This window comes from Fringilla coelebs, assembly GCF_963513975.1.
Source record: "Fringilla coelebs genome assembly, chromosome: 19".
Lineage (NCBI taxonomy): Eukaryota > Metazoa > Chordata > Aves > Passeriformes > Fringillidae > Fringilla > Fringilla coelebs.
This window is the reverse complement of record NC_140045.1, coordinates 12,648,251-12,790,270: the sequence shown is the minus strand read 5'-3', so window position 1 is coordinate 12,790,270 and position 142,020 is coordinate 12,648,251. Positions and strand designations below refer to the sequence as shown.

The window sequence follows — 142,020 nt, the reverse complement described above, 5'->3', positions numbered from 1 at the left end:
GCTATTTTAAGGCTCCATTGAGGCAGGCGGAATGCGAACCCTCCTGCTGCCGGCCGCTCCGCGCTCGGCGCTTATCGGCGCTGCTATTTTGTCTAATTCAGCGCGGAGATCGGCTCCCCTCGCCCTTTCGCTCCCACCATTTACATTTCGCCTGCTGGAGCAGCCACAACAGTCGGCAGGAGATCGTGTCCATACGCTCCCGGGGCACAGAGCAGCTCTGTGCTGCCCCGGTCCTGCCCGGTGCTTGTGCAAGCCGGACCGGGAGCGGCGGAGAGAGTTCAGTTTGCTGAGCATTCATCAAGCAGCCAGGGACGCTGTTTAGCTCTTTAGCTTGAGATTGCACTCCTTGCGCTTCCTGCATATTCAGAAAGTATTTCTGGCTTTTGAAGTGCCTCTCAGTGAAAGTCTCTCTCTCCCCTGTTGGCTGAATGGCTGGGGGAGAGGCCCTGGTGTTCACACTCCTGGACTGGACAGGATCCAGGGTGCAGCCACCAGCCCAGCACAGCTGGGCTCAGCCTCACCCACACAAAAAAAGTGCTTTACTTTACTTTTTCAACCTCTTTTCTTTCCTTTTCAAACCTCTTTTCTTTCTTTTTACACCCCTTTTCTTTACCTGTTAAACCTCTGCTGTTTTAGTGTGACTGTGGACTGAAGTTCCCTTCAGGAAAACAGGGAAGGTAGTCCCTCTGGATGATAAAAAGTGTAAAAGCCATTGCTGACAAAGGAATATTTTTATTAAGGCTGCAACAGAAGCTGAGAATAAAAAGTCTGTCTGAAAATCTTCCAGGGTGTGGGTTTTATAGGTGAAGCCTTCAGGAGATGAAACAAGGGGAGGAGAGGTGGACTCTCAGAGCAAGTGCTGTTGGAACTGTGAAATTGTTTGCATAATATGAACATAAAGAAGAACCTGGGTGTTACTGATGAGAAGGAAGGGAAAAATACAGGAGTGCTGCACAAAAAAACTCATAAATTCATGCCTATAGAAATAACACAAATGTTTTAATTCCTTGCTCTGGCTCTGCAGGGAGTGTAGCAATAGTGCAGCATGACCATGGCCAAAACTAATGAGGACATGGGAAGTTTCAGCACTCATGAACCTTGCAAGAAAGCTTTTTTCTCAGTCCAGTTCTCCAGAACAGCTTCCTGCCCCCTTTTCCCTTCTCCTGGGATAGAGCTGAGTCAGAGATTAGATCTGGGGAGTTAATCACATGGGAGCAGGGAGGTTCCTCTTCTTTTCTGTTTGTCTGTCTTTGCCTTGGCCACCTGCCACCCTTGTAGGGGACAATGGAGAGGAATTGTCCCCAGCTCCTCCTCCTCCAGTCAGTACCTGGGACAATCCCTTTTCTCTCCTTGAAACACCAGGCCTGCTGAGAGAATACACTGATGGAATTCAGTGAATGGTTTCTGCAGTGTTCCTCAGCCCTGAAGACGATGAGGGAAACTCTGGGGAGATGAAGAACCTCTTTGGAGCAGATTTGGTCTGCTCTGGTCCTTGAGATGGTGGGACCTAGGCTTGGGGTGACCCAGTTGGAAGGTTCAGTCCTTGAGATGGTGGGATCTAGGTTTGGGGTGACCCAGTTAGCAGGTTCTGTCCTTGAGATGGTGGGATCTAGGTTTGGGGTGACCCACTTGGAAGGTTCCCAGGAGCAATCCCAAATACTTGAGACCCAGAGAAGAGAGTCCTGCAGAGTCCTAGTGGTGTGGCAGAGGAACCAGAGCAGGTGGCAGGGCAGGGGCTGGGCTGAAGCAGATGTGCAGCACTGGCTCCTTGCTTTCCTTCTTTCATGGTGGTGGCCTCAGGGCACTGACTCTTCACTTTGGCTTCAGCAGGCTGGGACACCATGGCTGGGGGATTCTTTTTTTGGATGGGGCCGTGCCAGGTGATTGTTCCACCAGCTCCAGCCCTCCAGAAAGTTTCAAAAAGAGTCATCAGTCCAGGCAAGGCTTCCCTGGACCGCTCTCAAAAACCCTGACACATTTTTTAACTTACATAAGCTATATCCATCTGATTGGGGGGGGTGTTTCCATGATGCTCTCTCTCACAGCAAGTTTGCTTGAAGAGAAGCAGAAAATGTGCCCACAACAAAAACAAGGGCTCCCACCTACAATCCGTGCCTCCAGGCCTGAGGGCAGCACTTGGAAGACATCCCTGTCCTTTCTCCAGGGTCCTCAGGGTGCTCAGGGGTCGGTCCCCCTGGCAGCAGTGCAGGGATCCCATGGAGCTGCTCCAGCAGCACAGCAGTGCCTGTGTGACTGTGCAGAGCAGGGACAGCCTGGCAGGAGCTCCCCCCTGCAGGGAAAACAGCCCTTTTTGGAGAGCAGACACTTGCTGAGCACTGTGTGTTACCCCTGGATATCAACAAAACACGGTCCTGCTTTAGCCTGCGCAACCTCGCTTGGAAATGCCGTGATCTCTGCTTCAGCCACAGCTCCAAAGAACAAAGTTGATTTATTTTTGTTCCTTCAACTGTGGCTTATAATAAAGTGTGAACCCTGCACAAAGCTGAGCTCTGTGCTGGGGCTCTGTTGTTATGAGACCAGTGACTCCAAATACAGGGAGATGGGAACACACCAAAGGTGTTGTCGAGGCATTTTTTACACTGAAGGGTCAGCATGGGGTAGGGAACAGCTTTGTTTAAAGACCCTGAGCTCCTTTGGCAGGTGGCTGATTTACAGGTCAGAAACAACAGCGTGCCTGTGACACTTCTGAGGACCTTATTTTTCCTTCTAAATGAATTTCAAGTATTTTTCTGTAGAAGCTGGAGCCCTGCTGAGGTGCACTGGCTCAGCCCTGCATTTCTCCCGTTTATGGAACCCCACACACAGGCAGTAAATGCCTCCACTCATTGGCCTTATGTTTCCCTTGCCATCACAGGCTGCTTTGGAGAGGTCCAATCCTTGCTTCTGGCCTGGCAGCCTTTGCTAAATCACAGGGTTTCACATCCTGCCCCTCAGGCATCACATACTCCCTGCAAACAAGCACTTCCAGCTCTTGCCTGGAAGCTCCTTAACTCTGACTCTGCTGGAAAACTCAGCAAGATGGGGAGGAGGACTGCATTAAAATGAAGTAAAAAACAAGCAAATCCTCCTAGGCATGACATGGAAGGAAAATTAATATTTAAAATACATGCATGATGTAATGGGACTTAAAATAGTCTCTATCCTGGAAAAAGGAGATTAACTGCTTAAGGCAAAGTAATGAAAAGGTCACTTGGACAATTCCTGCAAAGCACTCCCTGTACTGCATCATGGACTTATCGGTCCTGTTTGACAGGGAGTCACACATGATCCCAAGCACTTATCTCTGTTTTATACTTTATGAAAAATTGATTGACTCCTTTTGCCCAAGAATTTGCGTTAAATAAGAAATAAAACATTGTTTATGGGCAACTTTCTCTTCCCATAGTCAGCAGGGGCCAGTTTTATAAGAACAGGACATCAAATCTTAATACTGCAAAGTACCTGCGTATTTGACATGGCAAAGTGAACTCTGCTGTTATTATCTCAGCTGGATCAGTTCCTAAAGCTAAACAGAAACAGCAGCGAACATTTTCCATTCTTTCTGCCTCTAACCAGCTTCCCTCACCCTCTGGCACAGACCACATCCTGTCTGGGTAGTGCCAGTCCTCCCAGAATGACACTGAGAGGGGTGGAGATGTCCATCCCTGCCACACTGCTGTGGTGCTGGCAGCACTGGGGTGTCCATCCCTGCCACCCTGACATGGCACTGGCAGCACTGGGATGTCCATCCCTGCCACACTGCTGTGGTGCTGGCAGCACTGGGGTGTCCATCCCTGCCACCCCAGCATGGCACTGGCAGCACTGGGGTGTCCATCCCTGCCACCCTGACGTGGCACTGGCAGCACTGGGGTGTCCATCCCTGCCACACTGCTGTGGCGCTGGCAGCACTGGGGTGTCCATCCCTGCCACCCCAGCATGGCATTGGCAGCACTGGGGTGTCCATCCCTGCCACCCTGGTTTGGCACTGGCAGCACTGGGATGTCCATCCCTGCCACCCTGGCATGGCACTGGCAGCACTGGGGTGTCCATCCCTGCCACCCCAGCATGGCACTGGCAGCACTGGGGTGTCCATCCCTGCCACCCCAGCATGGCACTGGCAGCACTGGGGTGTCCATCCCTGCCACCCCAGTATGGCACTGGCAGCACTGGGGTGTCCATCCCTGCCACCCTGGTTTGGCACTGGCAGCACTGGGATGTCCATCCCTGCCACCCCAGCATGGCACTGGCAGCACTGGGGTGTCCATCCCTGCCACCCCAGCATGGCACTGGCAGCACTGGGGTGTCCATCCCTGCCACCCTGGTATGGCACAGGCAGCACTGGGGTGTCCATCCCTGCCACCCTGGTATGGCACTGGCAGCACTGGGGTGTCCATCCCTGCCACCCCGGCATGGCACTGGCAGCACTGGCGTGTCCATCCCTGTCACCCTGACATGGCACTGGCAGTATTGGGGTGTCCATCCCTGCCACCCTGACACGGCACTGGCAGCACTGGGATGTCCATCCCTGCCACCCTGACATGGCACTGGCAGCACTGGGATGTCCATCCCTGCCACCCTGACACGGCACTGGCAGCACTGGGATGTCCATCCCTGCCACCCTGACATGGCACTGGCAGCACTGGGGTGTCCATCCCTGCCACCCTGACATGGCACTGGCAGCACTGGGATGTCCATCCCTGCCACTCTGACATGGCACTGGCAGCACTGGGGTGTCCATCCCTGCCACCTCAGCATGGCACAGGCAGCACTGGGGTGTCCATCCCTGCCACCCCAGCATGGCACTGGCAGCACTGGGGTGTCCATCCCTGCCACCCTGGTATGGCACTGGCAGCACTGGGGTGTCCATCCCTGCCACCCTGGCATGGCACTGGCAGCACTGGGGTGTCCATCCCTGCCACCCTGGCGTGGCACTGGCAGCACTGGCAGCACTGGGGTGTCCATCCCTGCCACCCTGGCATGTCTGAGCTCCTGCCTGCCCAGCTGTGTGTGCAGCACGCTGCCCAGGTGTGCTCTGCTGCCCACTGATCCCTTGTGGGCTCAGATCCTGTGCCCACCTGCTGTCAGGTGTGCTCTGGGTGAGGAACTGCAGCATGCCCAGGGTGATGAGAGAACACCGTGGTGGGTGTACAGCGTTGCCACTGGATTTGGAAGCTGGGCAGGGATCACAGATGGGATCACAGGGATCACAGACCCAAAGTGGGTCTGTTCATCTGGCTAAAATTTCAGGCAGCAGCAGTTCCTCACCAGCAGTTGCCAGGGCAGAGGATGGTTCTCTGTGCAGCTGTGCAGCCTGAACAGGGCAGGACTCAGTCAGGAATGGTCCCTTGGACTGAAAACACCCTCCAGCCTGTGCTGAATTCACTTTCTGTTTGCTGGACTGCTGGATGAGAACAGCTCTGGAGCAGGAGAAGCTGTTCTGGCTGCCCCAGCTCCTGCCTCCTGTGGCCTGGGACAGCCCAGCTGGGCTTGGGTGGCCTCTCTGCCCAGGACCTGCTCAGAGCTGCTCCTTCCTGCGACTGCCTCGTGGCCTCCTGGGGCATCTCGTGCTGTGATGTCACTTCTGCAGCACCTTTCACCAATGATAAATTCCTCCAGAAACAGAGAGAAAATGACCCAGAAACATGGCTACACATAAACCCCTCAATTAGACAAAGTCCTGCAAGCATCAGATAAGACCATTACGGAGAAAAGGTCACAGCAACACCAGCTATGTCATGAAGAGCAGCAACAAGTAGCAGCCAGTGCCTGATTCAGTCTAAGGCTAGAAAGATGAAAAGATAGAAATGTTGTTGGCTTTAATTCTTTTGTAGTGCGTTCCAGGCAGCTGTCAACTGCTGAACATTTGAACAACCAGGGCCTCCCAAAGGGAAATAACATCTTTGGAATGGCCAGGCTCAAGAAAACACCACATCTTAGATGATGTATTGATGGGGAAAAATAAATTCAGAAGAGAATTTGGTGCTTTGCCGAGCAATGTCCCAAAGATAAGCTTGTACCAGTTCTTCAGTCACGCACTAATGATCTTCAGTTCATTATATGTTATAAATCACCCTGATGGATCCAGAAAAGGGTAATAAATGAATAAATAAATAGCAAACACTCTGTGGATAGTGCTGATCATAGAAAGATGAATTAATCATAAACACTGCTCCCAAAGGCTGTGACACGAATGAGCATTCCTTTGATATCAGCCATGCTCTTCTTCCCACCAACTTGTTCTCAAATAAACATCCCAGTAAATATTTGTCTCCTTGCTCTAGCATCGCAAATAAAATGAGAAAGGCCCTCCTAGCCCATGGATAGCAATTCCCTTGGGGTGATGCTGGGTTTCAGGTTGGGATTCACCTCAGCTGGCTTCAGTCAGCTCCTGGCCTGTGTTCTCAGTCTGGAGTGGGATCTCTGGGCTCCCTCCAGAGCTGCCCTTCCAATTTGCCATCCTCAGTGATTGCAATCTCTCCTATCTCTTTTAATCTCTTTCACTGTCTGAAGTCCCACCCTGGTGCTCTCTTCCCTAGAAGGTGCCCCAGGAATTTTGATGCCTGGCTGCAGCCCAGGCTGCCCTGGGGGCCTTTCAGGTGAAATTTCCACCCTCCCTGCAGCCTGAGCACTGCCTGGTGCCACGGAGCCCAGCAAAGCCAGCACCCTGCAGGGCAGCACAAAGCCCCAGCTCCTCTGGGAGGATGCTCCAAGGCTCTGGTGGGCCATGGGCAGGGGATTGCTGGGCTGTGAGGGCCCCAACGGAGGAGGGATGATGAGGATGACTCCATTGATATCAGAAGGCTAATTAATTAATTACTTTATTATACTGTATTATTATACATCAAAAAAATTAATTAATTACTTTATTATGCTGTATTATTATACATCTAAAAATTAATTAATTACTTTATTATACTGTATTATTCTATACATCTAAAACTGAACCTGCCAAGCACTCAACCCTGCACACCCTGCACAGAATCTCCTGACTGTCACCCAGCAGTCCTGACACAAACACCTGGCCCTGACAGGCCAAGGAAACAGAACCCCATCACTCTGGGTAAACTATCTCCACACTGCATCCTACTTTTGCACAAACACAGGCACAGCAAATGATAAGAATTGTGTTTTCTTTCTCTGATGTTCAGAGAATGCAAAGCCCAGAAATATTCTTGGGAAGATTTGTGCCTTGCTTTTCTCTGTGAGGAGAAATGTGGGGCTGCAGCAGGGGAGAGGGGCTGCTCTGCTGGACTATGCTCTGCCCTGCACCAGTGAGACACACAGGACTGGGAGAGGCAGGGATGAGCCTTTGGGATGCTGGGATGACTCTCCTGGACTCAGGACAAGCCTTCCTAACAGTCTCAGGGCTCCCTTCCTTTATCTGCTGTCATATGATTGCAAACTCTGATTTCATTCTCTGCCTGCTTTCCTTCCTAGGTGAAGTCCATTCATTATTTTTAACTGTATCCATAACTCCTCCTTATCTCTGAGCCCTGCTGTTCCTCCTGCACAGCCTGATGTGCTCTGCTCTCCAGGCAGCTTGTCTGAGCACAAACCCTCTTGCTGCTCCCTTTCCCTGCTCCCATCTGCAGCAGCCAGGTGCTCTGAGGAGGCATTTCTGCCCTGGTATCTTGTTCCTCAAGCTGCAGAGGGGTCAGCAGCCTGTCCTCCCAACACCCAGACCAAAACATCCTGCTTCCTGCAGCAGCGTGTGAGACTTGGCCATCTCTCACCTGAATTTCTCCTGCTCAGCCTTGGGAATCCCTTGGCAACTCCAGCCCACTGGCAATGGACACCACACCCCAGCCTCCTCTTCAAGCTGTTGCAACCAGAATCAGCTTCATCTTTACTACATTTGAAGCCTAAATTCTCAAATGTCAAAGCCAAATTCTGTCTCCAAGTTGCCCAAGCTCCTTGTCAGCTATTTTCTTGAAAGCAGTAGGGTTTAGGCAATGGGAGTGCTGCTGCAAATAAGTCGTGCTCAAGGGGTTTGGAATGCTCTGCTTGACCCAGAGTGTAAAAACCTGCTTGAGCAATGCCTACAAGCAGAAAACTTGTCAGAAAAATTGATCTGGCTGCCTCCCTATGTGCAGTATTCCCTTGGGAGAGCAGGGATGGAGGGTGGATAATTGGAGACTTCACTGAGCAGTCTGAGGCAATCAGCAAGTTCTCAGCTTTCCCTGCTGCTCAATTTTCCTAGATTGGAAATGAAACACGGGTGGCAGAAGAACTGGAAGATGCTTTAAAGTGCGGTTCTGGCCAGCACAAAAGGCTCTCTAATGTGGATGTTGCTGTGTATTGTTTCTCAATAGTCCCCTCAATTAGTTCTGCTGAGCACAGCACAGTGGGAGAACTGGTTTTATCTCCCTGCCTCCAGCCCTAGTTTTAGCTCAGCCACAGAGGGCTGTCCACTGCTGCTCCAGCATGGGGTTTGAGGAAACTGCTGCAGAGAGAGCTCCCAGGTGAGCAGGGCTGCAGGAGGAGAGGATGGAGGAGCAGATGAGAATGGTCTCAGCTGGCAAACACAGCCCTGTCTCCTCTCACTGGCTGTAAGGAGCATGCTGGGCTCCTTCCAGATGAGATGCCACCACCAGGATCAACAGACTTTGTGCAGGACTTTGTGATTCTTGGTCTGAATCCCAGGCTCAGAGACGCCAGCACAATCCCTTTGTGTGGCTGTGACTTGGGGGGTGCCAGGGCAGGAGCTTGGGGTGTCACAGGGCAGCACAGCCCAGGCTGGCTGCTGGAAGGTGCTGAGGTTCAGTTTGGTGAGTGCAGAAAATGCAGAGAAGCCTCTGCAGGCTGGGCTCTGACACCTGGGGCATAGCTGGGTGCTGTCCTGCATTCTCTTGTGAGGAGGACAAGGGAGGGCTCTGAGGAGCAGCTGGGATTATCCTGGTCTGCCTCCCACAATCAGCACCCTCCAGAACATCCTTCCCCCTGCCCATCCAGAAAGTGTCTCTACAAACATCTCTTTTATGGTCTGGACTCCAGGCTGGACTTGCATTTTCAGGTTCTGGAGGCCTGATTGTCTCTTTCAGACCATCTCACCAACCCTCAGCGGTTTTGGAGAGCAAGCACCCTGTTCATGCATCTTAGCACGAGCCTCTTTGCTTTGTTGTTCTCTGAGTTACACACACAAACTAATAATAAAGCCATCTCTTCATCCACTATTGTCTTTCTTTATGAAAAAAAAAAGACAAATTCAGAAAATAAATGGACATATATGAGCAAGAAACAGCTTTAATGAGATTAATATTCAATAATACACTAATGGCTTCACACTGAGAAGCAGAAAGTATTGTAGGTGTTGGAAAGTTATATGGCATCAGTGAAGAATGGAAGGAACCCAGCTAAACTTAGATCAGTCTGACAAGTGAATTTTTGAGCTGGTTTTGGCTAAGTTTTGCAATCAAGGAATTATATTTGCTGATCCCAGTGGGAGATCCGTGCAAAAGTGAAGTCAAAAGCAACCAAAAAAAATGCTCCCTGGGGGTAGATTCTTACCCCTGCTGGGGTAGACTTGTGTAAAAGGCTGATGTGCATTCACCTGGTGCCCATCACCCAGCTGGCCTCAGAGGGTCACAGGGTGCCCAGAGCAGCTGGGGCTGCCCCTGGATCCCTGGCAGTGCCCAAGGCCAGGCTGGATGGGGTTTGGAGCAGCCTGGGACAATGGGAGGTGTCCCCCCAAGGCAGGGGGGGAGCTGGGTGGTCTTTAAGGTCCCTTCCAAACCATCCAGTGATTCTGTGAAGACAAAACAGAGGGAAGCAAGAGCAGATAAGATGGAGAGACAGAGAGTGTCTGATCTGAGACCAGGTACGAGGTTGCCATGGCATTGTATAGAGACACAAACCCTGAGGGACTGCAAAGAAACATCAGAGCCTGCTGAGGTTCCCTCTTCCCTCTTTGCTGCCACCATTCAAGGGCTGGGACATGTCCAGTGGGTTGGGACCTGTGGAAGTGGAGGAGAACCTGGATGCTGTAAGTGCAGAAATCCCACGGACTCTGAGCATGCTATACCTTCATGTGCAAATGAAATCTCCAGTGGCCAAGCTTCAGAGGATGAATTTAAGACTTGAAGGCATTACCCAACACTAATTTTCAAGTGCAAAGTAGGCACTTGGGGAGTTTGTTTGATTTTCCCCTGGAAGTTTTCTATCATGTGCAGAGCAAGCAGTACAGCACTTTCTGCTGTGGGCAGGGTCCAGAGCTGAGCCCCCAGGGAGCCCTGGGTGGATCATAAAGCTGAGAAGCACTTGGAAAAGCTGATGTAACAATCTCTCTGTAATTTAAGGGTGAGGGACAGTGAAATTGGGAGACCTGGGATACAGCTGAAACTCAGAGGAACATGGGCTGTGCACGAGGCCACTCTGGCTGGAATTTGTTTGTCATCACTGGGGGCACTCTGGGGCTTTGTTGCCCATCCCCTGGAGAGGCAGGACACCCATCTTCTGGTCCTGCTCCTAGAAGCTGGATTATCCCTGGAATATTTTGCAGCTGTGGCTGTTTTCATGGCTTGGCAGGTCAGGAGGAACATCTCTTGTCTTGACAACTCTGACTTCGTCCTTTATCAGTTCTTCTTCTACGAAGTTTTCCTTAGGAAACGTATACTTGCAAGGAGCCCTGGGGTCCCTGATTAAACCCAGAACCCCAGTGTTGGAGCCCACAATTCAGATTAGTCAGAGTCAGCAGTGGGTGTGTGAGTTCCCTCACCCAGAACCAGGATGTGGGCTGTGTTTGCTCTCCTGGCATTGCACTCACCCCAGGGGAAGGCTTGTCCAGTCTCCACTGCCCCACCCAGGTGCCCTTAGGTTTGTTCTCCCAGGAAGATGTGGAACCCCTGAAGGGTTGGAGCCTGTCCAAAGCCCAGGAGAATGTCTGTGCTGGGTTCAGCTCCAGCTCTGTCTCTTCAGGGGACTCCTGACAGTTTCAGTCCATGGCCAGAGCAGAGCATGAAAGTAAACACAATACCCTAGCAGCAAGGCAGAATCTGCTTCCAAATCAGCAGTGAAGGAGGGCATCCATCCTGCCGCACGAGAGGTGGCTCCACAGAGTACAGGAGGTCCTGCCAAGAGCTTTTCTTGGCTCTTTAGTCAAAACTTCCCTTTGCCTAAATTTCCATTGCTCCTGGGCACAGTATGTGCCTTCTTGGAGCACCCCAAATAACCCTCGCTCGCTACCATCAAGTTATTGTTTCATTTCAATGATATTGGAAGCTCCTCCAGCCCCAGCCAGGGAGAAAGGCTTTCCCTCCTTGCCAGGGGACTATGTAATACCAGAGTTTTGTGCCAGAACTGCTCCATGGGGGCCAGGAGAGAAGCAGGAGGGACATAATGTGCTTTCCATGAGGGAAGCCCATTCTACCAAGGTCTGCTGGGGCTTGTTCTGCTGCTGGCATGGTTGCCTCTCACAACTCGTACAGGACTTGATAAAGTCAGACAGCTGGATGAAAGAGCATAAATACCCTAAACTTAAACATGCTATTGAGGAGCTGAAGGCAGGACATAAATAACTGCACTCTCACTTTCATGTTTATCATACAATTGCAACAGGACCATATTTGGAATAAGTATCCCAATATTTGAATGCAACATGTGATTGGAGTTTATCTGTTGTCATGTTTTGAATAAATATTCAGAAAACTCATTATTTCGGGTATCCCCCTCTTCTCACTTTTTCCCAAATGAGCTGGAGCTAGGCAGTTTGGACACTGCTGGAGCTGTCTTTCATGTTTCCAAATGCCCAAAGCCCTGGAGCTGAGCACAGCTCGCTCCTGAGCCATCCAGGAGTCCAGATCCCTGCAGGACCAGCAGCCAGCCCTGCTGCACACTCCAGCCCAGAGTGTCCCTGTCCCTGAGGTGTGGTCACCCTGCTGGGCTGGAGGCCCTCACCAGGTGGGTGACAACAGAGAGGCTTTCCTGTGGCAGTGACAAGGGACCCTGCTGCATCCCAAAGGAGGGGGAGGCAGAGCATCCTGCCTCTGCCTGCCTGTGTCTGCTGCACAGACAAACCTCCTCTGCACAGGGTCCTTGCCAGCCCTGAGAGCTCTCAGGGGCAAGGGGAAGCACTGGCATCATTTTACCCTTTGAGTTTTAATAATGTCAAGGGCAAGAGGCCCCCAGCACCACCAGCCATGAGGAGGTGAAGCATAAAAACTTGTCAGAAAACCTTTGAGAAGGGCATCACAAAACCAGAGGATCAAGTCAACTGCAAAGATCTCTTTATACCCCAAGCAGGGTTGTCAACTGATTATATTGATTTGTAAGAAACTCCATCCTGTTACTGTGTGGAGGATGCACAGGCTGCTTGAAGACAGTCTCTGGGTGACAGAGCTTGCACACCCTGTGGTGGGCATCCCCAGGAGCCAGGTGATGTGTTAATGTAAATCTTTACTGGTGCTGCAGCCAGGGAAGTGGTCCAGGGCTCTGCAGAGCACCTGAGTCAGTGACAGGGTCCTGAGTGACAGTGCTGCTCCAGGGGTGCTGTACCCAGCTCTGCTGCTGAGGGTTGCTCCAGCCCTTACAAACAGCTGATTAGTGCAGTGGCACCTCGTTAGGACAATGTGGGTTTGATCAGAGCTTGTACCCAAGGTTATCTTTGCTGGGACATGCAGTGTTGCAAAGTAGCGTTTCCAGTAACATTCCCTTTATTTTCCCTTTCACTCTCACTCTCCCTAGATCAGATTTTGGCAGAGAACATTTTGCTTAATTCCATTTACTTCTAAAACCATGAGCTCTGCAATTAATTTCATCTTTCTATTGTCTCAGAAACGTTGGTCAGCTGGGGAGAACAATCCTGGGCTGGATTTCTGGTGTGCATTGGGGTACCAAGCCCCAAACCGTGCTGCCAGCCATGGGATGCATTAGGGAGGAGATGAAATCTCAGGGCTCAGCGTGTCTGCCTTGCACGTTTGCACAAGCAGCAGCACACTCAGTGCCAAGACTCTCACACAAACATTCCCACCCTTCCACCAGGGCTGTGGGGGAACACGGGCTGTGCTCAGGGAGCCCTGGGGCTGCCCACACCACGAGCCCCTGGCTCACACCATGCCACATTCATATTTTCTGAAAAATCCCTCACCCAGGATTTTGCTCCTGGGAAGCTGAGAAGCCTCAGAGAAAAAGGAAAACAATAATTGTCTTATTTGCTTCTCCTGTGTTTTGCTCCTTTGGAATGCGTTTGGAGATTTTGGCCAGTCAGGGCCAAGCTGTGTCAGGACTCTGGAGAGAGTCACGAGTTTTCATTATTATCTTTTTAGCCTTCTCTAAGTAGCCTTTCTGTAATCTTTAGTATAGTTTAATATAGTATTCTTTAATGTAATATAGTATCATAAAATGATAAATTAGCCTTCAGAGAACATGGAGTCAGATCCATCATTCCTTCCTTTGTCTGGGAGCCCTGCAAATACAATAACACCCAGCCCCACTGCCACGTGCCACTGCCAAGTTTCTTCCTTAATGTTTTGGGCCCCAGGGTGCTCTGATGGCAGAGCCTGAGCTGTAAATCCTCGTGGACCCCACTGTGTGCTGAGCTGTAGGAAGCACAAGCTGTGGATGAACGAAGAGTTCACCTCCTTCTGTCATGCAGAGAGCCTACAGGGAGGATGGAGGGGCACAGGACAAGGGGGAATGGCTTCACACTGTCTGAAAGTAGGTTTAGATGAGGTATTAGGAGGGAAGTTCTGACTGTGAGGCTGGTGAGGCCCTGGCACAGGTTGCCCAGGTGGCTGCCCCATCCCTGGAAGTGTTCAAGGCCAGGTTGGACAGGCTTGGAACAGGCTCATCTGCAGGGAGATGGAAGTGGGTGATCTTTAAAGTCCCTTTCAAACCAGGCCTTTCTGTGATGCTGTCATTCCATGATTTGCCATCCTCCTTTCTCCTGGCTGCATGGCTACACCTCCGTTTGCTTTGTGACTGAGAACCCCAGGCTGCAGAAACCTGTCACTCCCTTCTCCAAATGCCACTGTCCTTTTGCCAGATTCCCTCTTCCTCCCATGCAAGGACACAGCAGACAGGACACAGGTCCCACTTGCCAGAGCACAGGCTGGGCTTGGTCTCTTGGTTGCTCTGTGTGCAGGCTAAGGGGGCATGTGGGGCATTCATTCTCCACAGGTTATATATATATATAAAATGCTCCACTCACACAAGTTCTTAACATTTAGCTTCCCTTTTCTGAAACTGACCCTCTCAGAAAGAGCACTGTGAAGAGGGACACAGGAAGGATTGTGTCCCTGCTCTGTTTCTTTGCAATCTCCACTGAAAAGGTGCTCTGGTACATCTCCTTCATTTGTGAGGTCCTGCACGGTGACTCAGCCCTGCAGGTTCCTGAACGTGGTGCTCATTTACTCGGAGCAGCTAACGCAGAACAGAGGGTTGAATTTGTTGACACATCTCAGAGAGATCTCACTGATTAATGTGCTGAATCTCAAACACAGGCTAAGACCATGAAATCCCTAACAGGGGTTTAGATCAGAGATAACATAATAATACACAGAACTCTTGGAAACATTTTCAAACCATGTAATGTCTATATTCTTAGTGTTCCTGACAGTGCTAATGGAACCAGAAAGTTGACAAGATCTCCTCTGTATTCAATTCCCTGATTGCTTTTAAACCCCTTTTCGTGTAGACACAGTTCTTCCAGCATCACCTAAATCTTTCAGGCCTACAGGATCTGGGATCTCGAGCCAGAGTCATTTCTCCACTCTCTGTGTCCAGGGATGAGAGGCTGCAAAGGCTGCCCAGAAGGAGATGCCCTTGCAAAGGGCAGGGAGGGATCAGCTTTGCTGGTGGAAAGGCAGATGAAGCAGGCCAAGAGGAGGATGTCAGCTTCATTTCTCATCTTTGGTGTCTCCGTCCTGCTTGTCTGCAGCGTGGGGAGGGGAATGATGGAACGCTGTTTGAGTGCCCAAGGCAGGTCAGGGAATGCTTATCGCTGTGCCTCATCCCACAGGGAAAGGCAGATGAGAGCAGACCATGCAGTGATTCATGAAAAAGCTCTGCTTCCCCCTGTCAGAGCCTTACATGGTGTATAGCTTGCTCCTGCTGCCTTAATCCTTTGAAGATGCTGGGTCAGTTTTTCCTGTTCATCTGGCTTTAGCTGCACGTGCTCTCGGCACACGGAACTGCCAAATTTCCCTGGGCTCTCCAAAGGAGCAAAAGCAAGGCTTTAATTTATCTGACCAGTGTTTCATTCTTTATTTGTAAAGGGAGCAACAAAAGTTGCTCCAAAAGGAGTCCCTGCCTTTTCCCATCCAGCCCCACACGTGCCCACGCGCTCGCGTTACTCTCCTGAGGGTTCCCAGCAGGCAGCTCTGGGATTTCGTGCAGCAGCACTCAGGAATATTTTCCCTGGGTTTTGAGGCAGTGAGGGGGAAGGTTCCCGAGCCCCCCTCCGAGTTCTGGCACTGGTGCAGCTGAACAAGGGCCCTCCCCAGCAAGGGCTGTGTGTGCTCACAATGGCATGTGCTCGCAGGAAGGGAGAAATCCCTGTCCAAACCCCACACGCAGCTGCCTCCAGACCTGGCGCTTCACCTCCACCTGAAGCACTGCTAGGTGTCCACTCTCACTGATTTTATCTTCTGCTTTGCTCTGCTCGCTTCCTGCCCTGCGGCGATGATCGCCTTTGCCGATGGGGGAGCGGGATGGCTCCGGGAGCGCAGACACTCGGCAGCAGCCTCCGGAGGGAGATGCCAGCCTGGCTCCGGCAGGGAAAGCCTCCGGAGGGAGATGCCAGCCTGGTTCTGGTAGGGAATGCCTCCGGAGGGAGATGCCAGCCTGGCTCCGGCAGGAAAAGCCTCCGGAGGGAGATGCCAGCCTGGTTCTGGTAGGGAATGCCTCCGGAGGGAGATGCCAGCCTGGCTCTGGAGGGAGCAGCCTCCGGAGGGAGATGCCAGCCTGGCTCCGGAGGGAGATGCCAGCCTGGCTCTGGAGGGAGCAGCCTCCGGAGGGAGATGCCAGCCTGGCTCTGGCAGGAAAAGCCTCCGGAGGGAGATGCCAGCCTGGCTCTGGAGGGAGCAGCCTCCGGAGGGAGATGCCAGCCTGGCTCTGGTAGGGAATGCCTCCGGAGGGAGATGCCAGCCTGGCTCTGTCAGGAAAAACCTCCGGAGGGAGATGCCAGCCTGGCTCTGGTAGGGAAAGCCTCTGGAACACTCCTGGCCCCACCACAGGGGCTGCACACAGAAATGTGCTTGAAATACAAAATACATTGGCACCTGTGCACTGACAGTGACATAACCAGTGAAACAGGAAAAGGGATCCCAAATTCCACCTGGACACGCTCGAGAAAGGCCAGTGGGAACCTCCTGTGGTTGCACAAGACCGAGTGCAGGGTGCTGCGAGGAGATTGAGGCAAGCCAGGTTTGGGATGAGCTCTGCAAAGTGAGGCAGAGCTCTCTCAGTGCTGCTGGGTCAGGGAGCTCTGGCACGGGTTTAACTTACCTGTGCTTGCCTTGCTCACCTTCCCAGCCTCCCTCCAGCCCCACAGGGCCGTGCAGGCTCTCAGGGAGGTTTGGAACCTGCTCCCCATCCCAGGGAGCACCTGACCCTGCCAGCAGCACCCTCTGTGTCCTGTCCCATCATGGTCCAGCCCCACAGCCTGCCCCAGGACAAGCTCAGCCCCATCCCTCTGGGAGCCTCAGCTCTCATCTCTACCCCAGGAGCACTCAGGGGAAAGGGGAAGGGTCTAAACAGAGCAGGAGGTGTGTTCAGGATTTTCAGGGACACCTTAGGAGCAGTTTGCATCTACCTGAAGCAGATAAAGAACAGAGTTCTTCTGGGGCCAAAGGAAGAAAACCAGTTCCCAAGCTCTGAGGCTGCACTACCTACAGCCCTCCAGGAGCAGCAATTGGCCTTTCCTGGCTCCCTTTCCCTGCCTGGTTTTCCCACAAGTTCTCTGCCACTTTCTGTGCTAAAGCCTCTGGTTTGTGCCAAACCTCATGTCTGCTGCAGTGCATTTAACAGCCAGTGATTGGGGGTTTGACTCCTCAGGTGGTGAGTGCTCTGCATTATTGTCAGAGAACATTGTGGTTTCCATTTTTTCCAGTCTTAGGAAATTTTGGGGCCTGCAGAGAATGGAAACTAAATTTGCTAGACTAAAAAATTTGGGTTTTTTTCTGAGCAGAATAAGCACCATGTAAAATACACCAGCGAGAGTCTCCCAGCTAGGCACTGCATGGGCTCAGCAGCACATCACATTGGGAAACAGCCTCAGGGCAGGGTTTGGATCTCAGCTTCTTCCTGGAGCTCTGAATGCCCTGTAAGACATCGCCCCATGCAGTCAACACAGAAACAATTAACACAATTTACAAAAAGTTGTGTCCTGGGAGCGTTACTGGTGCTGCTGTGGTGATGGTGCTGGCCAGGACAGGAGAGAGCTTGGCAGAAATAGCACTGCTGGTTGGATGAATGGGATTGCATCTTGGTTTGAGCTGATCTTGGAGTGCTGGGAATTGGCTGTGACAGCCCAGCATGAATCATGCCCATGGGAAGTGGGCTTCTGCTCCAGGCTGGGAGTGCAGCAGCTGGGAGCCACGGGCAGGAGTGGAGAGCATGAGTTTATCTTAAGTCCAGCCCATTTAAGTGACAGTGAAAGGGACAAGAGCAATGCCAGGGTGCCCCAGGATGGCTCCTGCATGAATGAGAGGGACAAACTGATGGCAGGAGAGACCATGGCTGGAAAAGTGCACGCAGATCCTGCTGCCTGCTTCAGGAGAGACACATTATTCGTTGCTCTCTGGACACAAATCTGGGGAAAATTCCAGGGATGAAGAAGATCTGTTCTCACCTCTTTAAGCTAAAGATCTTTGCTGGCAGAAGAACAAATGGGTATAAACTGATTGGTATGGATTCAACCTGAAAATGAGGAAATACAGTCAGGAGTGAGATACAGGAACAGCCTTCCCTACAAACAGAGGAGGCTGCTCCAATCCCCTCACAATGCCTGGAGAATGAGAGCACATTGCTGTGTGCAGGGGCAGCTCCAGCTCAGGGATCCCTTCTCTGCAGAAGCAGCCCCGTGTCTGGCTCATCTGGGCACAGGGGATTACCAGGAGCTGAGGACAGCTGATGCAAAGGCTCTGCTTATCAGCCCTTCCTCTGAAAATGCTGTGTTTGTTTTGCTCAGTCTTTGGTCTCCCAGCACACACTGAAGTCCAGTTTTTTCCAGACCAGGACTGCTGGGTGCTGAGGAGAGGCAGTACTGACATTCTAACTCTCTGTGCCTCAAAAGCAGCTAGTGCTCTCTCAGAGTTCATTTCTGTACCCCACAGGCACACAATGGTCCTTCCCAGGGCACACAGGGTGTGCCTGCCACATGCAGCTCCTGCAGCTGGGCATCCTGGGCATCCCCTGGGCATACTGGGCATCCCTTGGGCATCCTGGGCATCCTCTGGGCATCCCTTGGGCATCCCCTGGGCATCCTGGGCATCCCTTGGGCATCCTGAGCATCCCCTGAGCATCCCCTGGGGATCCTGGGCATCCCTTGGGCATCCTGAGCGTCTCCTGGGGATCCTGGGCATCCTTTGGGCATCCCGGGCATCCTGGGCATCCCTTGGGCATACCTGGGTATTCTGGGCATCCCCTGGGGATCCTGGGCATCCCTTGGGCATCCCTGGGCATCCTGGGCATCCCCTGGGCATCCTGGGCATCCCCTGGGCATCCCTTGGGCATCCCCAGGGCATTCTGAGCATCCCCTGGGCATCCCTTGGGCATCCCTGGGCAGCCTAGCTATGCACAGCCCAGGGAATCTGAGCTTCACCTCCAGGGTGTGCAAAGGGCTCAGCCACAGGCTCAGTAATGGAGAGGAGGAGTGACAAGCACAAGGGAGCTCAGTAAATCCTCCTTATCACCCATCTGGAGCAGAGAAGAGGCAGGAGCAGAGGGAAAGAAGGATGTGCTTGTGACACATCAGTGCAGGGTAGTGACAGCTTCTCTCACGCTGAGGAGCTTTTAACCCCCCTCTCCTGGTGGGACCCAGCAAGTCTCCTCACACAAGCACTTGGCAAGGGGGAGCTCAGAGACCCCACAGCCAGGAATCAAGCTGCTCCCCCAGAGCTCTGCCAACGTGCCCTTACTCACCAGCAGAGAGCTGAAACCACTCTCCCTGCACTTGGCTGTTCGCTCGTGTTCCCATCGTGGGACTGACAGCTTAAATCATCTGCCATTGTTTCTGCTCCCTGACTGCATGGCTTTTCAACAGGACACCCAAAAATACACTCTGCTGAGGCTTTCAGAGGAGTATTCACTGGGGGTTGAGTGTGCACGTTCCTGCCTTGCAGACACTTGTCGTGTGCTCGCCAGGCAGCCCAGCCCTGCCAGCAATCCCAGCTAGCTGGACACCACGCCATGCTGAGCACACAGCCTGGCAAAGCTCCTCTCTTCCCTCTCTCACTGGCTCTGGGGGGTGCTGAGCAACTGCTCTGAGCACCAGGGGGTGAAGCACTCTCCAGAGCCTGACCTGGTTTATTTATGAGCTTTGTGATCTCTGCTGCACATCTCTCCCCACGGCTGGAGTGGGGCTGTGAGCTTTGTGCTGGAGCTGCTGCCGTGGCAGCTCGTGTCACTGCAGTGAGAAATGGCTACTCACCTGTCATAGTTTAGGAAGGTTTATTAAACCTTATCAAAAATACAACACAGACTGAATAAAGAAAAAAGGTTACGGGTGCAGGGAGCAAAAGATTTTCCCTGCCATGTGCTCAGCCCCCTCACAATGGAGGTTTTTCCCTTTTTAACCCTTTAACTCTTCCCAAAGTTCTGTCCATCAGCCCCTTCTTGGCTGTCCAGTGGTGGAGATCATTAAACCCTGGTTGGAGGTCAGTGTCACCATAGTGACAATCTGACCCTCCCAGATGCCCCAACCCAGCTGTCCCTTGATAACCACATGAAGGGGTACTACAGAACCATAAATCTGTAACACTTTCCTTAACCTACATACATGATATTTGTGCATTAATTGTGAGAGTCAGCCATGGCATTACTCAATTATCACACACTCACTGCCCAGTCCCCTGACACTGCCTCTACACCTCTTTCCTCTGGGCTGCCAGGCAGAGGTGGAAATCACGAATTTAGCAAAGCATTCACAGTCATGACTGTCAGATTTCTGCCCAGCACACAGGAGGACACAACACCTGGCTGCTGCAGCACCTGCAGAGAGCAGAGTGCCCCACCTCATCCCACTCACAGCTGGAGGGAGCAAAAAGGGCCTGGTTGGAAGTGAAGCCATGAGGCAGTGACACAGCAAAGTGAGTGCCAGGAGCCCTGCTCCTCTCACCACCCATCATTCGCCCATCACCACCCAAACATTCCAGTCTGTCTCTCCTGAGGCCTCCAGGGAGCAGGGGCAGGTCCCTGCTGCAGCTCTGGGTCCTGGCAGGGAGAACAGGGAGCCAACTTTGCATAAGCTCAAAGTGTGATCAGTCCTGCTCGCCTGCAGGTGGTCAGTAGTGTGCTGATGGAGCAGGTGTGGCACACAGCTCCTCTGCAGGCATGGCAAGGAAGCAGAGCAGTGCTGACTTTCCAAGGAAGTGCTGTGTGAGTTCCTGGGAATTGCTGTGGAACATCCCCAGGACAGGCTCTGCTCAGAGGGAGTGCAGAGACAGGACAGACATGGGCTGGCAAGGCAACCACAAACACCTCCTGGGGCAAGAAACCCATCTCAGCATCTTCCTAGAGCAGGATGGAGGGCCTGGCCACCAGTTTTCACTAGTGGATGCCTCCTAATTCAGAATTTAGCCTTGAGATGGGTTTGAGCCAGCAAGGTTTGGGTGAGCAGTGGCGAGTGAGGAGGGCGGGTGGGCACAGAGCCCTGGGCTGCCTGGGCACCGCTGTGGGTGCAGCTCTCTGAGGGTCACTGCCCTTGAGAGCTGCTTGTGCAGCCACTCCTGCTGGCCTGGCAGCAGCAGGCACTCACATCTGGGATCAGGAATGAGGGCTGAGTCAGGGGTTTATCCCTGGCCACCCTGCTGCGTGTCCGTGGAGCGGCTGCGCTCAGGGGACAGTATGTGCAAGCCAGGGCCAGCTGGAGCTCCCAGGGCTGCAGGGAGAGGGGAAAGCTGCCCTTTAGCAGGAGCTACAGGAGCAGGTGGGTCTGGGCTGCCTCTGCCAGCGTGGGATGTCCCAGGCAGCTGCTGCCCAGAGAGCTGAGAGGGGCTGTGAGTCCCCCCTTGAGTCACTGTGCCATTCCCCGCGGCAGCCCGGGCTGACAGGGCTCCCACTGCCCATTCCCAGGTGCTCAGGGGATCACAGCCTGCAAACCCCCCCGTGTCTGAAATGTGCTGAGGCAGGATTCCCTTGGCAGGAGGTTCAGGGCAGGCTTTGTACCCTGGGGCATTCAGGCAGGGGATTCTGTACCCCTGGTGAGGTGGGTGAGCAGCAGATCTTGGGAACTCGAGGGCAGAGCAGTGCCAGGTCACAGTGGTTGGGTTTTTACTGGAGACAAGGAAAGATCCAGTTCTGGTGTCAAATCACCTCTGAATGGAATTCAACTATCTCTGTCCTGAGAGTGTCTCACTACCCCTGGTGAGAGGGAAGGTCCTGAGGACTTTTGGTTCTCCACAAGAGGGGCTGACCCATCTCAGAGCAGGAGAGGGCTCAGGGCCAAGAGCCTGGAGCAGGGCTAACTTTGAGGGACGGGGTCAAGGCCCCATCCCTTGCCACAGCCTTTCCTGCTGCTGCTGTGTGCAGTGAGGAGGATGAGACCCAGATGGATGGGCTGAAGATGAGTCCTACATCACAGAACTCCCAATCTGGTGTAAATCCTCCGAGAGCTTCTGGTTCTCCACCTAGTGAACTCCCTGAGGTGGCATCATGAGCAGATGGCAGCTGAGAATGGCACATGGGTCTCAGAAAATCAGGGCAATGCAAATATTTGTGATATTAGAAATAGCTGCAGAAATACAGAGCCATAGAAGACACGATTAGAATTATAACAAGAAATGCATTCCAGAGCTGCCAGGGTGCCTTAGCTTGCTTGGGAAGTTGGCATCTTGGCCTCTTCCAGAGATGAAGGAGGGACAATGTGAAAGGGAGATGTCTGAGGACCCATCCCCATCTGAACAACCCTTCCTGACTTCTTCTCCCTTGCAAAGGGTTCTCTTTGGAGAGAAAATCTGAGGGAAACACCTCCCAGCAGGTCACAGTGGCCAAGGGCATCGTGTTTGCAATGTCTGCTGCTTTCCACTCAGTCTCACACTGAACTTCCTGGCTTTATTGGAAATCACTTTGGGTTTAAAGGTCCTTTTTCTTCATGGGCTGCTTGGTAGTTGTGTTTCAAAGCCCTGGAACAATCCTGGCCCCATCACAGGGGCTGCACACTGAAACGCGCTTGAAATATAAAATACAGTGGCACCTGTGCCCTGACAGTGACATAACCAGTGGTGAAACAGGAAAAGAGATCCCAAATTCCACCTGGACAGGCTCGAGAAAGGCCAGTGGGAACCTCCTGTGGTTGCACAAGACCGAGTGCAGGGTGCTGCAAGGAGATTGAGGCAAGCCAGGTTTGGGATGAGCAGATGGGGCAGCCCTGGGAGAAGGGCTCGGGGGTGCTGGGGGTGACAGCTGGCACCCAGAACCTGCCCCTGCCCTGGGCTGAGCCCCGGGGTGGGCAGCAGGGAGGGGAGGGGGATTCTGCCCCTGTGCTCAGCTCAGACCCCACCTGCAGAGCTGTCCCAGCACAGGGAGGAGCTGGAGCTGCTGGAGAGAGCCCAGAGGATGCTCTGGGATGAGCAGAGGGATGGAGCAGCTCTGCTGGGAGGAAAGGCTGGGAGAACAGGGATCTGAACTCTTTGCATTGCATTATTCTGTATTTAATTGCTCTATGTACAATCTGCCATCAAGATGCTTTGAATCAGGTGGTTTGGGAGGGGAGAGTTCCTTGAATTCCTCTGCACTCCAGCTCCTGGCAAGATGCAGGCACTGTCACAGTCCTACAAAATCAAATCTCTCTCTTTTCTCCCAGGCTTTAGCCCTGATTTTTTCTTGGTCATTTGGTGTGCAGCCAAGAAGGGAAGGGAACTGTCCACCACTGCAAGCCAGAGTGGTAATGCAGTTCTGTGCTTGCTGAAGGCACTGATGGCATTCACCAGCAGGCTGAGAATCAAACACAGATTTGGGCATTGTTCAGGTGGTTTGAAGAGCTTTTCATCAGACCTCACTGCTGCCTTCCCAGTGCCAGGGAACTGCCTGCTGCTGGACAGCACCTGCCTGCACAGGCTCTGCAGTGTGCTGCAGCCCTGGCACGCAGGATGGGTGGTGAAATGGTGTGGATGGACCAGGATTGGAGACAGGAAAGCCAAAGGGATGGGCTGTGCAGGACATGGAGGTGGGCCTGAGGCAGCAGGCAGCAGGGGAGGGGTGGTGGGGCATGCCTGACATCTTGTGTTCCTGGAGATTGCTGCTGCCAGGAGCTGCTCCCGGCACCTCTGATGGCTGCTGGCTGTGCCCTCTGTGCCCTTGGTCAGCATGGCCAGGGAGAAACACCCAGGAAACCTGCTGAGTGACCCCAGTGCTGAGTGACCCCAGTGCTGAGTGACCCCAGTGCTGAGTGACCCCATTGCTGAGTGACCCCTCTGCTGAGTGACCCCATTTCTGACTGACCCCATTGCTGAGTGACCCCAGTGCTGAGTGACCCCAGTGCTGAGTGACCCCAGTGCTGAGTGACCCCACTGCTGAGTGACCCCAGTGCTGAGTGACCCCTCTGCTGAGTGACCCCACTGCTCACTGACCCCATTGCTGAGTGACCCCAGTGCTGAGTGACCCCACTGCTCACTGACCCCATTGCTGAGTGACCCCATTGCTGAGTGACCCCAGTGCTGAATGACCCCACTGCTGAGTGACCCCAGTGCTGAATGACCCCACCTCTGGCCCCATTGCTGAGTGACCCTACTGCTGGCTGACCCCATTGCTGACTGCTCCCATTTCTGACTGACCCCATTGCTGAGTGACCCCTCTGCTGACTGTCCCCACCTCTGACCCCATTACTGACTGACCCCACTGCTGACTGTCCCCACTGCTCCCTGACCCCATTGCTGACTGTCCCCACTGCTGACTGTCCCCAGTGCCGAGTGCCAGCACTCTTTCCAAGCTGGCCTGCCCTGTCCCCCAGGCTGCCCATGCTCCCAGCTCAGCTCAGATGTCACTTCAGGGACCTTGGTGGCTCTAACTGAGGGCAGCTCCCCACAGTCCCTCTCAGCCTTGGCTTCCCTGCACGAAGCAGTTCCTGTCTGGGAGCTGATCCTGCTGTGCTGCAGTGTGCCAGCCAAGGTTCCCTGTGAGCACAGCTCTGTCTGCTCACAGCACACACAGCCCTGGGACCCCGCCAGCCCCACTGCCCCTGCTCCTTGGCACCATCCAGGAGGAGCATATTTGCTTCTGTCGAGTTTTTCAGCATCCAGTTTTCATCCTGGCTCGTTTTCCCTCCTCATCATTCTCCTTAGGGATTCACTTAGCACGTTCTTTAGGTGGCATTTTTGTCGCTTGCTCGCACCTTTGAGGGAGCACACGCACAAACACGCACTCAGATCAGGGTTAGTAATAAATAAAACTATTCCTTTCAAAACAGAAACTCGTTCTTGTCGAGATTCCCATCTATAAATACCTCTGAAAAGGACAAGAAAGTTTAGCTTGGCATGAAAATGTGGGTACCATGAGGAATGCCATTTTTCAGTGCTACCAGAAGGGGCCCTGCAAGAGGTGCATGCCACGGACACCGACCTCCTGCCCGGAATACGTGCCTCCCTTGTGCCTGGCTGTGCTCTCTGATCTATACATTGGGCATGCCTGGGAAGCTAAAGTCTGCAGGAAGCTGCAGGGAGCTCCAGGCGGTCTGACTGGACAGGCAGCAGCTCCCAAATTCCAGGAAAATGCCTTCTGCAATGAGGTAACAAGAGCAGGAGTCAGACCGTGAGGAGGGACACCCCAAGCAGAGGAATTTCCCATCTCAGGAGATGGAGGGGAAGCAGCCAAGAAGGGACTTGCTGGGGAGGGACTTCCCTGAGCTGGCAGGGGACAAAGGCAGGTTCCCTGAGCCTCTGTGCCAGGCACTGCTCTTTCTCCTGAGGCATTCTCCAGCTGGAGGTGCCCCCAGAACCCCCTGGCCCTTCACATCTGCAGGGACTCGTGCTGCTCTTGGCTGCTTTCTGATCTGCCCCCCAGCAGCCCTTGCCTCCTCCAGGGCAAGGCCAATTCCTCTTGCACCATTGCTGGAATTTCCTGCTCTCCATGCACACATCCATCCCTCTCAGAGCCCTCCCCAGCCCTGCTCTCACACCCTGCAGGACCAGGCTGGAGGGCTCAGGACACGGCTGGCTGCTGGGGCTGTGTTTGTGAAGGGCCAGTACCTGTCTGACTGGCTGATAAAACTGCCACAGGCACCCCAAAACCATCTGTGAACAGCAAGAGTTCACCCAGCTTTGCTTCTCCAAAGGACTCCCCCTTCCCCAGGTGGGAGAAGTGTGTCTCTGGCACACCTCAGGGGCACAAAGCACCATGCCAAGGGCTCTCTGCACTCCAGACACCAAACTGGGGTCTGTGGCAGCAGAACAGCCCCTCCTCCCTCCTAACCCCATCTCTGGGGGCTCCTGGGGCTGCTGATAGTGAGGCCCTTAGGTCAGGCCATTTCTGAGCAAAGCCCCCTATCTCAGCTCAAAATCCTTTCCCATTCTGGGCTCTGCAGCCATGTCTGGAGAGTGAGCACTCTGGGCAGGAGACACATTTGGCTAATCTCTGGCTGTGGCTGGCTGCTCAGAGCACAGCTGACACCTGTCAAAGTGATAGCAGAGGTGGCTTCCCAAAGGGGCCTGTCCCCCAAATCCCCCCAGGCTCACGGCAAGCAGGAGCCAGCAGCCCTTAGCCCTTATCTCCCGGCTCTGCTGAGAGGAACCTGAGGTGTGTGAAGGCAGCTTTATCTCCCAAAGTGACAAAAAGACTCCAATAAATAAGCTACCGGGCTGGGGAAGGTCCCAGATGTGTTTCTGGGGTGTGTTTTGAACCAGCACAGCTCAGTGCTGAGCTGGGAGGAGCTGATGGAGGAGCAGAGTGCACTGCCAGTTCAACCCTTCCTCACAGCCCACAGAGCAGGGCACAGAGCCACAGTGACCCCTTGGAGGGCAGGGGGACACAGGCTCATCCAGGAGCTGGCACCAAGATGTTGGTCAGGAAGATGAGCCTGGACAATTCTCACCTTTCCTTTTTGGTCAAACCCTGCCACCCAGACAACTCTCACCTTTCCTTTTTGGTCAAACCCTGTCACTCAGACAATTCTCACCTTTCCTTTTTGGTCAAACCCTGCCACCCAGACAATTCTCACCTTTCCTTTTTGATCAAACCCTGCCACCCAGACAACTCTCACCATTCCTTTTTGGTCAAACCCTGCCACCCAGACAACTCTCACCTTTCCTTTTTGGTCAAACCCCATCTGCTCCTCCTGTCCTGAGCACGAGAACCAGCCAGGTGTCCCACCAGAGGGAAAGGCTCCATGACACACCTCTGGACAGGGATGTGGGCATTGCTCTCCAGGCCCTGCTCTGGGAGGGTCAGGAATATGAGCTTGGAGGGGTCACCCAGACAACTCTCACCTTTCCTTTTTGGTAAAACCCTGCCACCCAGACAACTCTCACCTGTCCTTTTTGATAAAACCCTGTCACCCAGACAAATCTCACCTTTCCTTTTTGCTCAAACCCCATCTGCTCCTCTTGTCCTCAGCATTAGAACCAGCCACGTGTCCCATCAGAGGGAAAGGCTCCACCCCACACCTTTGGGTAGGGATGTGGGGTTGCTGAACTGCTCTCCAAGCCCTGCTCTGGGAGGGTCAGGAAGACCCTCCCAGAAAGGTGAGAAAGGTGAGAAAGGTGAGAAAGGTGAGAAAGGCGAGGAAAGGTGAGAGTTGTCTGGGTGACACCTCCATGGAGCCTGGAGGGGTCACCTGGACAACTCTCACCTTTCCTTTTTGGTCAAACCCTGTCTGCTCCTCCTGTCCTCAGCATTAGAACCAGCCAGGTGTCCCATGAGAGGGAAAGGCTCCACCCCACACCTCTGGACGGGGTTGTGGGGTTGCTGAGCTGCCCTCCAGGCCCTGCCCTGGGAGGGTGATGAACGTCAGCCCGCAGAGGAATCCAACCACAGAGGACGGGCAGTACCGTACCCGAGCCGTCATCTCCCTCTTTTAGCTCTTCCCAGCTGCTTCCCTCCTTCTCCTGGACGAGGGAAACTGGTGACCAGAGCCCCAGGGTCAGGGCCATGCTCAGAGGAGCAGGCAGTCCTGCCATGTCCTGATTATGTCATTGGAAGCCAGGAAGAAAACCAGGTTTTTAGCATTTTTTCCCCAAATGTCATTTCCATTAGGTCGTCTGTTTCAGCCAATTTAAGCTCTCAGCAGAATTCCCACCAAATTTTATATCGACTATTTTAGGGTAGGGTTTAAAAATGTGAAAGAGTTTGACTAATTTTAAACCCAGCGTTCCCGAGGGACACTTAACAAAACACACAATGTCTAAAAACCTTTGGAGTTTCAAGGAGTTCAAAATAACATTCCAGAAGGGATCTTTAGAAAAATGTTCCTGCACCGGTCCCGTTCCCGCCGCTGGGCTGGGCCCACTCCCTTTAATATCCCACATTTGTTTTCCATTTAGCTATCAAACCTACATTAAAACAAAATCTCAGAGTAAATGAAATCAAGCTAACCTGCCTCCTTTCATTTCCAGAATATTTAAGGCATATTAAAGGAGCAGAGCCTGTCTGTTTTCGTTGCCGGGGGGGGCAGGTGGCTCATGAGCTCTGAGCCTGTGGGATGGGGCCAGGGCTGAGCACACCTTGGCTTTTCCTCATCCCCAACCCTCATCCCCTGCACCAACAGCCCTGAAACCACTCCAGGAGAGAAGTTCTGACTGCCTCAGGAGGATTAAATATTGACATGCAGATGGTAGAAGCTGCCCAATGGACTGTGCCTGGTGGAAATCAAATACCAGTCCAGTATTTTGAATCCAAATAATTCCTCCCAATGAGTCCTGACAGGATTGTTTGGCTTTGAATCTGAGCAAGTGGACAGTAGTGGATGGTCCACAGGTTGAAAACAGTGTAGATACGTCTCCTTTTTTTCATTAATGGCTCAGAGACTGAAAAGGCAGCTACAAAGTGGTAAATTCATCCCTACAGATTCAAAAATTGTTGTTCTTAATTGCATCTCCACCATAAGAACAGATCGTTAGAACTGAAATACAGATGGGAATTTTAGAGCTTCTCAGAAATGAAGCAGGAATTGGCCAATGGGCCGTAGCAGTAGCTACAAGATTTTCAGCACGAGGCATCTCAAAAGTATTTTAACCTTACAATACTTTTCTGCATTATTCTTTAATCTCAAGGAAGCATAAAAAAAAAAATAAAAACAAAAAAAAAAACCCAAACAGCAAATATCTATATATTACATGACTAAGATAAGAAGATAATAAGCAAAATCAGTGATATATATAGAAACAGAAGCCATGGTTTTTAACTTTCAACCACTCTCTAAAATGGAAATGTTTCCCTACCTCACCTTTGAGATGGAGGCAGCCCAGCTGCCATTCACAGGGAATCCATAAATCTCGTTTTCCACTAATCCAGGGACTCTGTGAAGCTCCCTCTGTACCTTTTGTCTGGAGAAACTGGATGTGTTTAGAGACAGTTTTATTAAATGAGGCTTGGAAGGAGTTAATTAAATCACCTTGTTTGGCATCCTGACAAAATTACCTGTGCTGAGCCCAAAATAAAAGCACCCTGTCACTTGCAGAATCCCATACCTTATATAAATATCAAAAAACTTCCCTCACTCGATAAAAAATGTGTTTCTTTATTAGTGCTGCCCTCACTCACTTTTGCCCCTTTCTCACCCCTTTGCCAGGTTACCCAGGGCAGGGCTGCTCCCCAGCTCAGGGGCAGGTGGATTGTTTGGGGGTTAACCCCTGAAATTCCATGTGGGAATGAGCCTCATCCTTGTACAACATCACCAGCACCCTTCTGGTGATGGCAGCCCTTTGAAAGCCATTTTACATTGTCTTGATCTGTGTGGTGGGGAGTGATAGTGACAATGTGAGAAAGAAGTTTAATTTTAGTTTAATCCTAGTTTTATTTTATTCGAATCAAAAATTTAATTTTTAGCTTTTTTTTTCATAAAATCAATAAAAATCAAGAATTTGTATGAGTCAACTTCTGCCCAAAGAGCATTTGCTAAAATATTAACTGTACAAGTAGCTCAATACAAAGATTTCCCTCTTTCCATGAACAGCAGACAACATTTCTTTTTGTCAGCAAAGATATTTCAGATTTATTGAAGCATAGTAGGATAGTCTGTGTCCCAAACATACAAACAAAACTATAAATAGTTCAGGAAGATAAGAAAAGTATCTTACGTAAATACTCAGCCTAAAATGAATCCAGAATCCAGGAATCCTTCCTTGCTCCCCACTATATTTAACATTTCCAGATGTGTCTGGATGGCCAGTTTGGGATTAGGGGCCCACTCCTCAGAGACAATGAATTGGAATAAATGTCCTATATATATATATAAAAATAAATAAATAAATCTACTTTTCTACAGTTGTCCCTGTCCTGAACAAGTATTTGTTGTTTCACAACAGAGATGGTTTTTCACTGGATTTTGCCTGTCCTGTAGATCACTTCCAGGCAGTTTCCTTTTCTTGTTGTGGCTTCCAACTCTTTTATCCCTTTGGACCACCTGGTGCTGTGGTCTTCACCCAGCAGACTCAGATGTTGCAGTGGACCAAGAGCTCAGTGATCTTCACGTTGTCACCTTGTCAGTGATCTTGGTCAGGAAAAAATGTCCCACCTTGCAGTCTGTGACACGAGATGGAAGCTGAACTCCACATCTGATTTTTAGTCTAATTTTTAGTCCAGTCAGGAAGGATGAATGCAGCTCTCACAGAGTTTGCAGCAGAGCAGGGGCTAAAGGCGTCCCCTGCTTGTCCCACGATTGCCACTGCCCAGGGAGGATCCGCATCCCACAGCCAGCAGGGATTCTGTGCTCTCCTCAGACAGTCTCTTCCTTCTCACACCTCAACCCAGAGGTGTGTGGCTCTGAAAAATCCCTTAGTACTTTCAAGGAAAATAAAAAGGAGAAAAAATAGCTAATTTCTAAAAAGAAGTTTGTAAGAAACAAGAGATCGTAAACCAGGCACATTTGGATCGTTTTCCCTCAGAACTGGGAGGCTTTTTAGAGCAATGTGCAGAATGATTTTATTTCCAGGAGTTTCCCCTTCGTGGCAGGTCTGTGTTCACACAGCATCTCAGGGACCTGCCCTGTGTGCTCCCAGCCAGCAGCTCCTGTCCCCAGTGCTGCGATATTTTCTGGTTGCAGAGCTGAACACACAGCCTGTGTTTGCACTGCTCGGGCTCTAGCAGCACCTCCATTTCTCATCAGTCAGAAAAAAACCCAAACATAAACATCACAAGGTTATATACAGCACTGATTTCTATTTCTGTCATCTTTAAAATAGTAGGTAAGTCCTGTAGTTCTATCCAAGTTGGCACAATTCCTCTTTTTGTTTGTTTGGGGTTTAATTATCTTGGAAGAAACGCGCTGGTGATTTTGGGTCTCTGCTGCAGTGCCATGACCAAGTCTGCGCTCGTGTTATTCATCTCCAAGTCTGTGTTTTGCAAAGTTTGGCATCTCCATGCCCCTCCCCACCAGGGAGAATTTCAAAATCTCTGCTTTCTCTCCTCCTGGAGTAGCACAGCTCGAGGGGAGGCTGCTGGAAGTGGGGTAAAGCACCCGCTCTTCACAGCAGCACCGCTCCTGCTTCTGAGCAGACACTGACTGGAGGAGGGAGACAGCAGAAAAAAGGCTTGTGAGGGGGATTTTGGCAGCAAAAGGCCAGTGCCCTGTGGAGAACTGCAGGGGAATGGGTGCTGGGGAGGCTGGCAGCTCCTGGGCTGGAAAGGCAGATGCTGAACAGAGCCGTGCGTGAGCGGAGCGCCGAGCAGCGAGCCAAGGTGCAGGACAGTAGCAGCCTGGGACTTTATAAATAAACAGCACATGCAGATGGCAACAAGCAGATTCCTGCTCCTGCCCCAGGTCTGCGTGGCTGTGCAGGAGGAGATGATCCCCACGGCTGCTGTGTGCTGCAAGCTCTGCTGGGTGCCCCCACCAGCTCGCTGTGCTGCCGAGCAGGCAGAGCCCTGCAGAGGTGCAGATTCTCTGGTTTTCAGCATTGTCTAAAGACAGGAGCAGAGGTGTGGGCTGGAGCAGTCTAAGAGGGAGAGGGAGCTGGCTTCTGTTCTGCCCCAAAGCACCATGGCCATGCTCATGTGTTCCTGCCAGAGCTGGGCTGAGGGGACACTGAGGAACAGCAGTGGAAGTTCTGGGCTCAGGTATAAGGGGGAAACAGGGGGAGGGCAGGGCACGCAAAGCATCAGTGGTGGGACCAGCATCTCCATGAGAACAGGGCTCAGGGTGGCCAGAGAAAGCCCTGTCCCTGTCCCACCAGGTGGGATCAGTGTCTGTGCATCCCTGTGCCTCAGGCACTCAGCTGAGTCCAGAGGTCACCTGGGTGGGGAGGGCTGGCAGTGCTGCAGGCACAGTCCTCCAGGAATCTGACAGTTTGAGTGAAATTTGGGATCCATCTGCACCCTCTTCCATGGCCAAGGCAGGCAAGCAATGGCATAAGATTCAGGGAAATAATGCATCTAATCCGCCTGAGTAATGCTAATGCAAGCCTCTTGATTAGTGTTTAGAAACCAGGCAAACAATTGATTTAAAATAATTGGTAAATTATGATTAAATAAAAACATTTATACAAAAGAGTTTGTCATTGATATGGTTAAATAAATATTTGTAGAAGTAACTTATACTTGGCCCGGTGCCTGGGCGATGAGCTCTCTTGGGCTGGCTGTGGTTTCATTTTAATAAAGACCAGAAGGCATTCCAGGAATACATAATGCTCCCAGCCCATCCCATGGATATCTGGGGCTTTAGCTCTGCTCGCCACTAACCCAGGCCCAGCTTTGCTTTGTGTCCCTCACTTGTGCTTGTCCCTCCCCAGAACACCTCCTGCCTCGGGGCTGTGCCCAGGTGGCTCCGTGGGGATGCAGGTGGGAGCATCCGCACGGTGGGAGCTGAGATGGGGCTGCTCTGTGGGGCAGCCTGGAGCTCTGGAGCTGCTGCAGGGCTGAGAGCAGCACAGCTCTTATCTGGCCCTGCTCGGTGGGAGATTTCCAAGAGCTTTACACAGGGGTTAGCCTCATTATGGCCAGTTGGAGATAAGGAAACCGAAGGGAGACGTGACTTGCCCAGAGTCCTGCCGCGGAGGGAACAGAAGCCAGGTCACCCCTGGCCAGGCCCTGTGGAGCCTCCTCGGCTCCTGGGGTGCTGCAGACTCTTCCCACTCAGCTCCACAGCCTGGCAGTGTCTGCACTGCCTGGGCATCCCGCTGCTCCATGACCAGAGGGATCCGTGCAGCCCCTCTGCACCTGCGCTGCCTGGGAGCACCAGGTGGGATCTGGGAACAGGAGCTCTGGGAACACCAACAGAGTGAAGGATGAGGGGGACACAGGTGAGCAAAACGGGTTATCTGGGGCCTGGGGGTGACACTGGCACTGCCATGGCTTCTCTCCCTCGTTTCCAGGCAGCCACGGAGTCACCAGTGCTTGCAGCAGCCAGGCCAGGCACAAAACCCTCCCTGCCTGCACTGGCCACCCAGACAGCAGCCAAGGGCTCCTCACTGCTACAAAACACACCAAGCTTGGCCTCACACGTTCCCCATTGCCCTCAGCACTGGTCATGCAGCTGCTGGAGAGTCATAGGGACATCACCCTGGCCCCAGCCTCACCCTCCTCATCCTCTGGCAGAGGCTCCTGAGCCTGGGGGGTGAGGGCTGCCAGGAGGGGGGCAGTAAAGGCAGGAGAGCCAGGGGACAGCTCTCAGAGGCATCCAGCAGCACAGCCTGGGGGTGGGAAGGTGTGCTGGGACCCGTGCTGGGGCGAGCAGCAGGGCTGGCTACAAGAGGAAGGGCACAGGCAGCCAGCTCCAGGCTTGGTTTGCACCATGCACGAGGCACTGGCGAGGTGGAGGGAGGATGCTCCTGCTTTGCTGGGCTGCAGCATTTGAGGTTTGCCCCAGGTACCCCTTGAAGGGCAGCTCAGCCCCTGGGAGCATCAGAACAGCCGTGGGTGGAAGTCCCTCGAAGGGAGCAAGTCCCCAGCTCCACTGGGAAACCATGCCCAGAATGTCATCTCCAGTGCATTAAAACAGAAATGTGCCTGCCCCAGGTGTGGGACACAGAAATTCACAGTCCCACTCACTGTACACCCCCTCAGATGTGCCCACAGGGAATTCACAGGGCCTGTGCCAGTTCTCCCCCCCACAGGGACAGGGACCAGGCTCTGCAGTGAGTCCACGCCAGGGCCACGCTCAGGGCATGCAGTGCTGCTGTGCTGGACCTCCCAGCGAGGCCAGAGCCCTGACCCTGGTGTCCCACCAGAGCCCTGAGTCAGGAGGCAGCTACTGGTGTGTCCCACCCCACGTCCCCTGTCTCTGGCCAGCGTGGGCTGTGTCTGGCCTGACCCTTCCCCCTGCTCTGCATGGGACAGAGGAGGTCCCTGAGTGCCTTGAGCTCCTGCCAGCACAGCCCACTTGACCTGAGCACTGTGCTGCAGCCCCAGGGAGAGCATCACCCCTCCCTCCCTCCTGCTGACCTCCCTCAAACCAGCTCAGACCCTTTAACTCTTCCTTCACCTGCTCTGATCCCCTCTGCCCCCCATCCTGAGGCTCTGGAGTGGTTGCTGAAGGAGGGACAGGAGTGACAATCTGCCCAGAGCCAGGCTGTCAGGGACGAGTGCCAGTGTCCCCAGGGTCCCTGCAGCCTGGAGCACACGGGGAGGGACAGCAGAGCCATGGGACATGGGACATGGGACACGGGCCATGGACAGCTTCCAGCACAGTGCCCGGCTGTGGCAGCTCTCCACACTCACTGCGCATCCCTGCTCAGTAAACACAACAGCCCGAGTTTCACAATCAAATATTTATGCAAGTAAAAAACATTTTACATAATTTTTAAACAGCTATGTCATCTCCCTATATTCATTCTCTGATCTTTCTGTTTTCGGTCGGGATTGGAGAATTTAGTGTATTTACAAAGAAATAAATATTATGGTGAAAACATCAGGCAGCTTAATAGTAGCTTTAGCGAAGTGCAGAAGTATTTTTGTGTCTATGTTGTCAATTGCATAATATCTGCTGGACCTTCATAAATTGAGGAACCTTGCTTGGATGCTTGCAGCACTGTGATAAATAGTTCACAGCTCCAATTCAAGCAAGGCTGGCTGCTGTCGGAACGGGAAGAGCTCATGACATCTCTGCCATAAATTCCAGCCCTCAAGCTCTGTGGGGAGATAGGGAGGGGACAGACCACTTAAAAGCCTGGCAGACAGTGGCAAATTCAGGATATTTCAGGATATTTCAGGATACTTCAGGATATTTCAGGATATTCCAGGATATTCAGCATTCAGTGGAATGCTGCTGTGATGGTGCTCACCAGGTGCTCTCAGAAGTGAAGGATTGGACCATCCCTGTTCCCAGCTCCCTGACCATGCTCTGGGCATGTCCTGGGCTAGGACACAGCCAGGATCTTTCTGAGCTGGTCCCTAGAGGCCACCTCTGCTTCACAGTGCAGAGACACTGCTGCCTCACCAGCTCCAGCTCAGAAAGCCTCTGTTTGTCCCAGGCGGTGGAGAGGAATATCCTGACTGTTTGCCACGTGAAAGCCCAAGCTCTTTTCTGTGCAATTCACCCCCAGGTCTCAGGACTGCAAGGAGAAGATAATTTCTCTTCAGGTTCCTAAAGGCCATGATGAGCTGGAGCTTTGCTGGTGCAGTCTCAGAGCAGGAGGTTCTTATCTGCCCTGAATTCACATCCACTAATGGCCGGTTCAGTGAAAATTCTTTCCCAGGGAAAGATTTCTTCTTCCATTCTCCATCACAATGATGACATCCTGGCTGTGGGCCTCTTCAAAGGATGTCCAGAGTTCCTTTTGAGCCTTGGCTGCTGGTATCCCTGTGCTCCTGGTTACTGCTCCATACTCTGTATTGGGTATGAATGGAGGAATCTCTCCTCCTGAGCAACATATCTGTAAAATCAACTCTTTTTCCAGCCTTGCCACCCTTTCAGGGTTCAGAGTTGTGCCAGTCTGGGGACATTCAGCACAGAGCTGTGTGCCAGTACATCTGTCCCTCCCCAGGGGACCCTGGACACCAACAGCTGCAGAGCACACAGCAAATTATCACTGCACACAGCAAATTATCACTGCTCTGCACACGGGATGGGGAGTCAGGGCTGGGGTTCAGACCATCAGATCTGCCTTTCCAAAACATGCTGGGAAGATCCAAGACATAAGGCCATGGCAGGAGGGGTCACTTCCAAATGGAGCTGCCAGGTGCTAGAGAAAAGAAATCAAGGACAAAGCAGTCTCATTCCCACAGGAGGGGACAATGTGAGCAGACATGGCTGGCAGAGCACCAGGTTTGGGGAAACTCCCCTTCTTTGGCACAGATATGTCACACACTGACCCCTCCAAGTCCCCACAGGGGTTTCACTGGAACTTCAGCTCAATTTGTTCTTTTTCCCAGAGTGGCAAATCTACATACAAACAAACAATCTGCTTTAAAATAAATCAGTCCCATAAACAATAGGGTGTGTGGGAAGATTAGAAGGGATGGCTTCCTGGGATCTGGTGAGCAGCTCAGAGCAGATATCCCTATGACTCTGGGGTGTGACTTCTCAGTTCAAAGGAATTCCCTGCCATGACTAATTTATTCTGGCATTTAAGGCTCACTTTCACTCAGTGCAGTCAGGATGACCTCGTTTACAACAGAGGTGCTTATAGCAGAGCTGGGAACGAGAGATGGGGAGAAGCTGAGGTCTCTGAAGGGACCTGTGTCACCTTCCAGGGAAAAGTTGGTGATGGAGCTGGTGCTGAGGCTCTTTTCAGAACTGGACATAGTGCAGACAGCCAAGACACCAGGGTTGGGCAATGTCAGCTCTGGAAACTCATGAGGACCTTGTGGGAGGATAAATATTTCTGGGAAGCAGCCAGGCAAATGGCTCAGAATCTGTGGTGGCATCTCAGTCCTGTCCCTGCCTCTGAGGTTTATGAGAGACACCTTTCCTGTTCCTGAGGACACCAAGAGTACGTGGCCAGGGCTGACTCTCACACAAGGACCAGCACAGGGGAACACCAGCTCAGCACTGTGAGTTCAGCAGTTGAGCAATTTGCTGAGATGAGTCAACAAATTAGAGCTTGTTATAGGTTGTGTGTCACCTCCTAAGAAAGATGTGTCTCCATCCCCCACTGGTATCCCAAGAAAAGAAAAAGGGAAAAAAGGGAAAGGGAAAAGGGAAAGGGAAAAGGGAAAGGGAAAGGGAAAGGGAAAGGGAAAGGGAAAGGGAAAAGGAAAAGGAAAAGGAAAAGGAAAAGGAAAAGGAAAAGGAAAAGGAAAAGGAAAAGGAAAAGGAAAAGGAAAAGGAAAAGGAAAAGGAAAAGGAAAAGGAAAAGGAAAAGGAAAAGGAAAAGGAAAAGGAAAAGGAAAAGGAAAAGGAAAAGGAGGGGAGAAGGGATACCTAAGTGATGCTTTGGCCAGCAGGAGCAGTAAATCAAACAGGAGTTTGCAAAGCAAAAAGTACAAACCCCTGCAGTTTGAGACACTGGGTGTCCATGAGTCCTGCCTTGTCCTTGAGCTGTTCATGGCACGGTTCTGCTCAGGGTGGAGTTTGTTTGTTGCTGTCATTGTGATGTCAACTGCATTAGAGAGGATGTTTCAAGTACAGTGAACTAATCATTAGGAAAAATTAGTAAGGAACAGGCCACCATGCTGGACAACACAGTAGAACTCTGTTTACCAGCTCAGCTCAATGCTTGGAGATCAATTTATTTAAATCATCTCTCCCTTGCCAGTGATTAGGAAAATCCACTCCATCAGCTGTAGCATGAGCAGGAAATCACATCCAGCCCATGGCAAGCAGGGAGCTCAGGTCAGGACAGCCCTGTTAACCTCAGCTGTCAGGTAACAAACAATAGCCAAGAGGAAATGGCCTGGAATTGTGCCAGCATTTAGGAAAAATTTCCTCAGTGGAAGGGTGTTCAGAAATTGGAACAGGCCCTCCAGGGGAGTGGTGGAATGGCCATCCCTGGAAATGTTCAATAAATGTGTGGATTGGCTGCTGAGAGACATGGGCAGTGCTGGGTTGGCAGCTGGACTCGGTGATCTTAGAGGGCTTTTCCAACCTAAATGATTCTGTGCTCCTGTGGTTCTATCCCATGGACTACACGAGGGTGAGAGACCCCAGGAGTTCTCTGCTGCACTGGGACTCTGATGAATCAGAGCCTCTGGGGAGATGAGTGTAGAAGCCCTGAAATTCCTATCCCCAACCCAAACTGTTTAGGAGAACTTCCCAGAAACCATGGGATTGAAATAAAGTAAAACCAAAAAAAAAAAAAAAAAACCAACAACCAAAAAACAATCCCAAGAAAACTTCAAACCAGTCCTGAAGTATTTTTATAACCCAGAGGGAATTTAGGCAGCTTCCTAGGTGAGACCCACACATCAGGGAAGCTGAGATCTGTCCTTGCCTTAGCTTGTCTTGTGCTACTTACATTACACAGTAAAAGGTGCCAGCAGATCACCCACCCCAGTGATGTGGGCTCGGGGAAGGGGAGCCTCAAAGGGTCTGTTTCTCTTTATTTTGCATGTTTGCAATCAGCTCCTCTCCTCTGGGAGCGTGTTTGCTACGTGGGGAGGGATGCTCCACTACAACAGCCTCCTTGGGATCGCTGTGGCATGGGGAACCTGGAGCCAAGGCTCAGCCCTGCCTCAATGCCCCATGTCCGTGTGCCCAGACTCATTCCTGCCTAACATACCCCGTGTCTGTGTGCTAAAGCTCATCCTTGCCTGCAGATCTCGTGTTTGTGTGCCACAGCTCAGCTCTGCCTCACATCCCCGTGTCCCTGTGCCCAGGCTCAGCCCTGCCTCGCATCCCCCGTGTCCCTGTGCCCAGGCTCATCTCTGCCTCACATCCCCCGTGTCCCTGTGCCCAGGCTCAGCCCTGCCTCGCATCCCCCGTGTCCCTGTGCCCAGGCTCAGCCCTGCCTCGCATCCCCCGTGTCCCTGTGCCCAGGCTCATCCCTGCCTCACATCCCCCGTGTCCCTGTGCCCAGGCTCATCCCTGCCTCACATCCCCCGTGTCCCTGTGCCCAGGCTCTGCCCTGTCTCACATCCCTCGTGTCCCTGTGCCCAGGCTCAGCCCTGCCTCGCATCCCCCGTGTCCGTGCGCCGCAGCACGGCAGGGCACGATCCGGGCGCCTGCAGCACACGGGAGCATCCCAGGTGGATAATCCCTCGGGAAAGGAGTGCGCCGAGCGGCACGGCTCTGGGCACACCCGTGCGGCAGCAGGGACACCCCGGTGACACCTGAGCGGCGCCGTGCTCAGCCCCTGCTCCGTGCGGGCATCCCGTGCGCCCTGGCCGGGAGCGCACCCAAGGCAGCGCCCACGTGGAGCGACCTCCCAGAGCCATCCTCTGGCCGGGACACTCATCCCGACCGCAGCCCTTCGGGAACTGAGCCCCCCAGCCCCAGAGAGGTGCGGGACCCGTGTCCCACCACGCTGCAAAGAGTTAAGCCCTGGCTCTGTTGATATTTCCAGCGGCTCCCAAAGTCGGCGGAGACGGGGAGCGCCCGGATTGGCTGCGTACGGCCGGTAGTAATTAGGATCAGATATCAAACTTCTGTCTTTGCTAAGACCCTTTCCGATAGTCGCTGCTCCCCGCTAGACGATGACATCAGCCAGGACACCCAGCTGCTGGTAGTAAACTCCGAGCGGGAGGAGGCTCCCGCTGGCTCCACGTTAATTAGTTCAACACGGCACAGGGGGAGCAGTCGGTGTCTGTGCAGGGTCACTGCTGGATGGGACCAAATCTTACAAAGCCACTTGCTGCTCCTTGCCAGCCGGCTGTAAAAGCACCCCGAGAGTCCAGGAGAGCTGGATGAATGCTGAGCACCAGCCACGGTTTGGTCGGCTTTTCCCTGTGGAGGAAGTTAATGGTTTAAGTGAGGGGCGTCTGGATCTGGTCCCCGAGTCACCATGACTCTCCTGGGGTCTGAGCACTCCTTGCTGATTCGGAGCAAGTTCAGATCAGGTAGGGAAAACCTTGAGATTTCTCTTAAAACTTCTCTCTCTGTCAAGCCGCAGGCACAGAGTGTTTTGCATTAAACGTTGGGAAGCAGCGTGTGAGCAAAAGACTCGAGGGGTAGTAGAGCTGTCACGGCTTTGCTCTTCCAGAGGCTGTTCCACAAGTGGAGAGACTCATCTTCCTTCCTCTCGCTTGCCTTTTTCCTCTTGGTTTTTCACTCTCTTTGATTTATGTCCGTGGTTGATTTCGGTAAAACTGCAGCTCCCGGTTCTCCTGCTCCGGCCCTGCTGTGAAGGGTTTGGGCAGGAAGCCAAAAGGGCATCTGGGATAAACAAGGTGCCTAATGCTGTGTGCATATTCCAGGTGCTCCTGTGGGTCTGGGTGGGATAACCACGGGGAGGACGGGCCTGACACCCTCTCTGACAGGCAGGCAGCCGAGCTTGTTCCATTAAGTCGTGACTAATTGGAGAAAAATGAATTTGAAGAAATGCGTCATTTTTAGAAGTAAAAATAACAAATGGAACATGAAAAGTATTTAAAGTGACATCATCAGAGAAATAAAACCAGAGGCACACAATTGATTGCCGCTGGCGGAGGGCTTGCAGTAAAACATGCCTCCAGCTCGTGAGGCAGGGGAAGCACCAGGCAGGGGCTTCTCTGAGGACAGGCACTGAGTGAAGGTGAGTGAAGGTGAACTATGGGACAGTCTCTCCTAGAGCAGCCCCTCTGCTGGATGTTCATGCCTCTAGTCACTGCCTGCATCTATAGTAAGTATGCTCTCCTTGGGGTGGGTATCCCGACTTGTTGTTTTGTAAATTTTAACAGCAATGCCAACAAAATTGTTCTCAAGGTGCTTTCTCTGACCTTCCCAGAGGTGAAGCTCTCCCTGGGAATATTACCTGTGAGGATGTGCAGATAAATCAGCTGCATGTGCTGTACGGGATGCTTTAAATGCAGGCAGGGCAGTCACGTTGGAGCGCGCACCCGCTCTGGCATGTCACCCACGCCGTGTGTGTTTCTGCCTCCTTACTCACTGCAGATAATGAAATGGGAGATTTATGGGACTGATGGGAGACATGAGTGGTGTTATCAGGATCTCTTAGATAGCTGGGTGGTCAACTTAAACTTTGTTTTCTCAGCAAATACAAAGTTGGCAATTGGTTGAAAACCCCAGAGTGTGTGTGCAAACACAAGTGTCCTAGTCTGGCTGAATTATACAAAGCCTTGGTCCAGGTCTTTGGTGTGGTTTCCATATCGCTCTGATCTTGCATTTCATTAGAATAAGTCATTCCTTAAATTTTGTTGGTATATTATGGTACACTGCTGTTCATTTGAAAAAAAATCTCAGTCTGTAACAATTCCCCCAGCATGTACAAAGCAACACTGCCACCTCCCTGAGGAGCGGAGGACGGGCTGTGCATTGTCCCTGCATTCTTTTCAAATGAACCAGGATTGTTTTTAAGGCTCATTTCTGGTTTATTTGTAAGCTGGCTTTATTATGGAACCAACAGCGGGCTCTCTAAACATATTTTTCAAATGATTCTCCAGGAAAAGTAAACTTTGTGGGTCTTTGCATCCATAAATTCTCGTGCCTTTCAGCATTTCTAGGACAGTTAATTTGTGGGGCATTCTTTGGTTCATGATTTATTCCCACAACTGCTATCCCTTGCTATGGCCTGGTGAAAGGCAGGCTTCCCATTTGACAAGATTTCTCTGCCTGTTGATTTTGTTGGAGCTGGGCACACCAACATCTCAAACGCTGTCTGCACCTCGCTGTCCCCGAGGCTGTGACCGCTGCTAACGTGGGACACGGCCACAGCACAGCCCTGGTTGTCCCAGTGTGCTGAGGGAGGAGACCAGGATGCTGAGAAACCCAAATAAGTCAATAAAGCAGCTTTCAGTCTGCGCTGGATTTTTAATAACATGGGGAACAGAGAAGAAAAAGCTAACATTTAATGGAATATCTTTTATTTGCAAAGTCTCTGTGGCAGAGTTTCCCCTGGTGTCCCTGCTCTGTGTGCAGGCTTTGTCAGCTGCAAAGCCCCACAGGGATGGCAGGAGGTGCAGAGCTCTGATTCACCATCCTCCATCTGCTTGGGAGAGGGCTGAACGCCTCAAACAGCCCTGACTGTGCCCCACACCCTCTTGCACGGCTCAGGGGCTGTGAGAGGGGACAGCAGCAGTTCCAGAGCTGTGCAGCTTGCACAGAGGCAGGAGGGATCAGCCCCAAAATGCCAAGCCCAAGGAGCCGCTGAGCCGTGCTCCATCGCTTTGGGAACGCTCCTCAGCCAGCAGGTGTGAGGCTCTGTTTGCTCCCAGGTTTGGGAAGGATTAGCTGTGCTCCGTGACTCATGATGAGTCTGAATCCCTCTTGAAGGATTCCAGGCCATTATTAAAGAGGGCTGAAGTAAATCTTCATAACTGAACTTTTGCTGTCTCTCCCTGGCCTGCACAGGCTGGGCAGCTGAAGGAGCTATGTGAGTGTGTTTAGGGGAGCTGGAGATACATCACTCCTTGTTTCCTCCCCCCAGAATCCCTTTGATCTCTGTGTTATGCACCAGGCAGAAAGTGGAGCAAGGAGGTGGCAGCCAGAAGTGGGTGGCACTGGTGTGGCTCCAGGGTCAGCTCTCCTGTCCCTCTCTTCCATCCAGCAGCATCAGCAGCCAGCAGAAGTGTGTTTATCCAGGAAAGGCTGCTGTGCTGGTGGCTGTGGCTTTTCTCAGTGTGCCCAGCCATCATCCCTGGAGTGCCACAGCTGTTTCTGCTGTTCTTGTCTCTCCAGTGGTCCCAGTGAAGGACCAGCACAGCTGTGCCATGAGGAGGGACAGTGGCTCCCCCAGTGCCAGGCATTGAGGAGAGAGGGAATATCCCCACCCCACTGCAGTCCTGCAGGGTCCTGCTTCCCTCCCTCAAGGAGCCGTGTGCCTCTTTATTTTGTCTGTTTGGCCAAAGATAAATATTCTGATCTGAGGTCATGCTGACAAGTTTTGCAGGAATGATGATTCTTCAAGTCTGCCATGCTGTCCCATACGATCCAGCTATCAATGGGGTTGCACTAAATCAGCAGGACAGGGAAGTGCTGTTCCAGAAACACATTTAACTCTTCCCAGAGATGATCATTTATGTGATCTCTTGCTCTGAGTACAAACCAGTTGTCCTCCAGCAGTGGAGCAGCTTTGGCATCAGACAAAGCAAACAAAGCTGACAAATGCAGATCCAACCTTAGCCCTGACCTTTTTTTTGCAGCTACATGGAAAGAGCTTACAAGGCCAACATCTGCCTAACTTCAGTGGTAATTCAGATAATTGGTGAGAAGTGAAAGTTTTACATTATAAATAAGGCTCTGCATGGTTTGGCATGGGGTACCAAGACCTAATTGTGGACACATGGGTGTGGGTTTGCAGAGAAGACTTGCCTGGCTCCATGGAGGAAAGAATTCCTGCTTACACATAGGGCTTGAATGAAACTGAGATGGGAGAGGAATTTATTCTGTCTGCCTCCAGTGGCCAGAGCAATTTGGACCAAAATCAGCAGGTCAATAAAGGCAGAAGAGAATAGGTCTTGGTAGGGTGTTTGGCCAGGCGTTTTGGCAGAACCTTTATTTTGATTTTCCTGGTGTCCAAAGATAAAGCATGTGCCTGTGTTTCCTCTCAGATCATGAACTCATACAGGTCACAGTCAGTGTGTGTGTGTTCAAACATGGCCTTGCTGTAGTTGATGAGGCTGTTTTGTGAAGTTTTTGTAAAACACTGACTTGATGTAGATCAGTTTGTGCTTGGTTTTGTTTTTCTGGCATCTTGTCCCTCGGTGTTTTGATGGGCAGTCGTGTTTCTTTGTCAGTCAAGCATGTCTTGTAGCACAGATCTGTCTGGGCTGCTCATGGGGGTGCTGAGGGGTGACTCCAAGGGGAGAGCCTGTTCTCAGGACCGTGGTGAGGTGGGTTGCACATCATGATAGATTCAGAGGGGTTTCACAGCTGGTTGTGCCCGTTTGGTGCTCTGGAATCCTTGCTAGCCAGCTGTGCTAGCCCAGTGTCTCTTCCAAGGTACCTGAAGAGCTGGATTTGGGGTTAGAAATGTAGTTCTCACCCATTTCAGAGATTTTTCAGTGCAGTCTCACAGCTAACACACACATTTGTAGCACATCTGTCTGTCAGAAGTAAAACGCTCCCAGCCCTGAAGTGACATCACAGGCAGAGATAAAGCAGTGCCCACCTGGGAAAGGACTGACCAGGGCTGAGCAGTGCCATTTCCAGCTTCATCTCTGCTCACACAGGTCCCACAGAGGTCATGTGAAGGATAACACAGGCCTGGAGACACGATGTTAAAAGAAATCACTTTGTGGATCATGGCTCAGATGGGCTGAGATCCACAGAGGGGCTCAAGACAAAGTCTGGCCAAGGTGGTTTTGCAAAACAGCGGCTCCAGAAAAGTCCTATGAGACCCTGCTGTGGCAGCACCAAGAGGGCTGGCTGGCTTGTCACCCACTCAGAATCACTCCAGCCTGATGCCAGCCTGCTGCTGGGCAGGGAAGGAGCCCCATGGCCCTGCCCACCTCTGCTTTGAGAGCTGACTCCTGCTCCTGGTGCAGCTGTGAGGAGCAGAGACATCCTGAGAGGGCCATGAACAACATGATTGAACCTGCCAGCCCTGGTCTCGCCCTGCTGGGACCTTGGGACACTGAAAGGACCTCACAGGGCAGCTCCTCTTCCCCAGCAGGCTCACACAATAGCTCAGTTTTTAAATGGAAATAGCTGACAATTTTTAGATGGAAATAGCTGACAATTTTTAAATGGAAAGCCAGTCTCACAGCCAGCAGCAGTCCTGCCTTTCAGAGGGGGCTGGGTCCAAAACAAGGCCAGGAATTAGACTTGATGATCCCTTCCAGCTCTGGATATTCTCTGATTTCAGGGCCACTTTCTGCCAGTGGCAGGCAGTGTGTGAGCAGGGGCAGGCCAGCAGGTTCCTCTGGTCCACACCACGGCCAGGCCTGTGTTTCACCTTTGCTCAGCCAATATCAGTGAGTGGGACTTGCTGCTAGCATGGAAGTGAGGAGTACTTCTAACAGAAAAAGTTCATGAGCAAATTCACTGGGACAGGTCTGTCCTGTCTCTCCTCATCCTCAGGGAGGGTTTCCCATCATGGGGCGCCCCAGGAGGGAGCAGGATGGCTGAAAGGAAGGTGTCTCAGCTGGTGCTGGCACAGGATGGGCAGTGTGCCTGGCACTATCCAAACTGCTGCAGGCAGGCAACAAGGATGAGGGGTGGGACCAAAATTGTCTCTTCAGTGCTCCAGCCACCACTTTTCGTATGCTAAATGTTCCTCTGAAGCGTCAGCAGAGCAGTTCCCTTGAAAAATAGGAATTTTTGTGAACATTGAACTCCCGTACAGTGCTCAGGCCTCCAGACATCAGCAAAGGAAGAGGAAAGGAATGCAGCTGGGGTCAGACACAGCTCCAAGGAAGAAGCAGTGGTTTAGTGCCAGGGGCTCCTCCAGCCCTGGTTTTAAGCACTCTAAGGGAAAGGTGCAAGCCCTAAGCTGGCATCTGCCAAGCTGCAGCACTGCCTCAGAGGCTGCTTCATTCTTGTGCAGGGATGTTCAGCATTTTTCTCTGACACTGCCCACTATGTTTCTTCAGATGGTTTGCAACAGGTTTTGGAAGTCCATAGAAATGTTTGAGAGTCAAGTCATGCATCCTGCTGCCTGAGGAGGTCCAGACTGGGATGAATAATTGGTGGCTGAAGTAACTCTTTCAGCTGTGGAGTGTGTGCTGCTCCTGGAAGTGGCTGGTACTTGCATTGACCTGCCCTCACCTTATTTGACAGCATAAAATTTTCCTCCTTGTCCTGTAGCTTAAGGATGGGCCAGACTTGAGGAGATTTGTAAGCTCAGCATGGCCCATGATGAGCTCCCTGTCCAGGGGACGTCACCTGCCCATGGAATTGCTCAGCTCTCACCCCAGAGCAGTGACAGGTCACAGCCTTTCTACCCCTCAGCACAAAAACCAAACTGGAGACCTTTCCTCCTCCCACAAAATCATCATTCCAGAGTCCCAGAGCCCTCAGGGCAGGAGGCAGAGGAGAGGCTGTGAGGAGGAGAATGGACCAGCTGCAGGGGGGGATCCCCAGCCTGTGCCCTGCTCACTGGCAGGGAGGGGGATCTGGGGGATCTGGGTGCCCAGGTGCTGCTCCTGCAGGGGGATCTGGGTGCCCAGGTGCTGCTCCTGCAGTGGGATCTGAGGATCTAGGGGATGTGAGTGCCCAGGTGCTGCTCCTGCAGGGGGATCTGTGGGATCTGGGTGCCCAGGTGCTGCTCCTGCAGGGGGATCTAGGGGATGTGAGTGCCCAGGTGCTGCTCCTGCAGGGGGATCTGTGGGATCTGGGTGCCCAGGTGCTGCTCCTGCAGTGGGATCTAGGGGATGTGAGTGCCCAGGTGCTGCTCCTGCAGGGGGATCTGTGGGATCTGGGTGCCCAGGTGCTGCTCCTGCAGTGGGAGAGCTGTGGCAGTGAGACCCCCAGGTTTTCATCACTTCTTGCAGCAGGGCAGATGGTGAATCCTACACCCACCACACAGGAAATCATCATCACTTTCCCAGCTATGCTCCAGGGGGATTTGTACCCTCTCCTTTTTCTCCTCACCAGCCTGGCTGGCAGCTGGCTGCTCCAGGGGGCTGGTGAATGGTTTGTTTGCTAGGAAGGGCTGTGAAATAAGCAGGGCCAACAGGGAATGTGGGCCCTGGATGCACAGACTGTTGGAATCCTCTTGCCCATGTGGATGAGGTACAGCACTTGGTCTGGCTGTGTGGGAAGCTGGAGTGAAATGGTGCAAATAATTTGGCACCTGTGGGAGCTGTGAGAGGAAGTGATGGAGGATCCTCACTCAGATATTTTACAGCCTGCTGGGGCACTGCTGTGGCCTTGGCAGGGTGCTGTGTGTGACTGGAGAAGGCTTTGCTGCCTCTGGTTCCTGTTCATAACGGGGTGATGTGTGTAAATTGCCTCAGTTGAAGGCAGGATGCTCTAATGCCTGGGACACTGGGCCAGGACAAGGAGAGTAGAGAACCATTCTTGGGTGAGCAACAGATTGGTTTTATTCTTGGACAGTTTCTGACCCCCCTTAGCTCACCTGTTCCATAAAGATCCATCTCTTCCTCAGGGAAAGTGCCAAGCTCTGTACAGTACTGTGAGCAGTCACAGAGAAGGTTCTGTGCAGAGAAACTGGGGCACAGCTCACCCTGTGTGAGAGCCCAGCCAGCAGCTGGCCACCTTTAACCTGCCTGCACAGCCCAGGAGGAAAGCCAGGCACCCCCAGAGCAGGGACTGCCCCATTTGGTGCTGAGGATCCCTCGGGGGATGAGTTCTGCAGATAACTGGGTGCAGTGTGGGTACCCAGAGAGTGAGGGACGAAATCCATGTCCACAGGCAGAACCAGCACTTGCTGAGGGCAGTGCCACGGGGCAGAGGAGGGTTACAAACCCCCTGGCAGCAAGGTTTGCCAGCCACCAGCTTCCCCCTGGGTTCAGAGGAGCAGCACACACACGGACTTCACCACATACTGAAGGCTACATGTTTCCCTCACAGCAAGAATCTATCTTTGGTGTCCAAAGAAGTGCTGGAATTTGGCAGGAGATCATTGTCCCATAGGAAGCCTTCACTAAACATTTGCTCTGAATGTGAAACATGGTTTGTGCAGAGGACATGGAAAAGTCACAAGCAATGGCATCTCAGGGAGCCCCATGCCCTGGGGACTGCTCTGGGAGGGATTCTTTTTCAGCTCCATCCCACATCCCAGGAAAAGCTGTGTTGTAGACACGAGCTGTTGGCAAAGCAGGTTGTTCCCAAGGACAAAAATGCTGTTCTTGCCTTTCTTTTCCTTCCAGCCCCAGCTCAGTCCAGGCAGCTGAGGAGGAGCAGCCTGGGGCTGTGCTGCTGGGCAGGGAAGTGTGTGCTTGCTGTGACTGAGGTGTCTGTAGTCGTGGCAGGCTGCACTGAGCTTCCAGCAGGAAAGCAGGGAGCTGAGCTTTGTGTTTTACTTTGTGTCCTCTCCAAGACAAATTTGCAGAACCAAAGGTGTAGAATATGAGGAACTCAAAGTACAGGCGTGGTTCCCAGGGTGATGGGATGAGCTGAATTGTTCACAGTCTGGTCCAGCAGCATCAGGGATTGATGCCAGACCTGTGTGCCACACACAAACCCTGCACACGTTGTCCCTGTGCAATCCTGCCCCTGTCCCTGACTCTCTCTCTCCCTCTCACAGTTTTACAGCTCCGGCTCCAGCAGAGAAGGACCCGTGAGCAGCTGGCAGACCAAGGCATCATGCCACGTGAGTACCTCCCCTGCCTTCTCCATCCTGGCTGCCAGGGCTGTGCTCATCCTGGGCACTGCTGGGGCACTGTGTGGCACCAGCTGCCTGCTCAGAGCCCACAGCTCAGAGCTTCAGGGGTCTGCAGGAATGTGGTGATCCCTGGTGCTGCACATTTATCACACACACTGTAATGGCTCTGCTCAAGCTGAAGTCAGGAGAGAGGCAAAATTTCAGCTGCAGAGCTCCCTGTCCCAGAGATCAGTGTAGGACAAGCAAATCCAGCTCCAGCAGGGGACTCACAAAGCTGTTCACAAGGCAAGGACAGAGAATCTGCTGTCCTCCTGTAAAGGCCAGGAGCCTCTGCCAGAGGACAAGGGAGAGGATGAGGGGGCTCATTCCATCAACCCCTGGAGGACTGGGACACCCCCAGATGTGTGCCCAGGTGGGACCCCACAGGGCAGAGCTGTCAGGGCACACCTGAGGCCGTGGGGGCTGCTGGCTGCAGAGTGACAGATGTGTTCCCCCTCTGAGCCCACCCAGCCCTGCTCACCTGGCATTCCAGCTGAAGGCCAAACTCCAGGACAGCATTATCACCAAATCATTCTGCACCAGAAAGTCAGAGCCCAAAAAGTCAGTCAGTGAATGAAAACCATCCCCTTCTGCACCTGCAGGTGCATCATGAAAGCTGTAGCACCACTGGAGAAAGGATGTTGGGAGCTCAGCCCTGCTCAGTGGAATACTCCATCCTGACCTAGCTCAGGCTCCATGTGCAAATCTGTGCTTACCTGGGACCCAGGTAGAGGATTATCCTTTCTGTCTCATCAAGGACCCCTTGGGTTCACTGCTGAGATCACCATTTCCCAGAGGCTGTGTCACTTCTGTCTCTTCTGGTTGCCCCTGCAGACTGTGATGGAGCTCCTGCCTAAGCAGCAGAACACCACCTCTCTAAGAGCATGGCTCTGGCACTGCTTGCTGCACCCTGTCCCTCCCCTGTCCCTCCTGGAGGATTGTGCTGAACAACAGATGCCATCTCAGGACATTCTTGTCAGCACCAAGAATCAGGAAAAACTTGAGCAGGATGACAAAAGCCATGTCAGTAATTTTAAGACTGATAAATGCATACTCTCCATTTTTCACCTGCTTCTTTCTTTAAGCATTCAGATTTTATGCTTTGATCACAAGACTCCAGGAGCTGAAGCTTTAGACAAAATGCTGTGATATTTGTTAGAGCAATGCAAGAACATGGGGCAGCAGTGCCCCCTGAGAGGTTTGTACACCTGGGGCTGCTCTGCAGGGCTGTGCTGTCACACGTGGCACCCCACACCTCCAACCTGACACATTACAAAGTGTTCAGCCAAATCTATTTGAAGGCAACTGAAGGGTATTTTCCTCTTACTTACAGCTTCTTTGCACTCCCAACTTCTAGGCTGACATTTTGCAGTCTGGTTTCTGTCCAAGAAGACCATTTTGGGAAACTTGAGCACGGTTCACTCACTGAAAGTAATAGAAGAAAAGGCACTTATGCCATTATAAAAACAAACACGCAGAATTTAACTGCTGAATTTGACATCAAGAGGAAGTGTCAGATGTTAGCATTTCATACATGGGAGCCCCAGCCAGTTTCCCCACGGCTTGGGCATGTGCAGACATTCCTTAGGAAAAACAAGCCTTTGTTAACTGTATCTTCCCATGCCATGTTGGTTCTGAGGACCAGCAGGTGAGTCCCCCCTGGCTGTGATGGACTGCAAAAATACCTGTGCTTGAAGGCCCTCCTGCTGCACACAGGCACCACCTCATCCTCACTGAAGCCTTGAAACAGCTGTGCCCAGGAGATCAGCACCACACACAGCACCTCTGCCACGGTGCCCCCAGCCCCTCACCCATTTCATGCTAAAATGTCATCCCCTGACAAGTTCTCTGAACTGGTATTGCTGGCAATGTCTTTATTTGTTCTGCAGACTGACACAAGCTGCAGCACCGCCATAATTCCTCCAAAAACCTTGGGAAATGACTAAACTCTGCAGCACTTTCCTCTGGAATAGCCCAGCCCTTGGTCAGTGCCTGTAGCACGCTGCCAACATCAGTGCCTCACATCAGCAGGGCTGGGAAACTCCTCTCTCACTAACTCCATTTTCTCATGTGCACTGTTTAATTTTGCTTCTGATTAAACCAGCTGTCACCAGTGCTGGTGGCTGCTCACTGGAGCGTGGCACAGCAACACCAGCTTGTCTGTCTGTCTGTCTGTCTGCTTTCCAAAGGGCAGGAGGAGGAATGTGCCTTCTGTGCTTTTCTGCCATTCACTGGATGTTCCAGGGGTTGCCCGGGTGTCGTCTACCAAAAGTCAATTCAGAGAGCCCCCAAAGCTTTGCTGTTCCTCCCCAGTCTTCTTTTCATCCTCCCCTAGACTGATGGAGGATAACAAAGCCTGCATGAAAATAATTTCTGTCTTCATTGGATCCCATTCAGAAGATGGAAAGAGAATTTCTGTTGCCAGAGAAAGAGTTGCAGCAGACTGTTTCTGTGGGTCAGGACACCTTCCCCTTCCTGGTCCCAATGGGAACAGTTAGTTTTGTCTGCTTACACAGACAGAAAAGAATTTTTGTAGGATGTGAGAAGGATTAACCCCTTCACCATGCAAATTCTGCCTCAGCTTCTACTTCACCACAGTAGAAAGGGAAATAAATGTGCAAGATTCTCCACGACTGCAGTACAGGCTGCTCCATGGGACTGGAGTTCACTGGTCCCACAGCCACCAAGGATTATTTGCCTGTTTTTGGGAGCACCACTGGGTTAATCCTCCTTGAAATCAGGAGATGCTGAGGATGGTCTGCTCCTTGCCATGGGAGGTCCCAGGTGACGCAGCTGCTTCTGAGCAGGGGACAGGACAAATGTCAGTGATTGCCAGTGACAGAAAGTGGCTAAAGGAGCACCTGGCAGTGCCTCACTGGAGGCTGCACCAGGAGCTGAGGCAGGTATTAGTTCTCCTGCTGACCTCAAGCCTCAGTCACCTGCAGGTTTTACTTTCAGCTGAGATTCCTCACAAGCGTTTGCTCTTCCCAGATCGGTCTTCTGGAGCTGTGGTGCCTTCCACCACCTGCAGGGAACATGACAGGGAAAAGATTTCTCCTCTCTCTGACGTGTCCCACGGAGCACTGTGTTTCAAAGCCTGCACCCCTCCCTGCCCACGTGCCTCCTGCTCTCCCCATGCTCTCCATCCCCCCTGCTCTCTTGCCACGGACTGGCTGAGAGAGCATGGGATTTCCCAGAGCTTTCCTGAGTTATTTTTAGTCAGCACAATAAAGAGAACAGCTAGTTTGTGTTGCTATTTTTATGGCACTCATTAAAATGCTGTTGCTAAATATCCTGGTAGCTGCTTGCTTCCACTCCTGTGCTGACTGCTCCTCTTTCTTTCCTGTTGCAGCACTGAAAAGCCCATCTGCATTCCATGAACAGCGAAAAAGTCTGGAGAGAGCCAAGGTAACTCCTGCAGAGGGAAGCTCCCCAAGAGGGAGCACACACAGGGGCTTGCTTTGCATGTGTCACGGGGTTTGAAAGCACCTTCCACCACTGTCCCCTCCTCTGGCACCCTCCACGCTGGCCCAGCAGCCAAGGATGAGGGGCAGGGCACTGCTCTGCTTCCAGGAATGCTGCCAGGCTCACAAACGCTCTGCAGCACCCTTCTCTGAGCAGGGATGGTTTAGAAAAAGGGCAAAGGGGGCTGAGCTGTGGGGTTTTACCAAAGGGTCCAGCGTGGCTTTGTCAGTCCTTGCAGTGAATGTCCCTGCAGTGGAGCTGCTGCTTCCCCCCAGGTCACATCCACAGCCTGCCCCTCCTGTGCTGGCTGCTCTGCAGCCCTGGCAGCGAGCTCAGAGCAGGGAGCACAGTCAGACAGTGTGCAGGGCAGGGGGAATGCAGGGCCCACCTCAGCCAGTCCCCAGGGAACTCACACTTGTCACCAGGCAGGAGCTCTGGCTTGCAGCTCTGCAGTGCAGCCTGGCCATGAGGACACAACATCCAAGGGGGAAATGGGCCAGGCTCCCACTCACCCTATCACCAGGCTTCCCTACACACTGCCAAAGGCAGGAGACATTTCCAGAACACTTTGAAACTCTGTGATCTGATCACTTTTTGGGAAATCACATTGGTTTTCCAATCACCAACAATGCAGCCTTGCTCAAGCTGGAGGGATGATCCCAGAAAGGGAAGCAATTCATCATGCAGGTTTTGCTTGAACACAAGAATTTGTTCCATTAATCTGCAAAATGTGCTTGCAGTCACATAGGAAAGGACCTTTGCAAGGAAGAATGATTGTGAAACACAGGGAAGTGCTCTTCTGACCTTAAACACACTCCAAATCACTTGCCCCAAGTCTCCCGTGGTAATAAATGGCGAGCATAAGAAATACAGCGTGACTCTGAAAGATTAGTATGCTTAAAAAGTTTCAAGCAATCCAAAGTATCCTTGAAGTGTCATATATTTTACAGTTAAAGTATACATTTGTGTCTCTTCGTCTTTCTCTTCAAAAGCTTTCACTGGCTAGTTGCCTGGGGAAAGGGGAAGGATGGTCTAGCCTATCCCAAACCACGGGCATGTTTAGCAAGTGCTAATGAAGACACTGAGCACAGCCCATAACAAACATTAAATCCTTGCAAAGCTGCCCTGCTCAGACCTGGGAAAGGGAAGATCAGCAGCTGCTACTCCAAGACATTTGTTTTTTAGCTGATATTCCCCCAAGCTGATGTTGTGCAAGCAGAAAGCAGATAACTGCTCATGTGCTGTGAAAGCTCCTCTGCTCCAGCTGATGTTAAAAAAGCTCACATCTGAAGGGTGAATCTGAAAGGTTCATCATTTGCACCCCAGAGACACAAATGCAGCTTATTAACAGCCAGGGTCCAAGGGAACTGAAGTCACAGCAGGAGCACAGCTGTGGGACAGCAGCTGGAGCTGAGCCCAAGTCAGGACCTGATCTAAGGATGAGCTGGAAATGCATGATGTGAGTTTAAATGCACTCAGGTGCAGACACCAGCTTGCTCTGACCTGGCACAGGAACCAGGCAAACCTACATGGTCCAAGCATGGGATTGTGTTGGTGGAAATAAGCTGTGAAAAATATGGGGGAAGGGTAAGGCACTGTAAAGACTTTAGTAAATAAAATGTCTATTATTTGTTTAAACATGTCACTGGCTATGTTAGAGGCTGGCAGCAGACCAACACAGCAGACTTTGATGTCCTGTAAGAGATTCCTGGGGTGGAGGACAGAGAGCAGGCTGGCTTTCCTGGGGCTGTCTGGCTCAGCACACAGAGGCTGCAGAGTGGCTGTCATGGCTCTGCCCCAGAGCAGAACAGCCCCACTGGGCAGGTCACAGAATTCACAGAATTCACAGAATTCACAGAATCACTGGGTTGGAAGAGACCTTCAAGATCATCCAGTCCAACCCAGCCCCAACCCCTCAACTCACCCCTGGCCCCCAGTGCCACATCCAGGCTTTGTTAAACACACCCAGGGATGGGGACTCCACCACCTCCCTGGGCAGAACATTCCAGAACTTCATCAACCTTTCTGTAAAACACTTTTTCCTAATATCTAAGCTTTATTTCCCTTGGTGCAGCTTGAGACTGTGTGCTCTGGTTCTGTCAGTGCTGCTTGGAGAAAGAGCCCAGCCCCAGCTGAGCACAGGCAGCTTTCAGGAGCTGTGCAGAGTGACAAGGTCCTGACTAATGAGCACTGACAGACACCCACTGCCAGTGAGCTGCTCTGGTGCTCTCTGAGCTGTGCACTGAGCCCTTGGCCCCTGATTCCCAGCCCAAGCTGTTCTGCTGAGGTTTGAGCACACTTCTGTGTGTATTCAGAGCTGTGTCTCTTTTTTCCTGCAGCACTTTTAAAAGCTGTTTTGCATCCTGTGCCCCAATAGCCATCTCACCTCTGGGCTGAGCCACCTCCCATCTCATCTCTGACTCAGGGGTGATATCTGCAGCTGCTGCCCAGCCCCTTCCATGGGCCCTTTCAGCTGCAGGGCACAGAACAGGGCTGAGCTGGCACCTGTGCTGTCTCCCCTGCTGGTTTGGGGCTCTGGGTCAGCTGCTGACCACTGCATTCTCCAGAGCCTTTTATACTTTTCCAATGCATGGAGTAATTAATTTCTGCCCAAGGCCCTGTCCAGTGACCACTGCAGGAGCATCTCAGGTGCAATAAATCTTCCTCCACTGCAGAGCTGAATCTGCTGGTTTAGCTGTGGCTGACTGTGACCTGGCCACAGCCTTTCCCAAAAGTCCTCCTTGAATCCACAGCACGTGTATTTCAGATCATCAGTTGTGCCAAACCCTGGTGTGCTGTAATCAGTTAGCCTTGAATGATTCAGAATTGAGGAGTATGTCTTCTGTCATTCAAGGCATTGACTAATATATCGACTAGCAGGAAAAATTGCTTTGTAACAGGATTTGATTTATTCTTCTGTTTAGACTCTGAGCCATTTCCAATTCCTCTGGTGCTCCAAAGCTATGCTCCTTTTTTATATTAGTCTTATCCAGACCAAATTTCTTTGGCTTGCATGTGAGAAAGCCATGGGAGATAATGTCAAAACATGCTTTGAGTCAAGCTGCATGATATTCATTGTTTATTCCTGTACCAGAAAACTGTCATTTCTCCATAGAAGGAATTTTGGTTGGTGTGATGTGATTTGCTCTTGATAAATCCATCCTGGCTGTTGCTCACCTCCATGCTATCTTCAAAATTCATTTATATGGATTGTTTGATGACTTGGTCCAATATCTTGCTGTCTGCTTTATAATTTCCTGGTTTCTTCTTCCCATCTTTTTTAAAGCTAGCAATTAGTCTCCTTTGCCCAGTTTCCTGGAGAACCATAGATAGCTGCTATTACTCCAGCCTTGTGTGTCTCCAAATTGTTTGGGAACATTTAACTCCTCTGAGTACCCTCTAACCAGTTCTCCAACCTGACAACTGGGGTTTCTTCTCTTTTCTTGCTGAAGGTTCTTGGCTGAGCCACCTGTTTGATAAAGAGCCATTTGTCTTTTTAGTGAGGATGGTTTTTAAAAGGCATTAAATCCTGTAGCCATCTCGGCAGTATGCTGAGAATTATTTCTCCTGTTTATGGAACACAGACAGCACTTTCCATTGCCCAATCCTGGCTGCAGAATCCTTATAAGATCTTTTTCTGATGATCCTGTACATTTTGTACTGTGGATTTCCAATTTTGCTCCAGCTGCTTTTATTATTCTTTTATATTTATCCTTAAGATTTTAGTCTCTTTGAACTATGTACAATTCTTGTGCTATTTCTTCTTGCAGCTCAGCTTAGCTAAGAGCTTGTCTAAGTTGAGCTCTAGCTTTTCTTCACCAGGGATAAGCTTATATTTGTCTTCTTCAGGTCATCTGGCCTCAAGGCTGACTTTCTTGGCCCTAATGGATGGTGTTTCTGTACCTCTGTGTGCCTGTCTGCCTCCAAATCCATGAGGGAGTTGGCACAAGGCTCCAAGACCATCACAAACCCAGCTGCAGTGACTGCAAATGAGATTTTCCCAACCCCATATCATAGCTTGGGTGGGGAAGCAGGGAGCACAGGGGCTGCAGGGCTGCAGGAAGGTTAAGCCTCGTGGCTGACCTGGGTTCAGAGTCTGAGTGGCTTCATGCCTTGTTCTGCCTGATGTCTCACCCCACAGAAACCACTGCTCCAGGGCATTCTGGAGCATCTCAGAGGTGACACGGTGGGCAGGCTCCCTCCCAGGGAATAGGTGTCACCCTTCCTGTGAGCTCTCCTAACACTTCAGGCATCAGAAGATCAGGAGTGATGGCAAAGGGCACAGAGTGGGTGCAGTGAACACTCAGCAGCTGCAGCACACTGTTCCCTCTCTAAAACCTTCTGCCCAAGAACAAGCCAGTGTTTTAGTGATGAGAAATGTCATTTAGGAGCTCGCTCAGCCCAGCCTGTAATAAATCCAAAAGGAGGTGGGATGGCACAGGGGCAGGTGCTCTCAGTACCTCAGTGCTGCTCCAGGCAGGTAACTTGGTGTTTGTGTTCTGCAGACTGAAGATTATCTCAAGCACAAGATCAGAAGCAGGCCTGAGCGCTCAGACCTGGTCAATATGCACATTCTGCAAGGTAAGAGCTGCTCCCACGTACTCCTTGTGTCTCCTGCCCTGGAATTTGTGTTCCTCCTGCCCTTCTTGTGCTCCTTCAGGAATCTCCCTGCCATTACTTTGTTCCAGCTGCTCATGGGGGGCAGACTCAAATGGGACATGTTGTATGAAATTGTGTCCAGAGCTGGTGTTAGGAAGCAGGACACGCTTTTATTCCCTGACAGGCACGGTCCCAAGGCCACCCAGGCTTTCTCCCATCTCTGGCAGTGTAAGATGCTCTAAGGAACAGCTGGTTACACACCAGTGCCAATATCTGATCATGAAGAGCAAACCCAGGGAATTTGTTGTCCAGGGCACTGAAATTCCTACAGCAGTTCATTGTAGCACCTTCCCAAGGCTGGACATCTTTTGTGCTGCTGTAACTCTGGATATTCTGTGTGACAGCCTGAGCAGCCAGCGACCCAAGCAGAGCAGTATGAAAAGCCCTGCTATCAGTCTGTGAGCCACAGCAGCTCTCTCCTCTCCCATCCTGGTGTTCCCTCTCAGGCAGAGAGCTGGCAGGGCTGGATCCCATCACAGACAGCAGAACACCACAGTGTCCCTCGTTATCTCCAGAGATAACAAGATCCTTAGAGACAGAGAGGATGTGCAGCCTCCCTCGCTCCTTGAGTGCTGTCGCTTGCCTGGAAGAAGCAGATCATTCTGGCAGCTGTGAATGCTGCCCTCTGCTCCCAGCATGGATGCAATCTGCATTTCTTTTTTCCTCTGGCAGGCAGGAGGGCTGAGCCTGGGTCCAGTTCTGGATCAGTGTTGCTGCCTTGCTTTTCCCTGGGTTTCCATCCCAAAAATAAGCTAGCACCATTGTTTGGTGAAGAGATGGAGAGTGCCATTCCCTTAGGTTAAATAATAGAAGCAATGTGGACTGGAGCTGGGGGGCTGCTACCAGACATGGAGGCAGCTGCAGTGCCTGGGCACGGACAGGGAGAGGGGGAGAGAGACTGCAGAGGGCAGAGAGTGCCTGGCTGTGCACTCAGCAAGATGCATGTGCTGCCCCACACCCCCTTACCTGCAGCCTCTGCTCACACCTCCATCCATCCTGCTCTGCATTTCACAGCTGTGTCTTGCCATACCCATTTTGTGGGTTTGACCTACAAATCCATTTTGTTCCCAATTGGACCTAGAGGTGATTGGAACCTGCCAGGTGACACAGTTTGCATCATCCAAGTGCTTTACAGGCCTCCCTTCTGTTACAGCTCCCCTCGAGGAGCTCATTTGTGTTCAGTGGTCTGTATAATCTGAATGGCCCTAGAGCAGCTCTCCTGATCTCCTGTTGAGGATTTCCATGGTGCCAAGCCCTGTAGCTCATGTTTCCTACAGTGTCTCTTCCAGAGAGTGTCCAGGATTTGAAGAAAGAACAACCTCAACACAGCTGCTCTTACTTTAGACCCTCCAGGATTTAGAAATGGTCTGGTTTAGAATCCCACTACTCATGCCTGGTCCAAGAGAGGAGCCAGATAGCTTTGTTCAGGAAGTCTTTCTGTTTAAGTTGATATTCTTCTGTCACCCTTTAACAACTGGGGTTTTCTCAGCTGGCTTTGCTAGGGCTGCAGCTTCCAGATCTACCTGCCTCTGCTCTGCTCCTCCCCAGCTCATTTTTTCCCTGAAGGCCTGGAGCATTGTAGCCATGTCCCTTCCAAAAGCCCACAGCCTGAGACTCAGCATTTTTAATTCCAGTGTCAGCCATTTACTCCAGTTGTCAAGCACTGCCAGTGGTTCTGCTCTCCAGCTGTTCCCCATCTGCAGTAGCCCAAAAGGGGCCAGCGTGCTCCTGGCAGGCAGGAGCTGGAGAGCCCTTTGGCCCTTGTTGGTGCAGCTTGCTGATGAAGCATCCATCACAGGTCACTCCTGGGCCTTGAGGAGGATGGTCCAGCTCTAGGCTGGGTTTGCAAGCCCAGGATGGTAGAGATGGAGAAGCTGAGCCTGAGGCTGAGAGATGTCCCAAATCACAGCAGCCCCACGCAGTCTGGCAGAGCAGATCCTGCTGTGCTGAGCCATGCTGAGCTACCCCAGCCCCCAGAGGCTGTGCTGAAGGCACCACAGTGTCAGCTGGCTCCTGCTCTGTGCTAAAGCCCCTGCTCATGGAGAAACCTACTGCTAGGAAGGGAATCCTGAGTGCTGTGCCCACAGGAGCCCCTGTCCTGATGCCTCTGTTTGGCCTTTCAGACTCAGCTGCAGAGGGGTCCATCCAGTCCACTCAGATGAAGCTGAAAAGAGCCCGGCTGGCAGATGACCTCAACGAGAAGATCGCGCTCAGGCCGGGTCCTTTGGAGCTGGTGGAGAAGAATATTATCCCTGTGGACTCAGCTGTGAAGGAGGCCATAAAAGGTACTGACAGTGAATGTGTTGTGTGTGTGCATGGAGTGGGGCAGGGGCTGCCCCAGTGACTGCAGGAAGTGACCAGTCTGGATGTAAGAGCTGCTTTTATTGCTTAAATTTAATTATTTTTATCGTAACCACCCCAGTCCAGCACAGCCTGTGAGCACAGAGCTCTCACCTTAGAGCAGTGACACTGAAACATGCACCAGTGCTCAGCCACATTCCCCCAGAAAGGGCCTCCCTTCTTCCACCCCTTCCCTCCCCAAGGCTTTGAGCACAGAAGTGATGCTGGTGGAGAGGGGACACTCCTTCCTTCAGCATGGCAGAGAACCTGAGTGCACAGGGGGTGGTGGTGAGACCAGCCCAGATTCTCCCACTCGTGCCCTGCCAAGCTCCCACAACCCAACAAATGGGGGTGGAGTGGCCTCAGTTCAGGAAGACTGAGGGTTCTCTTTTATTTTTTACCACTGGTGCTGGTGGTATGCAGGACCCAGCAGAGCAGGATGGGGTGTGGAGCATCCTTTGGGTGCTAAATTGCTGGAGAATAAAAACAGAGCACACTCCTACCAGCCAGACCCAGCACTTGCCTTATGCCTAAGTTTGTTTTTTCTCCATCACCTCCTCCCACCAGAGGAAAGAGGAAGAATCATCCACAATTACTTCCCCCACGCTGCTGCAGGGAAGCTGGTGTGGGAGCCAACAGAGAGCAAAAAGGTGACTCAAATTTCACCAGGGCACAGGGAGATCCAAAAGCAGAGGAAGGAGCAGGAAAGCCAGCAGGGTCCTGCAGTGACAGGGCAGCAACCCTTATTTTTGAAGTCTGGGGCTGTGTCCACACGTCCAAACTGGTGCTCAGGTCTCCAATGAGGCACTGAGTGCTGCTCTGCTCCGTTGCTCTTGTTCTGTTGCTCACAGTTCCTCAATTAATGGTATCATTTCCATTGGCATAATCCCATTTGAAGGGTCTGTTCTGGAGCTCAGAGAGGCTGGGGACAATGGCAGGGTTTTGGGGAAGAAAGGGGCCAAAATGAGAGTTGAAACAGGAAGCACTTTGATTTTTATTTCATTTCAGAAACCATATTAAATGACATGAAATACTCTAGGCTCAGATACTGCTCTGTCCTGCCCCACAACTGTTCCTGCTCTTGGTTTGGGGGCTGTGAAATGCAGGCTGTGTATGTACAGCAGCTTCTCCAGCCTGGCCCTGGAGCTGCTCCATTCCCAGCGTGTTGCAGCTCTCCTCTTTGAAGGTGAAATGTTCCAGAACTCTGCCTGAAGAGGAATTTTTAAGGAGAGTTCAATAAAATCTCCCCAGCCACTTACTAGAGGAGAGTACAGTGGAAAAAAAAAAAAGGTTCAAAAAATCCCCCCCCCTTTATAAACATTTGAGGCAGTGTGAGCATGACTTTATCCCCTGGAGCAGAGGTTTGGAGACTGGGTAAATGAGCTTGAGTCTTGAATAGAGCATCTCTCCAGCTGCCTTGTCAGGAGCTGGTTCTAAACAGAGATTTACGGGACCAAACTGTTAAAAACAAAAAATCTGGCTTAAAAATGATTTGTTCAGTTTTAAATTTCTCCCTTTCACAATGCTGTTCTATCACATTGCTGGGGAAAAAACGTGTCCTGGTAAGCCAGTTCGATCCCATTTAGGGCCAAACATGCAGCTCATTAGGGCCCAGCGTGAAGCTGCTTGGTACCATAGGGTGCTGTGAGAAGAAGGTGGTGCAGCTGCACCAGGAACACCATCCCAGCCCTCAGGTTTCTGCAGAAGAAAGCCCCAAGCTGAAGGATCCTCCAGGTCACTTTTGGAGTCAGAGGCACCTTGTGGAACTCATGATTTGGGGCAAAGGGCCGAACGCATAGCGGAGATGAGTACTGGCACTTCTGAACATTAAGCCTTTTGTTTTTGCAATACCAGAAAGATGACAGGGTTTAAAATAATTTTACTTTAACCTTGGAATCCCAACTGTTTATACAGTGGAAAGTTCAGCTGACGTGTTCCTCTAATCACCTCCGGCAGGGTGAGCAGAAAGTGCCAGACCCCAACCGAAAGCCCAAATGTCCCAGTGACAGGAGGCCGCCAGTGCCCCGCATAGCTGAGCAGTGATACAAGGAGCTTTTTTTTACCAGGTCCTTGTCATCACTTTGTCCAATGCGCTCAAGAGGACAATACCCAGTGCATTAGAAACAGCCTGGAGCAAACACCATCCTGCCTGAGATTACAGCAGGGACACGGGACCCAGAAACAATACGCTCAGGCGGGGCTGGGTGAGAGCAGGGCAGATAAGGGAAGCATTCCCCATTGGCACAGCCCTGCCGTATCAAGCAGCAGGATGCAGCACATTCCTGTCATGCTCTGGGCTGCTGCTGTGTCCTGAAGGTCCCTTGTGCTCCCAGCTTTGGCACCAATTCCCAACACATGCTCCCTGCCAGCGCAGCGGGAGCCCTGCAGATCCACAAGTCCCCCTTGCTTGAAGTCATTTTTCCCAAGAGGGGATGCCCACGCTGGCCTGCAGGTGTGTGCAGCAGCTCCCATGCAGCCCAGGTGGCCCATGCAATGCTGCAGCTCCTCGGGGACCTGTTTGGCTGCTGCCTCTGATGGAGAGGATGGAGAGGACACAGACCCTCCTTCCAGGGACAGCAAGCTGAACGCAGCTGATCTCATTTCCCCAGCCCATGTCTGGGCAGCAGCTCAGGCAGGGAGCCAGGGCTCTGTCCTCACCCACCCTGGCACCAGCAGCCACAGGGAGTGCAGATAACCCTTATCTCTCAGATAGGGGCAGGGGTCAGAGCAGGAGGTGCGTGTCGTTGAGAAGGTGCACATTGCTAGACCAGCAGCAGGGACAGGTGGAAGCTTGTCCCCAGGCCCTTCCTATTTCCCCATTTGTCACCTCACTATCAGCGTGCCAAGCTGCCTGACAAACGCCAGACATGAGCACGAGGAGATTACGAGTGTGGCCACGCTGCTCCTTCCTCTACCCCCACCTGCAGCCCTCCCGAGGCTCACATGAGACCTTTTTTTCTCAGCACTTTATTTATCATCAAACCTCGGGGTCAAGAGCCCTTGCCCATCTGACTAGCAGATAACAGTGCAGGAGCTGTGCAGGCAGGGCAGCCTGGGGATGTCGGGCAGGCAGCAGAAGTGGTTTGAATTGTGTCCTGTGGGTGAAACCCGTGCCCAGAAACGGGATGTGGGAGCCCCTGAGCACCTGCAGACACATCCACCCTTGTTGGCTCTAGTGCTGTGAGCAGATGGATCACATTCCGAGCTGATTTCAACCTCATTCCTTCTGCTGGGGACAGAGGCCATGTGTGGTTTGGGTGTTCAGCCAGGGTGCTCAGCTCAGGGAGGGTGAATGGTGCCCCTCTCCCATCCCAGCCCAGTGGAGGGGCAGGAAGGCAGAGCCCCTCCTGCACCGGTCCCACCTGTCTGCAGCAGCCCTGCTGTGCTGGCTGGACGGGCTCCTCCAACCCTCCTCTCTCCTGTCTCGAGGAACAAGGGCCACAATCCCGGCTCCTCCAACCCTCCTCTCTCCCTATCCCAAGGAACAAAGGCAAAGATCCCAGCTCCTCCAACCCTCCTCTCTCCCTATGCCAAGGAACAAGGGCCATGATCCCAGCTCCTCCAACCCTTCCTCTCTCCCTATCCCAAGGAACAAGGGCCACGATCCTGGCTCCTCCATCCCCTCCTCTCTCCCAATCCAAAGGAACAAGGGCCATGATCCCAGCTCCTCCATCCCCTCCTCTCTCCCTGTCCCAAGTACCCCTGTCCATGGCTCGGGTCCCCCTGCTCTCCCCGAGCCGCGGGGCACCCCCGGAGGTGCCCGAGCCCCCCGTGTGCCTCTCACCCGTGGCCGGGCAGGGGGCGGCGGGCGCGGCCCCGCTCCCCGCAGGCTCACCCCGTGCCCCCGATCCCCGCAGGCTCTGACCGTGCCCCCTCTGCCCCCGCAGGCTCCCAGGGCGGCTTTCCCCGGCAGAGCGACGCCTTCGCCTTCGAGGAGGACAGCAGCAACGACGGGCTGTCCCCGGAGCGGCCCCGCAGCCGCGGCTCCCCGGGCCCCGCCGAGCCGCCCCCCGGCTCCAAAGCCCCGGAGCCGCCCCCCGCTGGCCCTGCCGGGGCTCCTCAGGTAGGACGAGCCCTCCTGGGGCCGGGGGACATGCGGGGGGACAGAGCCGTGTGGCACAGGGGATGGCACAGGGGATGGCACAGGGGAGGGACACGCGGAGTCCCGGCGCGGGGAGGTGATTCCTGCCCTGTGCTCCGCACTGATGGGGCCGCACCTTGAGTGCTGGGCCCTTCACTTTAGGAAGGATGTGGAGATGCTGGAGCATGTCCAGAAGAGGCAACAAGGCAGGTGAGGGGTCTGGAGCATGTCCTGTGAGGAGCGGCTGAGGGAGCTGGGGTTGTTTAGCCTGGAGAAGAGGAGGCTCAGGGGAGACCGCATCTCCCTACAGCTCCCTGACAGGAGGGTGCAGCCAGGTGGGGTCGAGCTCTTCTCCCAGGAAACAGCGACAGGACAGGAGGACACAGCCTTAAGCTGCAGCAGGGCAGGTCCAGTTTGGACATTAGGAAGAAATTCCTCACTGAAAGACTGGTTGGGCATTGGAATGTGTTGCCCAGGGAGGCGAAGTCACCATCCCTAGAGGTGTTTAGGAAGGGCCTGGATGTGGCACTCAGTGCCATGGCTTAGGTGACGGGGTGGTGTTAGGTGACGGATTGGACTCGATGATCTCAAAAGTCTTTTCCGGCCGTGTTAATTCTGTGGTTCTGTGACATTCTGTCATTCCGTGACATTCTGTGGTTCTGTGACATTCTGTCATTCCGTGACTCTGGGACCGCGCTGCGCGGCGCCGGCGCGCCCACTGCCGGCCAGCGTGGGCACTGCAGCCCCGGGGAGCGCCGGCCGGGGGGAGAGAGGGACTGGGGGGGACTGGGGGGAAACTGGGGGAATGGGGGGAAATCGTGGGAATTTAGAGGCTGGGAGAACAGGAGACTGGAGAGAAACTGGGGGAATATAGAGGCTGGGGTAACAGAGGGCCTGGGGGGAAACTGGGGAATGTGGAGGCTGGGGGGACTGGGGGAAATGGGGGAACTGGAGTGGACTGAGGCAGACTGGAGGGGCTGGAATGGACGGGGAGAAAAGGGAGGAACTGGGGCAGACTGGGGTGGGGGAGGACCAGAAGGATTTTGGCCATCCACGGGTCAGCTGGGAAGACTGGGCTACTCTGGAGGATACTGAGAGGCCAGCTGTGAGCAAGAATATGGGACTCAGGTGAAATTGGGAGGGCTGGAAAACCAAGGAGGAGTGTGGAGGCAGAGGACTGGGAAAGGACTGGGATAGCCTGAGGATGTGGCTGGGACAGACATGAGGGGACTGGGATGCACTGAGGCATCTGTGGGGATTGGGAACAACATGGGGTGAGAAAACGGGGTACCAGGAGCCCCAGTCCAGGCTGGACAGCCCACAGCCCCTGTCACCTGTCCCTTGCAGGATCGTCCCCCCAGCGCCGATGGGCACGCTGCGGACGCTGCCCCGGGGCAGGGCAGCCAGTGCGACAGCCCCAAGCAGCCCGCGGGGCAGGAGAGCCCGACGCTGCCGGTGCCCTCTGCCGTGAAGGTAATGCCAGTGCCTCCAGCTGCCCAGGAGAGGAACCAGCCCGGGGCACCCAAGCCTGAAGTGCCCATGTGCTGTGCCCCAAACGTGTGGGAGCTCTGGGTGTCTGGCCTTAAAGGCTTTGAATAATTCAGACAGATAATCTTGTGCCAAAAACTAATTTAATTACTTATGTAATGGTGCAAGATACAGCATTACGCCTTGCTAGAGGCAACTGCTTGAGTCCTGCACTGAAAACATCCCCTGGGGCTACCTTTGTCCTGTCCCAGGCCTCTGGGGTCCCCTGGGGATGGCAGGAGCTCTTCTCACACCTAATTCCTTTCCTTCCTTCCAACAGTCCAAATCATCCAGTGACAGCAAGAACCGCCACAAAAAGCCCAAGGACACCAAGCCCAAAGTGAAGAAGCTCAAGTACCACCAGTACATCCCTCCAGACCAGAAAGCAGAGAAGTCCCCTCCACCCATGGATTCTGCATATGCCAGACTGCTCCAGCAGCAGCAGCTCTTCCTGCAGCTCCAGATCCTCAGCCAGCAGCAGCAGCAGCAGCAGCAGCACTTCAGCTACCCTGGGATGCACCAAGGACAGCTAAAGTGAGTGGCACTGTGCCAGCAGCAGGACTTAGTCCTGTTTCTCTCCAGGCTTTCCCCTCTGTATCCATTTGTGCCAGAGTAAGGGGATAGAGGCACACCACCCAAACAGAAAAGTTTGGGCACAGCACAGACTCCTTCCAAACCACTCTGGTTTTGTATACTGGTTGGGGCACCTGTGCCCTGCTGGTGGGACACCAGCCATCCCCTACAGCCCAGCCTGGTCTTCCTTGGCCATCCTGAAGTCTCACAAAGGAGACAGCAGACCCAGGGGAGCAGAGGGATGGGATGCTGGGCACAAAGACCCTGGGGGAACAGACAAGTTACCCCAAATCTCCTTTGTTATTTCAGGCAATCAAATGAGCAAATGGTGAAAAGCTCAAATCCTTCATCAACTTCTGGCAACAACACCCCTCTTTCTCCAGTGAAAACCACCTTTTCAGGCCAGACTTGTGTCTCTTCTATCAAGCCAGGCCCTCTGCCATCCAACCTGGATGATCTCAAAGTGAGTGCAAACTTTGTCACTGCAGGAGCAGAATGTCACAGCCTGAGTGTGCTGTGCAGCCTCTGAGCGTGTCAGGGGAGTGAGTGCCACAGGCTGGGAGGGGCCCTGTTACAGATGAGCACACCTGAACCCCCGTGCTCTGAGCCACCCAGGAGAGCAGCCCAGCACCCTGGGGCAGGGCTTGGTCACTGGGGAGGTTCTGAACACCAGGGCTTGCTGCTCTGCAGGTGCTGAGGGGTGCACTGCTCCAGCCTGTGCCTCAGCAAACCAAAGGTGTAGCCTGGGGAGGCTGCAGGTCAGGCTGAAGGATGATCTGAGCTGCTGCTCCTGCAGCTCCTGGCTCCATCCCTTTGGAGTTTTGACATTGTGGATGCTCTGACAGACCAGGCAGGGGCCAGGAGGGCAGCATGCCCCCCCCTCAGTGACTCAGCTCCTCAGCCAGGCCAGCTCAGCTCCCTGCAAGAGCAGGTACCTCCTGCTACAGGCTCTGTTCTGTAGGGGGGAGTCCCTCGTATCAGTTCTCAGAGGAAGGAGGAAGGTTTTTCTGTTAGGAAAGGTTGAGATTCTGCAGGGTGAGCAGTGGTCAGGCCTGTCCATGGTGACTGTGGTGACTGCAGGTGAGACAGGGAGCACCTGGGAGGTCACAGGTTAAGGCTGGAAGCTGTGATCTGAGACTCCTTCTTAGAAGCACTGGTTTTCTAAAGGGCTGATCTGCCACTGAGACTTGATGGGTCTTCTCTTCGAGCCAGGTCTTATGAGCTCTCAGAGGAGCCCATCACACCTGAGATAGCTCAGCTACCCCAAATGGCATAAAATTAGCAGGATGGCTTCTGAGATACTGTTGGAAACAGGAAAAGTTTTAATAAAAAGCAAAATAACAAAGCTCTTACAGAGAATACCCAAGCCAGAGGCAGGAGGTTCTTGCTCCTGCTAAAACACTCCGCAAAAGCGATTATTTCCTTTGTTCTCTTCTTTTTCTAGTGAATTGCTTAGGCCAGACCTCTTGGCCTCTGTCCACTTGGGTAGCCCCAGGTTTGAGGTGAAGTCCCAAAGATCCTATGAGGTGTCTTTTTACCAAACTGAGAGAGAGACTTCTGGGTTTTTTTTCCTTTTTAAGGAGCCAAAGGATAATTTGGTGACTCTGTAACGGGGGGCACATCCCTGGAGAGACTGACCACGAGTGATTTTCCTTCCAGGTGTCGGAGCTGAGGCAGCAGCTCCGAATCCGAGGCCTGCCGGTGTCGGGCACCAAGACGGCGCTGATGGAGCGGCTGCGTCCCTTCCAGGAGTGCAGCAGCAGCGCGGTGCCCAGCTTCAGCGAGATCACCACCGTCACCTTCCCCGTCACGCCAACCAGCACCCTGCCCAGCTACCAGTCACAGTCCTCCACCAGCATGTTATCAAACGGTTTCTACCACTTTGGCAGCACCAGCTCCACGCCGCCCATCTCACCCGCCTCCTCCGAGCTGTCTGTGAGCGGCTCGCTGCCCGACACCTTCAACGATGGGCCCATGGCTTCGCCGCAGTTCGGCCTCCAGCCCTCACCCGTGCAGGGCAGCACTGAGGAAAGCCTCATGAGCAGCATGAACGGAGGGAGCATCCAGCTGGAACTGGAAGGAATAGACACGGAGAAGGACAAGATGCTGGTGGAGAAGCAGAAGGTGATCAATGAACTGACGTGGAAGCTGCAGCAGGAGCAGAGGCAGGTGGAAGAGCTGCGGATGCAGCTCCAGAAGCGGAAGAGAAGCAACGGCCTCGAGGAGAAGCAGCAGCCTGCTCAGCATTTCTTTGGTGTCCCCATCAAGCAGGAAAACACCGTGTCCAGCTGTCCTTTTGCATCCAAACAAATGGCCCTGAAAGGCCAGGCCGGCAGCTCGGATAAGCTGAGTAACTGCGGGGTGCCGCAGGTGCCCCACATTGTGAACAGCCGCTGCTTGGAGCCCGCCGGGCAGAGCACCATCACCTCCTCGACATTCCTGAGCCCGCAGTGCTCCCCGCAGCACTCTCCCCTGGGGGCTGCAAAGAGCCCCCAGCACATCAGCCTGCCGCCGTCCCCCAACAGCCACTACCTGCTGCCCGTGTCCCCCGAGGGCCGCAGCGGGTCCCCCCCGGGCAGCAGCTGCCTCCGCACAGCCCCGGTGAGTGCAGCCCGCATCCCAGGTGGGCAATGGGATGGAGGCTGATAGCCCTGCAGGGGCTTTGCAGGGCTTCTTCTGGGGAGCCCTGCCACCGCAGCCGTTGTCCTGAAGGGGTGACAGCAGAGCTCTTGTGCCCCATGGAGCCCTGGCACAGCTCTTGTGCCCCATGGAGCCCTGGCACAGCTCCCCTCTTCCCAGGGGGACCCCAGCACTGCTCTCTCTGCCCCTAGGTGAGCGCTGGCAAAGCTGCCTGTGTCCTGGGAGAGTCCTGGCAGAGCATCCTCTGCCCTACAGAGCCCTGGCACAGCTCCCTCTGCCCTGGGGAGCTCTGGCACAGCTCTTTCTGCCCCCGGAGGAGTCCTGGCAAGCTCCCACTTCCCTGGGGGAGCACTGGCACAGTTTCTTCTACCCTAAAAGAGCCCAACCCCAGCTGCCTCTCCCCTCAGGGGGAGTCCTGGCAGAGTTTGCTCTGCCCTTGGGGGAGTCCTGGCACAGCCGTGCCCCATGGAGGCCTGGCACAGCTCTGTACACAGCAGGGAGGCACCAGCGTGGACCCCTCAGCTCCTGGGAGAGCCCTGGCACAGTTCCTACACCCCTGGAGACCCCACTGCAGGGCTGCAGGGCTTCCCAGCATCTTGCCAAGCCATTGTGGCTCCCAGCAGCGTGTGAGGGATTTTCACCCCTGAGCTGGAGGAGAGCAGTTGCCCTGGGGAAGCCTTTTCTCAGGAAGCTGGAGCAGGGCTGGCAGTTGAGGTCTGCAGTCAGAGAGAGCTTGTGCCTCCCCACCCGGCCCCCAGGCCAGCACAGAGCTGTCCTCAGCAGGCACCACGGCTCACTCAGCCCCCTGGGCAGGTACAGACACCTGGGGAGGGGGACACACTGCCAGCACAAAGGCTCTGATCCCAACCCCAGTGCCCTCCCAGGGCTGCCCAGGCCCTGTGCCATGCACAGGGGTGCCAGGTGTGCTCACAGGGGTGTGGCAGGGCAGGCTGGGGGTGTGGGACAGGCACCCAGAGCAGGGCTCTCCCAGCCCAGCCCAGGGGCCCCGAGCAGGTGTTGGGGTGCAGCCCTGCACAGTGGCACAGAGTGGGGCTCAGGAGGATGGCGAGGGAGGTGCCACGGGCAGCTGGCAAACAGCACAGCCAGTGAGGTGGGAAAGGGCAGCAGTTCGGGGTGAGGAGGGGCAGAGACAGGGCTGCCAGTGGAATGGGGCTGCTGCTGGGGTGAGGAGGGTGATGGGGTGATGGCAGCGCTGGTTTGGGGGAGTGGGGGGCACAGCAGGGGATGCCAGGGGTGGCCCTGGGGCTGTGCAGGGGAGCTGGGCACTGCAGCAGAGCTCTGGGGGCAGTGAGACACAGGGCTGTGAGCTGATAGCCAAGAGGCACAGGGCTGCTCTGGGCAACTGGGCAGTGAGGCTCAGGAGGGAGCAGTGACACCACAGGGGCATCTCCAGCTGCTCCCTTACTGCCCAAGGGCAGGGGGATGGTCCCATTGTGTCCTGCAGCTCATCCCAACTCCATCACCCATCCTGGACATCCCTCTGCTGCCTGCAAGGGACTCCTGGGGGTGAGGGTCCTTCTTCAGCAAGAACTCTTCCTTTGTGCCCAGCACTGCAGTGCTGTTTCCCATGAACCAGGGCAGTGCTCCTTCCAGCTCTCCTCCACAGGAAGGTGCATGGCCAGGCAGAGTGACCCCACTGCTGCCCTGGATCCACTTCTGGATCCAACCCACCTTGGAGGACAGTCGCCTGGTGCTGTTTTTTGTGGGCATGGCCAGGCAGTGGGAGAGGACACACAAGGGCCTGGGGGTGATGGGGACAGCAGCTGACAGGCACTGTGCTTCAGATGCCATCCATCCTGGGAGGGGAGCCTGGCAAAAAGCTGGCAAAGACATGCAGGTGTTTGGCACAGGCAGAGAGTTCCCTCTTCTGAGAGACCTTCCCTGGCATGAGCTCTGTGAGATGCCCCCAGTCAGGAGGTGGTGGGGATGGGGCTGGCTCTGGAGGTGCCTCATTCACATTCTCTGAATCTGAGAGAAGCAGAAAAAACAATGATTAAAACAATTCTTATCTCATTTGCTGCACCTGTGTTGTTCCCTGTGGAATGCATTGAGGAAGATTGTTTACCTGAAGGGAATTGGTAATTGGATTCTGGTGTGAGTGTTTTGATCATTCTTTTCTCTGCTTCTCTCACTGCTTCACTCAGGTTCAGGCAATGTAAATCCCACACCTCGTCACTGGCCAAGCACAGCTGACCACCAGCAGCATCTCTGCCTTCCCTTTGTCCTGCATGTCCCCAGGACACCAGGCTGTGCTGTGCCACCGTGTCTGTGCAGTGACAAGGGGCCAGCCTGGGTCTCAGGGTCTCAGAGCTAGGTCAGGGAGCTGGTTTACCTGCCTTTATTCTGCTCAAAGCCAGGCATTTTGGGTTGGTTTGACCCCCAAAAGTGTCATTTTCCCTGGCACCCCACCAGCCTCAGCAGGATGAGAGCCAGGGCCTCCCTCCGTGCACTGACTCCATTTCCCTGTATCTCCCCATGCAGATGGCTGTGCAGTCAGGCCAAAAGTTTTCTATTTCATCCCCAAGTTTTTGTAAGTCAAGCCCAGCCCTGTCAGAGGTAAAGCAGCCTCCACCCTATGAGGATGCAGTGAAGCAGGTAACTGCATGGTTTTTGTTTTCCCCAGGCCTAGGGCTGCCCATGCTGTCTTTTTGCAGTCAGTGGGACTCAGGTGCAGGAGTCCCAGCCCGTTCTGGTCTCTGGGCAGGACAGACCTGTTCCCATGAGGAATGGGCTTTTCTGAAGGGTTCGTGCTGGCCAGCTGCCCCAAAGGAGTCAGACACGCTGCTGGGCTGGGTGATGTGCCCTGTGCACCCGGGGGTCCTGACACCCCCCAGCTCCCCTGGGGTGCCAGTGCACGCTTTTTGGGTGCTCAGTGCTGTGTCAGACCCTTGAGCATGCCCAGGTCACCAGGAAAGCTCATCCTGCTCATCCATCTGCCCCCTGAGCCTTACCCTGGAGCTCTGTTCCTGCAGGGAGGACTGGCCATCCCCCAGGAACACCCAGGAACTCCTTCCTTCCCATCAGTCTGGGAGCAGCCTCGGTGCTGGGACTGCTGGTGCCTTTGGGAAAGGGGAGTGATGCTGTTGGCAGGGTGAAAATGGGTTTATGCCAGTGTGCAGGAGATCTTGCAGGTTCTGGTCAGGGAGAGGAGGGAGACTGGGCCATGCAGGGAGCAGTGAGGGCAGGCAGGCAGGTGCCAGTGTGAGGTGTTGGGGCTAAAATGTTGTGTCCTGAGGGCCCTGGGACAGGGCAGGCTGTGGTGGCCACAGAGCAGAGGGTTGGCAGCAGGGAAGGGATCATTGTGCCGTGTCCCCGCAGGGCCCTGAACACCACTGCCGGCCCCATGTTGGTGTGGCCTCTCTCCTGTGTGGGAGGAAGGCATTTGTGGGGTCTGGAGCCATCCTTTTTGGGGTCTAGAGCCATCCACCTGGCTTGTGGCTGGAGGGACTGTCCTCCTAATGGCCTCTACTCTCCTCTTTGTCGTTTGCTGCAGCAGATGACACGAAGTCAGCAGATGGACGAGCTCCTGGACGTGCTGATTGAGAGTGGAGGTATGCTCTGCTTCCCTCTTCCCCTCTGGGGCTCCCCCTCCAGCCAGCACTGGTCTGTGGGGCTCACTGCACCCCAGCAGAGCTGCCTGGGTCGAGTACAGCTTTCCCCATGCCAGCAGCCCCTGAGACTGAGCCCAAAAGCACATTGGCCCTCCTGGAGCCGGCTCCTGCGTGTGCCAGCCCAGTGGGGCGGTCTGGGCTCGGCTGTCACCTGTGCAGAGAGAGGGACAGCAGGGCAGGAGCCCTGTGCTCAGCACTGCCAGCCCCCTGCCCACACAGAGCCCCCAGTGTCCCCCCTGTCCCCAGGGCTGCCAGTGCCACCTCCCACACTCAGTACTTCTGCTGCCCTCCCCTGTGCAAAGTGCTGCCTGTGCCCTTCCCCAGCCCGCTGGGGACAGCTGCCAGTGCTTGTGCCCTGGGGACTGTGTCCAAAGCCGGGGGATAAGGTCAGAAAGCAGGAATGTGTGAGGCTTCCCCCAGGGAGGGTGGGCAAGCAGCGCCAGTTGGATTGAGCAGGTCTCCAAAGGGATGCCCGAGAGGGCAGCTGCAGGGCTGTGGTGTGGGCACTGCCAGGCCCCTCAAATCCTCTCCTTTGTTGACAGAAATCCCAGCCAATGCCAAGGAAGACCGGTCCTGCCTGCAGAAGGTGCCTCAGATCATGGTGTCGGCGGGGAGCTCGGGTGGCCCTGTCCCCAAGGGCTCTGCCCCCTTCGAGCCGCTGCCCTCGGCCCCGCTGCCCTTCGAGCACTGCCCGGGCAGCAGCGACGCCCACCTGGAGGTGCTGCTCAACAGCCCCCTGGGCAGGGTCAGCGAGATGGCCCTGCTGAAGCTGGGGGGAGAGGAGCCCCCCTTCGAGGGGATGATGGAGGGCTTTTCTGGCAAGGCTGCCGACGAACTGCTCAACTCCCAGGAGATCTTACAGACTCCCCTGTCGCCCATGGACACCCAGCTGTCCCCCTCCCCTGCCGAGGGCTCTGCTTTACAAATGAGCTTCACCGAGTCTCCGTGGGAAACAATGGAGTGGCTGGACCTGACGCCCCCCAGCTCGGCCACTGGCTTCAGCTCGCTCACCCCCGTGGGCCCCAGCATCTTCAACATCGACTTCCTGGATGTTGCTGACCTCAACCTGAACACCAGCATGGACCTGCACCTGCAGCAGTGGTGAGGGGACGCGCTGGGGCAGGGTGCTGTGAGCCTGCAGCAGGCAGCACAGCGCTCCTGTCGTGCCACGGAACATGCAGGGCTAATGTGCCTCATCCAGGGGAAACTGGAGTCATTTTCCCGGCATATAGACTTGTTTGAATTTCCAGTCACTGAAAATTGACAGCACAACTCTGGTACTTTGGTTTTCCTCCATCGACACAACCCCACAGAGGACACCAGTGCCTGAAACAACACTTCCTTTGATTGACAACAACTTCCATTTCCTTTCTTTAATCTTTCCCCCCCTTCAGTTTTAGCAGTCACTCTTGTGAGAACTGGAGCAGCTCATGACAAGACTGTGTGGTGAGGTGACCTCACCTGGGTGGCAACAGGAAATCATGGAGAGGGAAACCCACTGTTGCCCTCTCCCTCTCCTCTCAGTCCTTCAGGCAGAGCTGTTGGGCTCACCTTGGCTGTGCCCACGGCAGGGTGAGGAGCAGGGGGCTGTGCCCAGCCAGGTGCCCAGCACCCTCCTGCCCAAAGCTGCACTGCCCCATCCGGCAGAGCTCTGCTCCAGGTGGATGAGAGGTGGAGATCACCGAGTTCACGGCGGCACCTTGGCATGTCCTGAGGGGCTGAGAGCCCAGGAGCTGTCCTGGCTGCATTCTGAACTGGATCAGGCTGCAGCCTGTGACTCGGAGCGGAGAGCTCTGGACGTTGGATGTTCAGGATGCAGGCGCAGGAAGGGGGGATGTGGCATCCCAGCGGAGCAGCCGTGTCCCCGGTGCACACAAAGAGATGAGTGATGTGGTTTGGCCAAGGTAGGAGCAAGTGGTGTGAAAGGAGCAGCCAGGCTGTGGAGGGGCTGTTCTGTGCACAGCCAAGTCAGGGTGATCTCCAGCCCTTGCATGATCCGGGAGCAGGGGGAGCCGGGCAGGGACACTCGGTGACATCTCGTGGGGCAGAGCCGAGCGAGCCCTCGCGTGGCCGAGGCTTTGTGTGAGTGCCTGCCCCTGCCATCCTCCCCTCCATCCCTCCTCCATCCCCAGCAGTGTTCCCCTCCTCCCTGAGTTGATCCAGCGTCACTGCCCCCTCAGCCCAGAGCAAGGCTACCGGAGAACAGCTGTGAATCACCGAGCCGGGAGGAGCCCGTTCTCCCGCAGCCAGCAGAGAAGGAAGCTCTCCCGCAGTGATGCTCCCGTTTGGAATCACCAGCATTTCTCCTTGGAGTCTCTGTGCAATATTCTTCCTCAGGCTCTAGCAAGAAGGAGCCTTTGCTTCACTTCTTGGCTTCCACCAAAGAACTTGCTGCAGACTTTGCGATGGACAACGTCCGTTCGTCGCAACTCTGGTTTTGCCAAAGTAAATATTGTTGCTGACAAAGATTGTTAAACTATTTACAGACTGAGTGTATTTAATATTTGTGTTACTGGAAGGACAGCACAGGAGATGAAGCTGCTGGGAGGAGGTCCAGCCTGGCCATGGCTCCCCCCCAGGGATGCTGGAGCTGTGGGAGGCAGCTCTGCAGCCCGGGCAGTGTCCCCAGTCCCTGGCCTTGTTGCATGCTGTATAAAGCACGTGGCAGTAGCTTTCAAGTCACTATTTAAAGCACCATTTTTCTATTGTACAAATGTCACAGGGCACTGCTAGGATAGACAATCACAGGTTGCATTTTTTTAAAATAATTTCTTTTTCTAAGTGAGAGATTTTTTTGAAGCCAGTCCGTGGAGAATATTCAGAGCACTTGAAGCCGAGTAGTGTTAGCTGCTCCACTGCGGCCTTGTACAGAGTTTTCCAGGTAACTTTCTCCTCTCAGCAATTGTATTTCCTTATTTAAAGGGATGCTGTCAGCTTCAAACCTGTAAGCAAGCACATTTCCTTACCTATGTTACCAGCAACACCTTCATTATTAAAACCCTTGTCTTGCCACTCTGTCTGCTCATGGTTTGCTCTTTGACTTCACCACTGGGACAACCACAGCCATCCCAGCTGCCACCCCCTGGTGCCAGCTCCATGCCCTGGGACAGCACAGTCCTTCAAGGCCAGATGAATTTCATTCATGGCAGCAGTTTCTCCTGGAAGATTTCTGAACACACCAGCCAGAGCCTCCTGTCTTTTTCTTCTGTTGGCTCTGGCTTTGCTCTGTTTTCCTGCAGCCCCCACTCCTTGTGGGCCCCTAAAGGCAGAGCTGACCCCCTGCCCAAGCCCCTTGGTGTTTTTGTCAGCACTGGGCTGGTGGCTGCAGGGTGCTGGGTACAGAGCTCTGACAGATCCAAACCTCCCCCTGCCCACAGGCACAGCAGGCTGGGACCCTGGGGAACCTTGGATCCTTCTCCACAGCAGCCCTGAGTGTCTGTTTCTGGATTTGACACATCTTCCCTTTGATTAGAAAAGGTTCCCAGGTGTTTGCCCACCTGTGTGCAAGGAGGGACTAAAGGTGAAATGGTCCTGAGACATGGCTCAAGTGCGCCTGGAAAGATGTGGAGGAGCAAACCACAGTTCCTATGAACATCTTAAATGTCTAACCACACCTGCAGCCAGGTGTGCTGGGATGAACAGCCTGGGCTGAGCCAGGTCGTGGTCACTCAGAGGATGAGGAGCCAAGCCCCAGCCTGGGATGATTTCAGGAATGACCTCGGAGTGGAGCAGTCCCTGCCCGCTCTGCCTGCTGAGAGGAGCCTGCCCGTGCTGCTTGGGGGGCTGAGTCTCCCCTCCCTGCTGCGAAAGGCAAAGAGCAGAGCTGTGGTGCAGCTCTGAAGGGCAGGAAGGATGCCTGCCAGGTGCCAAGGTTTGGAGCAGAGCACCTGGGGAGGCTGAGTGCACACCAGGCTCCTGCTGCTGGCAGAGAACGGGATCAGAGGGTCTCCTGAGTCTCCTCCCAGGCTCCAGAGGACACCAGCAGCAGATTTTCTGCTGCTTGAAGAACTCAGCCCGGGCCCCTGGTCCTCCAGCCAACCTGGAGCAGCCTCCTGGGAAAGCAGAGGGTGTGGCAGTGGGATGGGACCCCTCCCCATGGGACCCCTCCCCACCATTGCCCTGAGTCAGCCCTCACTCAGTCTGCCATGTGCAGGTGATCTTCCCACACAGCCTGTCCCAAGGAATTTGGGGTTCTGGGATTTTCCTTTCTCTCCACACCAAGCTGAAGGATCCCAGTGATACCCCGCTCTCCCTCAGTCTTCCTGCCTGAAAAAACACAGGTAATACAAAACAAACAAACAAACAAACAAACAAACAAACAAACAATGTTCTGAGAGTCAAATTAACATTTATTTCATGCCTTTAGCAGGCTTTTTAAAATGTGAGCTGCCTGTCTCAGCACATTATGCAGTGCTTCCCCCACCACAGGCACTGAGACATCCTCAGCACCTCCCCAGCAGCTCCCAGGTCATGGCTTGGGCAGTTTCCTTCCACATGGACACCCCACAGGCACCTCAGGATTCACCACACACAGTCCTGAAAGCCAGAAAATGGGAAGGGAAAGGGAAAGGGAAAGGGAAAGGGAAAGGGAAAGGGAAAGGGAAAGGGAAAGGGAAAGGGAAAGGAAGGGACACCCCTGCACCCAGCTCTTCTGCTCAGCTGAGCAGGAGTTTCCTGCTTGGCCACACCACGTTCTCCTGTTGGGAGGCATGGATTTATGCCAAGACAAAGGTTTTTCTGGCAGATGTCCCCCGAACAGCCCAGACTGCCCTGCTGTTCTGTTTCCAACAGAAAGTGCCGTGTGTCTCCAGGAGAGGGGGTTTGTGCTTCATCTCGTTCTCCAAGCACTTGCACAGCAATAAACATAAAGGCAAAGTACAGTTTTTTCCTTTCCTTGTTCCTCAGAGCAGTCTCTCCATCTTTCCCTGGGCCCCTTACCTCGCTCAGAGCAATGGCCACGTGTGATTTGTGTCAGGAGTCGAGGAAAATGGAGTTGTTTTTAAAAGCAGCACCTATGTGTTAACAGAATCTTGGAATCACTGAGGCTGGAAAAGCCCCCCCAGACCACTGAGTCCAGCCTGATCCCCACCCTGTCCCCAGCCCAGAGCTCTCAGTGCCACCTCCAGGAATTCCCTGGGCACACAACAACCACAACAGAGCACAGTGGGATTTTTTGATGCTGTGTGATGCTTGCTGAAGATCTAAAATCACCTCAGCCATGCCAGTGGGTACAGAGGTGAGAGGCATTGGTGTGAGGTGCCAGACAGTGGCCAGTGGCTCCAGGTCTCCTGGGAGGCTGATCCAAACATTGGCTCCCGAGCCTGGCACTGAGCAGGGACACCAGGGCAGCCCCAGAGCCTGGTGCTGGTACAGAGGAGAGCCAGAGCCGAGCTGTGCTGACCTGGCTGTGATGCCCAAAGGGAAATTCCCAGCCTGGAGAAAGCCACCATGCTCCAAGGAGTGCTGGAGTTGTCCAAGGGCTGGCAGGAGCAGTAGCAGAGGCCCTGTGCAGGAATGGATCCTCTTGGAGACACCAGCAGCATCTGGGACAAGGGTGGATTTTTTCTGTGCTGCCTCAGCAGGGACACAGTGACATTGGGATCCTTGGTGAGGGCAGTGAAGTGCCCACAGGCAGGAGAGAGTCCAGAGGGAGAACAGAGCTTGGGTTCAACAAGGAGCACTTGAGAGGGATTGAAATGTCCATAAATACATGCCCTGCCAGGGAAGGAAGGACTGTCCCTGGTGCGTGCTCAGATTTTGTCTTCTTCCTTCACCGAAGGATTCTGACTGAAGAGTGAGGACAGGAGGTGACCCAAAAATCTCCAAAGTATTGTGCTGGCAACAAAAAGCTCCAGAAAAAGCCTTGGTGTGGTGGGAACACAGAATTTAGGCAAACTGACAAGACTTGAGCTATGTTAACCTTTCACACCGTGCATCTCTACACAGCAAGAGCTTCTTCAGCTCCGTTTGTCTTCCTGCCTTCCCTTCTCTGGACACAACTGTCCCCTCCAAGTGTGAGACCCTGCAGGAGCTGTGTCAGGTGATCACCTATTCCCAACTATTCCCGATCCTGAGGTCTACCAGGACCAGGGATCCCTGCAGGGTGCTCTGCTCTCCCTCTCTGGCCTGGGCTCTCCTGGACTGTCCCATCCAGCCCAGTGGAGCAGGACAGGCTCTTGTGACCAGGCCCTGTCCCCAGCACTCCTCCTTCCCACCTGGGTCCAGCTCTGCCCACTTGACTGGGCAGATTCCAAACCCTCCACAGCTTCCAGGCAGAAGAGTCCTCCCAGCAGCAGGACTTACCCAGGACTCTGAAACCATCTGGGTTCTGCAGACCTTGCAACCATCAGAGCTGGGAGCTCCAGCTGCCCCTTCCCTGGAGGGAGGGCACAGCCACCTGCCCTCCTGACAGGGACAAGGTGTCCTGAGCCACCAGCACCTCCCTGTGCTGCAAACACTGCTGGCCTGAGAGGTGCCCAAACACAGAGGGCCCAGCAGAACTCCAGAGAGACAAAATACATCCTTCACCTCCTTCATTTGGCACAAGAAGATTTGAAGGTTGCTTTTCTCTTCCACCTGGAGGCCAGGCCTGGAAGGCAGGTGTTCCACAGCTCTTAGGGAACCTTCCCCTTCACACCTGACCTCACAAAATGAAAATAACAAGGTCACAGTCGCATCTTAGTTTTATTACAACTGACCTGCAGGCAAAAGGATAGAACTATTACATAAACACTCTGATCCATGTAGAATAGCTTAAATAGAGGAGGAAGTCAAACCAGGAGACCAGATAAAATATTCGGAAGCTCTTTGAAGCAGTTATGTTCCTGAGCTTCATTTTACAGACAATAAGGCAACATCCCTGCACATCAGCTTTTTGATATTTTTATACATTTTTTTCTATGGTACAAGAAAAAAAAATAATAACCAGAATTCACAATGTACAGTTCTTACACTATTTTCACAGCTTCTGAACACTATACACCTTTTTTTTCTTTTTTTTTTCTTTAATAGATACATTGCAATAAATGGTGCACCCTCAGTAATTTATAATAATCTGTGTTGAATAGGCTAAACCTGTCCTGTACAGCCACCCAGGCAGCAGCACCTCACTCCTGTCACTGGCAGCTCAAAGCTTTGCATTTCCATTCCCAGCAAACTGGTCCTGGGCTGGAGATGGGATGGCACCAGAGCACAGACCCAGCCACCCCAACAGGGCAGAGCAAGGCAGTCCCCTGTGTTTTGGGAGGTTCCATCTCAGTGCTGGCCCTCTGAGAGGCTTTGGGTTCCCTGTGGCTGGGAGGAGTGAGTCAGACTTTGACAGCAAAGGGAGGGTGAAGCCCCAGCTGTGGCCGCCCTTCCTGGGTCTGGGTCTCTTCATCCCACAGCCAGCAGCCCTGGGGACCTGGAGCACCTGCAGTCCCACTCCAGGGGCTGCAGGCTGGAGAGGAACCACAGCTCCACGGGGATTTGGCTGAGAAAGGCTCTGGGCTGGGGACAGAATGGCTGCTTTAGACAGGCATGGTCTGACTGATCTTGATGCAGGAGGCACCAGAGCTGTCCAGACGGAGCAGGGACTGCAGGAACCTCTGCCCTGCCTGAGGAGCTGCCCAGGAGGAACACAGTCCAGGAAGGGCAGCACCAAGGGAGCCCACAGGAGCCCCAGGACGTGTCCCCTCCATGGCAGACACCAGCTGTGTCCAGGGCCTCAGCTCTCCTTCCCAGCTGGGATGTGCTGCTTGGTCTCCACTCAGCTCGGGCTGCTCTGCACACCACGGTGGCTTTGGTTGCATGTGGGGAGCCCTTCCTTGGGGATCCTGCCAGCACCACGGTGTTTTCACTCCCTCTGTGTCCAGGCTTGCTGCTGAGCTCTGATGGGAAGCTGCTCTAACGCTGATGAAGTCCTACCAAGAACCTAAATCAGCTCAGAATGGAAAGCAGACACCCTGCAACCTCCATTTTATCCCTGGTATGCTACTAAACACTTGAAAACTGCAGTATTTGGGGGAAAAAAAGTTTTTGGGAAAAATTAATCTTTGAAAAATATGTCAATTAAGCACACAGAAAAGCCTGATGTGCTGTTTCACTTAGGACTGGACCAGAAGACAATAGCCTGCCTGGCCTTGCTGGGCCAGCTGAGAGGAGTTGGATGCTCCTTCACCTCCACCTCATCTCCTGCACCCCAAATCTCGGAGAGGTTTGCTCAGGGTGCAGCACCAGGAGCTGTGGAGGTCCCAGAGGAGGTTCAGTCTCCAGCTGGTGGTGGTGAAGTGTCTCCAGCAAGCTCAGCAGGGAGTGGTGGGCACAGAGCCCCGTGGCAGCCAGGGCCTCCCCTCCATCCTAGCAAGGAGGAAGAGCTCAGGTTTGCAGTGGGACATTGGGTGGGAGGGCTGGGCTGTGCCACAGGTGCAAGCAGCAGGGCTGGGGACAGCAGGGACATGAGAAACACTGGCCAGGACTCACAGCCATCAGCTGGTGGCCCACTCAAGCAGCTGCAGCCTCTGTGGATGGCACTGGGTGAAGGCAAAGCAAAGCCAGTGGGTGGTGAGCACTGTGCACTATAAACCAGGTCAACAAGCAGGTTAAATTCAATCAAGTAGTTTAATAATTCTTCAGGTCAAAGGTCTTATCTTACCAGGTAACAATTTACAGGACACCTAGTTAAGAGTGAAGAGTGGCTGGCTTGGTAAAAGGAGGAAGAATACATTATGTCCCATCTCAATAGTTTAATGTTAGCCTCTTTCAACGCAACATATTTTTGGTAAAGACATATTCACTATATTTAACATGATCTCTCTTTAACAGGAAGTTCAGCTGAGTACACTGTCCCCAGAAAGTACACTGCGACTGTAAAGCAACAGAATTTCATAGCAGTAAATCTATTGCACTTTGTGAAGAATAAAATTCTCCTTTGCCTTTCCAGCTCCAGAAGGCAAAGCATCTCGTTGGTTAAGCAAGTTCTTCTCCCTCCAGGCAAAGTCTCTTAATGTTCAGACAGACAACGCCTAACTTTTGTTTGTTTGCTTTTTATTATTACTTGAAACAACAATCGGAAGAGTTTGAGAGAAAAATCTTTCCAGTAGCTGCTGAGGAGTCTCCAAGTTTTGAGTCTAGAAATGAATTTTAGGTGCTATCCAATCACAGTCAACAAATATATGTACTTATTTCCACATTTCATGAATATGTCCACAAAAGAGCAAGATGAGGTCTCTCTGTGACCAACACTAACACTGTGTGATCAGGTATTACAGGGATGCACTTTATATGTGACAACAGTATACAGACAGGATGGAAATAACACCAATATTATTGCACATGGTGTCTGGGCGAGCATTAAAAACACTGCAATATGTGATGAAAATTCTTTACAGCTTGTTTTCTCTCAGCCCTTTTTCTAGAGTTTGATGTAGCAGCAGTATCAATCCACGTACATTGGAGAGCTGGGAGTTGCTGGCATTTGATCCAGGATTTTACAAACATAGCATGCAACATCCACTGTGCGTTCCTCATACATCAGGATGAAGGGATGTTTCTGGAAGCAGATAAAAAAAACAACAAAGTTACGGTCACCCTCCTGGCATGTGCCCCTCAGATAAAAAACTGAGCAGGGGAATTTGTCTGGTGCAGAACATGCTTTGTGGTGGCTGTGGGGCACCAGGACACAGCCTGGCCCACGGCTTTTCCACATTGGGAATCCATGTCTTTAACATGGAGGTTACTGAGGCAGGACAGGACTCCAGAGTTCAGGAGCTGCCAGGCAGGAGGCAGTGAGGGTGCAGGATCAGCAGCTCCTCTGCAGCACTCACATCTCCTGAAATCCTTTCAGGAGAGGTTTCATCAGCATGGCCACAGTGGGGAGAGTGACAGGAGTGACAGGGAGTGCCTTGCAGAGGTCAGACCCCAGCTCTGCTCTCCTGAGCCCCCACCTCTGCTCTGCCCAGCAGGCAGCACTGCCAGAGCCAGGTCAGAGCAGCTGGGACAAAACACCAGGGAGATTCTGGGCCAGGACAGCAGGCAAATCCCTTTCACATCAGGTGATGTGAAACCCCAGGGCTGACTGTGGAACCACAGCCTCTAAGAGGTGCGCTCCAGGTGCCCAGAGCTCCTTGAAGTTGATCACATGTGACTGATCCAAGCCAAAAGCATTGCTGCTCTCTCTCCTTTAGCACCCCCCTACAGACAGGCCCTGCTCCTTCAGATCTCACTTCTGCCTGAGCCCAGCCCTCTGTGAGCTGAGTGTTGGAGGCATTGAAAGGTGCAGCACTGAGAACTCACCAGAAGCTCTTTGTACTTTGGCCTTTTGGACTCGTCCTTTGTAAGGCTAAAGAAAGCATAAAGATAATTAGGAGAATGTGGGATCAGGGAAAATGTTACAGACATCAAATACAAATTTTACAGGACGTGATGCTGTCACAGTGGGACACACCACCTCTGGTTTTCTGGAAAACCCATCCTTGCACTGTGAGTGACCACAGGAGTAACCCCATCCCTCCCCTGCAGCCATCCCAGCTGTGCAGGCAGGGGCTGGGGCTGTGTCTGACACCAACCTCCTGCCATGGAAACTTCCCTCCTCACCATGCCTCCTCTCTCTAGCACAGCCTCTCAGAGGTGTTCTCCTGATTCCTTTCCTGAAGAGCAGGTTCCAGGGTCTGCCCTTCAGTCCCACACAAATCCAAACCACTAAAATGTGAGAGCTCCTCCCCCTTATGGTGGTGCAGGAATGTGAAAAGAAGCCAGGAAGTGCTGGACACAGGACCCTTGCCAAATAGCAGCCAACAAAAGGAGCCAGCCCCCATTGCTTGCAGCAGCACACACTTACCACAAGTTGACGAAGTTGATGAAGCTTGGGGAAAACTCCCTTTCCTCTGAGTTACTCAGCTGTGGTGGGTCTCCTTTCACTACTTGTGTCAACTGGTCAAACACACTGTTCCACTTGGGGTAGGGGAATCGCCCCGTGGCCAGCTCGTACTGCAGGGAGACAGCAACAGCACCAGGCAGGTTTACATCAGGGAAACTCAGTCAGGGAAAAAAAATGTCTGCAGCAAACTTGAACCCCCCCAGAAGGAAGATGAGATGAGATTTTTCATCCTGGTGCCTGTATGCTTCTAAGTAGAAGGAAGGTTTTAGCCAGCACGAAGTTCTGCTGCCTGTGTGAGGGGCATGGCCAGATTTACCCTGAGCAGGCTTCTGTGCTCGCCATGTCTGATCCTCCACTGACTATAAATCAAACCAGTCCCTCCCCAGGCATCCCAACAAGCACTAGAGAAAATGGATAATGAGAATCACACAATCACATGATACCTCAGGTTGGAGAGCACCCATAAGGATCCCTGAATCCAACTCCAGGATAATGAAAATTAGTTTTTTTAAACATCAGTGGTAAGAACAGAAGCTACTGGTTTATACTTGGTTGCTTCTGCTTTCTCTTCTGCTTCTGACCTGCAGAAAGTAAGGGCTTCTCACTGAGAGCTTCTCAATGTGTGCAGCTAGCAGTGCTGTGGTTAAGCCAGTGAGGAAGCACAATCCCAGAATCCAGGATGAACCAAAGCCTCTGTGCAGCCAAAGCACAGCAGCTGCCAGAGGCTTATTCACACAGGCTGGGTGCTCTGCTCTGCACCACCACACTCAGCACCCTCATCTCAGATTCTGAACACAAAATTCATTTACAATCCAACACCTCTGTCACTGTCTTATTTTCTGAAAAATCCCTTCGCCAGGATTTCTTCTCCTGGGAACCTGAGAAGCCTCAGAGAAAAATGTAAATAATAATTACCTGATTCGCTTCTCCTGTGTTTTGCTGCTTTGGAGTGTGGTCTGGAGATTGCTTACCAACTGGTCATTGTTTGGTTGGTTTCATGAGAATTGTTTTAACTTAATGGCTCTGAGAAGTCACAAGTTTTCATTATCATTCTTGTTAATCCTTCTGTCTGTATGTTTTCTCTATTCTTTAGTATAGTTTAGTATAGTATTCTTTGATATAATATCATATCATAAAATAATAAATTAGCCTTCTAAGAACATGGAGTCAGATTCACTCACTTCCTCCTCATCCTGGGGACCCTGCAAACTCAACACACTTCTTCCCTGCTCACGTCCAAACACAGCCGCGGGGGCTCAGGAGAGCCATGGGCATGGGAAGCACCCAGGCTGTTCCTGAGGCAGGGAGTGCCCTCTGGAAGCACAGCACAGAAGGAGCTGGGCCGTGCTGCCCATGGCACAGAGCAGTGCCCACTCACCAATGTGATGCCCAAGCTCCAGACGTCGGAGCGCACGTCGTAGCCTTGCCGCGAGGCGCTGGGATCTATCCGCTCGGGCTGAAACGGCAACAAGGAGCTGTCAGCCTCTGGGCCATGCAGGCAGCAAGGAGGAGCATCTGCAAAGCTAGAGAGAACCCTGAGCCTGGCACAGCTCCCAGCAAAACCTGTGGTCAGGGCAGCCATCCAACCCCAGCAGAGAAATGTCTCGAGGAATCACTTAAAGCACTGATTTTATGGAGGTGTCGTGTAAAAGGTGATCAGAAATGGCAACTGACCACAGTCCAATGCTTCGGGTTTTTTCCTTTTGCACAAACACCTTGAATAATTGTGACTGGCTTATTTATTTAGTTTTGTTCAACTTTGGGATGTCTTTAGCACAAAGTCTCACTTTCTTTCTTTTGACACCCAAGGGATCATAAGAACTGGAATCAACATCTCATCCACCACCCTGGGGAGCGAGGCTTAGCAGCATCTACCAGAACTCTTCTCCCCAGTCAGCTACTTAGAAACTATTAAAAACAATGTGCTTTAAGAAAAGCTCCTCTGAACAAGGTTTCAGTCATCCCTTGAAGGCAACTATGATGCTACAAGGCTTTAGGATATCCAAAATGTCCTACACAGAAAGCAATATTGAGCCAGACATGGGTGATTCACACCTAAGAGCAGGTTATCCAGAGAGCTGAGCCAGCAAAAAACATCTTTATGCCTTGCATGTCATCTTTATGAGAAACCTCAGTCTGCCTTTAGTTAAAAATATAATAATTAATGTGTCAAAAGAAACAGGCTCTCATTCAGTTTTGACTGCAACAATAATAAAGATACCTGCATAGCAATAAATCCTAAATTATGGGGTACAGGGAATGCTCTGAAAGCCCGGGTTGCTTTGTGAGCTACATTTTAATACAATTTCATGGCAGACACAGGTGAGAAGTGCAGCAGCAGGTGGCCCAGCCCTGAACCCTACTGGGGACACCCCATGATGTCTGGAAGCTGCCACCAGAGATGGACCAGCTCAGAACACATCAAATCCCAGGGATGCTGGCCTGGCCTTGGCTGTGACCCACAGGGATGTGCCCCAGCAGAGCAAGCTGCCAGGCTGCAGGTGAAGGAGGGAACTGCATGGGAGCAGCCCAGCTGCCCAGAGGGACTGGTGGGATGGGTGGCCCTGGTGAGACACAGCTGGTTGTCTCAGGAACCCAAGAGGGGCACCCTGCTCCTGCGAGCAAACAGAGCAACAGGAGTTTGGCCCTAGACCATGGTGGCACAGTTAAAGGGAAAGCAGGACAGACCAAAATAAATGCCATCTAAATACAGAGCAGGAAGAATGCTGACAATTTTCCATGTAGATCACAGGGGAGCAATTAACACCAAGGAAGGAAAGCCACCATGTCACACTCTGGGGACCTGGAGGGCTGCAGACAAAGCCTGGCTCAGGCCAGGTCGCCTCCTGATGCCAAGTGCAAGCAGGAAAGGAAGTGCCTGAGGTGGAGACCCATCTCTGGATGTGCTGATGGGGAGAAGGGACAGGGGATGGATGCATCAGAGAAGGGTACAGGCTGCCATGGGGCTTCTCCAGTTTGGTGTCCACCTGAGCAACAGCATCTTGACTGAAAAGTGAGCAGTGGGCACCACAGATCCTCCCTCTCTGTACAAACAGCCATACATGGCCTGATCTCTGCCTGAACCACCTGAGCACAGGACATCCAGCTGGCCCTGACAGCAGTGCCAGCACCAACTGTCCACCTCCACCAGGGAGGAGTGAGAAGCCACACTTTGCAGCCAGAGGTTCCAAGCGGAACAAAAGTTGGGAAAAGGACCTGAATGACCAAGGATGGAGGTGACAACATCACACCCCACTCCTGTGGAGCTCTGGAAGGAGCAGAGCAGGACATCCATCCTCACACTGGCTGGGTCTGCCCCTCCACCCCTGCCTAAACCAAACCCTTCCAGTCTCACCCTTCCTCTCTGACATGGGCCCTGGGTCCACTGGGGCATTCAGAAGGGAAAAAGCAGTAATGACACAAAGGCCACCAGCTCCAGCTGGCACACAGAGCTCACTGCCAGCAGCATCCCCACAGCCAGGGGCAAGGCAGGGATCCCAGGGAGCAGCACTCAGGGAGGATGTAGGGCTGGCCAGGAGCACCCACTGCTGGGTGAGGGCTGTGGAACCTCACCTGGAGCCAACCCCCAGAGCTGGCACCAGCACAGGGCAGGGGTGAGGAGGGCTCAGAACAGCCCAGGCTGCTCCAGGGGCCAGACACTGCCTGGGAACTCAGTCCTGCCTTTCTTTCCTCCAGAGAACACGAGGTACCCACACTTAGAGGCCTTTGCCCACTGTAACAATTGCAGGGGAACTGAAAGCCAAAAGCAAAACAACCTCTCAGCACCACAGCTCCAAGGCTGAGGCGCCACTCGCTGTGACAGCTCCAACAATTTTGGTTCAAGCCCACAGCACTTGCTTGGCAGCTGGACATGGCTCCTGCTGCCTCCTCAGAGCACTCACAGCCAGACTGGCTGACATCCAGGGGCATTGTTACCAACAGCTCCATGGGGACCAGGCTCCTTCAGGGGCAATGCCACGGGGTTGGTGAGCCTTGCAAAACACACACTATCATCCAGCAGCCCTAAGGAGAGCCTCCTGGCTGAACAGAGCTACTACTCTTGGCCTATTTTACACAAAAAAATACTATTTTCCTTCTGAAAGGAGTGTGGCAGCCTGACTCCTTCCCAGGTTTATCCAATTTGATCACGGCATCCCTTCAGCCATCAGCCTCTGCTGGCTTGCAGAAATATCTGGCAGATGTGCCTGCACACTGGGGACATCTCCCCATTTCCCAGGCTCCCTGGTACGTGGAAATCCTCATGTACTTGGAAAGAAGGCACTGAGGTTGCAGAGCAGCAGGGAAGAGGCCAATCATCTCCCACATCACTTGCCAGCTGCTGGCTGCCCCACAAAACCTGCGCCCTGCCAAGGCTCTGAAAAACACAAACTGAACTGCAACACTTTTGCTCACTTAAAAGTCCACCCGAGTCTGGAGCTGCCAGTGGAGCTGCACAAATCAGAGTGCACACAGACAGACAGACAGACAGACAGGAGAAAGGAAAACGAAAGGGCTATGGAAGCACTCACCCACCACATCCCAGGGGACAGCGAGAAATGCAGCTATTTACAGACATCTCAGTCCTCTCATTAACTGTCATTACAGTCATCTCAGGAACTGTCATGGCATAACTACACCAACAGCCTGAGCAGAACTGACTACCCACCATGGCTCAAAGAAAAATCAGAGTCAGGGCAGACAGGTTTTGCCTTGGACACCACAGTCAGAGAAAAGCCAGAGCCATGGCCTGGGCCAGGTGGGAACCATGCCTTGGAAGAGAGATATTTTCCTTTTTTCTACTTGGTGGTAGAGAAAAAGAGCTCAGAAGACAGTATTTTTCAGCATACAGAGCCATAAATATGTAACAAAAATTAAAGACAGGCACTAAAATTAAAGTTATATGAACAGTAGCAGGCACAGCTCCCTGCACAATGTACCCCTGGCTCATGTGAGAACAGAGATGCATTTTCAAAGCACCCTGAAGCACTGAAGTGTTTAAAACCCTCAGACAGCTTCCAAAATCACCACTACAGCTTTTCACTCTGAAGGGGGAGGGCAGCAAACAAGCAGGACAGACTCCCAGGAGCCACAACTCAGCCCCAGCAATTTCCACGCAGCTGCTCTGCTACTGCTGCTCTCCAAAATCACATTCTCCTGGAATGAAGTTCTGGCACACTCTGGAATTAAAGTGGTTTACAAAAAATCACTGTAATTCTGCTCTGCAAAACTCCTGTGACATAATCTTACCAGAGCAAATGGATTTCTTGCAGAGCAAGACAAACCTACACTCTGACAGCCCTGCTTCCCTGGGCAATGCTGTTTTAGAGCTGCTGGAAGGCACAGAGCTCCTCTCCACTCCAGCACCACAGCCCTGGCAGCAGCAGAGGAACCCAGCAAAAACCCAGGAATTTGGACCCTTTGCCACAGCCTGGATGACACTGCCACAGCAGATCCAGAGCTCAGTTTCATCCAGGAAAGGGGTGTTCAGCCCACAGGCTGATCACAGGGAGGGTGTGTTGGGGAAGATGAAACTGGAAAGCCTTATAAATATGATTGCCTGGCAAAAGATTTTGAGAATATAGAAACTATAAGTGAGATTGAAATGAAAGTGAGCTTTGAGATCCCTCAGTTACTGAACAACTGGAAAACAATGGCATGGCCAGCTATAGGTAATCCCCTTGTGATGGAACAACACCCTCTGCTTGCAGGCAGCTCCAAGGGGCAGAGCAGACCCTGCTGGCTTGGCAGAAGGGGCCTAAAGAGGAGTTTTAGGGTTTAAAACTACTGCAAAGAGCAGTTTTTAGGGTTTCCAAAGAGCAGTTTTTAGGCTTAGCAGAAGGGGCCCAAAGAGGAGTTTTTAGGGTTTAAAATGTAACACAGCATGGCAATGTAATGATTCCTATAGGCTGTGTGTAAATGCTGTAGGATTTGTATCTTGTACTAGACTGGTTAGTGAGAATTAGAATATTCAGCACAGAAGAAGATTTATGGGATTGTAACGGGAACCTCCTCGCTCTCCCATCCCCTTTACCACGCTCTTGCCTTCTCTCTTTACTTCTCTTTACTGCTCTGAGCTGCAGCTCTCAGCAGGTCCCTGCCCCCAGGCCCTTTGCAATAAACCCCAACTTCCAAGCCCTGGCTTCAGAGGTCTCTGGTCTCTGTTGCTCCAGCAGAGAGGCCCCAGAGCCCTCCCCACTCACCGCCATGTACGGCCGGCACCCTGCATCCCGCGTTTTGGCAATGGAGTCCACGAGCTGTCCGCTAATGCCAAAGTCACAGAGTTTAATATTACCATTTCTGTCCAGAAGAATATTGGAAGGTTTGATGTCTGCAGAGGGAAGAAATTTAAAGCAGTAAGTCATGGCTGGAGGTTTGGATTTCAAGCAGAGCAGCTGCAGGGGATGGAGGGTGGCAGTGCTGCACCGTCGCCCTTGGTGCTGGATCCTGCATGGGAGCACGAGGGGATGGAGCCAGCCCCAGAGGTGCCACGTGCCCAAAGGCAGCAGCAGATGCCCAACCACCCTGAAATCACACTTACATGGAAAAATCACAGGCTGAAGGGGCCTGAAGAGAACAGGCACTGGGACATGTGTTCAAAACCTGCACTCAGACTCACGGCGGTACAGGTGCTGTGTTTACACTCGGAGCGAACCAAAGGCCACTAAGAACTCTTGCAATTATTTTAACAGACAAGAAGTAAAAGACATGAAGCTAAAGAAAGACACGAAGAACTCACCTCTGTGAATGATTTTCAAGTTTTCTTTTAAGTGGTTTAGTGCTTTCACAGTCTAGGAAAGAAAAACAGATGAAAAATAAGCAGATGTTGTAAGAGTGCTGTGATTATTACATTTCTGGAATGCCAATAAAAAGGGTAAAAAGCATTTCATACATTGAGATATCAATGCTGTAATATGCCACGTAATAAAACCTTTTTCTCTCAACCTTTTTTGCAAACAAAAGGTGATATAAGAGAGGGTATGGGCTTAAGTGAACACACATCCCCTGTGACCTGCAAAGATCCCACTCTGGGAGAGGGGAGCAAGAGGCAGAGCCTGAACAACCTCTGATGTTAAGTTCTCCTCAGCAGTAACTTATTTCAAGCCCTATGCTATATTTTTTTCATCAGGTCACAATTGTTACAGGTTATACCAAGAAAACATCAGCCAGGTTCTCCAGTGCTTTTGGGAGCCTTTGCACAAGACTGCCAGAAGCTTCTCTGGTCTGGGCTGGTGCCTGTGCTGCTGGTGCTCACATTCACAGAGCAGGAAGATGGTCCTGGGGTCTGTTTATGAACTGATTACTGACCCCAGGACCTCTGTTCACACCATGCAACATGCTGTGGAAAAGTCATGAGCACCCTGAAGAACCATTCCCAGTGTGGTGCAAACAGCAGCAGCAATTCTGCTCCACAGACCAACCAGCTTTTCACATGGAGTGGGATCTGAACAAGGATCTGAACTTTTCAATTATCTTCAACAAAAATATATCTTTAACAAAATACTCACAGCTAAAGTGATTTTGCCTAAGATTTCTTCTGGAATAACATCATCTAATACACTATATACATATTTGTAAAACTTATCAAACGAGGTAGACATGAGCTCCATACAGATCCAACAGTCACCCTGGAAAGAGAAAAGAATGTGTGTTACTACTGAGATAAAAATGAGAAATACAAATCCAGAGAGCATACAGAGATCCACTGAACCCTATGAAATACATAAACAGCAACGTGTACTCGATACAAAGGATGGAATTCAGCTTCATCAGTTTTAGGAATAAAAGACTTGCTCCCATTCACAGCAGAGGCATTTACCTGCCCAGCTCACACCTGACATTACAGTTTAGATGACTGAACCCAGATGAATCCAAGCTTCACACACTGTTTTCCTCTCCAGAAGGCTGCAGGCACAGTGGAACAGCCAGAAGAGGGGAGCTGCTTTCCTAGGAAGGGCTGTGTGCCTGGGGAAGAAGACTTTGGGCAGCTCCAGATTACACTGCTCATTTGGCATCAAGCTTTTCACATCAGCTCAAGGCAGAGCAGGAGCTGATGTCATCCACTCAAGGGCTGCTACAAGCCTGAGCACAGAAAACTCTCACTGCACCCAAAAAAAGCAGAAGATGCAGTAAGTGTTGTGACAGACATGGAAGCAGGGACATCACAGTGAAAGAGGCCAGAGCAGCACAGCAGGACGAGGGCATGACCAGCACACTTCAGGGGGCCTGGAAAAAAGGGATCTGGGCTGCTACAGACCACAGGATGGCTATGGAGGAAGTTGGCTAAGGAACTGTTCAGAGTTAAACTACAGAAATGAAACTGGGCAATACATGTAGAAAATTTCTCTTTTCTGCATTAGCAACAAAGGCAAAGTGCAGATGAAGCACTTGCATACGATGGAGAGTGGCTCAGAACAAGTAACAGGGCTCGAGTGGCAGTGATGTGCATAAATCAAGTGAGACTGGAAGCCCACCAGAGCTTTATGAGCTGTCTGTAGTGAGAGCAGCCTCTCTCATGGAGTGGTTCTACTGGCCACAGGTCAGTGAAAAACTGCTTCTGTTTTGATCAGATTTATAAAAAAATGGGATCAGGGCTATATTCGTGGGCTATTGTACTGAGACTGTGGGGGACTGGGGTGGTTCCAGAGAGCCAGAATACCACTGACCACTGCAGCCCTGTATTTATGTCCAGCTGCACCAGTACTGTGAGTGGCTTCCATTGCCCAGGTTACAACAGTAAAACTGTTTGGACAGTAAAACAAACCAAGTGAACAACATTGAGCAGAGCCATTATCACAACCAAGACTTTACATCACAGGCTGGGATGGGTATGGTACTGAAACCTCAAATAAGTACAACAAATTTCTATCCAATGGTAACTTTTAAGCATTAAAAAAATCCCTTTTATGATCAAAAGCACTCAAGGAAAGACCTGGTTTACTGGTGTCCTGAAGTAGATGCCATAGAGAACTCCTGAATGAGGGCATTTATTGACCTGGTAATAGAAAAACCTACTTGCCCTACATGAATTCATGTCAGCAAGATCAATGGAAAAAGATAACAGACCTTTTCCACTATGCAGCATCCTTAAGGATGGTGGCAGGATCCAAAACTCTACAGGCTAACTGTTCCTGGGACTTGGGAGAGCCTTATCTGTTGGCAAACTGGTGAATTTTAACAGGAAGAAGAAGGAAGACTGGCTGGGGACTCAGCTGTCTTCCTGACCACATACCAAGAAGTGCTGATGCACATGGGCATGTCCTGTTCCATTGTGAACTGTGAGGACAAAACCACCCTAATGGGAGTTTCACTTTACATTCTGCCTCTTAAGCCAGGTTGATTTCTGATCATAAAATGACAAAAGAAGTGCTTTAATATTCTTCCTGTTAGAGCTATTCTTCCAAAGACTCTATTTTAGTCCTCATTGGGTATTAGATTACCAGATGCTAATGTACATCTTGTAGACATTCCAAAAAATGTCCAGGAACACCATGTGCATTTAATTCAAAATACCCCTGTCCAGGAGAGACACAAAAGCTGCTTCACAAGCAATGGAGATGCTTCAGCTTCTCAGTGCAGAGAACTCCCATTGGCAAGGGAGCAGGTGTCACAAGGATGTCACCCATCTGGAGAGCAGCTCACCAGGAAAGGACCTGTGGCTCCAGGTGGACATTAAACTGAACATGAGCCTACAATGCATCTTTGCTGGGCTGAAGGATCACAGCACGAGGCAAAGCATCACCAGCAGGTGGAGGGAGGTGATCCTTCCCCTCCATCCAGCAGTGGTGAGGCACACCTGGAGTGCTGTGACCAGTGCTGGGCTCCCCAGTGCAAGAGAGACTCCAGCCAAGGGCAGCTAAGATGACTGAGGAACAGGAGCATCCTCCCCATGAGAAAGGCTGATAAAGCTCAGCCTGGAGAAGGTTCAGGGGAACCTCATCAACCTAAGGGGAAGCTGCACAGGGGATGGAGCCAGGTTTGCTCAGTAGTACTGAGCAACACGAGCAGGACACACAGGAGGCTCCCTCTGAGCATGAGGAAACACTTTTTGTGAGGGGGGTTAATCACTGGCACAGGTTGCCCCAGGAGACTGTGGAGACTCTATCCCTGGAGAGATTCAAAAGCTATTTGGACACAATCCTGGTCAAGTGGCCCCACTTGATCATGGGGGCTGCAAAAGGTGCCCTCAGGGGTCCCTGCCAACACCCAGCACTCTGTGATGCAAACACTGAAGGTTTATCACATCTGCTCACTGCAGGGCCAGCCAGCTCTTCATGCACCTACACCACTGAGAGAGACTGACAACTGTCACCACCATCACCATATATTTACAAGGCACACAGGACACTTTTCCTACAGACCAGGGACAGATGTGCTGAGGAATGGCAGCACAATCAAGGATTTCCATAAAAACAGTGTGAGGTGCATCAACAGCAAAGAGCTGGAACTGAGCAAGGCTGTGTCAGCAATTCACAGCAGCCCAGCACTGTGCTACCAACACATCCATCCCAGCTCTTCTCTCCTGCCAGCAGAAGCTCCCCATGGGCTGATTTACCCAGCTTCCTAGGCATGTTCTGCAACTTGCAATGAATTTTTCATTGAATAATTTTATCAAGTATTGAACTTATTGGTTTAAACTTGGCTCAACTACACTTGCACTGTGTAGGAGTTACTCCTGAGATTCCAAATCAGATAAGGCTTCTTTTCTCTTCCCCTCTTACAGAGAAACACAATCAGAACAGGTACTTGGAAGAGTCACTAGCGTGGTCATGGTAACTACCCAAACATCCCCAGCTTTACAGGTACTGTTTTAAACCAGAGCAGCTGTAAAGCTTGTAGCAGACAGGCAAGAAAAGAAGACCATTTATTTTTTCTCAGACCTAAAAACCTCTTAAAAAAGCAATGCTCAGGGCCAAAATCTTGGGGGTCCCAGTGCAGCCCAGTGGGCTCAGGCCACAGCTCCTCTTTTCTCACAAGAACTCAAGTGAAATATTTGCAGAAACCCTGTCAACCAACTTTTTTATTTTTTCTTCCCCCATCTAGCAAGTACAGCCTTGAGAGAAAACACATGAGCATGAGATCCTCTTCAATCAGATCTCTGATGCCTGATGTGGACAGCTGTGTGCACTGGCAGGACTCTGGGCTCTCCTGGGTGCAGCATGGAAAAACCAGCCGGTCTCCTGGGGCCAGGGGGAACCCCACAAAGTTCAACAAGTGCAAGATCCTGCACTTGGGTCAGGGTGCAACGATGATGGGATTTAGAGCAGCCCTGGGGAGAAGGGCAGGGAGATACTGGTGGATGAAAAACTGGACATGAGCTGGTAGCCCATGGTTGGCTTTACCAAAAAGCCAATCATGGTGCACTGAACCCCTGATTCCAACACTGTCTTTTACTTTTTCAGCTTTGCTCTTGTTTCATTGACCAGGCAATTTAATCTCATCTAGTGGGTTGAGAATGAGCTGAATCAAAGTCCTGTACCTGGCAATCAACCTGGCAATTTTATCCAATTTTTGGTTTTGTATTCCCAAACTGTCAGCTTAGCTCTGCCTCTCCACATCAAACACTCCCTGATGTGGAAGGCTGCCTGCCTTCTCTTTGTGCCAGCTGCCCTGCTGCTTCTCCTGGAGCTGCCTGGATGCTGCCAACCCTCTGACTGCCCAATCTGCCTATTCAGCCTGTTAAACTCCTGCAGAGAGGCTCACATGGAGTCTGTCACCTTTTAGGAGCAGGCAAAGAAGATTTCTCATTGGTTGCTCCATCCATAACTGAATCCCAGCTCAGAGAGGCAATCCCAAAAGGATTTCCTTACTTTTCACCTTGAAATGCTGGAACAAAGAGCTTTGTTTTATATAGTTTGCTGCAGATTTCCTGAGAGAGTTTTGGTCTTTATGTCCCATGAGCTCTTACACCTCAGGGGATGGTGCAGCAGGGACCGGATCTTTCACAGTTATTTGAGAACAGATCTGATAAACAGACTGTGGGGTCAGACGGACCCAAACATCCTGGTGAAATTCCTTTTTTCCCTTCCTGTGCTTCTCTGGTGCCATACTTTGCTATCTTTAAAAGATTAGGATTCTACTTATTATTGGAACAAGTAATTAATAGGACAAGACAGAAAATGCTATGGAAGCCTCCCAGCTCACCCTGGGTACCCCTGAGGAAGGAGCATTGCTAGGCAGTGAGGGACCAAGGACAGGGGAAGGCTGCTTTCATCCCTGAAGCAGACACCACTTATGTTGAAGGGGAAAAAGGGGATTTCACTCCAACCAGAGCAATGCCAATGAACCTTTCCCTGACAGAGCATGCAAGGAGCCCTGGGAGCCCTGCCTGGCTGCAGGATTATGAGATTTTGGACATGACAAAGAATGCAGCCAAGCCAACATCTCAGTGCTGATTTAAGTAAGTTTTTATATTGTTTATGTATTTACATTTACACCCTGGGATGTGTCCAGAGCTGAAGGGAGGTGAGAGGAGGCTTGCACAGCTCTGAGCATGTTGCTCATCAGCATCTGGTAAGACACTGTTTTGTCCACAGACCTTTCCTCACACCAGCTGACAGCCTTGTCACCTTCATCTCAGCAAAGCTGAAAATTTCCAGCCAAGCTGAGGCTCCACACATGGTAGGAGCTTGTACTGTGTGAGCATGGACAATGCCTGCTGGCCCAAAATGGCCCTGTATTCAAAAAGATCAGAAAAAGCAGAGCATGGGAAAAGGAATGATTATTATGCTTATTTTAGAGAATGAGATTTAAAGCCAGAGGAGTGACCTGGCAAAGTTACAGAGGCAGACTCTCTAGAATCAGGAATTAAATATTCACACACTGTTTTGTGTTTTACCTACAACACTGACCTCTCTCTAAATGTTTTCCAGTAAAACCCCACAAGATTCTGCACAGGCTGATAATCCCCAGACCACCTGCAGCCCTTAGGTCTCTATTTCCCTCCTCCCCTTGAGGAGAGGTACTGGATTTGTGCTAAGTAATGGAAAACAGGCAAGGGCTCCATGTCTGTCCCCAATTACAGGAGCAGGGATAATCCAAGCCTGCAGAGGAAATACAGCAGGAAGGAGAAGCAGCAGATTTCAACATTCATCTTCTCCAAAACTCCTGCTGCAAAGGGACCAAATGCTTGCTCAGAAGTGCCCAGACACCTGGGTCTCCTGGCTAAACACCCTCGAGTAAAAGTGGAGATCCAAGAAACCTAACTTAAATCAACTTTCTCCTCCTTAGCACGAATTTAAAATTACAAAGGGGAAAAAACAAGGTAAAACCCAAACTCTGCTGCAAGTGAAGCAAGCCTGGGGTGCCCACCTCTCTGAAGAGCGCGCCATAAAACTGAACAATGTAGGGGCAGTCACTGCTTCTCATCACCACATCAAGGTCCATCAGAAGCTGCTTCTGCTCCTTCTCATCCACTGTCGACCGAATTCTCTGAAAGAGGAAGAGTGGCAGAGACTTCATCACTTCCATGCCATTACTGCATCCTCAGCCCTGCTGGTAGAGACAAGTGACCAGGACCCCAAACCCAAGCATGCTCAAAAACACTGTGGAGAATCAAGCAGTGCTCTCAAATAAGAAATGTAACAGAACACTTCTAAAGCTGTTTAATCAGACTATAAAGCCCTCAGTCCTCATATAAGCAGCAACACTTTCAGATTAAATGTCAGGAAGAAATTAAAGAGCTGAAATTTCATTGAAAACTACAGCAAAACACCACATCCAGGCTTTCATTTCAAAACAAATTCCCACACAGTTCTTAGCCATGTTGGAAGGGGCTTGAAGACTGGTTTGAAATTTAACCAAGGAACATTATGTTTAAAATGTCTAAGAAGCCAAAAAAAGCTCCTTCCACAGCATCCACCATGGCTGGGGAGAAGGGACTGCCACATAACCCAGGGAACACATTTCTCTGGTAATGTTAATGATGGGCAGCAGTCCTCTGAGGTCTTCTCATAAAACTAAGGATCCTTTACCTAGTACTGGCTGAGGGAACATCAACACTGTATAAAAGATAGTTTATATAGACACATACCCCATGTGTATATAGAGATATATGGATATACACACTATACTTTATATATTATGAAAAGTTTCATTTGGGCTTGAAACAACAATGAACATTTGAAAACAGAAAACTGTCCATTTTCAAACATGAGACTGATTAAATGAAGGATGGAGATGACCATAGAGTTTTTTCATGTGATTTTACAGATATATTTAACATCTTGCACTAATTAATACATTCTCTGAATCACAAGTGAGGAAATCGTGATCCTGAAGCTGTGACTCATGTCGAAGAACCATTAAAAAAACCAAAAAAAAAAATCTGGCAAGAAGTCTAAAGAAACAGAGGTAGCCAGGACCATCCTCAGGAACAAAAACTACATGGCTACCCAAGAAAGAAAAATTATTCAAGCTTGTGGAAAAAATCTGCAAGATTTAGCACCCATTTCATCAACACTATGGCGCTGTGGGGAACTGCTGGTGGCACCAGGACCACACATATCAGCCAGCCCAGGCCAGGTGAATGAAGATACTTTCAAGGCTGGCCATTTATACAGCACCACATGTGAAACAGTCACCCTTATGTACTTCAGGACTTATTTTCTGATGACCCATACGAAACAAGGACAGTATCAATACTGTAATTTTCCTTACCTGTAGTGTATCCTGGTATTTTGGTATTTAACCACTTGCTCTTAATGTTCTAGCACCTCTAGTTTGGTCTGGACCAGTAAATAATATGTTTATATTGCCCTTTTCCCACCCTGTGAATTCTAGAGTTCTTGGGGACCTGTCAGGAGACTTGTCCAGCACCCACAGTCCATAATATCCACGATGTGCTGAGCACGTGGGGTTCTGTGCCACCACCAGAGCAAGAAGCAGCTCAACGGGCCAGGAATGGAACTAAAGCACTTCACCTCCAGGTCACTGGTTCAGGTCTGTGTCACAAGCTCAGCCAGCCACTGGCTGTTCCCTGCTCTTGTGCCCTCGCTGTACAAAGCTCTGCAAACCCCCAAGAGGCTGAAGGCCAAGCAGAGCGAATGCCTCTCTCCAAGGGACACACCAGCAGCGCTGTGTGAAATGGAAATGCCATAATGCCACTGCCCTGACTTCCACTGAAGGTGATGGATGCCAAAGCCACCACCGTGAGACCTATATCTCTCACTGAGAAATGACCACACTGAAAAGGTCACCTCTGGTGAGGAACCAGAAGCAGCTTTTCTCCATACTGTAACTTGTGTTCTCCTTCTGGGCCCACTCCATGTCTGTCTCCAAAAAGCCTCTTTTCTGGTCATCTGAGTTGTCCCAGCCCTGCTCTGCATTCCCCTTGCACCTGCACAATCCTGTCACAGCCAGCCCCACAGCATCCTCCTCAGAGTCCACCTCTTCCCCTGAAAGCATCTCCTCCCACCTCTGACACTCCTCCTCTGCCGCTACTTCTCCAGCACTGGAAACCATGTGAAATACACACTGTGGTGGAGGTGATTTTACTGGCACTCCAGAACACCAAACCCAAACACTCCTCTTCTCAAACACGAGCTCCCCAGCAAGAAAGGGCTGGCAGAGCACCCAGAGCACAGACAGTGGGTCAGCTACAGGGCAGAGGACAGCTTGAGAAGCCAACATGGACACTACAACAAACACCGCTGCAGGGAGTGAAAGGAATGCCATGATACAAGACTGGGAGGTCTTAGACAGCAGTGCTGGAGACTGGCAAAGTCAAGAGAAAGGGAGAACTCTGAGGAGCAGCATGCAGTACAGCACACAGACAGGGTCAGCCCAGGCTGGACAGGGTGGCTCTGCTTAGCTGCAGTGAGCCAGGGAGTCTGCTGCAGCCCAGAACTCCCAGTTCAGCAGCAGAACGGGGAAGTGAGGAAAGTCAAGAGCAGTCAGTCCCCAAATAGCACCTGAGCCATGATACAGCCTGCTTCCTAAACCCCAGGCGTGGTGCAAAGCACTGCAGCAGCTCCCACAGACACAATCCCCAAGAACTTGGGACATGGCAGGGAAGGAAGACACAAGGTGAGGCAGCTGCCTGAAGGCAGCATTTCAGACAGGGATGGACGGGCTGACTTCACTTCAGGCCTTACAGATCTCAGCCCAGTCACCTTCCTGGCAGTCACTGATAAGTCACTGTTAAGTGACCCCACAGCCAAACAAGCCACAGACAGAAAAAGGGGGATTTGTAGTAGAAGCTTATGGAGTCTCCTTTTTAACAATTCCTTGTTGGCCTCCAATTTAAACTGTATCGAATCCTCTTAGGAGAAATTCTCCAGCCCTTTTTATTCAAACAGAGGTTAGGACAAAGCCTTCCAAGACCAGGAAGAGAAGCCATGCTCTGAGTAGCATCAACAGCAAAAGCACAGTCTGTGCTGTGGATTGTGCCACCCTGAAACCTAAAACCAGGCAGATTCCAGAAACTTGACCCAAAACAGAAGAGACATCATCCAGCCCAATATGCACACAGAAAGGTTCAGGTGCAGCGTGAAGTGAGTGGTTGAAAAAAAATCTTTAAAAAAGGAGAAGAAAATAAAAAGCTGTAAACACCAAACTGAAACTCAACTCCTTGAGCTGCGAGACAATCCAGAACTGTCCTGAGCACAGGGCACACCTGTGTCCTCAGCAGAAAGCTCAGCAGTGCCTGGCAGTGCCATGGGAGAAGCGGTCCTTCCATGGGATGGCAGGGATTTGGGACAAAACCAGTAGCAGTGACTGGGCTACCAGGTTTGCCCAGTCACTGCTGAGGATGGGAATATTTATCTCCCCATCAGAAATACATTTAATGCTGACTGAAGCAGATCACAACTAGCTTTACACCTCCTGTGATGAGGCTCTAATTCTCTCTCACCGTTCCTTTCCAGCTCTTACTCATCCACTCCCTCCCCAGCTGCCCTACCAGCAGGACTGGGAACACTGGTTTTCCCAACTCTCAGCCAGCAGACCTAAACAAATGACCGAAACAGACAATTCTGAAGGTGTTACTCAATTGTGTGAAGAATTACAATGAGGATTTGGCAATAAAACCCCAAGACTTCTCTTCAAAAGTCATATGGACATGGAAAGGACAGAGAAATTTTCCCCTGGATGGAGATAAATATATTAATGTATCATTGTGATGGAACTTTATGAGCTATCAGGCATCTAGGAAAGGATGGAGGGACCATGGAGGGATAAATAAATGTTACATTTCTGCTCTCAGGGGCATTTGATACTTAGCAACCTCCTTAAGCTGTGAGACTGCCATGGAGAAACCTGAGAAAGTCAGACAGGAACTTCTGGTATGAAGCTGAGTTTGAGAGAACAAGCCCTGACTACCAAAATGATGTACAAGAGACACTGTGCTCAGAACAAACAGCTCCATGGCCTGCTGGCCTCCCCAGGAATAACGGGGATCTTTCATGGGCCCATGAGTTTGACACTTCCAATTACCCAACAGATCTTGAAAATGCTTCTGATTTCCTTAGGAATAGTTTAGAGAACAAGTAGAGCCCATCAAAAATATTGTTGAACTAAAGAGAAAACACTGACTGTAGAGGACACTGACTGTAACTGGAGGCTGGACTAGGCAATACTGCAGAGGGCTGTAGCCAGGCTGTATCCTCAGCCAGGCTGAGGATATTGGAAGACACAGAAAATTCTGGCCTACAGCTGAATATCACTTTCTTTTGAAGGGGGGGAAAATTGAACACTGTGGACAAAACCACCCTCTTCTCCTGCTGGGTTACTCTCCCAGCTGTAACCACTCCTGACAGAAAAAGAATTCAATTAAAAAGAAGTGCAAGATGCTTCCATGGGGCCATGATAAGAAGCCTGAAGGCCAACCAAAGCACAAACCACTCCACTTGTCTCTTGGGGATGTATTTCTCAGCCAGCTGAACTGGTCGAAACAAAACTGGGAGAAGCTGCTGACAGTGAACCCCAAATGTCTGCTGCAGGGCAGAAGAGGTGAGGAGCAGGTGAAGATCTCCTACCTGAGCCTGAGGCTCAGACATCACTGCCAGGAACACCAGATGCTCAGGACACCACTGCTGTGTTTAGGCTCCTGACCTGCACAGGAGCCACCCAACACATCAAAGGCTGACTGTTTTAAATATGTTCTTATTTCTTTTATGAACCTTGCAGACAAGCAGCTCTCCCAGCCTTCCAGAGGCACTGTGAAGTACTCTGGGTAATAGAACCCACACCATGAACAGCATTTCAATGCAAAGCAGAGCATCCTGCTCTAACTGGAAGAATGCTCCCCTGCTTTCATTCCAGTTTGGGCTATTTTTTAAAAATTCATATTCCAGGGATCTTTTAAAGCATCCTTTTTGTGTGAACTATCACCAGGGCCAGAAGTAAACCTCAGGCCAGAAATACAACCCCCAGCAGCTGGGCGAGTTTCCCAAGAAAACATTTCCTCCAAACAAATGGCGCTTCTCCATGTGCCTCTAATTTGTGGTACCCTCACAGAACAAGAGGCACAGTCCCTGGAGCAGCTGGGACAACACCATGTGATGATGCTGGAGGCAAATACAAAAAGGGCTGGAGAATTGCACATACTGTGGAGCCTCTCAGACAAAACCAGGACAGCACTGGAGCAGATCCTGAGGAGGAACCAGGGCTCTTTGCACAGTGGGAAGCCCAGGACAATGGTCGCAAGTCATTTACAGACTGGGAAAAGCCAGACAAACACAAAAACAGGAAACTAGAAGCAAAATTAAAGAATAACTAGAAGTGGAAGCCTGACCAGGGAAGATCACAAAGAGCTGGTGCAGCAGACACACACCAGTCAGGAAAAGAGATTTCTTCCAGGGAAACGAGGAGCTAGGAAGAAAGACCTGACAAGGTGAGGATTCAGCATACAAACTGGCCTTGCATGTCTTGGTTTGCATAGCCAGATCTGGCACTGAACAAAACTGGACTGTTCTCTTTCCCACCTGGAAAAGTCTTGACCTCATATGCCAAAAAAATCCCTAAGAAAATGAAAAGGGTACTTTCAGTGACAGGAAAGCTGTGATGGCAGTTGACCCAGAGTAAAAAGGTGCATCTCCAGGAAGATCTGAAAGGAAGTGACCTAAAGAATTAAAGGATTGGTTTTATTTGGAAATAAAAATTTGGAAGATTAGGAAAACAGAATGCAACATTTTCTAGGGGCAAAAATGAGAAAGGTTTGAACATAAATCCCCCTCTTTCCTACATCCTCTCTCCCTCCCCCTGATAGCTCTAGGAAGCACCTCTCTCTGGCAGAAAGCATAGGGGTGCACAAACAACTGAGGTGGCAGCAACAGGAGGACCAGGTCCCTGCTCCTGCAGCCCACTCCAGCCTCCAGCCTGTTCCCAAAGAGGTACAGAATGTCTTTTTGTAATGAAAACAAGTATTCACAGAGAATGACCAAGGCTAAAGGAGAGGGAGGAGCAGGACAGGGCACAGGAGCTCATCATCCCAGCCATGCTCCACCTGCTGAAGCTTTGCTGCAGCAGTTTTAGCCAGTAACACAACAAAGCTCATTTCAGGCTCATTTTCCTTCTCTTCTACTGACTCTGGAGCACAGATGAAAAGCCTGACTCACCCAGGGCCTGGCAGCCCTGCCCATTCCAGGAGACTCATTAAAGGTACCAGGATTGCATCTGCCAGGACAGAAATTACAACCATCAACATGGGCTGATAGTCCAAAATTAGGTACAGGGAAAAATGAAAGAAAACAGTGTCTCCACCTGCAGCTCTCAAGTTATTTTGGTGATATTTCAGCCCTCAGGAATTGTTTTCCTTCAGTGGTAAGAAAAACTGGATGTGCAGCAAAAAAAGGCTCTGCTGGGGGCACAGCAAACTGTGTGCCCTGTGACACTGAACTTCCTCAAGCAGGGAAAAGCTGGGCAAGCTTCAAGGAACTGTTCCTTGGGCAAAGGCAGGACAGACTCCAAAAAGCAAGAGAAAGGAGCTGGGAACAGGGTTTGAAGATATGCTCTGGTAGCCACAGCCTTTGAGGATGAGCAGGATGAGTGATCAGAGGTGCCCAGCTGGCCTGGCACAGCAGGAGCTGCCTTCAGCCAGAGGAAGACTCCAGCAAGGGGAAATGAGCAATGTTTCAAGCTGCACACTTGCAGAACAAGGAGGATTTGAATCTCCCTGTGGCAGAATGGGGTGACAAGGCTGGTCATGGTAGCTGCAAGCAGGATACAGCCCTTCCAGAAGTGGGTTAGGAATTTCCTGACCACACTGGGAATTTGCAGCAACAGTATTGGAAATTTGGAGAGTGGTGGAGAAGGATGGAGGAGCAGTTGGGACAGGCCCCTGTACCAATTTTCTCTGCATCTAGTGAGCAGTACAGAACAGGTAACCTTTGGCTTGCAGCTTCCATAAAGCTGTTTCCTTGTGCTGAATGTCCTTCCAAGGATGCTCAGCCTGCTGCACTGGGGCTGCTCTTGGGGAAGCACAGGAACAACAGCAGCTCAACCGAATAACCAGACAATGGCTCCACCATCCAGCTGGGAGGGGATCCTGTCACCTGCCCCCAGCACAGAGTCACACCTCAGAGCTGCAGGTGCCACAGAGATCATAGCCAAGGCCTCACTAAACTGACCCATTTTCACAAAGCACGATTTCCCTTCTCAAACTCGTCTTACAGAAGAGCTTTAAGCTGAAGGAGAACACGTGGCTGAAGGCAACAGTTCCACAGTGAAGAGACCACAAGGCTTGAGAGAGAGCAGGAGGGGAACAGTTCCCAGCATGGACAGATTACAACAGAGGAGGAACAGAAGATTAAAGCACAGCCATGGCTGCCCCAAAAGCATCAGGAGGCTGAGAAAGAAAAATCTGAGGAGTGTGGGAGAAGCTAGTCACTAGGCTGAGCTCAGCCCCATCCTGCACCTTCATCTCCAAGAACTGCACCATCCAGCCTGGGGAACTGCTCCTGCTGCCTTGGAGGCCTCACTGACTGTTCCACCCACAGGTCTTCCTTTGCTCAATTTTGAATTTTCTCCACACTGAGACAAACAGAACAGTCGCTTAGCCCTGTGGTTTTAGAAATGATGCTGTTGCCCAAACCCTCCAACCTTTCTTCCCCAGGCATGTCCACTGTAAAGAAACAGGGTCAGAGAAAAGAAGGTGGCACCAGCCCAGCCCATAACTTTAACATTTCACAGTTTATTCATGGATTTACTTGCTTAAAAGTGAGCCTCCTAGCCCAGAACCCCCAAGGCTCAGAACACACCTCATCCCTTGGGAAAGCCAGCTCAACATGCTGCACCATGCCATCTCCAGCCACGTGCCTCAAGGACACAGAACTGGTGCCTTCTGCCTCCCACACGGCTGTACCTGCACCACCAGGTCCTCAGCAGTGACAAGGCTCACCTAGGCTGCTGAAAAGCCCTTGTGCAAACAGTGTGGGACAAGAGAAGCCCAGTGCCAGCAGACACATCTTCTCCATGACAAGAGGTAATCCAAGAAAGTCCTTCTCCACATGGCTGTAGCCACTGCAGAGCTCCAGGAAACAGCCACTCAGCCCTGGGGGTGTGCCCCCTTCACACCCTGACAAAACTACCCAGGTCACACACCCTGAGTCTGAGAAGATGGAGCTGTCCAGGATCATTTCACTACACCAGCGTTTTCCAACCTGTCACCTGCAAACTACACCCGTGAGTTCTGCCAAAGGCAACTGAAAGAAACCAGCCTTTAGCTACAGGCAACCTCTAGCTCCACTGGAGACTTTCAGGGATTCCAACCCAGCTTGAAACAGCACTGCATGGTGATCAAAAACACTCAAGAGACCTAACCAGTGATCCCAGCACTGTGAGGAAGTCAGTATTTACTGGAGCAGATCAAAGGATGAGGGTTACTCCAGTAACCTGACACACTAGAGACAGGTAGGAGCTATAATCAGAGCAGCTGGAGCTGAGATATGTCTGCTTGGCATGTGAGACCAGCAGGGGCAAATGTCTCCAGATTCCAGGGAATATTCTGAAGAAGACAGAGAGTTGGAAAAGACAGCAACACAGACTTCTATGCAGCTCACTTCTGCCTTCTCCTGGGAGCCGTAAGAGCACTTACAGTTGAAATCATTGACAGAGTTAAAGACAGATGTCATTGGCAACCTGCAGTGAGCAAAGGAAAGGGCCAGAGAGACAGAGAACAGCTGCTGCCCACCTCCGTGGACAAGCAGCTCCTCAAAGATGCCCAGTGAGCAGCACTGCTGAGCCAACACCCGCAATTATTGCCCAGCTGGGAGAGGAGGCTGTTCCTGGTTCTAAGGTGAATTTTGGGGTAGCACAAAGTAGAAAATGGACAGTCAAGAAACCTGCTACACTTTCCACCTCCAGGACAGTCTGACACGGTGAGCACAAAGCAGACACTCCATCATACATCAGCAAGAGCACACCATTCCCTAGAGGACATCCACTCCACTCCATCTCCTCCTGGTGAGGCCACACCACGGCACATGCTGACATAAACAGCTAATTTTAAGCCATTACCTTATTCCACAAAAGACACCAAGAAGCTCTGAGATGTCAAGCTGTGCCTACCACCAGCCTAGGCTGTACCTGAACCAGTGACCCAGAGGTGAAAGGCCCGTGCCCCATCATCAGTCTCCAGAGACGTGTGATCCCCTCAGAACAGCAGGCTCCTGATAGACATTTTGAAAAGGGCACAGCAATTATGAGAACTTCACAAATCACCTGAAAACATGCCCATTATACACTGTATTTTCAGCAAACAGCAGCCTTTACACCAGAAATAAATAGAACAGAGCAGTAGATGGGTGCTAGATGGAAGAACCTTAATTCTCCATCACACTGCATCCCAACGGACTGAAGTACAAATGTAAGGATGGGCATCACCTACTTTAACTGCCATAATTTGCCCACTTGGTTTGTGGACCATTTTGTTGACAGAACCATAAGCGCCTCGTCCAATTTCTCCAAGGTCTTTCAAGTCCTCTGCTGTAAAATCCCAATGTTGCTCAGGGGAAATCTTCAATTTTCCTGATGATTCAATGCTGTGTGTTCTCAGTCTCTCTCTGTCAAAAATATTGGGAAGCAATTTTTCCACATTTTAAATAGTCTTTAAATGTCTCTTTTCAGCACTTGATTAAACATTAGAAGAGAGGGGTTCACAAAGCTACAGCAACAATCTGACTCCACGAAGGATTTTGGTTGGGGTGGGGGTGGAGGGGTGAGGGAAAATGTTAAATCAAAAATGACATACACTTGCCCACAGCTTCAATTAAGGATAAGTTTCTCCAGCTGCAGCATAAAATTCAATGTCTCATAGAGTTACTCTAAGCACTCATTTACACAGTTCTTTCTACTTTGCACAAAATTCATCAGGGTGTGAGCAGGATCTGGTAACATGCAGCACCAAGAGCCTGAAGAGCACTCCCAGCCCCATCTCCCCAAAGCTCCTGCTGCTCTACAGCACCACATCCCAGCACCTGCCTCCCTTCCAGCTGGGATTCCATCAATACAGGCAAAGCTCTTCTGGGTGAACCAGTGAGACTTTAGGAAAAGTTTGCCCTTACTGGAAAACTCCAATTAAAAAATAAAATAACCCCAAACCCCCAAAATCCAATACATATAGATAATAATTTAATTTATCCAAAACTAAATAGAGAGCCAATTATTTATTAAAACCAAAACAAGTTCTTTGTGACATATGAAAACAAAATCTGCCTGTTCAGGTGTGTCTTCACCAAGTACCTAAAATAACTTTCTCAAGCAAACCCTGTCCCTACTGAAGCCACCAGGATTTGCCCAGCTAAGGAGCAGACGAATGTCCAAAATTTGTGAACAGAAGAGTTCAAAGGTGCCCCCCAATGGCTCATTCACATGCAGCAATGCTACCATTGAATTAGCAGGAAATGCACAAGTATTTGCAACACTTTTCATTTTAAAATGCCATGCAAAATTTCAGTTTTTCATTAGTTAATTAACTGATTCACACATCTTGAGTCATAAAGTAAGGCAAAAGCCCACATTTTCCACTTTCAAGATGCAATAAGAGCAATGCAGACAGTTCCCACTGCAGGGCACACTGATCTCACATTCTGAAGCACACAAATCCTCGTGTCACAGGAGAGATCTATCAAACCCAGTGGATATTTGATCCAGCCCCCACTTTCCTGGCCAGGGTCTGGCCCAAGGATCAGAACACACATGGAGGATTCCACCAAACACATGGTGCTTATTGAGTTTATCAGCCGAGGAATAAACAGGTCACGGCTGATTCCACGCTGATAAATCCCACGTTGGTCACCAGCAGCTGCAAACACCACCCAGCTGGGGACCCAACCGTGACAGGGTTTTATTGGGATCCCAGGTTTTGAGAGGGCAAAAGGCCAATTGACTGGAGCAGCTACAGTTCAAACAGCTTCCCCTGCTGCACTTTGGGTTAGCAGCTGCATGTCCTGAACCCTCGACCTGTCTGATGAAAGCATTTGGGAGCAGCTCCTCTCCCCACTGCTGGGCTGTGTCTGCCCCGGTGTTTCCTGCTCTCTAACCTGCCCAGCTCGAGATTTCCATCTGCTGTTCCCTACAGTGCCCCTACACTGCACTTAGAAATGATTTTGGAACTGCAACACAGCACAGGTGGGATGGATGCCATCTCAGAGCTTCTGTGCATAACAAACCCTGCATTCTGTGGGCTCCTCCCAGGAAATTGCTTACTAAAAAGCAAAGAATGAAAAAAAGCAACAAAATGACAAAAAAGAAAAGAACAGAGGAAAAAAAAAGAAATGGAAAATTTAAAAAATGAAAGAAACATGACCTCCACATGTGCCAAGTGTCTCACTGACAGCTTCTGTTGGGAGCTCCTGAGCTGGTTTCTGTCTGACAGCTCCACCATCCTGTTTTGTCAGTGCCATAAAAATAGTTCTTGTTTGAGGGAGGAAGGGAGGTGAGAAGCACCATGCCAAGGAAGCACAGACAAATGGGTATTTCCTGCCTCACCTCCTGCCAGCTGGTGGGCATGAAGAAGCATGATCTCTGAGAGGTAAATTCTCTTCAAAAAAGCAGAGGAAAAACGGCAGAGAGGTGAAATACTGAGTTTTCACAGACTGAGCTCCCTTTTCAGCTCCTGTTTGAAAATAACATTCCCTATCAAAGTTCTCATGGAGTTAAAAAATTTAAACATTGAGGCAATTTATTCAAATAAGCAATTAAACCCTTCTCCCTCTTTTCCCTCTGTTTTTCAGAGTAGGAAACTTTGCTTTTCTGACCCTACACCAGAAGAGAAAGGGAATTGGAATTCATTATTTCCCTGTCACACAAGCAGCCTGTGTGTCCCCAGCTGTGGTGTGAAAGCAGATCTGGGCCATTGTTCCACAGCTGCAGGATGGTGCCTGCAGGGAAGAAGGTGGGAGCTGGGGAATTTCCCCTCCTCCCCAGGGCTGCACCGAGGGCTCTGCTGCTCTCCAGGGCTTTGGATCCAGACAGACCAAGACCATCCACCCCCAAACCCTCCCTCCTGGAGCTTGGCTTCATTTCCATTATGTATTTATGATGCCATCTGCCTTGTCTCACAACCACAGCTCCTGCTTAGCTCTTCTCAAATACCCAGGGAAATGGTCAAATAACCAAATTACCAGTCTGACAGAGTGACAGATACTTGAATAGAGGTTTTGCTCATTTAGCTGATTTGCCATATGCAAGCAGGGCAGTTTTCCTTTAAGCAGCATGGCCCACCTCAAGAGTCAGAACTGGAATGCAATAATTGCTTTTAATGTCAAAAAACTACACTTACAAGATTTTTTTCCAGTGTAAATCAAAATCCCAAAGGATTACCATGTCAAAAATGCAAATCTAGAACACAGACTCTCTGCATTGATGTAAATTGGGAATTTTTGAGTGAGGCAATAAAAACTGAACTGCCAATGCAGGACATCTTTCTGTATGTTTGTACTGCTGCAGATGAATGAGGACATAAATCCATAGGGTGGATGTGCCTCCAAATGCAAAAAAGCCTGCCTAAGCTCTGCACTACATCCTGGTGCTCTGGATACTCCAGCAGCCTGCTTCAGAGGATAGCAGGACAACCACACAGCCCAGGCTCTAGTGAAGGCAAAAAGTAATTAGTGCCCAGTCCCTGGGATTAGTGCACATCACAGTTTGCACAGAAGTCAGCAGACGTGTGCCTGTCTTTAAACTGTGAAATCTAACCTTCTCTAAGGCTGGGAATGTTGGGCAAAATTGGACATATATTCTCCAAATGCACAGGATGTGTAAGATGGGCTTGTGGGGCTTCAGAAAAGATTTTAAAAAATAATATAAATAGCTGAAGTGTGCTAGATACTCTTCAGACAGTTAAAAATAGCATTTCCAAAAGTCACCTTAGAGTGACTACAACTCCTGACAATTCATCCAGGGCTTGAGCTTCCAACTCCCCATCTTGCTTTTGAAAAGTTTTGAAAAGCCAAGAAAAAAGGAAGGGGCCGAGGAGGTGGCTGCGATCCTTGCACTTGAAAGGCACCAGTGTGTCAGCCTCACTGCAGATGGTTACTATGCTTGTCACAGCAGTTATTCCAGGGATTAGGAGCACCAAGCAGGACAACAACTCCTCCAAACAGTTGTCCTTTGTCAGAGCTGTGTCCAGCTTGGCAGGAGGCGGGCGGGTGCTGGCGCCAGGCACCGCCGGGCCCGCCACGGCCACGAGGCTGCTCGCCACAAGCTGCACAGCTGGACACACATGGCAAGGTCTGCGATGGCCACAGGACCTCAAAATCTCCTGTGGAGGCCCACAGACACCTTGGGAAGCTCCCAGACAGGCTGTGAAAGTTTCCCGAGCCCTGCTGTTAACAACCAGCTGCAGGGAGGTCACAACTTTTAAAAACAAGCATTTCCTTGGCATGAAAAAGGACTGTTGAAAGAAGCAGAGAAAAGGTGGTGGGTTTTTTTAAGCAAAATTGAAAGTCAACAGACATGAAGCAAGGCCGAAAAGATGTAGGTAGCTGCCTATCTCCTCTGTTTCCCTTTACTGAGAGCTCTGCAGGACTCAAAGGAGCCCAAAAGCTGACATATTCGATGGTACAGCTGACATGAATAAAATTTGCAGATGCAGAAAGATCCAAGCAAACCAGCTGCGCTTCCCCAAGCCTGCCTGGCGCTGCACTCTGCTCAGAAGGCTCTCACTAAAGCTCCTGCTTTCACTAGGGTTAATGAGAATATGTTCTATTTCTCCACATGCTTGGTAAAAAGGCTGACATTACAAAAACTGATTTGTGGTCCATCAGCCAAAGCTAAAATGTAAATCCTAACAAAAAAACTTCCAGGCAAACTGCAGGGTTCAAATGACACTGTGAAACTTCAGAGTACAAACACGGTTTAGGACTGTGGTTGACATCTTCCTACCAAGAGTCTCAGCCTGGAGAGATTTTGGAGAGCTTTGTTTCTTCTGTCTCAAAGTCTGTGTCATTTCTAAAACTGTTTTCAGACCCTGCAGGGCAATGCTAAAACCATACCAACCCTAGTTTGAATTTCACTAGAAAAGGTCTCCAAAAGAAATGTTCCTTTTTTTTTCTAGGGGGGTGAAAATGTTGGTGCTGTCAGAAAGTTTTTGGATGCTCCTAAGAAGAAATTATTGTTTTTCATAAATAAACAGCATCTTTGCAAGAGTGGCAGAACTAATTTGGGTTTGCTCTGATCCATGTAAGCTGTCCTGAGGCTTCATTATATTCAGGAATAGATTCCTAGACATGAAGAAGAGATACAGAAAATGTGGCAAAGGAAGGAAATAGTTTTGCACCTCTGACCTACCCAGATTAAAGCAAAGCACATTTGAGCCCTTTCCTTGTGACCAAGAGGCTGAAATTCAACCTAACACTGCTCTGGCTTTTTATGCTCCTCCAAAACGTTAAGATAAAGATAACAACAAAAAGTGGAAGATGGCACAGTCCTTCCAGAGTTCACAAGTCTCAGCCCAGCACGTGCTCAGAGTCTCCCTGGCTTCAACGGGGCTTGGCTGAGGCTTTTAAAATGTCAATATTTTGTATTAAGCTCCCCTAGTAAAGTACTGAGTTATAATGGATTTTGATTAACCCTGCCCTTACATGAAGGAAACCTCTTCAGCCATAGTGGTAAAGACTGAGCTGAATTTAACTGAGCACATTGATCTCAAACTCATTTTGATTCAGCCATGAGTCAGACGTCAGCACATTCACTGAACCCACCATTGCTGGGATTTCAAAGCTTAAACTGGATTCAAGAACTTCAGGATAATACTGGAAAACTCTGAGCTAATGAATTTAAATAACCCTTCTGAGAATGCTAATTCTTTTTATTTCCTCTCCTGGATCATGGGCAGCTCCCTGAGAGAGAACAGCAAACAGAGACAAGAGCACAGCCATAAGAATCAACAAAATAACCTCAATAAAGACCATAAATAGTTTGCAAAATCATCATTACACAGCAATCACCAATGGAATGACACTGTTTCAGAGACAATTTCATTACTTTCAGAGATGCCATTTCTGGGGGATGGAGAAGATTTGACAATGGCTAACAGACAGGAAAGCTTACTGTAGCCTGCTGGACAGTTTCTGGATGAGGTCCGCTTCTCTCCTTTTGAAAGTGAACGGGACAATGTGATTACTACCCAGGGTTGCTTGTGTGTCACTTCAGCCAGGAAAAGTTGTGGAAATGACAGGAAAACATGGTGCTGTTATCACATGACACAATAACGTACAACACAATACTCAGCTAGTCACACAGCCCACTGAGCACTCAGCAGCACAAATCACAGCCAGGTCTTTTCCTTCCAGTTTCCACCTAAGCTACCTCCCCTCCTTGGGGGCTAAGCAGCACCCGATGATTTGAACTCTTTTTAACATATTAAGCAATTTGTTTTCTTACAGCAATGAGAATTATTACTTCCAACTGTATTATTACGACAATTAGAAACATGCATTATTAGCTTATTAACCAAATATCTGTATGTTAGTGACATGCTACTTCCCTCAAGGCACACTGACCATCCCTGCTCTGCTTTTCTTGTGCTAAGACAGATCTTACCAACAACTTTTGTTCCCTTAAAAAAATTTAAAATCGAGCTTCCATCCTGAATCCACCAATCTAGGACTGGTGGTCTTGCCATTCATCAGATCCCCTCTCCCAAATAATCCTGAAGGAATTGAACAACTACATCCTTACTTATTCCCTCCAGAGCCCTACAACTGACAAGAGTTAATCACCACTCTGCACCACGAGACTTCTCTAGGAACAAAAGTTCTATTCTGGATCTCAGAGTCCCTCAAGCTGTCCAGCTCTAGAAATCTTTCTCAACATGAGCACCTGTTATCTCAGAGCAGTTGGAGGAGCTTGGGTGAGATGTGTTTCTGCTAAGCACTGTGTGGAGAACAAGCTCTGGACCCGTGCACCACTGACCACTGCAGCCAGCAAAGGAACCAGGCACTCTGCTCAGCTCCTTGTAGGAACCTGAGAGGGGCAGATAATGAGCACTGCTAATTCAAATATAAGAAATAGTTTCAGTTCAAATACTCTAAAGAAGTGATTTTTCTAATTTAAACTTCTGTACGACAAAATATTACAAGGTAAGTGTGGAAAAGTCCAGCTTCTCTTTCGGAATTAAAAAAAAATTACAACCAAACAGTATCCCATAAACTCTGGGCAGCATCACAGCCTGAAATAACCTGAAATTCACTGCCAAGAATGCACCTGGTCATGTATTTCTTTCTGTGGCAGACAAGGACAGATGGGAGACACAGAAAGCACCTGACTGCAAGACAGAGACTGCTTATTCAGAGATGCAGCTGCTTCAGTGTGGTGACCAAAAGAGCTCGTAACAAGACCAAGCAGACCAAATTTGAGTTCTATGTAAAATATCCCTTCTCCAAAACAAAAGATTTGTGCAGACCAGGTGAAGATTCCCAGGCTCCAATAGTGTGGTGAGATTCTCCATGCTGGGCTCCTCCGTGATGGCTGCTGGGGCATGGTGCTCTCACTGACCCTTCAGAGCCAAGAGCTGTAAGCTCTGCAAGGATGCTAACAGAAAACTAAGAGTGCTGTAAGGAGCTAAACCAGTGTTCTAGACAACCACCTTTCTCCTTTTCACTGGTGTGACATACCCACCTAGAATATCAGAGAGAAAAGAACAGAAGCTGTTGCTATAGCAAAGGCCCTCTGCTCCTCAGAGAGGACAACCACCTTCACACTGCTGGAGCAAGAGATATCAGAAAGAATCACTTCCAAGTGATCCACACTTGTCTCTGCAAAGGCACCACTTATGCCAGGCATGAAGGACCATTTGCTCACCCGGATTTATTCCAAGCTCACTTTAGGAAGGAAGGAATTAAAACAGGCTCAACAAAGAAGAGTGTTTAACGTTGCCGTAATCCACTGGAGACTGGCTTGGCCATTTAGATTTAGGTTGGATATTAGGACAAATTTCTTCTCCCAGAGGGTGGTGGGGCACTGAAAAGGCTCCCCAGGGAATGGTCACAGCCCCAAGGCTGCCAGAGCTCAAGGAACATTTGGACAACACTCCCAAGCAGAGGGCAAGATTTTTGCAGGGTACAGGGCCAGGAGACTCAGTGATCCTTGAGGGTCTTTTCCAACTCAGTTTATGCTATGATTTGATGATTTGCTCTCTTTTTACTGAAGTTTCCCAAAATGGAAGGGTGTTTGTGGTATGAGGCAAGAACATCCACCTGATATCAAGGATGTCTGTAGTTTTCACAGACACAATACACAGCAAACCCAGACAATTTAAGTCCTTTTCAGGAGCCTGTTCCCCAAACAAGCAGAACAGCAAAACCAGCTCAGTCCCACAGGCCAACCCCCACCTCCATCACATCCATCCTGTCCACCACAAGATACTTTCCATGACCACTCTGTTCAACAGCTGATTTTCCTGTGTGCATCCTGTCCATTCAGAACCAAGGTCCTCCACAGCACACGCTGGAAGTCACTCATTTGTGCAAAAAACAAGGACAGAAGTTGTTGACCAAGACCCGTGGGGTCAATGCAGTCTTTGAATCTGAAGACTCTTCTCTCTTTATTCTCCATTCCTCAATGTGCACAGAAGGTAGAAGCAATGACTGATTCCTTCAGTTTGAACACACAAAGCAGAAGAGTTGACTCACTTTTCCACAGCCAGGGGAAAACAAAAGACATTTTACTACGAGGTGGTGATTAAAGTCTGAAGAGATAAAGGATGTGCCCATCCTGCTGTGATGAAATGTGGGATCCCAAGTTTAGAGCAGCAATGAGCAGATTTTATTCTGAGAGCTGGTTTATAGGGGTTTCCTGCAGGAACATGGTTTTCCATCTAGAGTCAAAGGGTTGGAGTGCAATCTGATAGGAACTGTGGTGGTCCATGCCTGACCCTCTCAGATTAACAGTGACACTGGCAGCACCTCCGGGTCAGAGCCCAGCTCCACCAGCTGCTCAACAGGCACCAAGCTCAGCCCAATGCATAAGCCATGTTCTATCTGCTACTTGTAAACAATTATTGAACAAGATATTTTTCAAAAAATGGCTGAGGATCAAACCTGTGAGTACACACAAATATATTTACACTATTCAGAGATGCTACACGTAATATTCTGCTTCATCCCATTTTCCTCTCCAAACACCAGCACATTCTGCATAGGAAGCCAGCATGTGTGCAGCTGTCCTTGGGGGTGGATGCAGCACCTCAAAATAAAGGGAAGGAAAGAAGGGGAGAAAATTTTGCTTCCGGTAACACATCAGCATGAAGGCGAGAGCTGATACCAGCTCTGAAACTCTTCAACCTACTTTCCTGCTTTGAAACAAGCCACCAGGATGAAGGGGAGGCAACACAGTTCACCAAAAGCCAGGCATGAGAAGGAAAGTCTAAAGGAAACTCCTCCCAAGGGAGACATCCCCAGCTTTACTCTTCTGCCCAAACACTCTGTGTCCCAGCAGGCCACACTGATGGAGATTTCATGTTCTATGAAGTCAAGTTCAGTTTGAAAATGAACATTTCCAGCTCGTTGTTCTACCTTTCTCATCCCCACTGACCCAGAATACTTCACCCCCCTCCACACCACTCAACTCAGTCGGAAAAAACGTGGTCATCAACTCAAAACCACTACTCTTGAGTGACTTACACACCATCTTAATGTCCCTGGAAAAGTGAGTACAACACTTAAAAATACCTTTACAGGAACTCAGCTCTGCCACTACTCCATCCCACCTTCTTTTGCCCAACATGCCATGGAAAACAGCCCTGAGGAGGCAGCCCAAGCATCAGCCAATGCACCTTGAATTAGGAAGTGCAGGACGCTCATGCCTTGGTGTGTGAGACATCTGTGTCCCAGCTCAGTGGCCAAGGATGGCTGTGTTGCCACGAGGGACCACAGGGACAGGCACAGAAGCCTCTAGCCTCTCCCACCTTGGATAACCCAATGCCTGTGCCACCACGGCTCCTCTGCCACTCCAGTACCCAGCTGCTGTCCCTGCCAGGGCACGACAGGCCAGGTCTCAGTGTTTGGAAGGTGACTTGGCACCGTCCCCATCCTCTTCCCCATCGCTTTTCTTCCCGCCATGGAGGGGACAGGACAGCCCCAGCCCTGGGTGGGGATCCTGTTATGCATCACAACAAGAGGGTTGAGGCTGCAAGGTCCAAACTCTGCCCCCAGATGAGCAGCTCTGACCATGGCTGTGTGCAAAAGAACCAGGAGAGCAGCTCCCAACCGTGCCCAGATGGGGCAGCTAACACAGAGCTACCTGTGGATCACAGACCAGAGATCCCTGATGAACCCTCTGCCTAACCCCTGCCTCTTGCAAAAGACAGCATGCCCCAGCTTCCCATCCACAGGATGGAGAATGCAGAGATTTGTGCAACAATTTATAATTGCATAGCTCACTCAGCACCTGTGAAGCACTTGGAACCCATGGGACTCAAGTCATTACATAACATCAGGCTGGATTTGATTTATACACCCAAGGGTGGCTCACCAGTTTCCAGAAGTTCTGAGGAGCCCTGCAGAGTGGCAGGAAGGCAGGTGCTCTGCATCCTTGAAAAATTCATGTGGATTGGCTTAATGGAGATACACAAGGTGCAAATTTTGGTTCCAGACACAGAAGGACTAAAGTCAGAAGCAGAGTGCTGGGACATCAAACCCTTACAGAAAGAAGAGAACAGTCCTACCAGGACAGTGAAGCTCTAAGGGATGTGGAAGCTGCTAGAGAAGTTTAATTTGGAAGCTGCAAGACAGCAAAAAGCTCCTTTGCAGAGAGGATTTGCACTTAAGAAACACCAAAACTTAGAAAGTTTTTAAAAAAAAAAAAAGAAAAAAAAAAAAAGAAAAAACAGACCTTAAAGTAGCACATTCAGTGAAAATCTCACACTGACTCTGGCAGCACCTTCTCTGAAGCAGTGACCTACTCAAAGCCAGAGATACTGGAGTGTGTTACAGACCACATAATCTCTGTCATGCAGAGATCGCTGGCTAAATGAACTCCTAAACTCTTGGAGGGAATCAGAAGGTTAAATACAAGGCAAAATTCATCAATTTGCAAAAAATGCTCCTGAAAAAATGACAGAAGAAACATTGTTGCAGCACTGAACCTACAGTGATGTTTGTATGAGAAGGGAGAGCATGGTTACCACAGGCTCCCTCAGACACTGAGATGTCTGAGGGAGCCTTGGAGGGTGCATTTTACTTGTGCTGACTTGAAAATACAAGTGAGTACAGCCAGATTCTGCGACTTTCAGGAAACAGGACAGAATCAGTCACAGAAAAAAAATCAAATTCTTGGTACCTTTGACTCTGAATATTGCCTCCAAGGCTTCCAGGCAGCACTCCCTGCCACAGGAAGGTATCACACAGCAGAAGGGTAATAGAAATCAGTAATAATAAAGATGTGAAGTGACAATTACAGAAATGAGGAAGAGGCAGAGAAATATTTACAGGAAAATTCACATGAGTAGTAGGAAGCATGCCAGTTTAGGATATTCCTCTTTGGGGTTTACGTTTTGGGGTTTTTTTCAAAAATAGTAGGAACTCTCTCAGGTTACTTCCTAAAAAACTCCACCAGCTGCAGACTGTGCAGCTACAGAGCCTGACCCCACATGCCAGAAGGGTATGGGAAAGCCTAAGAGGAGATTAAAAGAGCAACAGACACCTCAGAGAGGCTTTGGAACAGCCAGGAAAAAAACCTTTCCAGGAATAACAGTCCCTGAACTATACAGAAATAAAAGGAAGCAGCACAGTCTGATGTGCAACTGGACGTCCACTGGCTTTTGAAGAATCCAGTAGAACATCCAACACACTCTTAGGGCAGCTCTCTGGACAGAGTGTGACTCTCCCAAGTGTCACAAGGAGAAGCTCCACGCAGGGCAGCTCTGGAAAGCTTAAGTCCCAATAAATCCATGAAGACACTCACAAGCTATAGGGAGACTGTGGAGTTCAACTGGACACAAGACACTTCAAACATCAAATTTGTACAGTAAGAGAGATTGGTTCATTCTGTCACCTTTCCAGGTGAAACTGCAATGCTCTGGTAATCAGGTTCTCAAGAGGTGGCAACCCTGAGAGTCAAGAGACTTCCCAGCTAGCACACAGAACACTCAAGAAGCAGCATGCTGTCAACCACATGCCAAACAACATTCTCTGTGCTTGCCCATTTCCTAGCAGATTAACCTAAATCTTCAACATCCAGGTATCACTGCACAAGAATACAAAGCTTTCCAGACAACCAAAAATCCCATCTACAGCCAAATGATTTCCATCTTGGTTTCAAGAGCAGTGGGCAGCACAGCCCAGCCAGAAATCCTGCCATGCACAGCCACAGTCACACCTCACCACATCACCCCTGGCAGTGTGATCTGAATTTCCTTTTAGCAAAGGCAACCAGCTGCAAGCAGCTCTGTAAAGCTTCCACATAGATAACGGAGTAATCTAATTTTGTTTGTGACCTAAATCCTACTTGGACACAGGACAGATGAGGTAAAAGGTGGGATGCTTTCCAGTTGGTATAATGGGTTGGAATTTGAAGAGCTCACCCTAACCATGGCTTGTGTCCTCCAGCCTCTGCAACGTCTGCTGCAGGGAAAACAAAGTTAGCAGCTGTTAATCTGGTCTAAGTGACAAAGTCAGCCTGAACTCACAGGAGCTGTGGGCTAACCTGGCAGGTCTCCACAGCCTTGACTGCTGCCCAGCCTGCACAGGATGGTAATCACACTGCTTCACTGACTGACCATCAGTAAAACTCTCACCTCTTCTCTAGACTGCATCCTTCCACCAGTAAAACTCTTACCTCTCCTCTAGACTCCACCCTTTCAAGTATGAATTACATTCCTGAACTACTGTCTGTAACTGAGGCTCTATTCTGCCTTACCCTGTACAGGTCACATGTAAAATTACGTTTACAACTGTGCTGGATGCCCTACAAACAGGCAGGGAACATATCATGCCTAGAGGAAAATCTCTTTGCACTTCTCAAGAAGATTTGGTGGCAGCAGTTCCAGCTGAACCAAACAAGACACAAACACACCTCCTCCATCACGTGCAGTCACAGAACCAGAATGGACCTTCCTTCCAAACCCCTGCCTTGCTTTCTGCTGCTCAACACACCATCTCAGGCAGAAGCAAGAGGACGCCCCTGGATTGGTGGATCCAAACCACAGAACCCCAAATTTCATGTGAGAAATGAACCTCTCTGTATCTTCAGATCCACTCATCTGGAGCAACAGGGTCTGTCCAGGACAATCCCCAGCAGTGTGGAGCCAGTGCTCATTTCAGGAGGATACTGAGGCTGTTCAGCTCCACCAGGCTGAGAAGTGGCTTGGTGAACAGAAACACACTCTGCATCAGGAACACATCTGGGCGAGCAGGTCTGAAATACCCAGCTCAAATCCAAAGTCTAGTAAAGGTTTCTAGCCTACTGAGGAAAAAGTCATTCCAGCATCTCAGGGAAGAAGGCAGGAGACAGAGATACATCAGCTGCCAGACAAACACTGGACAGAAGCGTGCAATGAGATGTCAACACTCCTTTTGAGGAACAGCATCTGCTAAGGCCACACAAAGGACACGAGGACAATTTGCAGCACCCAAGCTCAGCCAGCCTCACCACAGAGAAAGCAACCAAGCTTACAGCATCCATCCCTTTCAAACAGAAATGGCCATCAGAGCTTGCAGCCTCCCAAGAAAGCTTTAGCACAGTCACCATCAACTGTGCAGTTGAACAGCTATCACATCCAACCCAGAACACCTGCAAGCCCTCAGACCATTAACCAGCTCCCTTAACCAGCCCAGGATCCAACCCCTGCCAACAACTGCAACTCCACAGAGAAAGAGCAGCACCTGTCTTGCACAGTGCTGACAGTCACTTGCACAAACATGAAACTTAAGATGTCACAGACTAACAATGAAAGCTCTTCTGTGCTAGACAGGAGCCACTGTGACTTCCAGTGAATCTGAGACAGAAATCCACACAGATAAGCACAGAAAATTCAAATCCCTATAGATGGCTGATGGTGGGGACTCACTAGCTGAGACTAAGTCCTTTATTTAATGGACTAACAAGGTCAGAGAGATGAAAGAGCCCCAGAAGGGGTTTTGCAGAAAATCTTAACAAGAGTTTGATGATGTGATGAGACAGAAAAAGTAAGTCAGTATCTAAATGTGAGCTCTATAACCAACAAAAAATACTCTATTTCAGAGAGGAGAGAGAAGGAAAGAAGAGGACTTGCTGGACAGGTCACTCAAGATTTTAAGAATAATCTAAAGTACTCTATAAAATTTCTCAATATTGTAATTACCATCAGTAACTCATCAGAAACATGTTCCTAACTTGACAAAAGCTTGTTTGAAAATCCCCAAAGCTCCCAGGAACAGAGCCCAGCAGGTATGTCCTGGGGAAGCAGAAAGCACTGAGCTCCAGGAGAGAGGCAGTGACATGCAGAGCCAAGCAGGAGCAGCCTATGACAGGGACACTCCAGAGAGCCCAGGCAGCAGGGAGGCTGCAGGTGCAGGTTCTGAGACTTGACACTGACAAAACTCCTGAGACCTTCGAGAAGCAAAATGTGGCAATGTTCTGCATGCTTGCTGCATCTGCCACAGGGACTGGCTGCAGAGCAGCACTCTCCAGCTAGATTGGTGGATCTGAGGATACAAAGCTGATATTTTTGGTGCTGATGTACCCTGGTATCTACTAGAGTCAGGAACAGCTCTGCGCCACACTTGCTCTCAGACTTTGGACAGGGATATCCTGGGGCTAAACTGGCCTCTGCATAACTCCCCTCACATCTCCCTGCTGCTAAAATGATAATCCTCAACCTTTGCCTGTTTTAGTGCTGAAAACAATTCTATCACAGTTATGACTTTCACAAGTAAGACAGAAACAAGAAATTCTAACAAAAAGTAATAAGCTGAATAAAGATATAGAAAAACAACAGTGAATCAGTCTAGACATTAATTATAGGTGTATCTAGCATTATCAGCTACAATACTCAACTCAATCAATTCTGGAAGGCATTAACTCCAGTGTAAACCAAGAAGATCCCAATTTAACCTTTTTTTTTTTAATTCTGGGGAAAAAATATTTTACAGTGACTCAAAACCGAGAGATTTAAACAAACTGACAAATAACTGCACTAATCAAATTGCATTTAACTAACACTGGGTATTGGCTAATTAATTTCAAAGTTGTTCCACTAGTTGTGCCATTGGCTTTATACTCACATGTGTGGATTTTGGAAAGGAACTCCAGAAGTATTTAGAGTAAATCTTGCTGTGGACTTGAAAGGTGGATTTGCAAAATTTAACTTCAGCGCTTTGCGTTTACCTGGGAGACAATGAACATAAAGTGAACTTTTTGTCAGCACAAAATATTGAGAGCATCTGGAAATAAGCAGGAAAAAATGACATCTTGTAAGAAAAGGATTTTACATTTTACAACATTAGCAAATCACAGCTTGTGTTAGGACACGGGGATGGTGACAGAGTCAGCTCTCATACCAAGGTCTTCCCCAGCTCATTCCAAGGCAGTTGCCAAAGCAAGGCATCCACAACCCCTCCTGTGACAGCTGGAGCACCTGGATCACCTGCCAGGGCTCCAGCAACCACCACCTCCAACCCCAGGGCTGAGCATCCTCCATGTACACCCATGGGCACAGAGGTCCAACCTACCACATACAGCCTGGGGGTGGCTCTGAGGAGGGAAAGGGCACCTTGGGATGTCTTTTATATGAGCTCCAAGCACAGGGAAAGGGCACCTTGGGGTGTCTTTTATATGAGCTCCAAGCACAGGGTGGCTGTTGGGGTCCAGGGATTTCTTCTATTATCCTTTGAGTCTGTTTTGTTCACACTCCTGAAACCCCAGCCCCTGTCCAGGGCAGTTACATTGTGTTGGAAGATTTTTCCCTTTCTCACAGCAATGTTTATACAGCTCAGGAGAACATGGGACTTGACATGGTCCAAGATTAAAACTGATAGAATTAACTACAAATCCTCATCAGACAATCTCTTCACAGCCTGCTCCTATTCTCATTATTTGTAAACTTCATGCACCAAGTTTCTTCCTGTTTTTACTCAGGGACAGAACACTTTGTAACACAGTTAAATATTGGTCTATCGATTTCAACCTCAGTAGGTTTCTAAGGATAGTTTCAATTATGTCAATCCACCATCTGAAGCTGGATTTTCTACAAATCCAACAAATACAGAAGCTTAGACTGCCCCTGGGAAGCAAACAGGATGGTTTGTTTCTGCTCAGCTGATGAACAAGGAATGTGACCGGGAAAAACGAACATCCTGAGAAATGCCAGGAATTTCCATCCAGCACAGATGACATGGAAATGTACTGTAAGTGAAACAACAGACTCAAATGAAGCAAAGTCTGAGGAGAGCCAAAACAAACTGTGCTCCCCAGCAGCCTTCCACAGCTTCAGCTGTGGACTCCAAACCTTGAGTTTCATTCTGAAAAAGACTTTTGACTCCATGCTTCTAATCCTTGCAGACACATCCTTCTAACTGGAGGCAGAGGAGCCCCTTCAGGTGCAGTTTAGCTGTGATTTTGCCACACGCAGTTTCATTACAGACCACCCTGTCTCACTACAACAAAGAGGGGTGGGGGTTATGGTGACTCTGGAATTTACTAGTGCCCACCACCACCAAGGTTGTGTGACCAAAACTGCCTGAAAATGTGCTGCAGAAATATCCACCTTGTCTTTTAAAGGTTCTGTGAACTCAACACATAATTCTAATTATCAACCATTATAACATCTACTTCTCTGAGAACTTCTACAGTAAAGACTATGAGACAGAAAGAATGATTCAGAAGAAACCAAAAGTAACGCTGAAATAGATAACTTTATCACAAATTTGGGTAATCCTTAACACCAGACCTGAAATGATGAAGTTTCTTGACTTATGGTCTTCCCAATTGTGACCATTGGGTTTGTTCACCTTCATGTTAATGATTACACCAAGTCCAGATCATATTTGAAACCAGGATGGCCCACACTTCAGCTGAGCAAAGGTGGTAAGTACTACCTTATGTTTCAAGGGAATCTAAACAGGATTGTATCCTACGTTAGGCCGCTCTCCAAGAAGAAAAAAGACATCCAAAAAGAGCTTTCTGGTTGTAAATAAGTTAATCTACCCATAAGGATAGCAATCTTTATTGCAAATCATCCCAGCTTTGAAGTGGTGGGGTGGTGTTCTCAAAACAATTTTTAAAAGGATGTCATCATTCCACCACCAGGTCTGTGCATGGAACTGAGGTCCAGGAGTGATGCCTTGTGTCTCAAAATGCACAGCCCTCAGCATTCCATAGATCACAGCCAAAATGGACATTGGGAAAAGCACCTACACAACAGCTCCAGAAAAATTTGGGCTCACAGCAGCCCTTGTTCCCTGCTGCACTGGTAAATGGGTGTGAGGCCAAGGACAGAATTATTTATGTGCTGCTATCCGTCACCAGATTTAATCCAAGCACTTGGCTCTGCAGTTAAGTTCTCATCACTGTGAGGCCCCTTCACCACCACCACAGCCAACCAGCCTTCACAAAACAAGAAACAGCTGTCTAGCAGGTCACATGCAGGCCAAAAGTATTCCTCCAGAGTTAGATTGTCTACTACTATTTTTACTTCACCTAGGACTTCTATGATTTACAGAATCACAAAATCATTAAGGTTGGGAAGAGCTCTGAGATCACAGAGTCCAACCATCACTCAGCACCACCACCTTGCTCATCATCAAACCATGGCCTCAAGCACCATATCCACACGTTTTTATACTTCTAGGGATGGGACTCCACCACCTCCCTGGGCAGCCCCTTCCAATGCTTGACAGCTTAAGAAATAATCCCTAATATCCTAATATCTCCTGGCACAGGTGAGGCTGCTCCCTCTCCTCCTGTCCCTGTTCCCTGGGAGCACAGCCCAACCACCCTGGCTGTCCCCTCCTGGCAGGAGTTGTGCAGAGCCACAAGGTTCCCCCTGAGCCTCCTTTCCTCCAGGCTGAGCCCCCTCCCAGCTCCCTCAGCTGCTCCTGGAGTGCCAGACCCTTCCCAGCTCCGTTCCCTTCCCTGGGCATGCTCCAGCCCCTCAAAGTTTGTCTTGTCATTTTGGATTCAAGGTGCCTCAGCAGTGCCCAGCACAGAGGGACTGTCACTCTCCTGGTCTTGCTGGACACACTCTGGCTGGTACAGGATGCCCTTGGCCATTTCTTCAAGCCTCTGAGTCACCTCCTGTTGGAGAAAGCAATTCCAGCTTCTTCCTAGAATTTCCTCACCACCATTCCTGCATGCCACACTTCAAGAGCACTTCTTCCCATGTTCAGGTTACACAGAACAAAACGCCCCCTTTTCAAGCAGTAAGATTTTCAAAACAGCAGTAGTTTAATAGATTTTTCCAAGGTTTCTATCCTGCAAGGGTACAAACTGATCCCTGTAAAAATATTTTCCACTTGGTTCAACTCTGCAGGATCAACCTCTTGATTGAGCAAGGTCAAGGGAGCACAGGTCACAGTGTTCAAGTGAGTCACAGTGCACAGGTAAATATTCTCTCTGGTCAGATGCTGAAGCCACTCTCCTTGTGGAATGATGATACACCAGGAATCAAACCTGCACTCTCTCTCCTTACTGTAACCAGGAAAAAAGGAGATACAACCACAGAAACACAAGCTGTGACAGCAAACAGCAGGAAGGAAAGATCTGTAATGAACTGTGCAATCTTTCTACCTCTCCCTTGTAATATTAAAACACATCAACAAAAAGACAGAGGAAATGGTGAAAATGGATTATTTACCTCTATTTGGAAATCGAGCTCAATGCTTGAGGTAATTTTCTTAATAGAAAACTATCAGCTCTGATTTCTTCCAAGGTAATTCCAAGCAAAGCTAGTGCAAACTCTAAGGTGAGACATGAAAAAAAACCCACCAAAAACAACACAGATCTCTGCTATTCCAACAGCTTTAAAAAACCAAACTGCTGTATCTTGTCTGCTAACAAAATGCCTGCTTTGATGTAGAGACAGCAAAGAACGTTTACCTGCATTCAGAGCTGCAGCCCCGCAGCTGCTGACATCCTGAAAGCTCCCAGGATTTCCAGCTGGTTATTCCTGCTGCTGTTAGCACAGCTCTGCCTGCCCACAGACCCTTCCAATCTACCATCTTGCACTTCTATTTCCTCCCTTCCCAATGCTGCTCATGGATCTACTCCAACACCAGCACAACTCATTTGAGACTAAAGTAGGTTTCCAGTTTTACATTCAAGATAAACTATTTTTCAAGAAAGTCTAGTCAAATTTTGCAACAAAACCTGAAGAAACTTCAACATATTATGCAGTTCTATTTAAGGAGTCTGGATGAAAGAAGAGGCCTGGGGTTTGACTTATTAGTTTTAAGAGCTGCAACTACAGAAATTCACTTTAAAGGGTACAAATATTTTCAGTGCATCTGTCTGTTAGTGACCTTTTTAGCTCTTCAATGAAACCTTCAATTCCGTAGGATCTGAGAGTCAGCATTCAAATCTGAAATTATGATTTTGCCCTGGAGTAAGCTAAGTAGGCTTATTTTTAGGAGTCACCTCATTAGAAAGAGGATTTAGCCATAATTCACCCACAGCCACAAGTGTGCTTCCAACCAGGGAGTACAAACACCCAAGCCTAGAGCAGCCAGGCCTCTGGAAGGATTACTGGCCACTGTAATGAACACACTCCATGGCAAAACAATAGTACTAGACAATATTTCAGTGAGACATCTGCATGATTTGGGGCTGGGAGGTGCCTCTGACTGGCAATGCATCTATAAATACCTCCACCACAACGCCTGCTAAAGTAGGTTAAGCTTAGAGGGCAAGAAATTGCAATCGGATTAAGATTAGTTCCCTCAGACTGCAAACTCCCAGGAGCAAAACCTGAGAATGAAGTCTCTGGACTCTCCAAAACCCATTGGTAACCTTTAATATTATCCCTGATGCTACCCTGCATGGAAACACCATTTGTATAAACAGGGTTAAAGCTGCCTGCCCAGAGGAGGGTGCAGCACCAGGATGAAACAGCAGCTTCCAGCCCAAGCTGGGGTTCAGGCAATTTCCAGCTGGAGAGCAGCATTTAACACATGGCTCACAGTGACAGTCCAGTGCCAAGCCTGGTGAAACACTGCTGGAGAGAACCTGGAGGGCTCAACTGTCCACACAGGAGGTGCTGCCAGAGCAGGAGTCTGTGTCTGCTCTCACAGCAGCACTTTGTTTCACCCAAAATATTCCTGCAACCTGTGCCCAAAGCAGCCACAGCATAACCCTGCAGAGCTGAGCCTGTCATGGAGCAGCTGTCAGGAACAAAGGGTGACACTGCCCTGGGAAATTTATTGTGCAGCACCTGGAACCTCTCCTGGTGAACAACAATTATAAATTATGCAAAGGGCCATGCCCAGTACTTTTTCAATATGAAACAGCACAGTTACAATTATAAAATATACCACAGGAAGGAGCACTGGGGAGAGGGTCTGGTTGATTTTATTACTTTTGTTTTTAATTTTAGGACCCTGTACATAGACTAAATAAAAGCAAGGGAAAGAAATCTGCCCTTGAGGCCTTTGCTTAAGGTCAATGGAGAGGATTTCATTTCTTTGGATAAAGCAACAAGCATGTTTCCATCATCCCTCCAGATACCTTAGGCCAGCAAAGTGGCAATGCCTATCACAGCCTGCATCCCACTGGCTCCAATTAACACCTTGGACCCAGACTGAATCCTACAGTGACACAATCACAGAATAAGAAATCCTCCAGAGGCAGGGGAATAAGAATAGTTACATGTTGCCTGTCAGCAACTAGTTAAAGAACTAGAAAGAAAAAGCAGATAAAGTGTGTGTGTGAAAATGTTCAAGCTGCACTAACATGTACAAATAAAATTTTAGAAACAACCTATAGTGCTCTAGTGAGGAGACTCAAACTGGAGTGGGCTTTTAACAGGCTTCAGACTTTCCTGGGGAGGGACAATGCTCTGACCCCAGCACTGGGCTGCTTTTCCACTTGACCACTATTTCCACAAGAGAGAATCCTTTGCACAATGCAAGCATAGCAGATCTTCATGTCTGAATCCCAAACTTTCTAATATATAATTGGTTTTTTTCCCCAAATACTACCAGCCTGACATCTATGCACAACTAAAAATGCACCATGCCAATTTTTCAAGTTTGGATCTGCTTCACATGAACTGGTCTCTTCCTTGTGAGTGCCCACATGTGCTGTTCTGAACAACTGATCAGTATCTTCACAGCCTTAGAGAGGAACTGAGCCCTTCTGAAAACCTGGTCTCAGCTGCAAGGTTCTTTCTGCACTGTTACATTGGGAAAGATTCTGATCTGGATCTTAAGAACACCTTGGAACACATGGTCCCAATGGGCATTTTTGCTTAGTTCTGTTGAATTAAAATGGAGGTGTGCAAATTGCTTAAGCAAGAAATTAAATTGCAAAATTAGAGTGTATATAAAGCTTTCAGATATCTTTGAAAGGACTTGGTTGGAGAACTTTCAGACACTAAATTCAAGACAATTTTGTGCTAAGCTTTAGAAGTGGTATCTGTATCTATCTGATCTATTTTTGTACTTCTCCAATCTGGATTTCAGAAAATGTTCTAATTCCAAGGCTAAAGGCTAGATCCAAAGACAAAGAGCCTAAGAACAGCTGCAGTGGTCCATCTAGCACATCATCTTGCCCTCCATCACAGCACAAGATATCAATGAAAAGAGTGATAAGCAAAGCCACAACATCCTTCCCTCAGCTTTTCTTTCATCCTCCAACCACTTCCAGCCCAAGGCCCTCCTCGGTCAGCCATGGTATCTCTGTATTTAATGGCTGTTGCTGGGTTTCACTTCCCCAGTCCTATCCCATTCTCTTGTAATCTTGTGAGCACCAGACCCCATCATGCCAGGCTGGCAAGAGCTCACCCAGCTCAACCCAACATTTGAATGAAGCCCTCTGACTCCAAGTTTCAACAACACAAACCCAACCCAGCAGCTCAGCTATGTGCAGGCTGTCAAAAGAGACACAAATTCGCCACCTATGCCTGGTGCTCTGTCACCACCCACCTTCTCCTCTGGTCACACAGGACCTGCCCTGACACCTGCATTTGAGACACAATGTGAGTTTGTTGAATTTCCATCACTCTGTCCAGCACAGCAGCAGCACACATCTCCCCATGGCCACACAACAGGTCTGGCTGTTCCCACTGGATCCACTCCCTGTCTGCAGATCCTCGGTACCACAAGGGATGTACAGAACCCAGCCCCAGGGTCTGCCCAGCACACCTCCACTACGGCCAGGGTGCTCTACTGCCATGTCACAGCTTCCCTCCCAGCACTGGAATTACTCTGCTTTCCAAGGAACTGGAGAGGGGAAAAATGAAGGAAAATTCACACAGCAAGTAATTAAAAAAAAAAAAAAAAAGGGCAAAAAATCAAAAAAGTTTACTTAAATGAACTTTGGTTCACTTTCATTACTTTGTTCAAACCTTTCCTCATGCTCAAATCCATCAGAAACACCCATAGGCCAGTTATTTCTCAACACCAAAATAACTTAACGAACACTCAGGGGCTTTGTTAAACATCACACCACAGCTCTGTGAACACCAGCTTTAGGGCTGATGTTTTCCTTACAAAAAAAAAAAAAATCTTGTGCATCCATAAAAATTCCAGCTTTGTACTGTCTTGTGGAGCATTCAGTACAAATTAGCAATACCCTGTAGCAGGATAAGCACAGGAAGGAACCCCTGATTCCCACTGCTGAGACATGTCAGGCATTGTCTAATGACTGATGTTTCCAACAGAATTTTCAGCTTTAACAGTTTGAAACCCTCTTCAGCAAGACACACGGTGATGGCACTCTGGCCCAACATCGTCATTCAAGTGACAAAAGACACAGAAGGCCAGGAATGAGCTGCTGCTCTGCTGCTGTGCTGGAAGGAGGGAAGGCAGCAGGTACCAAAGGCCTTGCAGGGCTCCACTGAAGGCTGGAGTCAGCCAGGGATTTGGGCACAGGGCTGCTGCCTTCAGGAGCTTGGCAGATTGACAGAGCTGCCTCCAACAGCTGGCTGCTCTCAACAGTGCTGTGGAGATTTACTTAGGTGGCAGAAATCTTCACTTTCTTGCTAGTGAGGATAATACTGAAGTGTGACAACAATGAAACTTCTTCCTGAAGGAAGAACTGCACAGACGGACAGAACAACTCTGACTCCAAACCAACGGCCAAGGGATCTGCAGCAAGACACTTCTGCAGCAATGAACAACAGACTGGCTTGGGAACCTCAGCTGATGCAGCTCTAGACAAACACCTTGCATCCTGTCAGTGAGGAGAAAACCGATCTAAAAAGACAATATTTTAAATGAAGACCTTAATACAGCCATTCCTAATGCAAGCAAACACTGGAGAAAGTGAAAGCAGAGAAAGGAGAAGCTCAATCACGTTACCTGCAGAGCAGGAAGCTGAGGGTTTTGTGGTTTTCCTTTTCTGTGTGGTTCCAGATGAGTAAAAGCCCAGTGTTCCCAGCCAGGACAAACCCAAGCCTCTGCAGAGCTTGGCTCCAGCACATGGATCACAGTCAGGGGTTGAAACTGCTGCAGAGAGCTCTGCCCTCCTTCCACCACCCAGCTCAAAGGGTTCTGCTCCCCCAAAGGACACACAAACCCTTTATTTCCACAGCAGGGGAACTCCTGCTGCCTTTTTATTGCTACAGTTTTTATAACTGAAAAAAAGAGTGCTTTTTATACTTTGTGTTTATCTTGCAGGACTATTAACAGGCCCTGACCTAGGATTGGGATCTTGCTGTGAAATTAAATGAAATTACATTGGGAAAGGATCTTCACATCAAAGTCTGGGAAATAAATTTCAAACAGTTTTGAGGTTTGCAACCCTGATAGAAACAGAAAAAAACAGAAGAGTCCCTGACCCTTTCATTTTCTTTATACAGACTTGTCAGCAAAACACAAATGGGAAGGAGCTACCCCTTCCCACAGACAGGCAGAGCTGGGCACAGGCAGGAGCCCAACACACAGAAACTGTGAATGCCTTGGGCTGCTGCCTGGGCAAGGAATGCCATGGGACAGGGACCTGAGCCACGGGAATTCAGCACTGCACCCTGCTGCTCTTCAGAGCTGCATCCCAGTGCACAGCAGAGGCTGCAAGCTAAAAGCTCCTCCCTTTAGGCCAGCAGCAAGTCAGTTCCATTGCATCTTTCATTTATTAATGCCCTGACTGCTTACTGTCAGAGTCTCCAAATCTAGGTTAGCAGAACATCTACACACCTCGTGCCTCACCTGACAGAACAGTTTTGCCAAATTATTCACTAAGGGAAAGCTGCCATCCTGAACTGAGACTCGCTGCTGTTTTCCCATGAAAGGGCTGTAGAGCACTGGGAATCAAATCCTGCCACTTCTCAATGGCTTACAAGAGAAATTCAGACACCTGTGTTACATTCCTTTCATTCAAAACAAGCAGAGGATGTGCAAAGCATCTCTCTCCAGTAAAAACCTTTGATCTACCAGCAGAGAGAATAGCAACTGCCTTTTCCTTCTCAGCACAAAATAACCCCCACCTTCCAATCAAAGATGTTCTTGAGGAAAAGGAGTGGAGGCACAGCAGAAGCCATCATTTAACAGGTATGTGCCAGCCTGTGCCAGGTCCAGGCCAGACCCCTCCTGCCCTCTGTAAGTGCCAACAGTTTCATCATCAACAATTACTAAGCACTGAATTTGAGCACTTGAAAAAATAAATTGACACCCAATTGCTGCCACAGAGCTCTAGCTTGCAAAAGAGGTTTGAAATTCCAGCTTCAAACATCAAGTTTCCTAAATATCTGTATAACCTGAGCTAATAGAAAGCTATTAAAAATAAATAGCTGCTTTCCAACCCTGTCCTAGGGGAGCAATTCCGACACATGGGCTCACTCTGTGCTGGAACACTGAAGCATAGCTCCTTCTCAGCTCCTCCAAGACAGAAAAACACCAGTCTGTGAAAAGTAATGGACAACAAAAGATTTTCTATATACAGTATTTCAGAAGAAATGTCTCTGAACAGCAGACACAAAATATACTGAGATAAAACCCCAAAACACCAAATGTTTAAAAAACATTAACAATTATATCTTCACATATTAGAAGTGCTGCAACAAATTTGCATATGGAGTAAAACCAGAAAAATCTTTACGTAAATTGAAAGAAATGCAAAGGCACAAGATTTCTACAAAGATTTCTACAATTCAGATTTACATTAAAAAAAACCAACCAAAAACTGACACAAACGGTACTACCCTTATGTCTCAGGCAAAGCAGAAGGCACAGATCTACCTCAACAACTGGTGACCTTTTAAGAAACCTTAATTAATTTTTGCTACACCAGCAATGTGAGAAACAGTTGCTGTCTCCGGAGCAGAATGGTATATCTGGTTAGTTGCAAGAAAAAGCAAATTCTCAGTACCAATATTGATAAAAAAGCAAGAATAATGCTAAAAAAAGGCATAGCTTTCTCTCTTTGTGCTTTTGCACAGAAGCTTCTCTGAAAGCCTAAAGTAAGAGACCATTTCTCATCAATTCACTCAAAGGAGAGCACCAACATTAAGAATCTCCTTTTATCTTTCAACATTTACTCTAAAATCATAAATAAAAATGATTTTTTCAATCAAACTTTAGGCTGCACTGCTTTGAATACAGAGTAGTCCCATCATCAGGATCCAGGGGACAAACACTGGCATCTGACAGGAAAGGAGTGGACCAGTGTACTGTATGAAGTAACAAACTTTAAGCCTGAAGAGGTTGTTTTGTTCCCAAAAAGCTGAAAGTTTGCAGTAAATCTGCCCATATTAAACAATATTTTAAAACAGATGGTCCAGCTGCTCCTGCCCAGGCAATTTCCCAGAGAAGCCCAGCTCTCCAGCACTGCCACCACAGCAAAAGACCAGACCTGGTGGAGCACAGCATCCCACACTTTCATCAGACACCAGCCCAGAGTAGGGGAGGATATGTACAGTGGCTTTTGGAGAAATTCCCCTGGTGCTGCTAATGACAGTTCACCTGTACAGCAATAACCTGGACAAGCAGCTGCGCCTGCAGCATCCTCCTCACCCCCACCAGCAGCCGAGCCAGACTCACAGAATGCCACAACAGTCTGGGTGAGAAGACTCTGAAGACCATCTCATTCCACCCCTGGCATGGCAGCAACACCTCCAACTATCCCAGGTTGCTCCAAGCTCCATCCAACCTGGCCTTGGACATTTCCAGGGATCCTGAGGCAGCCAGAGCTGCTCTGGGCAGCCTGTGCCAAGGCTTCATCACCCTTAGAGGGAATAATTTCTTCCCAAGCAAAAAATTTCTTCCCAATAGCAGAGAGATCACACCAGATAGCCACACTACTGACCTGAGTACAGATCCCTTGCTTGATATAAGGGGCAGGTCATGGCAAAGCTCCCAGTCTGAGCAGTGACAAGGAGCTGAGCCACCAACACTTTTTCGAGGCAGGTGTGATCCAGCAGGCTCTGGGATGCAGGCACTACAGCAATGTGCATGAGGAATTTAGCACCACTGCACTCTCAGGAAGCAGCAACCTTGCTGTTTACCCTTTTATCAGGGTAAATAACCAGGAGCAAACACAGAATTTCGCTGCTAAAGAAATAAGCATCAAAAAATCTCTCCATAAAAATTCCCCAAGCGCACTGGATTTTGAAAGTCTGTGTAAAAAAGCTCTCCTGGTGTGCAGAGGGCAGGCGGGCCCTGAGTCCGGAAGGAGCCTGAGAGTCTGCCCAGCTAATCCCCGCGGTCTCACTGGGTAACAGAAGACTGCTGCAAAAATATCAGCCAGTAGCCCCAACTCTGATCCAGCTATCTTCTTCCCTTGCCCTTGTCCCCATTAACTCCTTCTCCCTCCAAGCTTCCAGGAGGAAGCCCTGCAGACAAACTGACTATCCCACAGAACAGCACCAGGAGTCCCTTCCTGGCTCCTGCAAGGTGTCCCAGCACCACAAAGACGTTTCCCAGCTTTGCAGCCACCCGTGGGTGGCCTGTGGCCAGAGCCAGCCCTGCTGCCTGCCTGGCCCATGCTCACCACAATGGTTTATGATGCTCAATTTCTCCACGACAGCAGGGGTCCCAAGCTTTTGCTGAGAAGGTAGGAGCTGCATGACCCTGAGTCATCTCTGCTCGTGGCACCGGCACAACTTCACTCTGATCCTGGTGCTGCTGCCCTCAGAGGCATCTGAGAAGGGGGAAGCTGAGATATACCAACCTGGCCTTGCTGGCCATGTTTTCTGCTCCATACAAGACCATCAACAAATCCCAGAGACAACGTGAACTCCAAAGATACCACAAATAACATCCCATCAGTGGGAACAGAGAACCCATATGCTGGAAAGGAGAGAGGAGACTGGTTCCTTGCCTAGCCCAAGGCACACCAGGGCAGGAATACCATCACACCCTAAAACACCTCTGAGACACAGGCATTACAGAGGGACCAGCACATGCATGGTGAAGATGCCAGATCAACAGCTACACAAGTGCCATGAAATCACCAAGGTGTGGCAACAGGAAGAGTATTATCAGCTAATGACTGAAATCCTCTCCTGAAAGCCAAGAGTCCTAACTGTTCTTAAGGAGGAGTCTGATATGCTTATGCATGAGGCAGAAAGGGGTAACTAGAGGAGAGAAAAAATTAAACTTGTCATAGGAATCCCTGGGCACCCAGCTTGCCAGTTCCCTTAGCAGGGGATAAGGGCATTAGCTGGGCTCTGGCTGGTCCCAGCAGAGTGTGTGTGTGCCCATGCAGTGCAGACACAATTCTTCCACTGTGTTGCTATATGTCATTATTTTTCTCTTTTCAAAGAGATTTCCAAAGGTTATTGCATTTCTTTGAGTCCTAACAGTCATCTAAAACAACTGCAAGACTTGGGATTGAATCATCAAGGTTGGAAGAGCAGTCAATTTCCTCCTGGCACGAGTCAATGCTCCTGCTGGGCAGTAAAGCAGCAGCAACTCCTGACAGCTTGGATGAAGATGACCCAAACTTCCCCTTCACCAGCTCAGCTGCCATGGAAAAATCTGTCCTGGCTGCTAAACCCAAAACCCTTGAACACAATGCCTGAAGGGACAGGAAGATGATGACCCCAGTCTTATTACACCCTCAATTTCTGCACTGCTCAACAGCAAGGACATCAACCTGTTGAAGAATGTTGTCACAGAGCACTATCTGTGTTTGGGTCTCAAGGAGTCAGGACATGCCAGCACAGGATTATTCTGAAAACACTGGGCAGTCAGAGCTCTGCTGCTGAAGTCAGAGTACCACTCAGCTCTGCAAGGAAACCCTACACAAACCTTCCCAGAAAGCTGTTATTTACTAGGTGGAAACAACACTGTGGACAAGTGGCTCCTGGACGGTGTCCCAGGTGCTGTGAGAGCAGCACAGCTCCCTGGTATGGGGCAGGGTGCCACTCAGACTTTTGGCAGCTCATGGTGAAGCAGGGTTCCTGCTGCCAGTTCAGTTCCAAGTCCCCATTCAAGTCAGCCCCAAGGTCTGTCTATATTAAAGCAAATTACCAGACCTAGAAACATTGCAGGGCTTCACTGAAATTAACCGTGCATTCACACATTCTTCAATTCCCGTATTTTTGTAGGGCAGGAAAAAAGCAGCCACACGGACAAATCAGACTGGGAATTTCTTCAGCTCACAGAAGATTCCAAATTCTGGCCCTGATGGAGAAGCCAGGACCCTCCAGACAGGCACACATGGGCCTCAGACACCAGCTCCCAGCACTCCTGTCTCAATCTTTGCCACTTCCACACTTGCTGACAAGATCCTTCTCCCATCTGCTCAGCTGCAGTCCTCATCAGCAGGATCAGCAGGGATGAAACCACAGAAACAGGCTAGAGAGTAAATTTTGGTTCTTAGCTCCATGGACATCTAGCACTGGTAAACAGTGGCAAAACTTAACTCATAAAAAGCCTATTTGGCTATTTATGACTCTGGCATAACCAGCTGGGCAGATAAGCTGCAGGCTATTACTCCAGTTCTTCTCAGAAAGAAATACATTAATTAGAAATATGTTTTAAAATAGATTTTGCATTTTCAGGAGAATGCTGGGAGGCTTGCTCAGTTATTCCACAACATGTGGCTCCAGTGCAGAAAGAAGTCAGCTGCCAAGATGCTGCCTAAAACAGCACATATCTAAACCTTTGCATCCAACCCTATCTTCTTCCAACAGAAGCCTGAGCTCATTCACAACTCCTCAGTGTAAACTTGCATACTAACTTACACCTTAGTGTCACACTTTCGAGTGACAACAGCTGGGCTAGATCAGATCAGAAAGCTGACCTCTTCCTCAAATCACAAAGCAAACCAGCTCTAAAAGCTGACATGCAAATAGCCCACTCCACACACTGATTGTTGCAGCTACCCCAAGGCAAAAAAGACCTTGAAGAACATCTCCTCATCTCCTGGCCAGCATTGTACAAAGCCATTCTGATCATCGTCCCCCTTCCTACTTTCTGCCCATGCAGGCTTCTGAGTGGGACAAGGGAAAACAAGAGGATAGCAAAGGTAGGATGAGGTTTCCAGAGTTTGGCATGAGGCCAAGTCCTGAACTGAGTGTTCAGGAGAGGAACTGGTCTCTACAGGAAAACTCGGACATGGTCCCACTGCTCCCCAGAAGAGATTTCCAAACACACTGCTTTCATCTTAGTCCACAACCCCTCCCAGGTCAAACAACACAGCCATATGTTTTTAAAGGAAACTGTTTTATCTCTGTCCACAAACCTCTTCAAAGTACAAACACTTTGCTTTCTGGTCCAAAAGCAAAGTGATAGCTAATTCACTTCAGAGAACCACTTCCAGAGAATCAGGTCCAAAGCAAACCACACAACCCTTCTGGTCCACAGAAAAAAAATAAGCCTAGACAAAAACGGATAAAGGATAAACTCCCGTTCAGCTCAGCTGTCTGCTCCCAACAGCTGTCCTCCTTACGCCACAGGGCATCTCTCGAAGCACCTCAGAAAGATCAGATAAATTATTCAAAACACAGACTAATTCCTGGCGCTTGGACTCTTTGTTTGCTCCAGGACCAGCAGAGCTGTCTGCTTCCTGGAGGGCTCGCCCTGCCTCCAGTAAAGGGCAAACACCACGGCTTTGATTTGCAGAAGATGAACTCAATTTAGCAGCTAATAAATACACAATTTGTGCAATACACATACTCCCATCTCCCTTGATGCTCATACCCACTGAACACTGTCACTGTACCACCCATGTGCACGGCAGGTCAGCTCACCTGAGAGGAGAAACAGGGGAGAAATGGGCAGTGATACTTGGCAACAGCGTGCTGTGTTGTGTTTCCTCACTAACAGCAATAGCAGAGATCTCACCAGCGAGGGTACAGCCTGAGGTGTCAAGGTCACACATTTTGGAAGATGCTCTGCAGCATCACATGATATTCCTGATGTAAATCCAGGCCAATGATACCTCACATGCCCCGCAAAGGATCTGTGCAGGCATGGAGCAGGCACCCAACAGGGCTGCAGAGAGCTCCACTGGGACTGTGCTTAAACAAACCTATGACATCTGATAAAAAACACGTTTGCACCTTTCCACCTAACCATGAGGAGACAGACATGTTACACCTGCATAAACTGCAGGACTCATCTTGAAGAAACAGCCACCTAAGCAGACCAGGAATGTACATCATGGGGAGCTCCAAGATCTAAAGCTTCCCCTCAAACAAAAGCAAACCCAGTAAGATTGCAGATGACCATAAGAACCAGACTAATGTAAGAAAAAATAAAAGTTTGGAACCAAAGTCAGTACCACAGACTGTCCAGAACACCAGCTCCAAAATGCAAATGTTTGGGCAGGCCAAGCTTCACTGCTGAGGCAGAGCAAGTTTTCAACTCTCCCTTCCCTCCTTATCATTATTCCCAAATGTATTTTGGCTGCCGAAGTTTATCAGCCTTCTTTTCCATACTTTGGTTTAAAACACATCCCTACTGTCCTCTGGGTGCTCTGAGTTTACCATGTTAAATCACAGGAGTCAGTTCAAGTCTCTCCTACTGCAAATCTCCCTGCAGTCTAACCTTCCCTTCAGCTCCAGGCTCTCAGGAAAAAGGCCAGCTCACTCAGACACAGCTCCAAAGAGGGAAGACAGGTCCTGAGCTGGGACCACTTATGAGGCAAGAGGACAAGCATGGTCCAACATGGGAAATGCCTACAAGGTGAACAAAGGTGTGTATGTTAAAGGTGCATTTATATATAAGGTCCACCCATCCAGCTCTTGCAGTCAATTCAATGCTGGGAGCACAGGAGCACCCCTTTGACAGGCTGTCACGTGAGGTGTCACCTGCAGTGGCAGTTTTCCAAGCATCTCATATACAGTTTACATAAATCCACCTAGCAAACCTCAGCAAGAGACCTGTAACTGAGATAACTTGTCCAACAACTCAGCAGCAGTACAAAGCCGTGGGTGGGGGTCGAAAACAGGGAGCAGAGTCACAGCAAAAATGATTTTGTCTTGTTCAGGCACTAACATAACCACGAGTAAAAAACAAAGCTCCAAGGCTGCACAAATCCTTCCTGCAATCCTGTCCCAGGAGAAGGAGATGAAACCCACTCTCCCTGCATTTCACACTTTATGAACAATGGCTTAACCCCTCAGCACCTTCAGGACAGCTCTGAGCACTTTCCTTCTCATTGATTTGGATAATCAAGTATTTCAATATTTTGACAGCCAAGTCAGTGACAACTGCAAGGGGTGAGCCTCAAACTCATGTTCCAGACATCCTCCAAAACAGAGGGACAATGAACACGCAATAGCTGTTCCATTCTCAGCCTAGCAGAGACACGGTATTCAACTTATCTATGAGCTGAACTGAAGAAACCCAGGTGAAGTGTCTCTCTCCAGGGATTTACCATGAGTAACCACTGCACATTAAGTAAACCAGCTACAGTAACACACCTTTTTGAAAGACATTTTTCTGTGCTCAACAAGCACTGCACTGTCATTTACCCATTGCTCACACATCCCTTCTGCAATCAAACAAATCCACAACATGAAAAGAAACCTGAGTACCCAGAAGAGAGACAAAAGCCCTTTGCAGGGAACACCAGGAGTGGATTCACATTACTGAAGATATTGGCCAAAGGAGCAGCAGCAGAACTGCACAGGGAAAATCAAAAACCCGAAATCAATCAAAGTGATATAAAAACAGTTTAAAAATGCATTAACTCTTAGGCAAATAAGACTTAAAGACAAAGATTCTTTTGAATGAGTGTCATCAGCGGGACTCTTCATTGCAGAAGAGATGTTACAGCCCAGCAACCATAAATGACCAGGATCAACAAAGGAATCCCAAAAATATTTGTTCATCTCTCCAAAGCCAGCAGACAACACTGTACAATAATAAAAATAGTCCATATTGACCAGAATATCCATGAAAAAGCCCATATCCCAAGGTGATACTTCCTGAATCACAGTGAAAAGGCTCAACTACCAGTATCAGGCAGGTTTTCCTCAGCCTACTGCTGCAGCATAGCAATCCCCACCTTCCTGAGCGGATGCTGCTGTCTGAGTACAAGGCAGAAGGGCAAGACACACATGCACATCTAAGGAGGCATTTAAATGCAATGAAGCCCATTCTAAATGAGGTACATGAGAGCAGGAACATCTGCAGAGCAGGGAACACCAGCACCTGTCCAATGCTGTTTCAGATCAGTGCCCTCCAGCCTTTAAGAGGATGCCAGAAGCATCACATCCATTCAGAGATTTTTATACCTTCTTTATAAACATCACTTCAGTGGAGCCTGGAGATGGATATTTGCTGCCAGTTCCTACTCACAGGGCAGAGCACTACACAACCACCCTGCACAGCTTCTTCCCCTCACACAGTTTTCCTTTCCAGTCTCCAAAGGCTTCAACATATAGCCTGCTTCCTTCACCGGGAAGCAGACTTCCAAATTTTCTTTCACACAAAATCTTATCAAACCTAAATCCAACAGAAGACATCCAACTTCAAAGCTGCATGGTGCTAAAAAGCTGTTTACGTGTGTTTGATACATGGAGAGCGTGATGTAGTTACACGAGATTCCTGTAAGCAATGCTTCACTGCATAAAAACAAATTTAATTTCAGGGACTCCTCAACAACATGAAATTTGGAAAGCACACATTTTGGCTTTTTTTGCTTCCTCACAAAACTCATTTTTTTCTCTTGCAGGATAACTCTCATTTTGATAGGCAACAGTGTGACTTCTACATCTCCTGGCTTCCTCAAATCAGCATAAAATAACTGAAAAAACCTCCCAGCATCTGAGTAGACTAACTAGCACTTTTGGGCTGCCCATTTACCAGGAAAACAGACATATCAAAACCATCAGTTGATTAAAAGTAAAACAAAATAGAAAGGCAAAATGCAAAACCATATGCCCACAGCCCAATATAGCCCTACACACACAAGCTTACACCAAGACTCAAGCACAACGCAGACATGGCCATAAGGCTCATACAGGAATAAACTGGGGGCACAAATGAACTAAAATGCACTGATTTGCTCACTACACATCTTTTATTGCTCTTAACAAATGCAAATATGTCCAAGTAGACATACACCCATCAATCTGCCAGAGTCAGCCTGCATCAGTGCTGTCTGCTAACACACGTGGTTTGATAATTCCACGGAGGGCAAGAGTGGGGATGGGAGAAGCTCCAGTCACCCCATGCACTCACCAAGGCAGCAAGCAACAGAGGAGGATATGGGAACCATGGCATCTCTTACTGAATTCCCACACTGAGGATCAGTCCAGTTGCAGTGAGCCCACAAATGTTTTCAAGCAATATTCTGCTTCTGCCAGCGCTGTGTGCAGAAGCCATCGTTACTCCACTGACACAGTGTACATCACACACCCACACCAAATTCACCTGACTGCAGTGACTGAATGAGTCCCTCACAAACATGAACAATTCCTGACCTCTCAAAAAGCCTCCCAGCACCTCTTTTCTGCCAGAAAAAAGGTACAGGACAGAGTTTCCTTGTAAATAGAAACTGATCACCCAACTTCAGTAAGGCACTGATGTCATGAATGGCACCCAAGGGTAAGAGAGGGACTCTAGCTCATCTCCTCATGCTCTCAGACACCTCTTAACAATGTCCCTCGCCTCACACCCACAAAAGACTCTCTCACTAGAGACAGACCTCCTCTGATTTTCTGCTAAAATGGCTGGAGTCAGAAGAAGAGGGCAAAGACATCAGTGAGGGAGCAAACAGGACCACACACACATGAAGGGAACTGAGAATCCCAAATTCTGGTTGAGCAGATCAGGAATTCCCACCCAATACCTCTGAGCTGTGATGTACATTCAGAGAAGACACACACAGTAGCTCTGCTTTGCTTTTTAAAGACACCAGAGCACACCAGGCAGTGAGTATTTGGAGAAGTCCCAGTTGCCTCCAGTCTTCCTGAGTGCCCAATGCAGCTGAGCTGATTCCATAACCATCAGTTATAAGTGGTTCCAGTTCTTCTTTGGCACTGCAGTTAGGATGAGTGACTCCACAGGTTTTAATTAGAATCAAAATTCTCCCTATGCCTTGGAATAAACTACATTTCTAGATTTCATACCACCTTTCTTCAAATTATCATTTTCTGAGTAATGTTAGCAGTAATGACTATTACTAATTTTGGCACTGAGAGAAACACAAAATCACTCCAATTACAATTTGGGTGCTGGCTTTTCCTTACATCCCTGTGAAAGGTATCCTACTTCCCACAGAATCTGTTTCCTCCACAAAATATCCAGGACACTACATATTCAGGACTGTTCCTGAACTTTAACATTACACAGGAGTAAGAACAGCAACTCTTCACACCACCAGTCACCAGCATCTGGACAGACTTCATTTAGTGAGCACGTAACAGACATTTAAGAAATTATGGAATAAGATCTATTCCAGCTCTCCTTTGTCTCCAAGCTGTGCCTTGAACACAGCACCATGAACTGCACTGGCCAGGGGACTCTTTGGGAAGAAACAAAGCTCCAGGTCCTTTGGCATGGGCAGCTGATCCAGGTAACCAAGAGAAGACATGAGAGTGAAGCTGGGGCATGCAGAATAAGGGTGAATAATAAGGCCTGAAGCAATCCCTTGCTCGATTACCAGGCTTGAGAGCCATGGCTGCACGGTGAGCCCAGCACAAGGACAAGGCAGTGTCCCTTACCTTCTGCATTGTCACCTGGAGGACTTTAGCCTGTGTGCATCAAAAACGGCGTAGGAGACAGAATTAAAAGCTAAACTGGGTGGCCTGCAGAGACCTTCTGGATCTGCTGCCCTTGCCCTGGACATCAATGTGATGGGCCTCAATTTCTCTGAACACTTCTCCCCTGTACCACCATCCTCACAATTCTTCCCTACCCCCAGGCCCTGATGAATGCCCTGACAGCTGACACTCCTTATAAAACTGCCAGCCTTGACACCAAAACAGAAACTTCCTGCAAGGGACACTCACCTCAGGTGAGCTTGCCCAAGCACATGGCCTCTGGGCAAGATCTCCAAAAGCAGCAGAGTGCTGTCCAGGGCAGCAGTGTCACAGTCCTTTGGCACAGGAGTTCCACCCTCTCCCACTCTCACCTCCTTCACAGAAGCAGTTGCACAAGCCAGGTCAGAGTGTTTGTGGCTGAAAATTAACTGAGCAAAACTTTTTTTTTTTTAAATATAATTACTTGTTTCCAGCTTAATGACTTCCCTGCTCCACCTTGTCATGCTGTTTAAGCCAATTAAATCGACACTGATGCAGTCCTACCTACTCTTCTCCCCACCCAGCAATGCATTCCTGCACCTCCCTCGCTCCAGTGCCTGCCCAGCCCCACCACAAGCACAAGCTGGGCTCCCCAACTGCAGAGCACTCGACACTTTTGTGGGGTTTTCTTTGTTCAGCTCAGCTTGCCTTGGCATCAGCAGGAACTCGTGTTGTGGGCAAGGGCACTGTGCATCTTGGAGAGCAGCCAGAGCTGCCCCAGCAGCCTGCACACCACCTGCAGCCACGTCCAGCCCTTCCCATCCCACCCAGGTGCTGTGGCAGCACAGCTCCTCCTGGGACAGTTTCTTGTAGGTTCCAGTGACAGCAACCTGCTGCTCCAGAGTCCAGCCACACACACAGCTCCTCCTGGGACAACAGAAGACCCACCTGTTCCTTAAGGAAAACCTCCAGCACCTGGGCACCATCACACTGGCCCATGGTCCTCAATCCATATTTAAACAGCTACCCTAACCAGCTAGAGCAGAACCAAGTGCCCTTCCTCCACTGGAGACAGCATGCACATGCTGCATCACCACAAGCTCACAGGGCATCACAGGTGCCAGGGTGCAAAACCAGCTCTCAGCCTTGGAACATACAGGTGATTCAGAGGAACGACTCAAAAATGAGAAATGGGTCAGGTGGAAATACAATGGGCAACACTGAGTGTTTTAACTGTACTACAAGAACAAGGCTTGTTCTTAGTAAATCACAACTGTTCTGGCATATCATGGTAAAGTTTGTAATCTATGCATTTAAAGAACAAAGTCTGGGATTCTGGTTTTTGAAAGATGGATAATACTACCTTGACAAGGCTCAAAAGGTACCCAAACCTTCATGCAGGGGAAGCTACAAGGAGTCAAAATCCACCTTTTTACTCCAAATATACCAAGCTCTTCAGTTTAACCATCAGTGCTCTGCCCAAACAAGTCCCCACCAGTCTCAGCACAGTCCATATCAAGATCAACACAGAATATGGCAAATAACAGAGACAAGCATTATTTCACAACAGTACCCACACTTCTGTCACAGAGAGAGCAACCTTTCCTTTTTCCTGGTCCTCAACAGGGTAGACTACTTCTTTAATATTACCATCCCTGTATTTAATTAAACAAACAAACAAACTAGCACTGTGCCACCTCAGCCTAATAAGGCCTAGAATGTTTTTCAATCAGAGAGTGCGTTTCAGTGCTCTAACTTTAAAACAGAAACTCAAAGGGTTTGCTGAGGCCTTTCTGAAAAACAAATATCCATCGTTTTTGCAAGGCTGCTCAACCATCAACAAGTGCCGGTGGAAACCAACACGACCCGCTGCAGCACTGTAAATTTCCATCGGAACGGAAGGAAACTGAATGAAACTGAACGGCAAGTTCGCGCTGAACTGATTTCACTTGGACGTTCGTCTGGAGAAAAGCACACAGCGGAGGGCCGGGCCGGCCGGGCAGTGCCGCCGTGCCGCAGCCCCAGCCCCAGCCCCAGCCCCAGCCCCAGCCCCGGCCCGGCCGCACGGCGGGGCTCCTGCGGGCACGGGCCGCCCCAGCGCACTTCGCTCCGGCCGGCCCCCGGGGATGCTGCTGCTGCAGCCGCGGCCTGCACCGCTCGCCCCGAGCGGCCGCAGACCCGTTCCCCGCCGGCAGAGGCCGGAGCCGCGTCCAGCCCGGCCTTTGTCCCGGCGGCCGGGGCCGAGCTCCGGGCAGGCCCTGCGCCCCGGCAGCCCCGGCGAGCGGGGCCAGGGCCGCGCTTCCTCTCGCCGAGCGCGCCGGGCGCGGCCAGGCCGCCAGCGGGGCAGGCCCGGAGCGGGGCCGCCGGGGCCGGGCCGAGCCGGGGCCGGGGATTCCCGCGGGCAGCGCCGCTGCACAGCCGCGGCCCAGCGCGGGGGGCGCGAACGGCAGCGCCCGGGGGTCCCCGCGGCCCGGGCAGGGCGAGACCTGCGGCGGCTCCGGCCCGGCACGGCCCGGCGCTGCCCGGGCCGGCGGTGCTTACCCTGCATGCTGCTGCTGCTGCTGCTGCCGGCGGCGCCCGGGCCGGGCCCGCTCCCGCTCCCCCCGGAGCCGCCGCTGGGGCTGGGAGTCGCCATTGTGCGCGGAGCGGGAGCAGCGGCGGCGGCGCTGCGCAGGGCCCTCCCCGGCAGGGCAGGACACACGGCCCCGCCGCCCGTCCGCCCCCGGCTGGGGCCGCGAAACCCCTCCCCGCCGGGGCCCCGCGCCTGCGGCACCGCTGCGGCGGGGCGGAGGCGGCGCTGCCTCCCGCGGGGGGACGGGACATCCCCGGGCGGTCCTGCGGATCCGCTCCCGCTCCCTCGGGCCGGGGGGCACCGCCCGCGGGGGACCCCGCGCCGCGCTCGGCCCCGCCAGCCCCTTAGCCGGCGGCGCCCGGACATCTGCTGTCCTGTCTGACATCCCCTCGGGGGCCCGCAGGCGGCCCGAGCAGCTTTAGAGCATTTCTCATCTTCTCCCTAGGGTTAGGGCTTCTCCCACACAGGCAGCCCCTTGCAAACTTCTCCC

The 142,020-nt window shown here is 50.6% G+C and overlaps 2 protein-coding genes across 8 annotated transcripts; one reads left to right on the top strand and one right to left on the bottom strand.

Moving 5' to 3' along the window:
- The first annotated feature begins 38,785 nt into the window (after positions 1-38,785).
- Positions 38,786-73,463, top strand: MYOCD (myocardin). Of its 6 annotated transcripts, XM_084218703.1 has the most exons (14): positions 39,108-39,174; positions 47,424-47,489; positions 48,143-48,267; positions 50,893-50,948; positions 55,511-55,586; positions 57,788-57,949; positions 61,892-62,067; positions 63,433-63,558; positions 63,893-64,146; positions 64,495-64,648; positions 65,845-66,786; positions 69,328-69,441; positions 70,340-70,397; positions 71,000-73,463. In XM_084218703.1, exons 3-14 carry the CDS (start codon positions 48,237-48,239, stop codon positions 71,560-71,562), a joined length of 2,712 nt encoding a protein of 903 aa, XP_084074829.1. In that variant the 5' UTR covers positions 39,108-39,174; positions 47,424-47,489; positions 48,143-48,236; the 3' UTR covers positions 71,563-73,463. The 6 variants fall into 6 exon arrangements, with proteins under 6 accessions (XP_084074827.1, XP_084074831.1, XP_084074830.1 ...); XM_084218701.1 differs by lacking the exon at positions 48,143-48,267 and having other exon boundaries at positions 38,786-39,174; XM_084218705.1 differs by lacking the exons at positions 48,143-48,267; positions 69,328-69,441 and having other exon boundaries at positions 38,786-39,174; positions 70,343-70,397.
- A 3,701-nt stretch (positions 73,464-77,164) lies between these two features.
- MAP2K4 (mitogen-activated protein kinase kinase 4) lies at positions 77,165-141,704 on the bottom strand. 2 transcript variants are annotated; one of them, XR_014616625.1, is made up of 12 exons: positions 141,500-141,704; positions 118,953-119,055; positions 104,135-104,309; positions 94,621-94,740; positions 88,818-88,937; positions 88,049-88,100; positions 87,513-87,640; positions 82,691-82,768; positions 81,274-81,422; positions 80,730-80,775; positions 79,090-79,986; positions 77,165-78,358 (listed from the first exon to the last, which is right to left on the bottom strand). XR_014616625.1 is itself a non-coding variant. In XM_084218441.1 (11 exons), the coding sequence occupies exons 1-11, from the start codon at positions 141,591-141,593 to the stop codon at positions 79,873-79,875; spliced, it is 1,179 nt and encodes a 392-aa protein (XP_084074567.1). In that variant the 5' UTR covers positions 141,594-141,704; the 3' UTR covers positions 77,165-79,872. The 2 variants fall into 2 exon arrangements, 1 of the variants encoding a protein (XP_084074567.1); XM_084218441.1 differs by having other exon boundaries at positions 77,165-79,986.
- Positions 141,705-142,020: the final 316 nt, after the last annotated feature.

Bases quoted from the DNA above. Each gene is read 5' to 3' on its own strand.
- MYOCD (XM_084218701.1), top strand. From the start codon at position 39,120: ATGACTCTCCTGGGGTCTGAGCACTCCTTGCTGATTCGGAGCAAGTTC. The intron at 47,490-50,892 runs GTGAGTACCTCC...TTCCTGTTGCAG, and splicing joins AGACCAAGGCATCATGCCAC to CACTGAAAAGCCCATCTGCA. The intron at 55,587-57,787 runs GTAAGAGCTGCT...TTGGCCTTTCAG, and splicing joins CAATATGCACATTCTGCAAG to ACTCAGCTGCAGAGGGGTCC.
- MAP2K4 (XM_084218441.1), bottom strand. From the start codon at position 141,593: ATGGCGACTCCCAGCCCCAGCGGCGGCTCCGGGGGGAGCGGGAGCGGG. The intron at 88,101-88,817 runs GTGAGTATTTTG...TTTCTTTCCTAG, and splicing joins TAGGCAAAATCACTTTAGCT to ACTGTGAAAGCACTAAACCA. The intron at 79,987-80,729 runs GTGAGTTCTCAG...ATCTGCTTCCAG, and splicing joins CAAAGTACAAAGAGCTTCTG to AAACATCCCTTCATCCTGAT.